The sequence below is a fragment of the Nilaparvata lugens genome, chromosome 5 (assembly GCF_014356525.2).
Source record: "Nilaparvata lugens isolate BPH chromosome 5, ASM1435652v1, whole genome shotgun sequence".
NCBI lineage: Eukaryota > Metazoa > Arthropoda > Insecta > Hemiptera > Delphacidae > Nilaparvata > Nilaparvata lugens.
This window is the reverse complement of record NC_052508.1, coordinates 61,303,578-61,409,070: the sequence shown is the minus strand read 5'-3', so window position 1 is coordinate 61,409,070 and position 105,493 is coordinate 61,303,578. Positions and strand designations below refer to the sequence as shown.

At 35.2% G+C, this 105,493-nt stretch overlaps 4 protein-coding genes across 7 annotated transcripts; 1 reads left to right on the top strand and 3 right to left on the bottom strand.

The window, feature by feature from the left end:
* Positions 1-21,996: 21,996 nt before the first annotated feature.
* On the bottom strand, positions 21,997-23,962 carry LOC120351467. The gene is made up of 2 exons (XM_039428987.1): positions 23,392-23,962; positions 21,997-22,899 (listed from the first exon to the last, which is right to left on the bottom strand). The coding sequence occupies exons 1-2, from the start codon at positions 23,468-23,470 to the stop codon at positions 22,610-22,612; spliced, it is 369 nt and encodes a 122-aa protein (XP_039284921.1). The 5' UTR covers positions 23,471-23,962; the 3' UTR covers positions 21,997-22,609.
* A 9,712-nt stretch (positions 23,963-33,674) lies between these two features.
* Positions 33,675-80,816, bottom strand: LOC111048725 (zinc finger protein 665-like). 3 transcript variants are annotated; one of them, XM_022334686.2, is made up of 13 exons: positions 80,433-80,816; positions 78,078-78,165; positions 77,078-77,321; positions 73,338-73,466; positions 72,280-72,429; positions 69,678-69,893; positions 65,545-65,652; positions 64,701-64,839; positions 59,939-60,324; positions 57,805-57,950; positions 48,762-48,950; positions 39,690-40,944; positions 36,148-36,283 (listed from the first exon to the last, which is right to left on the bottom strand). In XM_022334686.2, the coding sequence occupies exons 2-12, from the start codon at positions 78,146-78,148 to the stop codon at positions 39,705-39,707; spliced, it is 3,018 nt and encodes a 1,005-aa protein (XP_022190378.2). In that variant the 5' UTR covers positions 78,149-78,165; positions 80,433-80,816; the 3' UTR covers positions 36,148-36,283; positions 39,690-39,704. The 3 variants fall into 3 exon arrangements, with proteins under 3 accessions (XP_022190375.2, XP_022190378.2, XP_039284896.1); XM_022334683.2 differs by lacking the exon at positions 39,690-40,944 and having other exon boundaries at positions 33,675-36,283; positions 80,433-80,809; XM_039428962.1 differs by lacking the exon at positions 36,148-36,283 and having other exon boundaries at positions 38,773-40,944; positions 80,433-80,815.
* LOC111048724 lies at positions 78,931-94,101 on the top strand. The gene is made up of 4 exons (XM_039429574.1): positions 78,931-79,111; positions 82,248-82,405; positions 83,118-83,196; positions 93,974-94,101. Exons 1-4 carry the CDS (start codon positions 78,931-78,933, stop codon positions 93,979-93,981), a joined length of 426 nt encoding a protein of 141 aa, XP_039285508.1. The 3' UTR covers positions 93,982-94,101.
* On the bottom strand, positions 94,097-105,279 carry LOC111048735 (pancreatic lipase-related protein 2). 2 transcript variants are annotated; one of them, XM_022334682.2, is made up of 7 exons: positions 105,030-105,279; positions 104,092-104,218; positions 103,079-103,230; positions 101,637-101,906; positions 100,221-100,409; positions 97,312-97,477; positions 94,097-95,129 (listed from the first exon to the last, which is right to left on the bottom strand). In XM_022334682.2, the coding sequence occupies exons 1-7, from the start codon at positions 105,121-105,123 to the stop codon at positions 94,985-94,987; spliced, it is 1,143 nt and encodes a 380-aa protein (XP_022190374.2). In that variant the 5' UTR covers positions 105,124-105,279; the 3' UTR covers positions 94,097-94,984. The 2 variants fall into 2 exon arrangements, with proteins under 2 accessions (XP_022190374.2, XP_039284907.1); XM_039428973.1 differs by lacking the exon at positions 100,221-100,409 and having other exon boundaries at positions 94,949-95,129; positions 105,030-105,215.
* Between the last annotated feature and the right edge of the window lie 214 nt (positions 105,280-105,493).

Genomic DNA, 105,493 nt, shown 5'->3' with positions numbered 1-105,493 from the left:
CAAACCAGACAAGTTGACTTGTCTGTTTTTTCCCCGGATCGATATCACAGATTCTGAAACATCTGGTAATTCACATCAACATAACTTCGTTTCTACATCTGCCCTGCTAAGCACAGTTGTGGTAACTGACATCTAGGTTAAATCTCAGAAATCTCGAAATGATATTCAAAATGATGCCCTACAGCCAAAATTCAGCATGACAAGACCAATTTATCACATCTTATGTATTTTTTTGCACTAAATCTGTTTTTTAAACTATTTTTAACATCTAAACATTCTAAATAATCAAGGAATCAGATAATGCTTTCTTGCTTATCAGTAACACTTGAAATTACTTGGTGTTTTTGTGGCAACTATATTTTCCTAAGCCAATTTGTGGTATCTATGTAGATACCACAAATTGACTCAGCATATTCATAGTAATGTGTCAGATATAACAAATTGAAAGGTTTTTGAAAAACAAACAAGCTTGTCGTGGTTAGTTAATTTAATTGTTATCAATACTTATCAAAGTAATATTAACTATATTTAATGAATATTTTTGAATGTTTAATTTTCATGATAATAAAAAATGGTTTGTAAGTAGACCTCTGTTCATCTTGATTCGTTAATATTATTTAACTTGTCCAGTTTTGAAAGTCCATTAGTTTTTAAGTTCATTAGTTTTAACTTGTCCTTCGATAAAATTAAAAATATATAGATAGAAAGAAAGAAATTTATTTACAGGAATAAAAAATACAAAAGTCAAGCAAGCTTACAAGTTATTACATAATTCGATAGTTACATTATAAGCAATAAGTAATTTTCGACCGTAAGATAAGTTACAAGTTAAATTCAAAACTTAAAAATCCTTACTTTTTATATATAAACTAATTTTTAATACGCATCTTGAATTGTTTTATGAACGGTTTTCATCATCTGCAGTATCGCTGGAATCTTCATCTCTTCCATCATTTTGAGAAAGTGGTAGATTCTGCCAAAACTCAACCCGGTTTTCGGGAATGATGCTTGATTTACCTTTAATAAGATTGATAATGCTTCCTTTCCTCGTTGTAGAGATTCCTCTTGGCAATGAGCATTTTGGAGGATCTGGTAGTTTATTGGCCTTCGTAATTTTCATCAAAAGAAAATCCAATTCTTTCCATTCATTGTCATCCAGCTTGTTTTTATACACCAGCAGAAGACTACCACGTTTCACTTTTACCGAAACAATATCATACAAATATGGTCTGTCAGAAATATTTGCCAGTTTTTTAGCCGACTTGTAGCTTCGCCACTTAGCAAAGTCTTCAACAAGCATTTCTTGAATAAGAACTTTTCTTGAAGCTTGAGCTGTAGCCTCTTTAAAATCGTTAAAGTCATAAACTTTCGATTGCTTATTCACTTTCATTGACTTTTCTACAGAATGATGAAAACTGTCGGCAGACATGAAAGTATGGCCCGGTTCAAAATATTTGATAGTTATATCTCTTGCAGTAATCACATTTATGATGTAGACCAAAAAGGAAAGAATGCCCAGTTTTTATTCTGAGAAGAGCAATTATCAGCCCATAATGTTATTGATTTTGCATCTCGAGCTTCAGTGCTAACTAAAAACTTAGAAAGAGCACTTATAATATCTTCCTGCTTTCTTCCACTTATTGCTTCATGCCATAGCACTGGTACAATACATGATTTTTCTTTTGACCCAACAGGAGCAAAAGTAAGATTGTAAACAGACAGCCTCAGAGTAAAAATAGCATTTTTGAACATATCTAGCCTAGGAAGCATTATAACTTTTTGCATGTCCATACTATAAATTATTTCATCTGCATCCTAATATTTTTCTTTGTCAGATTTGTAAGCTTCTCTGGCAACATTTGCTTTTTCTTTATGAGCCTTATAAAATTGACAACTTTCACAATCAACATCCATGTTCTCTTCATTATGAGGATGTAACTCATGGCCTAGTTTCACAAATGATATATTCATTTTTACTAATTCTTCCCTGTAAAGCTCATAGGAGCAGGAAGACCCTCGGTGATTCTTTTTAAAATCTTCATACATTTTGGTGATAGACAAATCACTGGGAAGATACAGTCTATGAGGAGCATGTTCCCTACGGTAATGAGAAATTTTGGGCGCAAATGACCTAATATGCTTCACAATGGGAGTTCTATCAATTTTATTGGCTGGAGTTTTTCCTTTCCTACCATCCAACTTTGGCGAAATCCCATCCTCTCTAGACATATTTTGCAAAACTCTATCATTACTCTTGGCATAGCCAAGTGTAGTTAAGAAAAACACTTTGCACACCTTCTTACAAAATCCTTCATGATTATTGAAAAAATATTGTATAGTCTCATTTCTTGTGGAATCTCCAGCTACTGTAGTGCGCCTTTTTACAGATTGTTTTTTAATTGAGCCCAGAATGAAATATTTTTGAGCGAACTGAGTCATGCTCCAGTACTCCTCATTTATTTTAAATCTTTGCTATTGTGAAATAATTGTAGAACAGTTTAGTTTACAGTTGCATGTTTCTGTGATACAGTTAGCTTTTTTCAATTTCATTTTCTTTATTTGTGCTCTTTCTTTTGGAGAGTAAACATATTTTTTTCTTTTTCTTTTCTCTCCAGATTTTGTGAATTCTTAGCTTCTGCAATCTCTAGCTCTGAAGTTTCATTTCATTTTTTCATTTCATTTATTCAACTCAAAACAAAACAGATACAAAAATAATCATATACACTTTGTGATATATTATCCCTCTAGCTACAAGCTATTTGAGGGATTAAAAAAAATTAAATTTAATCAAAGTTAACTCCAAATTAGGTATTTCTACTTCCTCAGAGTGAACTTCTTCCATCAGTAAACTACCATCTTCCATAACAGCGAATTCTGTACTTACATCTTCTTGGATTGGTATATTTTTATGTGAATTTCACTAAATAAATTTTATTGATTCATTATACATTAGTAGCCCTAATAACATAGTCAACATTTATTATATAGTTATGTGAATGGAGTTGTGGTGGCTACAGCAGCGCAGCTAGAGCCGGGCTATTCCAGCAGTGCAGCTGCAAGCGGCTAGAGCTGCCACTTGGGAATCCTACCTTAAAATGAGTACGAAATTCTTGCATTCACTTACAGTAGTATACTTTATCTTGTTTTTCAACTGATTAAGCTTTAATCATAATCAGTATATTTATCATACACAGCTTTAATGCTCTTAATGGTATATCACTACTTGCCAACTACTTAACAATTCCATTTTCATGCATACTATAAAAATATTAAACAGTTCTAGTCTACAACATGAAATATAATTATGTTTTCTCACCTACAACTGTAGTTATGATCAGGTGATGGAGCAACTATATTTGGAAATTGACTTATCTGGTTATTTACAGATGTAGAGAATAGTATTTTCTACATGTTAATGCACTTATCTCATTTTGGGTAAAAATTGACTTGTCGGGTTTTTTACAGAAGGTAGTGATATAATGTAAAAATTAATTAATGTATAATAAATACTATTGTTACAAACTTACCGAATTACTAGTTGTTTCTTTTTCCTTAAGATTTGCTGTTTTCATGATATGGTCCATATCGGTAAACCACGCAATTGACGGCTTGTAAACAAAATCAGCCCCTCCACCACTTGCTTTGCTTTTCTCAACTTTTGCTAACTCCACATAGTACGTAGACCTCAACGATTTAATTTTTTTCGGCACATCCTTCGCAGTAAAGTTTAATATATTCATATCATCTACGATTGCTTGCATTGACGCACTTCTTGCTTCGCGATTGCGGTATTCTTTATTAAACATATTCCACAAGTTCTCATGATCATGGTACAACTGAACAAACTGCACAGTCGTTGTTCGTTCCAACGATTTGTCATTTTTAAACTTAATTTAAAGCAATACTAAACACGTGGTTAACGTTCCGGCCGGTGTGCGGTGACTGGCACTGGCGGGCGACTGTTGCCGTTTACACAGTGCCAGTCGGCTGGCGCCACTGAGGTTACGCGGTAGAGCGGGAAGCTGGCGCGCCAGTAAAACAAAAATGTTTGTTCTGCTGGAACGCCAGCTGCTGGCGCGTCCTTGGCTTGCTGGCTTCTCCAGTTACTGGCGTGAGCCGTTTACACAGTGCCAGTAGCTGGCATCCAGTGACTGGCAACCTCAACTGGCAAGAACCAGAAAATAATGTTGGAAATGGAAAATAAAATCTACATTATTTAGAAAAAGATTATTTTTAATTCAAACTCCAAAAAAAAAGAAAATTTACATGGTTACTTTGAAAAAAAAGAAAAAAATGTTAATTTCAATTTTTTGTCCCCTTTTAAAATTGTTAAATCTCAAGTAAGAATAATAGAATCATGAAAACCATTCGATCAATATGTATTAAAAAAAGAAAAAATTCTGCCCCAGTTGAAAGTTATGCATTTTTTACATTCACTATAGAGTCTTCAACAAACAATATTTCTAGAGTTTTCTTAGTTTTCCTCACAGTTAGAGCATAGACTTGCTCTGCAACCCAGACAATAACACTATTTAGTTGAACAGGGAATAATCATAAACATCGTTGTTCAGACATCTTGTTTATTTTCTCACCTTCAATGCCACCACTATCGCATCTCCATAACATCTCCCTTTTCATATTTAAAATAATAATAGCAAGTTACATAAGAAAAGAATACAATGCAATTAAAATTAATGCAAGAACAAATTTCAGAAACTTTATAGTAATGGAAAATTCAAAGAAATACAAAACAATATTACATAAAATTTCAATACAAAATTCAAAGCTTTGTATCATAATTGGATAGAATATTTCTATTACAAATCCAATATTTCGTTTCGTTTAATTACTCTCCCTGCTCTAGTTTTATAATAATTTCCATTATTATTATTATCATTTCCCTGCTCTACATTTTCCTGCTGTGCCATACATTCGGATTCCCTATTTTGATATCTATCCCAATATGATAATTTATTCTCAATTGTAGGTCCCTGTTGTCCATTAAATCCATCTTTATGAGTATTAGCAGAAAACCATTGCCTGTCCATATTTTTAGAGTTATTGTAATATTTGGAAAAATTTACATCCACAAAATTCCTTCTTACCATATTGCCAGAACTTAAATCTTTTAACACAAGGGATCTTGGAGTATCACATATTTCAATTACCTCAGCATTTTTTCAAATATTATCTCGATTCCTATACATTACAAAATCACAAATTTTCACACTGATATTTCGTTGTCTGGTAGTTCTTTCATGATAGAATTTGGTTTTTTGTTTCACATTGTGAAGAGTTTTGTCAAAATTGTATATAATCTTAAGTTTCAAGAGATTTTTAGATACTGGTAGAGGTGTCCTAACTACTCTACTGGAAATCAATTGTGATGGAGTGTAATTTGTACCCATTATAGGTGTATTACGATACTCCAACAAAATTAAAGACAATGCTACTCCCTCATCCTTGGACTTCCTCAAGATTTTTTTACAAATACCAACATCTTTCACTTAAGCCATTACTACGTGCATAATTAGGACTAGATGTAACAGATTTGAAATTCCATTCTTTGGTAAATTTATCAAATTCATAAGAGGTGAATGGAACATTATCACTAATTAACTTTGATGGAACACCATGAACAGCAAACACATCCTTCAATACAGTAATAACTGAATGAGCTGACTTATCTATCACTCAATCTTTTCAATTCAAACCAATGTGAAAAATAATCCACCACAATCAAGTAACTCTTTCCTGCAAATTCTAAAATATCACAATCAACAATTTCAAATAGCAAGGAAGGTATACCATGGAAAAGCATGGGTTCAAATGCATTTTGGGTCTAAATTTCTGACAAACTGAACACTTATACACTACTTCTTCAATCATCTGATCCATGCAAAGCCAGTAAAACAATGTTTTTGCCCTTTGCTTAGTCTTACCAATTCCCAAGTGCGATTGATGTACCTTGTTTACAAAATATTTCTGCAAAGATTTTGGGATCATTATCCTATCTTCTAGATACAAAATTCCATCATTTAAGAAAATATCACTTCTCATATTAAAATAAAATCTGACATTTTCATTTAATTTAGAACGACCATTTGGCCACCCATGCAAACAAAGCCTTTCAATTTCCTTTAGCACATTATCCTGTTGTAATTCAGTTTTAATTTTATCCATATTATCATCACTTACATTTACGGTATGTATAACAGCTTTCAAATTTGGATTAATTTCAATACTGTCTGCCTTTGAACATCAGCAACAAACATTTGAGTACCAGGTGTATACACCAATTTTATGTCATACATCCAAAGTTGTAACTTAATACATTGCAATATGTTTGAGGAAATTTTTTGTATTTCCTTGTCCATTATACCAATTAAAGATTTATGATCAGTTTGAATAATTACACTCTCACCATAAATATAGTAATGGAACCGTTTACATGCAAATAGAACAGCAAAAAATTCTTTTTCAATCTGAGAAAACTTCTATTCATTTTCAGAAAGATTTTTAGAAGCAAATGAAACAGGTTTGCCTTCTTGTAATAGAACACAGCCTATACCATTACAGCTACTGTCAGTCTGAATAGTAATTCTTTAGTACGATCAAAAGTATGTAATGAAGGAGCCTGACAAATTAGTGATTTAATTGAATTGAAGCAATTTGTATGTTCTGTTGTCCATTGAAAATCAATATTCTTCTTTAACAAATTACGCAATGGGCTTGACAATTCAGCCAAATTAGGAATAAAGTCTCTCAAATAGTTGACCAAACCCAACAATCTTTGTATATAATTTTTGTTACAAGGAAGATCATAATCTTCTATTGCCTGAATTTTTTTAGGGTCTATTTCTACTATTCCTTGCTTAAAAATATGCCCAAGATACCTAATTTCACTTTGCTTGAATTGAAACTTATTCATATTGAATTTCACATTCATCTCCTGAGCCCTCTTGAATACCTTAATAAGAGTTTTATCATGTTCTTCTTCAGTATCAGCATAGATTAATATGTCATCAATATAGATAAATACATTTTCTATATCACCAAAAATTTGAGAGTTGAGTTTTTGAAATGCCTGAGCTGAAATTTTTAATCCAAAAGATAGTCTTTTGAAAGCAAACATTCCAAACATAGTCGAGAAAACAGTGTATACTTGTAAGAAGCTGGTTGCTCTACATTCACGCTTCTTCTTTCTAATCATATGAACCATATGACTTGTTAATAATTTTACTAATGTTGTTTATCAAACTAACAGCAGAGCTGATGAGAGAATCATTGAATGTTCATATTTGTACAGTTAAGATTTATATTATAATTGACATTAAAATCGATTTTCTAAAGTAAATGAAAATCTTTCGTCAATTATTCATTTTAAGTAATATGTGCGAAGTAAGATCATTATAAATCGATTTTTTTGTTCAACATGCCGAAAAAAGGTAAGAGTGAATTTTCAATTGATATTGATAGGAAATTTGTTTTGGAAAAATTCTCGGGGAAAATTGGACAAAATGCAAAATTCTGGCTGGAAGATTTTGAGAAAGAATGTATCCGTTACAATATCCACAATGATGAAGAAAAATAACATGTTTAAGACTATTTTTAGAAGGGAGTTCTGAAGATTGGTATACTTCCAACAAATATAAATTAGGATTGAAAAATTGGAATTTGTGGTCAAAAACATTTCTCCAAACTTTTTCTAATAAAGGCTGGTCAAATGTGAGATATGCATATTCATTCAAATACATTGAAAATTTTGGATCTATGCTTGATTATGCTTTGAAGAAGGAACGATTATTGCTTGAATGTGAGAGAACTATGACAGATGAATCTAGAATCTCACATATTGTTGTGGGACTACCAGTTCATATTCAGAATAGATTAGATAAGGAAAATATCGAGACCACAGAAGATCTGATGAATGAGATTCAAAAATATGATTCATTCACAAACTCAAACGGACATAGTCATATAAATAGCCAGAAAAAAGACTCAACCAAGATGGAAGAGATAAGAAGAAAGAAGACTCCTTGTTCTGTATGTACAGCCTTGGGAAAACCAAATCGCTTTCATCCTGCAGAGATCTGTAGGAATAAAAATAAAACAGTGAATTTCACAACCTGTGAGGAAAATACACTCGATGTTGATAACTCAAAAAACTGAATAAGCCGGCGTGTAAGTTCATTCCATTGATTACAGTTAATGTACTAGTTGATAAAAAGAAGATTGTAAAAGGGGTTTATGACAGTGGCTCAAATATCACTCTAATAAATCAGAAAATTGTTGATGAGCTGAAGACAAAACTTATGAACGACCATAACCTTTTTGAACTATTAGTGGTGTGAATTTTACAAATCGCCGGGCCAAAATTCCAATGAAAATCAATAAAATCGAAGAAATATTAGATGTATATGTTGTGAAGAACAATAATTTCTCTTATGACTTACTTCTTGGATTGGATGCAATAAAAAAGTTCAAATTGATACAGAATGAAAATTTTACAGAAGGTTGATGACAAAACAGATGTTGAAAGATTGAATTATGAGTCATCTGTCTTCTCTGTAAATATGGAAAGCAATCTGAATTATCTTGATACTGAAAAGAGACAAACAATAACAAGGCTGATTGAAGGTTATGAATCACTATTTGCAAAACACAAATATGATGTAGGTGAGGTAAAACATGCAGAGGCAGAAATCAAACTTTCAGAAGATAGATATATTATTAAGAAGCCATACAGAACGTGTATCCCAGATAAAAAAGAAATAGAACAACAAATTTCAAAACTTTTAGAGGCAGGATTGATTGAATATTCAACTTCACCATTTGCATCTCCTGTTACACTTGCCTTCAAACGAGAAGAAAAAAAAATCACGGCTATGTATTGACTTCCGGGAACTGAACAAAATTGTAATACCAGAGCCACAACCATTCCCAAGAATAGAAGATATAACAGTGAAGGCTGGTAATTGTAAATGGTACACAGTACTTGATGTTAATTCAGCATTCTGGACAATACCAATAAAAAAAGAAGACAGAATGAAAACTGCATTTGTGACCACGAAGGCCATTATCAATGGTTACGGATACCATTTGGTTTGAAGACCGCGCCTGCAATTTTTCAAAGAATATTGGGTAACACTTTACAAAAAAATAAGTTGACTGATTTTTGTACTTGCTACATTGATGATATTTTAATATTTTCAAAGACATTTGAGGAACACTTGAAACATATAAACCTCGTACTTGATGCGGTTTATAAGAAGGGTTCAAGCTGAAATTGGAAAAATGTAACTTTGCAAGGAGTTCAATTAAATATTTGGGACACATAATTGAAAATAACTCAGTCCGTCCACTCACTGACAATCTCAAAGCAATTGAAAAGAGACAAACAACCGAAAACCAAGAAGAATGTACGCCAGTCTAAGGGCAAAATAAATTTCTATTATAAATACATAGAGAATGCAGTGAAAGTTATAGAACCTTTACACAATCTACTGAGGAAGGACATACCTGACATCTGGTCAGAGACATGTGATAAAGCTTTCCAAAACGTGAAGAAATACTTATGTTCTAGTCCCCTATTACAAATTTATGATTATGAAAAACCAGTATTCATTTTCACCGATGCCAGTGGAGAGGGATTTGGAGCTGTACTGAAACAACCAAAAGAAAATAATGAGCTTCATCCAGTAGCATATTTTTCAAAAAAACTGAGCCCTGCTCAAAAGAAGAAAAAAGCTATTTATCTGGAATGTATGGCTATAAAAGAGACAATTATGTATTGGCAATATTGGTTGATAGGACGGAAGTTTACAGTGATCACAGACCACAAACCATTGGAGAATCTCAGAGTGAAAGCACGAACCGATGAAGAATTGGGAGATCTTGTATACTACCTATCGCAATATGATTTCACATTGATATATAGCCCAGGAAAAGGAAATGTTGAAGCAGATACTTTATCAAGAAATCCAGTTTTAGAGCACTTTGAAGGAAATGAAGACATTTTAACAGTTGTGAATTTGATATCTATACAAGAAATAAAAGACGATCAAGAAAAAAACAAAGAAGCAATAATGAATAATAGGAATGTTGAATATAAAGAGGAAATATTCTACAAATGTATGAAAGGAAACAAAAGAATCTTCCTTTCTCAAGAAAAGGGTAAAGAATTGATTGAGAAAATTCATTTTCAACTAGGACATATCGGAACTCACCACACACTATTACACATACGTCCACATTACTACTTTTCCAACATGGATGAAATGGTCAAGCGCTATTGTGATTCGTGTCATATATGTAAGAAGAATAAAACAAGAAGAGGTCGCTCAATAGGATTACTTTCACAATTGGGTCCAGCTAGTGAACCGTATGAGATCATGTCGATAGATACTGTTGGAGGGTTTGGTGGAAACAACTCAACAAAACGATACCTACACATATTGGTCGATCACTTCTCTAGATATGCATTCACTTCAAGCTCTAGCGGTCAAACTACTAAAGAATACATTCGTTTGCTAGATCCTATCTTACAAAACCATTCTGTCAAGATCCTATTAGCTGATCAATATGCGTCTATCAAATCAAAAAAGTTTAGAGATTACCTACTCGAAAAAGGTGTTACAATGGTGTTCACATCGGTAGATTGCCCACAATCAAATGGTCTTAATGAGCGGCTAAACCAGACATTGGTGAATCGTATTAGATGCAAAGTGAATAGTCCAGAAGGAAGAACGCAGACGTGGTCGAAAATAGCGGAAAGTTGCACATCAGAATACAACAAGACAATCCATAGCACTACTATGAAACTTACTACTAGTACTTACACTACGAAACTTACTTTACTACTACTAGCACTACGAAACTTACAAATAGACAGAGAAGAAGCAATAAAAAATTCCAATTTAAACCACAAACGGAACAAACTGAGATGTGATAAGAACAGAAGAATATATGGTTTCAAGGAAAAAGAACTAGTGTATATAGAAAAAGGGAACAAGTTGAATAGAAATAAATTAGATGAAGTTAGAAGTGGACCGTTCCCCATTATAAGAAGAATATCAAACTCAATGTATGAAGTGGCCTGCGGAATCAATGGGAGTGAACCAATCATCTGTCACTCAAGCAAATTGACACCTTCGAGGAAGTTGGGGGGAGATGTAAGAAGCTGGTTGCTGTACATTCATGCTTCTTCTTTCTAATCATATGAACCATATGACTTGTTAATAATTTACTAATGTTGTTTATCAAACTAACAGCAGAGCTGATGAGAGAATCATTGAATGTTCATATTTGTACAGTTTAAGATTTATTGAGATTTATATTATAATTGACATTAAAATCGATTTTCTAAAGTAAATGAAAATCTTTCGTCAATTATTCATTTTAAGTAATATGTGCGAAGTAAGATCATTATATACTATTGTATACAGTGTGTACTATTTTTATCCAATTTTACCTGCCAAAATCCTTCTTTTAAATCTAAACAACTAAAATATTTAGCTCTTCCAATTTTAGCTTTAAGATCAGCCATTGTTGGAATCTGAAAATGTTCATCTTTGATATTTTCATTAATATATTTTGGATCTAAGCATAATCTCAATGAATGATCAGGTTTTTCAACAATAGCCAGCCTACTAGCCCAAGCTGTCGGTTCATTATACTTCATGATTATATCTAATTCAGTTAATCTATCCTGCAGCTTGATTGGAATTCGATACGGAGGAAGTGAAACAGGTTTTGCATTATCAATCAGTTCAAGTTTATAAGAGGTGGGAAAACATCCAACACCCTCAAATGTATCTTTAAAATTTTGACAAATGAGCTCTTTTGATAAATTTCTTTCAACCAAATCAACATTTTTTTTAATCAACTTCATTTTCAAACATGTATCTAATCCTAGAATACGGACTGCATCATGTTTGGTTATAATAAATTTTTCAACCGAAAAGCAACCTTGTGATTCAATTAATAAATCACAAACACTATAATTTGCAATAGCATTACCGCCATAACCCGTTAATTGTACTGAGCTTCTATTCAAAGTAATTTTTTTACACGATTTAGCCATTTTCTTAATGTTTTCAAATGCAGTTAGTGGTAATAGATTTACATCTGACCCTGAGTCAAGTTTGAAATTTACAAATGTGCCTTCAACCTTCAATTTTAAATGCCAAGAGTGAACAGAATTGATTGATTTTTTACTAACTGTATCACAAAAATATGAGCTATCATCACAGGTTATTGAATTATTGTTGGTCTTAGCTCTGTTGTTACATACCGTACCTTGGAAAAATGATTGAATCGATTACATTGCCTGCATTGTTTCCCAAATGCAGGACACCTGTTAGGAAGATGTTGATATCCACATTTCGAGCATTTGAAGACTTTCTGATTTTGTTGATCAGGAACTGATGAAGGAATTGATTCAGATGTCCATCCTTTATTTGGCGTGTGATTCTCAGGCTTATCTGTCTTTGAACGAAAGTTTTTAATAGCATCAACATTAGCACTGGTATTTATTTACTTTCTTTTTATTGTGTATATCACTGGTTTGTTTCCATAAAAGTTCAGCAATTCGGAATTTCTCACTTGCATCCTTCAAAGAAATATCACCCAATTCAATAATCCCGTCCATTGTGTCGGTGTCATTTGAGTCCAGAACAATTTTGTCTCTGAGAAGTTCATTGGGATCACTAAACTCACAATCGGTTATTAATGTCTTACATTCCATTAAAAAAGATTCAAAATCTTCACCCTCCTGCTGACGTCGTGAATAATACAAAATTCTGGAATGTAGAATGTTCTTTTTTGGATTACAATATTCTTCAAAGGCCGCTAGAACATCCTTTATTTTTTGTGTCATCTAATCCAAACGTGTCAAATAGCTCCACCGCCTCCGCACCAATTATGTTTAACAGGATTGCCACTTGTCGTTCATCCTTTTCTGTAGCAAAACCAGTCGCCGACATGTATATGTTGAAATTCTTCTTAAATTTTCTCCAATTTCCACTCAAATTCCCAGATAGAATGAGAGCACTGGGAACATTGAATTGCGCCATTTTCTTAAATTAGGTTAGACCACAGATAGTATACAGGAATTATATTGCACTATCAAATCCCGCTTGCATTATCATAATAGACTATATCTTACAATCACTATTCGAAATTAATAACACAATTAACATAATTAAAAGACTGCGCCATGTTTTATATTTTAATAACACTATTTAGTTGAACAGGAAATAATCATAAACATCGTTGTTCAGACATCTTGTTTATTTTCTCACCTTCAATGCCACCACTATCGCATCTCCATAACAATGTGGCATTTTTTGCATTCAAATTTGGTTTTCCTGTCGCGTTCTCTAGGACAAATCCCACATCTTCTCTTCCCTCCTGCCTGTACGCGCACAGTCGGTGTAGTCAAAGTATCTCCAAACAGTTCTGCTATCATTATGTGTAGCTGTCTCGGGAGAACTTCATTATTGCAACGTCTTCTACAATGAGGTTCTACAAAAGACATTGCAAGCTTTTTCAAAAAGTTGAATCTGTTAGGTTTTTTCATACCAGGCGCTGAGTAGTGGAGCACATATGCATTTACAGAAGCTATGTTCAATAGTGCGTAGAAAATCACAGTAGGCCATCTTTTAGTTCGCCTGCCAGTATTGTAAGTAGCACATTTTTGGTCCAAAGAATCCACTCCTCCCTTTGTGGAATTATAGAATGCAATTATTTCAGGTTTTCCTGTATCGCGATCTTGATGAATAGAGTGATGCATTGAAGACACAAGTATCACAGCTCTACTTTTTTTTGGGACATATGATAGGAGTGTAAGGTCACCAGTGAAACCGTATAATGAGCTTTGTTCTGCTCTTGACCGTTTAGGCAAAAATTCTGGCGGAATTTCACTCTTATTCTTTCTAAGAGTCCCTACATAGGCCAAGTTTCGGTTTTTCAACTCTCTAACCAACTCAATCGATGAAAACCAGTTGTCTGCCGTGATATTCCTATTACTATTTTGTAGAGGATTAGTTAAACGAAGGACACTTTGAGTCGGTTTTAGGAAACGTTTTTCTTCTTGACTAAGGCCTTCACCATCACAAGCCTCACCTGTATACACATAAGCATTGTATAAATAACTTGTCTTTGCATCAGTAAGTGAAAGAATTTTGATACCATATTTTGCGGGTTTTTTCGGCATATAGACTTTGAATCTACACCGACCACGAAAAGATACTAACATTTCATCAACACAAGCAAATTCACTGATTGAATAATTAGCTTGTGCATTAGCAACAAACTTGTTGAACACCCAAGAAATAGCAGCAAGCTTATCATCTCCAATCCTCTCTGGTCTGTTATTTTTGTCATCAAATCGTAGAAATGAAAACAGAACTAAAGCTCTTTTTAGTGACATACATGCTCTGAAAATATTCCTTCCTGTACCATCAGTAGCAAACATCGCATGCAAGTCTTCATGATTGGATTTGAAAATAGAAGTAAAGTAGATGATACCAATTAGTGCTCGGATTTCTATCAAATCAGTGTCTCTCAAATCATATCTTTGATCATAATTTGCATAAGTCGCCCTTGCTTCTTGTAATTTTTCATTTGTGTGTAACACAATTTCATTCAACATTTCATCGGTAAATAAGCATTCCCAAGCTTCAATCTCTGGAGATTTGTCCTGTAAATTTCTTGCTGGTCCAACATTCCCTGGTAAGTGTAACCTGGGAATGATATTAGCAGCTGCTACTCGAGTTCTTCTTTGCGGCTCCTCCTTTGCCCACTTGAACTTGTCTCTTCCTCTACCTCTGAAATACTTACTCCTTCCAGATTGGTTGTTGTTATTAGAACCAGATGGTAGCTCATTATTCACTTCATCGGATGAATCACTCACATTACCAGCAATTTTCAGAAGCCGATAAACACTATTTTTACTTGACACTAGATTAGAATATTACACTATTTAAATTCATTGAATATTTACACTATTTACATGGCCAATGTTAGTCTTTACTTCTTGCTTTTACTGCAGCCAGCTTGATCATCACTAGCTGGTTTATTTTTAAAATCATACATGTCCAATTTGAATTTCTTCAAATACTCGTTTTTTACAACAAAATCATAACAAGTATTGTCTTGTAATGCCCTTTTTGAATGAAGTATGCCCTCCAATGTTTCTGTTTTTAATTGGTTTCTTTCTTTCCTCTTTATCATATTCACTGCAGGAAAAAACTGTTCTACCATAGTACTAGAGTGAGGCAAGCATATCAACTTTTTTACAAATAAGGACAGTGTTGGAAACATTAAAGTATCATCACCCTTCCTCATAGATGACACTTCAGCCAAGAACGCGTTTACTTCTTCATTCACCGGCAAGTCACTTTTCAACCCATTCAAAATTCTCCATTCCCTATCTAGATTTGTGAGTTCATTATGGGTCACCATATTGGGGAACTTCGTAGCTATGTTCACAATTGAGTTTATGTCTCTATTAATTACTACCTTGGGGTCCATGAACTCCAACATTTTCAGTTCAGTCATTTTGTGGAATGGAAATCGTATGTACACTTGTTCAGCTGCCTTCACTAAAAAACTAAGACATTTCGTTCTTACAAATGTTTTGCCTTCATCAGGAATTGCAGGGTTCGAGTTCATGGTAGCTATAGCCCTACCTCCCTATACACATCCTCCAGCTTAAGAAAATTATTGGGGTTTTTGAATTCAATGTTGGTAATGTCTGTTTTTTTATGTAGTCACTTTTTAAGTAGCATCTCAATATTTCTAGAAAAAGTGTTCTGATGCTATGATACAATTTGTGGATTTTTGGTTTCTCAGACTGCATCTCTCTGTTTAGGTCTGTAAAAAGTGGCAGAATAAATTCCAAAAAATCATAATACACTATTGTTGTGGGATCATTTAAGGCTCTTAAATTTTCTCTGCTGAATGGATTTTGTCCTCAATTACTGCTGTGGTGAAAAAAGTTTGAGGGCTTCAAACTGCTCAAGAATCCGTTGAACAACTGGTAGAAGAGACAGCCATCTCGTCTGTGTTGGATGTAGCATTTTGTGATGTTTGATGTCGAGAAACGCCTGATATGTTTTGAACTCCCCAATCCTTTTAGGAATACAATTGAAATAATTATAGACATCCCTGGCCAAGTCTTCAATAAAGCGAGGTAGCTCCAAGCATGCATAAGAAGCACATAGGTGGAAAGAATGGCACACACACTTCATAATAAACAAATTCGGAATATCTTTACTCAATAGTGTTGATAATGAGTGGTTCGATCCCATCATATTATTTGTTCCTTCAGATGCAAAACCTATCATATTGTCGCGATAAGGAATACCGTTTGAATCAAAAAAGTGGAAATGTGAGCATGCAGCTCATTCGCTGTGGTGCCTTCAACAGGAATCAATTTTAAAAACTCATCTCTTGGTCAAAAGTTGGCATCCACTGTTCTGACCACTAAACAGAGATGTTTAGTGCAGCCAACATCAGTACTCTCGTCTACAATTAATGAAAAATTGGATGTTTTTAAACTCTCTATCAATTCTTCCTTCATTTGGTCCCCTAGAACATTTTTTACCAATGAATTTGATTTTGTATGTCCACACTTAAAATTTTTAGCTACCCCAGAATCAGGACATACTGAGGCAATCAGTTTGGGTAGATGCTCCATGATTGAAGACGGTAAATTATGTTCAACAATGAAGGAGCACATTTTCAACTCCTCCTGCTTTCACTAACTCACCCTTCTTTTGCCTTTGCGTTTCTGTTAAACCTTTCATTTGAAATAATGTCTGTTGCCTAATCGAAGATGTTGCCGACACATTATCCAGATGTTTTTTACTTTGTGAATGTTTTAAAATTTCTGAGTTACCTGAAGTGCCATGGGAGTTGCATGCTTTACAATAATAATAATGTACACCTTTTGAACTTTTAGTGAGCCATCCTTTGAACGAGGAGTCTGTTTCCCATTTGGGGTTGTACTCTTGTTTATAAGATGTCTTCTTAGCCTTCTTTGGTGAAAATGCACTTTCTTCTTCATCAGACGAAACCATCTTCTTCAATTAGGAGTGTTCACAGTTCACTGATGAAAAAGTTTATCAAAACAAACTTCGAAAACAAACATCTAATAACTTAATACCGTACTAGAAGATTTCAAAGCCGAGCCGCCGAGCGGTCAAAAACACGCGGTCGCGAACATGAAACGGAAATCGGGAATGCCGCCAATGCTGTTATGCTGAATCTGAACTGAAACTAACCAAAACTCTGTCAACGTGGTTACTCACATGGGCACCAGCGGTCGCGAACACGGAAACGGAAAGCGGAAACGAGACTGTAAACTAACAACTAACTTCAAAAACTCACAGGGCTACCATCTATCGTAGAAAAAGCAATGCCACCAACTCAAACAAGCCTAATATTGATAAAAAAAACTCTTACAGTAGGTATAAAATTTTTTTCAAATAATTGACTTTGGAATAGAGATTTTTGCTTTAAGATGAAAAAAAAATATTTCCCTAATTATATTATAAAACTCCCTAGGTCCCTAGGCCAGAGTAAAATTCCCTAGATCTAGGGAAAAATTCCCCAAGTTGGAGACACTGGTCTAGCTTGAAGGTACTGAATGACCCCAGGCTGCCTGATTACCACTGTTGCCAATATTTCAACATGAAATTTCCCTGGGGTTTGGCAGACCCCACCTCACCAAATAAGGGTTATCACATCAATTCTGAAAAATCTAGAAGGAAAATTGAAATTTTGGCTTCCAGGTGAACGAGATTGATATTTTTAGAATCTATGTGCAAAATTTGGAGATCTAAATCATTCCCGTTTTCTCCGGTATGCAATCCACAAGTTGACATGTTTTGATGCGAACAAACGAACACATGAACAAACACAACCCTACTCACTCTTATTATACAGAGTGGGTGAAAAGTCCATGAACGGCTCAATATCTCATACACAAAGGTTATTTGACGGTGGGTGTGATTGGGGATCCTACTCAAATTGAAAATACTACTTTACTATGACTTCAAAAATCTGGTCTGCCATATTGAATGCAACTTTGTTTTTTTTAAATAGGAAGGTGGTCATGCGATAGATGATTTCGATACGAAATTTCAAGAAAAAATGAATGGTGAAAACCGCACATTGATATCTTAACCAGTTCAGAAGATATTCACATTATTAATCAATACCACTCATGTATTTCATTTCTGATATGCATGATATTGATCAATGTGAATATATTCTGAACGGTTTGAGATATCGATATGCGGTTTTCGCCATTCATTTTTTCTTGAAATTTCGTATCGAAATCATGTATCGCATGACCACCTTCCTATTAAAAAAAAAACAAAGTTGCATTCAATATGGCAGACCAGATTTTTGAAGTCATAGTAAAGTAGTATTTTCAATTTGAGTAGGATCCCCAATCACACCCACCATCAAATTACCTTTGTGTATGAGATATTAAGCCGTTCTCGGACTTTTCACCCACTCTGTATAGATGACCAACTCACTAGATCATAACGATTAGGTATGTCAATCAGAATTCTTTTATTTTTATTGAAATATTGCACTGTATCCTTAATACCCATTATAGCTTTAGCTGCCTCATTTTTTGCGACATTGTTAGTGCCACAAAATATTACTAAAATATCATCATTTTCAATTTCTCTTACAATATTGGGCCATATGAATAAAGTTGAGCATTTGCTTATACTTCTAAAATATGGAGCAATTGCTTCATTTTCTATGAAAACCTTTTTGCCCTTGCTCATGCTCATCGAAAAAATAGTTTGAGCATTTGCTCAAAAGTAGAAGCTTATAATCAAAATTGTATGAATAAACTAGAGCATTAATTGCTCAACTTTTGAAGAAAATGCTTCAAAAAAGGTGAGTCTAGTCTAGAGCAGCTTTTCACCTTTTGCTCATAGTAAAATGGCTCAACTAATTCGTATGAGGAAGAGGAAACTATACCAGATACGATCACAACAAATAGTTGAAAACTATAAAACTTTTTAGATTCAACCATGATATATATCATTATTCCTATAAAAGAATAAATACAAAAGATAGCCATCACAAAATAGGAAATAGGCACTTAAGAAGATGAGAGTGTAGACGATTATAAGAAGGCTATTGATATTAAAAGATTATGCTGAAGATTATTATAGAGAAGACATTTTTTCACGCTATTATTCCAAAATTCTAAACTCAACTAACCTAAAACTCAATTCATAAATAGAAAACAGAGCAGACGACGCAAACTCAAGCGGTGTCTCCTACTTGCATATTTAACGCTTACGTGACCTATAAAAACAAAGTAAGGGCACAAAGGCCATTCAGCTGATGAAAAATCTGAAGTGCGTGAGCATTTGCTCTAGAGTTCAGGAGCATAAGGTAAGAGTTTAATAAAGCTTATTCATATAGAAATGAGCAAATGCTTATGCTTCTACCTAATTCTCATGAGCAAAACCTTATACACCATGCTCTTGCTTATGAGCATTTGCTCTGGTTTTATTCATATTGGCCATTATCTCTTTTCAGAACCAGTTTAGTACCAGTACCAGATTTAACAAAGCCCAAGCATTCAAATTGAGCTTTCAATTTATTATTTATATACCACAATAAGTTCCCTTCCATGGCTATCTGCACATAGTAGAATTTTCTTATTTTTAATTGGTCCGAGTCTTGGCTGAGGGCAGTTTTGTTTGGTAAGTGTCTGCTTCCTTTGTTTGCTGTTTGTCAGTGTAGTATTTACTGTATTCTGCTCATCAACCCTATTTGTCTTATCACTTTCCATCTCTTCTCCACCAGGTTGCAGTGGTTCATAATAGTTTTTCATGTAAAAATTCAGGCTACTAGGCAGACTTTTCCTATCTTTATTTCTTTTTTTAGTTGATACTAACTGAAAGTCTGATCCGTTTTGCTTCAGTTCAACTATTTCTTCTTCTTTCTCCAAAACCAAGTTTTCAAAGTTTTTGATCTCCTGCCTATCCTGTTCTAAATAACGAATCGATGTATACAAGAAGAACAGCATTTCAAGTTACTAAATAGAATATTATTAATCTACAAACTGATAAATTCACGATGAAATTGAATATAAAAGAGGTTGACATCTCATTATATAAAATATTAATCACAAATAGGCTACTTCACACATTATACAATGCTATAATTTTAGTTAGTTTTTGCCTCATTCCCAAGGTCTTCTGCTGGTTCATAGTTACTCTATTTCCATGTGAACTTGCCCTTAGATGTACGCAACAGCAATATTTCTTATTAGCTTTGATTAATGCAAATCTTCCAACTCTATTGAACTAGTTATAGAGTGTTCTCGTAATAAATTGAAATTTGAATTTACGTGATTCACAATACTGTTCATAAATGCCTTATTTATTGGAAGATCTGCCTCCACTGCCCTACAAAATGATTTCTCTCAAAACTGAATTATTTTGAAAGTTGATTTTGAGGCGAACAGCAAACCACCATTTGTAACTTTTTTTGTGAAGCTTGTGCAACCTGCCGCATTGATTTTGGAATAACTGTGGTCATTGTAGTGATTTTTTCTCTGGTTGTCCATTAATAAACCTGCACATTCGGTGCAGTTCAAAGTTTTTCTGACTTTCCTACAGTCAAACCCCGCAATGTAAAATAATATATTATTTGTATGGTCTGTCAATGAAATCGATTCCAGAGCTTCGAAATATTGATTACTTTAATCATCGAAATAATCAACATCCACGGTTGTCAAAGCTCTTTTTTGAGAACGAAACTCACTCACAGGTAAAAAGCTAGAGAATCCTACATCTATTACATCAGAGTTGCTACCAGGACTTACACTATTTTTCAGTAACAACGCCTTCATTGCTGATTTAAATTGCTGGCATATTGGGTTGTTGTTCCAGCCTCCTCTCGCTCTAATGCAGACGAATTTCTATATGATCCTGACTCAATTTGTAAGTCAGAAAATGAAAGGTTTTCTGCACTACACAGAAATTCTATTGCCAACTGAAAAACACTTCTCATGCATGTCAAGAATCCCAATACAAAAGTTCTCCTGTTGTGGTTCAAGACAGGGATACCATCACCTTCAAACTCGACAAGTATTTTTCCATATCTTCGAAAAAAGTCTACAATATGTTATATTAGACAATTCAATGATAGTTTGCATTCCTTGCCAAAAAAATCCTGGAATTTAGAATATGAAACATTTTATCAATTCTCCCCAAAAATAAAACTGTAGCTAGAGAGCCATTGAACTCAGGTGATTTGCAGTGTCCAAGAATTCAATGGCATTAGCAACACTAAAACCTAATGTTTGAGCCACCAAGGACACTTTCATCTTCTTATTTTTAAAATGAACATGTCCATTACTCAACTTATTAGCAAAATTGAGTTGCTCCTCATTTTGCAACTGTTGGAGTTTCACAACAAAACTCCATTTGATCTCTCCATCTGGTCCTTCAAAAAACTGTTTTTCATCTAAAGAATTTCTGGCTAGCTTTAGCATATGACAAGCATCCAAGATGGCATAAACAATTACATCTGCACAAAGATGCCTAAAAAATATTTCAATTCAATGGGGCTTATACAACAGCCTAGGCTGTTCAGTGCTTGTATATTTGCAGCTGTACCATCACAAGTAACGGATCTTACTGTCACACCCTCTTCATGCAACTTATGCCACAGGACATAATTTTTTCTTATAGCTAACTATTTGAAAAACAAGGGCCTCCTTAGCCAATATTTGCGAGTTAGGAGTGGCAATTCCTCCAAAATCAACATATCCAATGAAGACTTTATTGCTTTTGTCCCATATCAATTGTTTTCTTATCGACATTGAACCAAAACTAGAGAAAATTCTTTTAGATCTTCAAAAGAAGGATTATCGACATTGGCTTTTAGAAAGTTGAAAACTTCATCCAAGTACCCAGGTTGACATTGGACACGGGATATCCAGGATTTTAGAGATTTGGGTGAGGAAGAGGGAAATTTTTACAGAGAAATTGATAGGCTTTAGGGGAATAGAAATGTAGGGTGAGGGAAAACTGTTTCATCAAATCTGAGTACCTGGATGCATTTTTAGCATCAGTATTCGATTTGATGTTCATTATGAACTCCAGGGGAAATCCCCCACAATTGTTTCTTAGTACATTTTCTAAGTCATTACTTATCCTTAATTTTTCTTTGAGTTGTATCATCAACTGATATTTCAGTTGGTTTCAGTGTTGGTAGAGCACTGGATGGACCTGCGAGAGCTAGGTCTTCACTCTTCAGCAGATGGTTGAAATGACGAGGTGGATGTGCTGGGTTGTTGATGGATGATGGTTTGGGGTAGGTTGTTCTCATTCGGGCTTTGTATGATCTCTGGGTGATCGACGTCCTCCTCTGACTGTTGAAAGCTGTGTAGACCTACCATTTCTGACTGTGTTTACTTTCTCTTCCTCGCTTGTAGCAGAGTTTCCATATCTTCAGATGATGGTGCAAAGTCTGCATCAGAGAAAACATTTTTGTTGCATGGATACAGTCCGGTCGTTTTGAATCTATTCACAGCTATGGAACCTGACTGTCAAGCAAGGTATGCTTGTCCTAGAAGCTCTGCGATGTCACAAGGTCCCACTTGTTTCTCACTATGTCGAATAAAGTGCCATATTTGTTCACTGTAGTGGTGTTTCAGAGGCCCCATGAATGACTTGTCCAATGGTTGTAGTTTATGTGACGTGTGTGGAGGCAAACTCATAATTGGTATGAAGTTGTCCCAAGCAAGGTTCATAACATCTATGTTTTTTGTGTGAGTGTTGTGCCCATCTGGGATGAGAAGGACAGGATCGTCTTTTGTGGGCTTGGTCTTATCAATAAAATGACGTAGCCAGTCGGTAAATAAGTTTGATTGAATCCATACAGATGGATGGCATCCACCAATTGCTCCTGGTGGAGCACCTTTCATGAGAAGATCTGTCATATTCTTACGTGGAGAAATCAACAGAGTGGGATAAAAGTACCCCCTGCACTCATGCAACATAATTACAGTAACAAGAGATCCTCTCTCAACAGAGCTTAGAACCCCCACTTGCCTCTTTCCCCGTAAGCCAATCACTCTTGGAATTTTGCTCTGGACAACAGAAATCCCAGTTTCAACAACATTGAAGACTCTATCTGCTGGATATTTGTTTTTTTCTGTACTCAGCATCCAATATACAGAAAAATAGTCCACTGCCTCCTTATTAAAACCATTAACCCAAGAAAACGATGTTGCTGGTGGCTTTAAAATCGATAGAACATCCTTGTGTCGCCTCATGAAGTGATCAGACCATGCCCGTCCAGCTAATCCTTTGGAGGCGAATGGGGTTTTTATTCCATTCCTTTCGCAAAGTTGGAATGCTACTCGGCGAACATCTTGCCTGGTCAGGTCATAGAACTTGCTCTCCATTTGGAGCAGATATTCAACAAGTTATTTCTCCAGCTTATCTCCCAATATTGTTTTCCTCCCCAGACGAGTGGCTGCTGCCTCTTCAGGTGATTTTTTACTATGAGTAAGTCTTTGAAGAGTTTGTCTTGGAACTGAAAATGTCTTAGCAGCCTTTTTAAACCCATTTCTTTCTTCCTAATTGCCTTGATAGCCATGATCATATTATCTGTTCCATTTTTTTTCTTTTAGGTTCAGGTGTCTTGTTCAGATCTTCAGAACTTGTGGCATATGAAAAAATAAAATTAGGAACACAAGATGTAGTGTATGTAATATGAGCCCCTCAAAATTTGGGGCTCATATACCAGCCACATAAGGGGGCTCAAATTACAGTCATCGCCATTTTGGATTTCTGTCAATTATTACCTCTCTTCCTTACTGTCTACATCATTAATCACCTACTAGAACTTAGAATTGTAGTACTTGGAATTGAAGCACATTAAAGTGAAGCACATTATAGCACATTAAAGTGAATGCAGTTGAATAGTAATCATAATTAAGAACAAAAACATACCTCCCAAAGATTTCTAATTGGTAGAAATACATACAGCTTTCAAGTTCACAAGATATCACAATCAGCTGAACTAGAACTAGAGTAGTATGGCGGCCTATGGAAGAAATCAATAAAGTGTTTCCATAGATCCTCACTAGATTGCGTGCACTGTATGACCAAATATATAGGGAGCTCATAATATCTACAGGGCTCATATTACCACATTTACCTCTATTATTAGACATTGTAATTACGAATTTTGTAAAAATGTTCAAATGGATATGGTACGGTATGAAGTAGGTAGGTAACCTAATACAAGCATGCAGTTTTGGTCAATTTGTAAATAAATTACCACTTACCTATGAAAATTTCCTTTTTGATAGGATTCTTTGCATCCAAATGCCCCACTGTAACGAACCATTTGATTATGTTTTAATTCGGCTTAATTGTTGTACCTAATAAAACTTGTAAAACAACGCAACTATATGAGCTTCTTTCTTTACAAATAATGAGTATCTCCTCTCCTCATCATACTACCAACTGAACAAAATTAGACGGTACGAGGTAGTAGCATAGTCGCACTAGCCATTGTTACCTCCGGTGTAGTATTTAGCTCAGTGGGTGCCATTGATATAGAGAATAAGATTAAGAAGAGCGAAGTCCGCTATGATGCCACTGCGCTAGTGTAGCTACCAGAAATTTCGGGCAAGAAGTCGGGTATTTGTATTCGCTGTGTAGAAAGAGAGCCTTTTTCAAATGATAATATTTTTTTATTGAAGCAATAAAAAATATTCAAAGTAAGGTAGTTTCATGCAGTGCTTATGGATGTACGAATCTGCATGCGCCAGATAAAAATATTTCTTTTCATACATGAGTATTTTTATATTTTCATCGGTCATGTTTCATGCAGGCTAAGCCTAGTGCCAAATGATCGTTTCAAGGAATATTGTGCTTAGGTTGATTCATTATCATTATTTGCCAAGTAATAAAATATAAGTTTCTGTAATATTATAATAAATATTTTATTTCCATAGATCCAATATAGGTATCCATATTCCATTCCATTAATTTGTCTTACATTGTAATATTTTGTGAACTATGAAAATATTGTATGCTAAATTTGTATTATAAAAAATATTATTTGCTAAAATTGTCTATAAATTCTTCATCATTGCTATTGTTTTATTTTTCCCGTTCTTATAATATGTAGTTATTTATTATCTTATATTAAATATAGGAGTATAGAGTATAGTTAGGTACCTATACTTAAGTTGCAAAATGAATGAGAAACAGTTCCACGAAATATTGTGATAATGGTTAATTTATTATTATTTGCCATCTAATAAAATATACGGTAATATTAGCGATCTATAATAAATGTTTTATTTTCCATATCCTAAATACATGGTAATAGGAAAATATTGTAAAAATGAGATTCATTTGCTAATAGAATGGATCAAAATCTGTAGTGAGGTAGGTTCACTAAATTAGATGTTTGGTCGAGTTAAAAATAATGTTCAATGAACAAATCATTGTATCATATGGTAATGGAAATGACGAAAAGTTGAAAAAAAATTATATTGAAATCCATCAAGTATGTCGAAAGATATAACGCAATGAAAGTCGATGTTTTCCCATATAAGTCTGTCTGGGCGCCTGACTTCTTGCCCGATATTCAATGGCGACGAGAAATGAAGGAGGCATCATGCTTCCAAACGCTTGAAGGTATAGCTTAGTCATCTAACTATATATATCAATGGTGGGTGCTCAAACCAGTGGTACCACAATCGCAAGGAAAATAATCGCCAACACAGCCCGCAACGCCATGTGGAAGTATCAGTGCCACTGCCATGCCTGCCAATGCATTCCGTATGCGCTGCGTTTGTTTTACCACAGAATGAAAATAGTAGCTCTCACATCCCACATGCGATTGTGGTTCGTCTGCAACCGGCCTTAGTCATTATCAATATAACATCATATGATCCACCCCATATCACCAGCCCATACTGCAGAACTGACTAAACATATGAAAAATATAGAATCTTTAATTCATTAATATTCAGTATTTTAAGGGTTTCATAGAATGAAATTGATATAAACTTGAGCTTTCTACAAATTAATTCTGTATGATGCTCCCATCTAAGATTACAGTCGACCATGACCCCAAGAATTTGATGGAATTCTCTTTTTTTAGTTGGGGGCAAGTACAATCATTCTAATTGTCACAGTTAGTATGTATCCTCAATTGCATAGTATTTGGTGGTTGTTCAACTATATTGGGAGAAAAGGCTAAATATTCTGTTTTTGAAGTATAAATCCTCAATTTATCAAGGTCTAGCCATTTTTTAATTACTATTATAACTTTTTCTGTTTTAAAAAAGTCTCAATCCATGACCGATCTTCAACTATTAAGGCTGTGTAATCCCTAAAAGAAATTAATTTTGAGTCACTTATTTTCAATTTAAATTTATGTCATTTATGTAAAGTAAAAATAAAATAGGAGATAACACGGCGGTACCCTGTGGTAATCCAAAGGAGTTCAATTTTAAAATATTGGATTTATTGTTATTATATAACAATTGAGAGCGATCACTTGAATAATTTTTCAACAGGTAACAATCGGAAGATATAGTTGATCAAAACCTAAAATTCAAAGTTGATTTTTTTTTACTCATTTTTGAAAAATTATTACTCAATCGAGATAGACAGTTCCGAATGATCTCATTTCATTCAGAATTTTATAATCTAAAAAAAGACAAGAGCGAATTTTTCTGTCCGTTCACTGGATTTGGCAGAAATAGCTGAAAACTTGAGAATGAACCGGAAATACGAGGTTTTTGGGCCATCCTGTTTCTATCACAAGGAAATTTTGCACGGAGAAATTGGTTCTGAACATCTCTCATGTATCCAAAAAATATATTAAAAAATCAGAACTACAATATTAATGGCAAGCACCAATGTATAATTATAGTGACTGGACTATTTTCCATGATCTCTGTTTCTGTCATGAAAATAATTTTCCATACAGACATTAGTTATGTGATAGAAATTGTTTTTATGTATATTTTTCTCCTTTGTGTTTTAAAGTGTCATTTCTAAAATTATGACTCATTCTTCAAAAGATTGTATAAGTTCAAAGTTGTTTTTATATGTACATTTTTGCTCCTTTGTGTTTTATAAAATTTCATCTCTGAAATTATGGCTTCTTCATACAAAAGATTGCATGAGATTTGTATTACGTAATAATAGGTATGTATGTATATGTATTATTTATTATGTATTTTCTAAATGTGATAAAAAAGTTTACATTAAGATATAATTTTCAATTTTGTTATTGTTCATCCTTCTTTTCTCATAAAATAATAAGATTGTTCGGAATAAAAGTTCAAGTTAGGCTGAAGTTAGACCAAACGAGAATAGAGCTAGAGCACCAATTCTAGAGCATAAAACACATAGAGCTAACCCGTCCTATAAGGCTCACCTTACACTTACGTGACTCAGGTCGAGAAGAGACTCGACTCTAGTCGACAGCAAGTGTTTTCTAATGGTGAAATCGCGAAGACTAGAATCGACTGGTCTGAGTGTCACCATTTGGAATCACATGCTTTCGACTAGAGTCGAGTCTTTTCTCGACCTGAGTCGCATAAGGCTAGCTTCACACGCATTCGGTTCGTTACCGATAACGAATGAGGCTTTCAGACATGTCAGGTTTTAATTCGTACGGTTCTAATTAGGTATTTTCTTCTCAAACACAGCTGTGTTTAGATTTTCACAGTTCATGCTGGTATATTTAAATAACAGCTGGTGTTAAATTGTAATATGTTATTTCTTGAACAACAAAATTTTAAAGCTAATTTGAATAGTTTCTTTTTGATTATGTTAATTTTGGATGTTCAAAGATATTATTTTTCTAAATTGAAAATTTGTTCCTTGTTTTGACAAATGGTATATAAACTTCATCTCTTCTCTCCATTGCTGAAATCATGTAATTTTCGTGGGAAAATAAAAATTCTCCCCGAGTTTTAATTTATATATTATCTTTCATAGTTTTCTAGCAAACTATTCATTGAGAAAAAAATGTTCCTGTGAACTAACAGAAATGAATTGACCTTATGATTTATATTCTCTTATTCATTATTTTTTTAAATGTTTTAAAGTTTGAAATTTTTTGAATAGAAGGGTACTTGTTTTAATGTTTTTATATTGTTTTTAATAATTTTAATAAATCAGCCCAAACAAGTTAAGTGATTTCATCTTCAATTTATTTTAAGTTACTGCTCCAAGTTTTGTAGTTGCAATCTTCTGATAATTTATTAGAATTTCCACAAAAATAACTTTGTTTCTAAAATAAATCTTGCAAGCACGAAAACCAGTTTTGGGCATCAACTTAAGCATTAATGTTGGTGTGTTTTTGTGGAAATTATCTAATAGATTATTACCGATTGATGGTCAAAACTAGCTTAGTGTTTTGTGGAAACTCTAGGTTTAATTTATTATTATAAGGAAAATCAGAGAAATGAAACGCTTAGCTATAGAATTCTTCAGGCTGATATATAAAAAACAAATATTTACATAAATTTAATCTTCATTATCAGTACCAGATTCCAACATGTCTGACTCTGGCAAATTTTCTTTTTGTGAATTTGACGTATGTAAATTCATGTAAAAATCGTGGTACATGTTTGGGATGACTCCAGATGTGCACAATTGAATGAGATCATGTTTCTTGCCCTCTGTAACAGGAAGGATACTTTTGTATTTTCTTGGTATGGCAGTCACCTCAAGTGGAGCTTTTCTTCTTGTTTTTTTTTTACCCCATTCGTAGACATAAGTTGAAATTCTTCTTGACAGAAGCTGGTTTTAACTAGGATATAATTTGGAGTTGATTTTTGGAACCGTAAAACCTTCACAGTTATCCAATTTATCACCTCACCACACATCATGTGACAAATCGCTCTCAACCGTCATTGTTTTTCATTTTTCTAAGTCATATATATCTGAGTATGACAGGACTTGCACCTCATAGGGTATTTTTCGACGAGCTTCGCGTATGATGGTTGGCCATTCTATAGGCGAGTACACTGGACGATTCTTCTTAGCTGACTCTATGCTACTATGCATATGCTTCACATACAACGTTATGACAAAAACTAACTTTACTCAGATCACATAGGATATTATAAAGAAGAGATTTTTTATTAACTTCTACTTGTCAAAAACACTTAGGTCTCTATGCCAATACAATCTATAAGCATAAGCCTTGTACACACGTCCGTACAGATTCGCGCGAACAATCGTATGTACATATGCCTCAACATTCACTGTACGTCCTTGTGGACGCGATCCACGTATGCCTCAGCATTCAAAAAGCTATCTGATTTGCAGACGATACGAAGACATGGTAGATGTAGATTTTCCACAACATGACAACAATGTCGTCATTCCATCATTGAAGATAGTTATCACAAATTGCAGCAGTATCATTTTATTTCAATGACTTATATAATAAAATCAAAAATAAAACTTGACAAACAATGTTGGTGGGTTGAACGATTGTAGGTTGAAGTAAGGAAATAAATTGCTACATGACATAATATTGACAATTCAATCTTTCTTAGGTTGTCAAAACATTATGTTGTTAATATACTGAATCTAATTCAACTAGTTATCTAAACAAAAAATGATATCATCATGAGGGAAGCAATAACTCCACAAGAACGATTGGCTCTAACTTTGAGATTCTTGGCATTAGGCGATTCATTTGTTGGTTTCCAATATCTATTCAGAATCTCAAAAAAAGAAAAATTCTACAATAATTCCAAAAGTTTTGATGACCTAATCAAAGCACTTAACACTGTCTCACAAAATTGACAGTCTTCGTTAAAGAAATTAGCCATAAATTGAATCAAATACTAAATTGCTGCCCATTTTAAACTAACTATGCTCATACACATGATAAAACAAGATTCTCCAAAAGATTAGCTTCAAGATTTACCTTCAAGGGAATACTAGTTCAAAGTTTGAATAAATCTCTCTATAGATAGCCTAGCTATCTAAAATGTATAATATCATATTGAAGATTACAATTTTAATTAACAACTCTGATTGATAACATGAAACAAACACAAGATGATTTGATAGCCACAGTAAAATAATATTTGAGCTATACTTTCTTGTAGGAACCCTGTAGAGAAGCTTTTTTCACTGAAATTATGCAGTTCTAAATTTGTTAATCATGATACAAATTATATACTCCATGCATGTTTCTATTTAAATATTTGACAATCCACATATCCTACAAAATGACAGACATTGACAAATTTATTATTATTGTTATTATGAATTATGTGTCCAGTAGCATTTCAAATTCATTGTTTTATTATCTTTCACTTTTCATGTGTGTGTTCAAATATGTTGGATACCATTCTGTTCTGAGGTTTGCAAGATGTTATTAGGACGGTCTTTTCAATTCATGTAAATATGCGATTCTTTTAAGTTTACTACGAGACAACTTGCTTACTGGCCTACTGAAATGCAAAGAAAAAATACATCATACGTATAAGCAAACATACCTGGGCAATTATTTTCTATCCCTACTTCCTTCCATAGTTTGTCCAACGTAAACCGATTATGGTGGTCATTCATCTGTTGGTTCCATATCGGTTCACGGTTCCGTATTGACGAAATCAACAGTTCCAGGTTCATTTTGTGGTATAAATATGATGCACTGATTAAAATATTAATCAAACAGATGGAAATACTGTACAACAAACAACCAATTACACGTTCAAATTATATACACAACCGACTGCACGGGAAGACAGGAGTCGATCTACTGGAGCAGCGCTTCAAAGAAATCGGGGGTCATTTCACGAGCGGCGAGTCAAGATTCATGTCGATGCATGAAGCGCCGCTTGCCTCGTCACTATGTCCGTGCCTACTTGATTGTATGGAAGATTTAAAAACGCGCCGCTAGACTCGCCGCTTGACTCTTGACTCGCCGCTCCACTATGTTTTTACCCTTAGGCTTCATCATTATACACATAACTCAAAATGACAAAAAAATGTCACATAGAACCTTTTGCAAATAACACGACGAACAGTTGCCAACAGTTTGCAATTGAATAATCTTATTTTCTCGAATTTCGAGCTTATTTTCAATTTTAGGTGAAAATGTTACTGAACATTACTTGTAGAGATTTTTATGTTCAATCTTTTCCACTTGAAATTTTTTTGTTTAAATTGTATCTGAGCCTGATAATTGGGAATCTAAAATCAAACTTTGCATAGATGGGGCGGTGCTCCTGAAATTTTTACAGATATGGGACTTGTGGCAGTTGATAGAGCTTATCTACGACTATTTAAGGTATGAATTTGATCAAAATCGTTGAAGCCGTTTTCGAGAAAAACGCAAAAACCCTGTTTTTGACAACATTTTCGCGATTTTAGCCGCCATCTTGAACTGCATTTGATCGAAATGTCGGATCCTTTTAGGGAAAGGACCTTAAGTTCCAAATTTCAAGTCAATCCGTTAATTGGGAGATGAGATATCGTGTACACAGACGCACATACACACACACACATAGACATACAGACCAATACCCAAAAACCAATTTTTGGGACTCAGGGGACCTTGACCTTGAAACGTATAGAAATTGAGGTACCTTAATTTTTTCGGAAAGCAATACTTTCCTTACCTATGGTAATGAGGCAAAGAAAATAAAAAGGCAAGCGTGTGTAAAAGACTTTGTTTTTTCCTGTTTCCCTAGCAACGAATTCGAATATGATGAAACCCACGGTATATAAAAGAAGACGGTAGGTGTCACGCGCATATTTGTGCTAAATTCCCAGTGTAGCTGACGTAATTTTATATCCAATCATCTGTTTTTAACAAATACGTTTTATAAATTGCCAATAGGTGTTAAAAACCTCGGTTGGTGGCGATGACGCAATCTAGCTGGCTGGCCACTGCGCACACATTTCATGACCCCTAACGTTTTTATCTAAATACCGTGATGAAACCTATTCGTGTCGAGGGGGCGTTCGGTGCTATTCGGTACCGAATTCAAACCGAATCATCGTTTCACACTTATCGGGATTTGCCGAAAACGAAACGAGTATGTGAAAGTAGCCTCTCGCTAGCAACGAATTGAAACCTGATAGAATTTATTAGAGTCAAGTGGGGGGCGTTCGGTTCTATGCGGTTTCTATTCGATACCGAATTCAAACCGAATTACCATTTCACACTTATCGGAATTTGCCGAAAACGAACCGAATGAGTGTGAAACTAGCCTAAGTGGGAGGTGAGCCAAAGAATGATAAATTATATTGTCTCCAAAACTGCATGAAGCCACTGTTAGTTCTCATGGCTTGAGTGCTTTCAATCTGGCTTCATCCAGATTTCTATTGATCTTTGTTCAAATTTAGATTTGTCAGATTCAAACGAGTTATTTTTAATTTAAGAGTTTATGTGTTATTGGAATCTTATTACCGTATGTATTTCTTGCTTGTCTATTATTTTTATGATTCATGGTCTACATTGTATTGTTTTCAATTTGACGAAATAAATTTTATTTTTTGATTTTGAATAAATTTGATTTGTTTAGAACAAGCATTCGCTTGTTTGATCTAACGCCAGCTTTAGAAATAAAAAAAGGTTTGTTACTCACGAACCTTAGTGTATTATCATAGACGAATAATATTGGTATATAACTTTTCTCTATGGTATATGCGTATATTATTCAGTTAACAAGTTTATTTTAATCATTTCCATGAATGCTTATTTTGAAAATATACAGAGTGTTCTGAAAAAAGATGCCCATACGTCAGGGTGTGATTCCTCTCATCAAAAGAAGAAAAAAGTTCTAATTAACATAGGTCCGGAAATGCTTAGTTACCAAGTTATACAGAGTGGAAGATTTCAGTTCCCCTGCCGAAACTAAGCCCTACGGGTATTTGTTGGCTGTTAATTAAGATGTGCAATTTAGCTTAATTTTATATGTAAAATGAACTGAAAAATTAAATAAAACCGTATCCAGACCTGCAGCTAAAGTAATGTTTAAGATATGTGACGAAATACGCGAAACTTGATCCCGAAAAACAAGTTCCTTTAAGGTTTGAAGTAGATTTACTATGTTAAATATACAATAAACACAAAATATTTTTTTACAGAACTTTTAGAAAATTTAATTTTGAAGAGAAAGATATGTAGAATAAGTCTATAATAGACAAACGCAACCGTGCTAAAATAATCCTTAATTACACACAAAACACATGAGAAATAGACAAACAGATTTTGGTCTATTTTTCATGTGTTTTGTATGTAATTAAGGATTATTTATTCAAGGTTGCGTTTGTCTATTATAGACTTATTCTACATATCTTTCTCTTCAAAATGAAATTTTCGCAGCGCATGTGCAGGAGGCTACATTTTAGAAAAACGCAATTCCAATAAGTTCATGTCCCTACTTTTTCGCTCCATTTCCAACAGTCATGGTGGCAGTCTCGTAAAGCGTTGACTCTCACGCTGAAGGTCCCACGTTCAAATCAAAGTCCTACCGAATTTTTTTGCAGATGATACTAATTGTTTTATCTTAATCTAATAATAAATTATTATGATTAGGTAGAATAATTATTTTATTATTATTACATTGATTTATCAAAAAAATTGGATAAATTATTAAAAAAAACTGTTTATTGTATTGGAATCCAATACTGCAGTTGTAGAAAAATTTTTGTAAGTAATTCCAGCAGAAAGCTTCTTTGTCGATCACGTCAAAATTTCCACGCTCGCGACGCGTCACATGGTAACTGTTTTGACTCAAGCGATAAAGTCACGTTTTACGCACTTAATACATAAATAAGTATTCTATCATTATAATTCCAATTTTCCAGTCGTTTATTTAGTATCATTGGTTGTTTAATTCATGTTAGAGGCCTCTCGTTAATGATGAACATGTTTATGTGTATATTATTTAAACATGACATGCATGTTCTACCGTTGGTGACCAGCCTAAGACGGCTTTGAAAGAGGAACTAAATATGTAAAAACGACACGTTAAAATGGGAGAGTATTTGACAATTAAAAGCGAAACAAGTGAATTGTAGATTTTATAATAGAAACTACACTGATCGAATAACAAGAACGTGCTAAATTAAACGTATTCCTAAAAACTAGAGCTTATAAATACTGATCATTACAAAAATATTCACAAATATACAAAAATTAATATCGACTTGACCTATTACAGTGCGTAATACAATAATAACTAATACCTAATTCCGCGATTATTAAAGCAGGCAACTTATGGCATAAGGGTCTAGAGTAAAACTCTTTCCTAAAATTAACACCCTCGAGAGAGACTGTTTCCCTTCAGATGGTAAAATTCGAACTTTATTTCCTAGATGACTAAAAATCCTGCACGGATTTTTTTTATAAAACCTACATGTTCTTTCAACTACTTCATTAAAAATGGAAAAAACTTATCCAAGCAGTACTCCTCCAACTTCTTTTCTAGCATCCAATCATCTGGTGATTCCCCTTTTACATCACAATTTCTTCCCTAATAAAGTCTCAAACTCTACTCAATTCTTCAAAGTGTCAAACCCTTCAAACTATACAACATATCAACTTCTCCCCCCAAACCGTACTACTCCTCCAACAACTTCTTCTCCAAATTCACCCCCCCCCCAAAAAAAACTTCTTCCTCCAAATTCTACTACCCCACCAACAACTTCTTCTTCTCCTCCAAATTCTACTACCCTTCCAACAACTTCTCCCCTTCCAAACTCTACTACTCCTCCAACAGCTTCTCTTCCAAATTCCTCTACCCCTCCAACAACTTTTCCAAACACTACTATCCCTCCAACTTCTCCAAATTCTACTATCCCTCCAACAGCTTCTTCTCCTCCAAATTCTACTACCCCTCCAACAACTTCTCTCTTCCTCCAAATTCAACTAACCCTACAACTTATTTTATTCCTTCACTTTGATACCTCAATTTACCAACAACCAATTTTACAACACCTTTTTGTAGCACTGCTATTGCATTGAAGTTTGATGTCCAAGATCAACTACTCTAACAATTTGCACTCCTAGAAAATGTGATGCTTTTGTATCCTCTTCTTCTTCTTCTTCAGGTTGTTCTTGTACAGCCTCCAGTTGCTGGCTGTGTTGAGTGGCTATATGCTTCCTCAAGCCGCGCCTCTCGCTGTAGCGCGCTTCACAGTACTCACAGTGGAACGGCTTCTCGCCCGTGTGTGTGCGCATGTGCGTCTTCAGAGAGTTCTTCTGTGCGAACTCGCGTCCGCACACCTCGCACACGAACTGCTTTACACCTTGGTGCACGTCCGACACGTGTCTCTGCAGGTTGGCCTTGACCGCAAACAGAGCTCCGCACATGTCGCACTTGAAAGGCCGCCGTTTTGAGTGTACGGTCATCTCGTGAGACCGTTTGTAGCTGTGACGTTTGAACGTTTTGTCACAGTACATGCACTTGTATGGTCTCTTCTCCGAGTGATTCGCCATGTGTATCTTCAGATGTGCCGGACTTTGGAACAGTTTGGCACACACTTCACACTTGGTATTCTTCTCCTTTTTGGAATGAGTCTCCCTGTGGTTTTTGTACAGCTCCACATCGTCAAACCATTTCCCACACATATCACACTCAATCTTTTCAACGTTGGCATGCATCTCACCCATATGTTTGGTGAACTCGTCGACACTGTCAAACAACTTGTGACAAAACCCACAAAAACCTTCATGTTCACGGAGTAGGTGAATAGTTAGCAGATTTTTCTGCGAGTAACGTTTGCCGCAAACTTGACACCGGAATATAAAGTATTTTTCGGGGTTATGCCCGCGGGCGTGGTTAACGCATTGGCTGCGTGAAAAGAAGCGTTTGCCGCAAACTTCGCACTGGTAGGGTCGCTCGCCGGTATGTGTCCGTGTGTGATTCTGCAACGTGAGTTTGGTGGTGAATGCTTTGCTGCAGATGCCGCACTGGAAGCTACGTATACGTAGGTGGGCCACCTCGATGTGACGCAAAAGGTTGTTCTTGTACTTGAAGGACAGGTGGCACTTGTCGCACTTGTGGGTCGCCACAGGTGCGTGCGTCAATGCATGGTTGTACAAGTCGCGGGAGTAATAGAAGCGCTTGTCGCACAGCTTGCACTTGATTCTGCCCTCGCGGTGGGTGCGGTTCACGTGTACCGTCAGCGCCCACTCGCTTTTTGCGCCTTTTCCGCATTCCTCGCAAATGAACGGTTTCGAGTCGCTGTGTGATCTGCAAATCAACAGTGTCTTATTTCAACAAAATTGTCAATAATATGATAATAATAATTAATGAGAAGTAATCCTTGTCTGTAATTGAAAACGATTTGATATTGTGAAAACTACTTGAGTCTGAGAGATATTACTTTGATAGTCTGTTTAGAATAAGTTGAGACTTGGCTTTCCATTCGAAGGGGGTTATAGGGTTGCCAAAACGTGTAAAATTGCAACTTTCTCTAATTTTCAATTTAATGTTAAAATTTGGTGTAGAATATTATCCCTGATATCCCAGTAGTGCTGAAAATGTTTCAGGGTTGAAGGATTAAAAAGAAATCCAACTTTTTTATGAAATAGAAACATTGCGAAAATTTGTTTTTCTTTTGAAAACCACTCCCCCCAGAATCATGGGGCATCGTAAAGCGTGATAATTTTATATCAAAGTAACGGGGAGAATGTCTCCTTTCTATTGATGTCTAGATAATTTTTATCCGATCCATGGTTATATTTTAATTGATTGCCGGGCAGATAGCAAAGTTGACTAAGGCGTTGCACCCTTCAGTCTGCAAGTGCGACCTGGTCGTGGGTTCCAATCCCGCCGAATCCCATCGATTAGGCATGGACGTTTGGTCATCTCATAATTCACCCTCTCACACTTCCCATTACGCACACACAAGCGAAGAGCTCATGTGGGCATCATCCGCAACAAAAATTTAAAAAAATGATTAATTTTGTCAATGTCGAGACATTTCGAGCAGAAAACATGACATTTTCGACATGCTGCAAACTTTTTTGTTTCAGAAGATAAGTGGGTGGTGAAAGTGAGACAGTTTCTCATAAATAATTCAATATATTTTACCAACTGTCAGGAGTAGTCGGGAGATCGTATTTTAGTCTCCAAGGAATTTTAAAATTAGGAGAGACACTGCATGGTATGCATTGAGTACTAAATTGTATGCTAAAGGCAGGAATGTATAGGATATTTAACTACAAGCAGCTTATTGCCTTTAGAAGGCTGCAATGCAGCACTGCTTGAATTATTCGAGACAAGGTTGTCATTTTCACTATTTATAATCATGTGGCTTGCAGTCGCTGAATTATTCAAGCATTCTGTATTTTGTTTTGTTGGTCCCAGCTATTGATAGCATATGGTAGCACACCATTCAGCCGCTATCCTTGACTTTGAAACTCCTGAGAGACCAGAATAAGTTCTTATGACTACTTTAGACAGTTGGAAAAATAATTATAATTAATGCTGAGAAACTTTCTTGCTTTCACCACCCACTTATAGTCCAGTCACTATATGCATTGGTGCTTGCAATGTATATTTTATAGTTCTGATTTTTTAATAAATTATTTACATACAAGAGAGAAGTTTAGAACCAATTTTTTCTCCGCTATGCGTCGCTATGTGGTAACTGTTTTGACTCGAGCGACAAAGTCGCGTTTTACGCTCTTAATACATAAATAACTATTATATCATTATAATTTCAATTTTCCAGACGTTTATTTATTGTTATTGGTTGTTTAATTATTTATATTAGAGGCCTCTCGTTAATGATGAACATGTTTATGTGTATATTTAAACATGACATGCATGTTCTACCGGTGGCCAGCCTTAAGGTGCGTACAGACTTTCGCTCTGCTCCGCAACCGAACGTCACTCCAGCAGAGCGATTGATGATCGACCGGGGAGCAAGAGTGGTTCGACCGGGGAACGCGAAAAGAGCTAACATCTTCCGTAATGTTCATGATCGGTGCGACTGCCGCGCGGGGGTGGAGCGACTTCGGTGCGATGGAGGAACGAGGGCGGAGCGTGCTCGGTGCGGGTTGGAGGCGCGTATATGTGTACGCAGCTTAAGACGGCTATGTGTACGTTCTGTGTACAGTAAATTGTTCCAGTTCCAATCGTAAATTGTTCCATCACGTGACTAGTGCAGAATGTTCCCATGGAACGCCATTTCAAAATCGTTGGTTCAAGCTTTTGGCGCGCACATATAAAGTTGAATTACACTAAAATGTGTCGTTTACTAGCTGCGTGAATGAAGAAAGGCTGTTTTACAAACCTACCGTCTAGAAAAGTGTAAATTTCTTTTATTCCATTACTCTCAAATTTTCTATCGAGAAAAATTAATTTAAGGAATGGTTATCAAACATCATATTGTTGGTTATGTATTCTATGCTGTGGTAAACAAACTATCAGTGCATGCGCAGAGAAGCAAGCAGTCTACAATAATGATCGACCAATGAGAGCTCAGATAGTTGGAACCTGTTGGAACTGTACCAGGTCGGACAATTTACCACACTTCGACTGTGGGGCAGAAAGTTGGAGCTGGAACAGAATCTGTCAAAATTCCTCCCATGAAACGTGGAATTTTTTACTTGGTGAATCGGACAATTTACCACATTCCATGTACACAGAACGGGCCCTATGAAACAGGAACCAAATATGTAAAAACGACACGTTAAAAAGGGAAAGTATTTGACAGTTAAAAGCGAAACGAGTAAATTGTAGATTTTATAATAGAAACTACACTGATCGAATAACAAGAACGTGCTAAATTAAACGTATTCCTAAAAACTAGAGCTTATAAATACTGATCATTACAAAAATATTCACAAATATACAAAAATTAATATCGACTTGACCTATTACAGTGCGTAATACAATAATAACTAATACCTAATTCCGCGATTATTAAAGCAGGCAACTTATGGCATAAGGGTCTAGAGTAAAACTCTTTCCTAAAATTAACACCCTCGAGAGACTGTTTCCCTTCAGAGGGTAAAATTCGAACTTTATTTCCTAGATGGCTAAAAATCCTGCACGGATTTTTTTTATAAAACCTACATGTTCTTTCAACTACTTCATTAAAAATGGAAAAAACTTATCCAAGCAGTACTCCTCCAACTTCTTTTCTAGCATCTAATCATCTGGTGATTCCCGTTTACATCACAATTTCTTCCCTAATAAAGTCTCAAACTCTACTCAATTCTTCAAAGTCTCAACCCCTTCAAACTCTACTACATATCAATTTCTCCCCCAAACCGTACTACTCCTCCAACAACTTCTTCTCCAAATTCACCCCCCCCAAAAACTTCTTCCTCCAAATTCTACTACCCTTCCAACAACTTCTCCTCTTCCAAACTCTACTACTCCTCCAACAGCTTCTCTTCCAAATTCCTCTACCCCTCCAACAACTTTTCCAAACTCTACTACCCCTCCAACTTCTCCAAATTCTACTATCCCTCCAACAACTTCTTCTCCTCCAAATTCTACTACCCCTCCAACAACTTCTTCTCCTCCAAATTCTACTACCCCTCCAACAACTTCTCTCTTCCTCCAAATTCAACTAACCCTACAACTTATTTTATTCCTTCACTTTGATACCTCAATTTACCAACAACCAATTTTACAACACCTTTTTGTCGCACTGCTATTGCATTGAAGTTTCATGTCCAAGATCAACTACTCCAACAATTTCCACTCCTAGAAACTGTGATGCTTTTGTATCCTCTTCTTCACCTTCAGGTTGTTCTTGTACAGCCTCCAGTTGCCGGCTGTGTTGAGCGGCTATATGTCTCCTCAAGCCGCGCCGCTCGCTGTAGCGCGCCTCACAGTAATCACAGTGGAACGGCTTCTCGCCCGTGTGTGTGCGCATGTGCGTTTGCAGAGTGTTCTTCTGTGCGAACTCGCGTCCGCACAACTCGCACACGAACCGCTTTACACCTTGGTGCACGTCCGACACGTGTCTCTGCAGGTTGGTTTTGACCGCAAATAGAGCTCCGCACATGTCGCACTTGAAAGGCCGCAGTTTTGCGTGAATGGTCATCTCGTGAGACCGTTTGTAGCAGTGATATTTGAACGTTTTGTCACAGAACTTGCACTTGTGTTGTCTCTTCTCCGAGTGAGTCACCATGTGTATCTTCAGATGTGCCGGACTTTGGAACAGTTTGGCACACACTTCACACTTGGTATTCTTCTCCTTTATGGAATGAGTCTCCCTGTGGTTTTTGTACAGCTCCACATCGTCAAACCATTTCCCACACATATCACACTCAATCTTTTCAACGTTGGCATGCATCTCACCCATATGTTTGGTGAACTCGTCGACACTGTCAAACAACTCGTGACAAAACCCGCAAAAACCTTCATGTTCACGGAGTAGGTGAATAGTTAGCAGGTTTTTCTGCGAGTAACGTTTGCCGCAAACTTGACACCGGAATATAAAGTATTTTTCGGGGTTATGTCTGCGGGCGTGGCTAACGCATTGGCTGCGTGAAAAGAAGCTTTTGCCACAAACTTCGCACTGGTAGGGTCGCTCGCCGGTATGCGTCCGTGTGTGATCCTGCAACGTGAGTTTGGTGGTGAATGCTTTGCTGCATATGCCACACTGGAACCGAAGTATGCGCAGGTGGGCCACCTGGTTGTGGCGCCACAAGCTGTTCTTGTACTTGAAGGACAGGTGGCACTTGTCGCACTTGTGTGTCGCCACAGGTGCGTGCGTCAATGCATGCCTTTGCAAGTCGCGGTCGTAATAGAAGCGCATGTCGCACTGCTTGCAGTTGATTCTGCCCTCGCGGTGTGTGCGGTTCACGTGTACCGTCAGCCGCCACTCGCTTTTGGCGCCGTGTCCGCATTCCTCGCAAATGAATGGTTTCGAGTCGCTGTGTGATCTGCAAATCAATAGTGTCTTATTTCAACAAAATTGTCAATAAAACGATAATAATTAATGAGAACTAATCCTTGTCTGTAATTGAAAACGATTTGATATTGTGAAAACTACTTGAGTCTGAGAGATATTACTTTGATAGTCTGTTTAGAATAAGTTGAGACTTGGCTTTCCATTCGAAGAAATAATAATAGGGTTGCCAAAACGTGGAGGGCAGGGTCTTCACTATCTACACTGATCAAAAGCCATTGACCTTTGCCTACCAACAGAAACCAGAAAAGTGTTCACCTCGCCAGTTCCGCCCCTTGGAGTACATAGGTCAGTACACTACTGACATCCGTCATATCTCTGTTTGTGACAATGTAGTAGGTGACTCTCTCTTTCTCTCTCTCCAGGATCAATGCACTCTCCACATCTTTGGATTATGAAGCTCTGGCCAAGGCACAAACCCATGATGAAGAGGTTCAGCAGTTTTTGAAGCCTGACTCTGGAATCAAGGTGGAAAGGGTCCCCATACCTGGTCTGAAAACCTCATTGCTATGTGACTGCTCAACATCCACGCCTCGCCCTTTTGTCACCAAGGACTTCAGATGGGCTGCATTCAATGCAGTGCATGGACTTTCACATCCAGGAAGGAATGCTACAGTCCAACTAGCCACACAACGTTTGCTTCCATCTATGAAAGCAGACTGCCGAAATTGAGCAAGAGCCTGTCTATCTTGTCAGAAATCAAAAGTGACAAGACATAATTGGCCACCAGTGGGTACATTCACTACTCCATCTACAAGATTTGAACATGTTCACATCGATTTGATAGGACCATTGCCTATTTCAGAAGGATATAGATATCATGACAGATTCTCCCGCTGGCCAGAGGTTGTCCCTTTGGAGAATATTGAGGCTGAAACTGTAGCTAGAGCCCTGTTCACCACTTGGATCTCTCGCTTTGGGGGGGGGGGTGTGCCTTCCACATCACAATTGATTAAGGCCGACAATTTGAGTCCAAGTTATTCCTGCACCTTGGAAACATTCTTGGAACCACCCGCTTCAGGACCACTGCATATCATCCATCAGCAAATGGCTTGGTTGAAAGGCTCCACTGTCAGCTCAAGGCAGCAATCAGATGTCATGCAAATGAACGTTGGACTGAAATCCTGCCAGCTATTCTCCTTCGCATACGAGCAGCATGGCGTGAAGATTTCAAGGCATCTACTGCAGAAATGGTGTATGGCCAGGTTCTTCGCTTCCTGGAGAGTTTCTAACACCAAACCTCCCAACTGGTCATACACATCCATCAACATTTGTAACCAACCTTCGAAGCTCTTAGACCAGTGAAGGGTACATGCCATGGGGAGCGAATGCCATTTGTCTTCAAGGACCTTACCACATGTCAGCACGTCTTAGTTCGGACTGACACTTCAAAAGGTGCACTGGAACCACCATACTCTGGCCACACTTGGTCATCAGCCGAACTGACAAAACTGCAGTAGTGCAAATCCAGGGTTCTGAGATTACCATCTCAATGGACCGCCTCAAGCCAACCTTCATGATCATGGAAGATGATGATCAGCCAATCAGCATCAGCCAAACGATTCCCCCTGCAACAGCCAGCCCTCTTCCTGATGCCATCCAGGATCCACTGCCAGATTCTGCCACTCCAGCAGTAACTACCAGAAGTGGTCATCGGGTGCACTTCCCAGATCGATTGCAAGCTGGTGTTTCGTGATTTGTGTTGTGAAATTGTGAAGTATATCTAGCCAAATCACTGGCAGGGGGGGTACTGTGGTGTTGCTGAGCCTACAATCAAAGAATGTATATATTTGTATTCCATCTGTGTATTTGTATTGTTTATTGTTTCCTTGCACTCCCCTATTCAAATTCATTTTGTTACCATTGTCCAAGCTCCTTTCTTTCAAGTCCAGCACACTATCACATACCTGCATAGTGTTTCCACCCCTGACAACTCACATCCATTCCTTCTTTGTCTCACTCTTGACACTCCCACTCTCTTTCCTATTTTGGTAACTTTCACCTCCCTTACCCTCGAATAGCTTCAAGCCTTCCTCGAGACAGTCTAGTTTCAACATTCCTATCAAGAACATTTGCTTACCGAAAGTTTCCTGTAGCTGGCCTGCCAAATGTGATTGTACGGTATTATGTGTAGTTTAATTTATTGGATTCAGATTATTAAATTTTCATTCAAATATAAACGTTGTAATTCAATAGTATACACACATACATCTACATTGACAATAGTGGTAATTGAGTGGAATATTTTAAATAAATTTATTAATTCAAGCCATCTAAATTCAAAATGTATAGTAATCATGTTTATTTTGGACTAAAATTTTATAAAAATTGTACACGTGAAATTCTAACCTTATCTTGGACTTTGTCACCTATAAAATTGGAAGAAAAATAGCACAAGGATTATCTAATTATTTTATCCACCAATCTTACTACATTAGTGGCATTGTAAATAAATAAATAAAATAATAAGAATTAGATAAGACAATATATTCATAATAGCCCAGTCAATGAACGTCCAAAAAAGCAATATCGATTCGAAAATTAAATAAAAGCTGTCACCATCGATAGAACCCTCCCAGAGGGTCATTCTCCCTAAAGTCCCAAGAAATCCCCCCCAGCTCCCTAAAACAAGAAAAATTAAGATAATCACGGAAAACCAATTATCTCTGTAACCATTGATCGGAAAGTGTTCTATTATATTAATGGTTACAGAGATAATTGATTTCCGGTTTACTGTTTACTATGGGCCTTACCGCGTCGGCTGTTTCCCCTTCCACGGCGTCAAATCGGATCGCAAATACATGACGATATACATCAATGGATTTGCAATGAAATCGGCTACATTAATTGTTTAGCTAATTTTTCTTTAAAATTACTTGCTCCGCAGTTAATCGGAGGAAACGAAAAAAATCAAATCGAAAATCCCCTAAATTTTTACATAATATATATTATTTTATCAAGTAATCTGTCAGTTTTATTTAAAAAATGAATAGAACTAATGTTGTAGTCCATAATGTAACGAATCGCATTACATATACAACTCTTTCCGATCAATGGTTATAGATATAATTAATTTTCCGTGATTACCTGCATTTTTCTACTTTGAGAGGGGCTAGGGGGGGAAAGCTCCAAGGGGATTTCTTGGGACTTTTGAGAGAATGACCCTCTGGGAGGGTTCTATCGATGGTGAGATATTCAGCTTTTATTTAATTTTCGGACCGAAAAAACCTTTATTGACTGGGCTATATTATTACAAAATTTGTTACAAGCGCAGAAGTGACGAATTGGATCTCATATTTTCAATAATGTGATGTTAGAAATGGAGTAGCCTGGAGCTGAAGTAGTGACAATGAGCAAGAAATTCGTAAGGTCGAGAGACTGAAGTATCATCGACTGGAGTCGTACGATTTGAGTCGAGGTAGTGTGAGTTGAGCCTTAGATTCACTTCATTTCAGTATTTCCTAGTGAAGAGGCACACATAAGGAAATATCAAGGATCAAATTTTCAAACACTTATAACATTTGACACAATACTCGGATCTCATTGTACTACACTTCAATCTTCTCGGCTCGTGAAGGCGATTCAAAACCATGCATCATAAGTCAAATTCGGCCAAATAATGGAAAATTTATTGTTGAGTACCCAGGAATTATGAAAATTTATTATTAAATCATGAAACGATGTATATTTTCTTAGTGAATATAGTATACAAGTTGTCTCACGAAAGGTGTAACAGCCGAAGACCATAGATTCTGCATGAAATTTGCAACTAAAAATGTCTAGTGCAATTTTCTTATATCGACCTTAGTTCTGTAACTTTTTTGAGCGTTCAGATTGTTTGAAATTTGGCTGTGAACTCAATCAATGTACTTTTTTCAACTTTGAACGCTCTCTATAAAGTTTAAAAACGTCAAACAACGGAACAAAATATATCAACCTTATTGGAAATTTCTTCCTTTTTCCAACATATCCTTAGAATTAGATTTTGACTGATAGTTTTCTAGTTATTGACGTTTTTAAAAAATATCGAGAAATCTGTATTTCTTTAAGAGTAAGGTCGATATAAGTTGATTTTACAGGAAATTTGTTGTTGCAAATTTAATGTAGAATCTATTTTTTTCGACTGTTACACCTTTCGTGGGACATCCTGTATATTTAAGATATAATAATTGATTATTATTGATAGGAATCAACAGTTAATATGTTATCAACTATACCGGGATGACTTAAATCAACTAAATAAGACAATAGACACGGAAAAACGGCAACAATGCGTTCCTATCAATTCCACTTACTTTATAAAATGAATGTTACTATAGATTGATTGAAGAAAGTTCATTACAAATAGAATCACAATATCCAATATGATTCTTATACTGGATTAAGAAAAATGTTTACTGTAAATTATCTATCTCCATTATGTAGTGTTTTAGTTGATGAGTATTTTGTTATAGATCTTCAAAATTATTTGACCTAGCTAGCTATTGTTTTGACTTTATTTACTTACAGTTTGTGCTGATTGGGATGTGACCTAGGTTTCCGTAGTTTTATCCAGTTCAGATGTTTATAATAAGCTCTATTTTCTTCTCCTTTGGATATGTTTATCATAATAGCCAGTGAAACGGGAAGATCTAAATAAGTTATTAATTCTGTAAGAAGAGTAATTTCATTATATAATAGTTATAAATGTAAAGAAAAAATGTAGCCATTTACTGTAAAATAACAGAAAAAAATAATTTTTGAATATAACATTTACCAAATGTCTTCCATTTGAATCTATGTACTGCTGCGGCCGCGCTTGGAAGTTTTTCATGACATTTTGCAGCATATTGACAGCAGATTGAGGCGCATTTCTAACTCTCTGGCTTTGTAAATAAACAAAGCTGAAGAAGATACTGGTCAGGGGAAACCCCTGGCGCACTTCATGAAACGCCTCTTCATGTTGAAAAAGTAATGGTTTGGTGCGCAATGTCGGCAAGAGGAATCATAGGCCCTTTTTTCTTTGAGGATAAGAATAGAAGTGCTTTACGTTACACTGATCCAGAACTTTCTTACGCCACAACTCAGCCGTTTTCCAGTGAAAGATCACACAATTTTACAACAAGATGGGGCAACAAGCCACACTACAAGAGTTGACATGTATGCTGCGAATGCTTTGTTCCCAGCCGGTGTCATTTCCCAAAACGGGTATATCCCTTGGCCCCCTCGCTCACCACACTTCACAGCCTGGGGCCTTTTAGTATGGGTTCAGTTTACTTTAGTTTTATACTAAGTCATTGACCAGCGCTGCTGGATAGACTGTGACAAGGGTTTAAAAAACACGTCACAAGAAAGTTACAAAATGTCATCTCACTATCAAGAAATTTACCCAGGCTATAAAATGGATGCTCCACCAAGAAAGATTTCAAAACTTCTCGGAATTGTGTATCACTTCCACTATCCTTGACCCACTCTGGCAGCTTGTTGAACATTTTAAAAGCAATGAAAGGGTAACTCCTCTGAGTCCTTGATAAGTGTATCTTGGCATGTTGATAAGGTGAGTCCGACGGGTTCCATAGCCATGTATCTCAACACGAGTATCAGCACTCCCAGCTCTGTCTCCGATGCGAACCAGACATTCAAGAATGTACTGATTTACAACAGTAAACATTTTTAGCTTCTTGAAGAGTAATCTGCAATGAGCCATGTAGTCACTGCCCGTCAGCTTTTTTCTGCAGAAGCAGCACATCACCAAGTCGTCCAGAGTGTCCCCACAGGTGCAGTCCATAACAGACATGACTGTGAAACATGGCATAGTAGACAGTAAGAAGGTATCCAGCACCAATTTCAGATTTTAACTTTAGCAGAAGATTGAGCGCACTGGACAGCTTGGAAAGATTGACAATATGACTAGTCCAGCTTATTCTGGTATTCAAGGAGAATCCCAGCAACTTAACATTAGTTTCCACCCGACCTGCCTGTCCCAAGGAGCAGAGAAGCTTCTGTGTCTTGCCCTTGTTCAGCAGCAACTTGATTTTGTTGAACCAGCTCTCAGCAGACCTCAAAGAATCATGAGCACCAAGCTCCATCAACTGCACATCACGTCCTCTGTTGATCAGAGTAGTGTTGTCAGCATATACCAAAGCATTCATTTTCAGATCAATGTCATTAATTGCAATGAAAAAGAGGAGAGGGCCCAGAACCGATCCCTGAGGTACACCATACTCTACCAAATACCGCTTGAGGTGGCTCCATCAATACTCACCACCTGATGTATGTTGTCAAGGTAAGAGAACAGAGTGCTGAAAACCACCAAAACCCCACCAATTCCATAGGACCAGCTTATTCAGCAGGACACAATGAGAAATGCAATCGAAAGCCTTATTGAGGTCACACATTGCAATGCACACTGATTATCCTTCCTCAAAAGCATTGGTGATTTACTCTATCAACTTTTCAACAGCAGTGATGGTTGATCTACCCCCTAGAAAGCCATGCTATCAAGATAAAAATAGATCTTTACTTGAAAAATAGACCATCAACTGCTCCCTCATATCAACCGCCATGATTTTGGCAAGCACAGTCTCAATAGAGATTGGTCGAAAACTACCCATCATACTAGTTCTAGGGCCCTTCTTGTACACTGGAAGAGTCCTTGAAATCTTCAGCTCGTCTGGGAAAACTCCCACATTAAAACTTTGATTTATACACTTTGTGAGTGGAGCAGCAATCAGATGAACGATTCGTTTCAGTAGAGAAATAGAGAGGCCATATACATCCTAACTATGAGAGTTTTTGAAACCAGAAACTATTCGTAAACCTCTTCAATTGGCATCCAATTTGTAAAGGCTGCACCAGTGAGCATAACATCCTCCCCCTGATCCACCGGAGTCAATACAGGTATGTCTGCAACAAGATCTCGCACAACTGAAAAAAAGTAAGAGTTGGATTCATCAGGACTGGCCAAACAATTAATTGGGGAGTGTTTCCTTTGACTGTTTTTAACAATACTCCATACTGCCTTTGCCTGATTACAAGCCGAAGGTGAATAATTACAAGCCGGGGTTACTTAAAAACAAGAGTTGTTCAGAACGATCTACCTAGTACTGTTTTAGCCCTAAAACAACGAATACAGGACGAAATCGAACGAGTACCAGTCAATATGCTGCAAAATGTCATCAACTCAATGTCATGCCCAGTGCCAAGCTGCAGCAATGCATACATTTCAATGGAGACATTTCGTAAATGTTTTATCCACTAATTATTTTTTTTCACTTATTGTTAAGTAAATAGATACATTTTCTCTTTATATTTATATCCATTACATAATAAAATTACTTTTCTCGAAGAATTAGTTACTTATTCGAACTCACTGCCGGTGCACAAGTTGTTCTTTGCCGGTAACACCATATTGTAATTGATACTTACAATATCATAATAACATTCATCTACGATCATGTTATAATGTGAACATTACAGCATTACAATCAATCCCATAACAGGGGTCTTTTCGCAATGTAGTTGCAACGTAGATGAAATAGTTTATACAACAGTTTTACATGGTCTTTAAAGCACTGGTAAAATGTTCAAGAGACGCGTTCGCTCGCTACGCTCACTCACTTGTGTCTTAACTCTACATCTAACTCGTGCTTTAAATACCTTATAAAATTGTTGTATAAACTCTCTTGCTTTAAAGACCCCTATTATAAAACTGTTGTATAAACTACTATTATAGATACCATCATAACTTATTTTATTGATTTGTATGTAATTACTTTTATGACAAACAAATGAAAGTAAGTGAGAACTGACAACTTATGCTGTTCGAGGTCCCTGGCCCGGCCGAATCTGCGATTGCAGACGTCACAGTAGACGGCGCGGTCGTCTGCTGGGTGCATGCGCTGTCGGTGGCCGGTCAGTCTCGCTTTGGTGCTGAAACTCTTGCCGCACTTGTCACACTCCAAACTCGAACTCTCTATTTCGTTCTCCTTTTCGTGAGTCCTGAACAACAAATAAACATGATTTACTCAAGTACACATCGGTAGACCAAATCTATATAAAAGAGAGAGTAGGGTTGTGTTTGTTCGTGTGTTCGTTTGTTCGCATCAAAACATGTCAACTTGTGGATTGCATACCGGAAAAACGGGAATGATTTGGATCTCCAAATTTTGAACATAGATTCTAAAAATATCAATCTCGTGCACCTGTAAGCCCAAATTTCAATTTTCCTTCTAGATTTTTCAGAATCAATGTTCAAACTTCATTAATGGTACATACGATTTCATAAAAAAATCACCAAATCATATGGTCGAAATTAAAAAAGGAACATCTGTTTCTATTATTGCTTTCTACCTGATACCACTTAACCTCAATAATATTATTGTTTTGATAATTGATAAATATTTTTAATAATAATGATAATATTTTTATTTTAAATATAATAATAATAGTATTGTTTTGATAATTAATAAATATTTTCATTTTCACAAACTGTATATTAATATGGTGGATGTGAAACAGCTGCATCAAATTTATCTCAAAAACATCTGTTTAGAAAAAACTTTCCCTCAGTTGCACGTACGTCGGTTAACGTTTAATCGCGATAAAATGCTATACTTTAATTGAAATTAACGCTAACTGATGCATTTTGGTTGCACAAAAAAAATTCAAGTGATGACGCCGAATCGACGTAAAAAATTCTAACAGGCCATTCACGGGGAATTAAATCCAACTAACGCCGATTAGGTACCTACTGATAGCTGTCTTCCAAAATTAGTTTTTGGTCAAAAAATACAGAATTCAAAGTATGAGCTAAATATTTGAATGAATTTCATCCGTTAATAAAATAGAAAAGAGTATTTAGCTGATATTAGCATTCAAAATTAGATTCTAATTTTTGAGGTTAGTTTTCGATCTTCTTCGTTTGCAGATAGCACGACACTGGCGACAGACAGAACATTTTTATGGCGCATGCGTAATGAATAGTCACCGCTTTAATCACATAACCTCACTCTTTTGCCATTTGTTTAGAATAATAATTTTAATAAGATCACTGTCGGATAAATTACGGTGTTGCCGGATTGTGAAACCGTTAAAATCTTGGTTAGTTAACCAGAAAACTTAATCGGAATTAAAAACTAACCGATCTTTGTGGAATAGAAATGAATCCGTAAAACTAACGCTGATTAGTTAATCGGCGTTAATATCTATATTTAACAGACGAACGTGCAACTGGCCCATAGTTTTGAAACTTCGTTTTCCTGATGCAATGTTTAGGCCTACACGTGGCATGCATTATTAATTTTTGAGCTAGAACAGTTTTTTGAGACAAAGTTCTAAATTAACGTCTATAGTTTCATCAATGCTGTATCGACAATATGAAAACGCATGCAGTTAATATGTCTTTGAATAAAGGTGTTGATATTTACATGAAATTATTCTCTTCCATTTTTTTGAAACTATTCAACTTATTCTATCTTTTAGTAAAATAACAATGATCATTCATCCTTCTATTATCTTCTATACTATAATAAAGGAAAGAACTGGATTATACAGGTGTAAAGTATAGGAAAATTATGTTTGACGCATCATCACGTCTGAACTACTGGACTGATTAACTTGAAATTCTGCATATAGTTATATACCTATTTCAAATTCTTCAATGTTTGATTACATCAAGTTTTTAGTTTGTCCAGTTTTCAATTATTTGTCATGCTTTCAGTTGTTGTAAGGAAGCAGCAGAACATTTCTCTTATAAAAGGGAAATTAGAAGATAGGTATGATTGGGGATCCTTTTCGAATGATAAAAACAGGTTTTCCGTCGCACCAAAAATTTTTTCCGCCATTTTGAATCCAACTTCTTTTTTTAATTGAAAGGTGGTCATATGATACATGATTCCGATACAGGATTTCCAGAGAAAAGATATGGTGAAAACCGCACATTGATATCTCAAACCTTTCAAAATGTGTTCTCATTCATTTCCATTATTATAGAAGATGATAGATAGATGGATATATCATGATATATCCATCTATCTATCATCTTCTATACTATAATAGAGGAAAGAACTGGCTTGAACACGTTTACACGTGTAGATGATAGGAAAATTATGTTTGACGCATCATCACGTCTGAACTACTGGACTGATTTACTTGAAATGCTGCTTATAAATTCTTAATCAACCGAGGATTCTTATAGGTCTATTTTCAATTCTTATGGATTTCATTACGTCAACTTTTAAAATAAACCCTTACGAAGCACGGGTTACCTGCTAGTTATTTATAAAATCACTTCGCTTATATGGGCTAGTTGATTCAAATAAAAACAATATAAAAACCTTTAGTACCCTTTTTTTAAAAACTTAAAAATATGTTAACGACTAGTTTCGACCATAGGTAATTTTCAAGATCAAAGTTTTTATATTGTTTTTATCCAAATTATTTATTAATAATCATTACATCAAACTCAATTCTCCTTTTCGTGACTCATGTACAACTAATAAACATGATTTTCTCAAGTGTACACTGGTAGACCAAATTATTATTTATTAATAATCATTACATAACATCAATGTTTTGGAAATAATCCCATTTGATGGGTAATTTGTCAGTACTAATACTAATACTATAATACTAATATTATACAATCAAAAAATAAAATATTTGGTCAGGTATAGTGTCAAGTATCATCATTGTAGTCTACTCTGACACTGAGTACACATTTGAAGGAATATATTTTATTCATTGATTGAAAGGATAGTAAGGATAGTAATGATATAATATATAAAAAACAATTTTCTTGTTAATAGAATGCTGTGATTGTATATAGGCTTTTCTCTATCAACCTTTTTTTTGACTGCCAGTTTGAAAAAATGACTGATTCAATATTTCGAAAGGTTGTTGGCAACCTATTATAAAGTCACATTCTAGAATAAAATTGATTTTTTTTCAAATGGTACATTTCTATGAATTGGAAATGCAATGATGTTTCTATTACCTGCCTATTACGTGGGAAACCATAGTTGGCAAGGTATACAGGAATTTAGTAATTTAATTAAGAAATTTAAATACAAAATAAAATATTTGAAATAGTTAAGGCGCTACGTTAATTATTCGATCAATCAATCTCTTTATTCAAGACATACAATGTACACAAAAAATTTTCTGTGGATACTACAAATTATATAAATATGATCGGGAAAGAACAACAGGCATGGCCCAAAACTTTTCTATTTCCAAATTTTGATAATGAATAACATGTCCGAAAAAATAGGTTATGTTTTTACTGTTAAAAGTTCAAATTTGTCCATAAATAAATTATATGAGCTGGAAATTTTAAATTTAGAAGGAATAAAATAATGTATTGTACATAAATGCGTGATCTACATTGAACAATACTTATAATTCTAAACCATAAAAACAAGAAAGATAGAAAAAACGCAACAAAAGCAATCAAGATAGGTACCGTATCCCTAATTCTCCCGATAATAATTCTTTTAAACTATAAGTTTCTAACTTTATTAGGCACTTTTCTTCTATAGGTACAACTCGATTTTGAAATTTGCCCTATCCGTCTCGCTTGTGATGCTACTAGAGAGGTACCTCCTGAATGTTAGGGGACGACCTTCAAACTTTAGATGAACAAATACCACAGCATAAGTCTCTTAGTTCACTTTTTGCTATTGAAAAGAAGTCAGAATTCTGACTGGTAGTCGTTCTTTTTAATAGCAAAATTTTTAGTAGCAGAATGTTACTGAACATTAATTGTAGAGATTTTCACGAACAATTTCGATCAAATGCAATTCAAGATGGCGGCTAAAATGGCGAAAATGTTGTCAAAAACAGGGTTTTTCGTGATTTTCTCGGAAACGGCTCCAACGATTTTGATCAAATTCATTCTTAAAATAGCCACCGCTTTAAGCACATAACCTCACTCTTTTGCCATTTGTTTAGAATAATAATTTTAATAAGATCACTGTCGGATAAATTACGGTGTTGCCGGATTGTGAAACCGTTAAAATCTTGGTTAGTTAACCAGAAAACTTAATCGGAATTAAAAACTAACCGATCTTTGTGGAATAGAAATGAATCCGTAAAACTAACGCTGATTAGTTAATCGGCGTTAATATCTATATTTAACAGACGAACGTGCAACTGGCCCATAGTTTTGAAACTTCGTTTTCCTGATGCAATGTTTAGGCCTACACGTGGCATGCATTATTAATTTTTGAGCTAGAACAGTTTTTTGAGACAAAGTTCTAAATTAACGTCTATAGTTTCATCAATGCTGTATCGACAATATGAAAACGCATGCAGTTAATATGTCTTTGAATAAAGGTGTTGATATTTACATGAAATTATTCTCTTCCATTTTTTTGAAACTATTCAACTTATTCTATCTTTTAGTAAAATAACAATGATCATTCATCCTTCTATTATCTTCTATACTATAATAAAGGAAAGAACTGGATTATACAGGTGTAAAGTATAGGAAAATTATGTTTGACGCATCATCACGTCTGAACTACTGGACTGATTAACTTGAAATTCTGCATATAGTTATATACCTATTTCAAATTCTTCAATGTTTGATTACATCAAGTTTTTAGTTTGTCCAGTTTTCAATTATTTGTCATGCTTTCAGTTGTTGTAAGGAAGCAGCAGAACATTTCTCTTATAAAAGGGAAATTAGAAGATAGGTATGATTGGGGATCCTTTTCGAATGATAAAAACAGGTTTTCCGTCGCACCAAAAATTTTTTCCGCCATTTTGAATCCAACTTCTTTTTATAATTGAAAGGTGGTCATATGATACATGATTCCGATACAGGATTTCCAGAGAAAAGATATGGTGAAAACCGCACATTGATATCTCAAACCTTTCAAAATGTGTTCTCATTCATTTCCATTATTATAGAAGATGATAGATAGATGGATATATCATGATATATCCATCTATCTATCATCTTCTATACTATAATAGAGGAAAGAACTGGCTTGAACACGTTTACACGTGTAGATGATAGGAAAATTATGTTTGACGCATCATCACGTCTGAACTACTGGACTGATTTACTTGAAATGCTGCTTATAAATTCTTAATCAACCGAGGATTCTTATAGGCCTATTTTCAATTCTTATGGATTTCATTACGTCAACTTTTAAAATAAACCCTTACGAAGCACGGGTTACCTGCTAGTTATTTATAAAATCACTTCGCTTATATGGGCTAGTTGATTCAAATAAAAACAATATAAAAACCTTTAGTACCCTTTTTTTAAAAACTTAAAAATATGTTAACGACTAGTTTCGACCATAGGTAATTTTCAAGATCAAAGTTTTTATATTGTTTTTATCCAAATTATTTATTAATAATCATTACATCAAACTCAAATTCTCCTTTTCGTGACTCATGTACAACTAATAAACATGATTTTCTCAAGTGTACACTGGTAGACCAAATTATTTATTTATTAATAATCATTACATAACATCAATGTTTTGGAAATAATCCCATTTGATGGGTAATTTGTCAGTACTAATACTAATACTATAATACTAATATTATACAATCAAAAAATAAAATATTTGGTCAGGTATAGTGTCAAGTATCATCATTGTAGTCTACTCTGACACTGAGTACACATTTGAAGGAATATATTTTATTCATTGATTGAAAGGATAGTAAGGATAGTAATGATATAATATATAAAAAACAATTTTCTTGTTAATAGAATGCTGTGATTGTATATAGGCTTTTCTCTATCAACCTTTTTTTTGACTGCCAGTTTGAAAAAATGACTGATTCAATATTTCGAAAGGTTGTTGGCAACCTATTATAAAGTCACATTCTAGAATAAAATTGATTTTTTTTCAAATGGTACATTTCTATGAATTGGAAATGCAATGATGTTTCTATTACCTGCCTATTACGTGGGAAACCATAGTTGGCAAGGTATACAGGAATTTAGTAATTTAATTAAGAAATTTAAATACAAAATAAAATATTTGAAATAGTTAAGGCGCTACGTTAATTATTCGATCAATCAATCTCTTTATTCAAGACATACAATGTACACAAAAAATCTTCTGTGGACACTACAAATTATATAAATATGATCGGGAAAGAACAACAGGCATGGCCCAAAACTTTTCTTTTTCCAAATTTTGATAATGAATAACATGTCCGAAAAAATAGGTTATGTTTTTACTGTTAAAAGTTCAAATTTGTCCATAAATAAATTATATGAGCTGGAAATTTTAAATTTAGAAGGAATAAAATAATGTATTGTACATAAATGCGTGATCTACATTAAACAATACTTATAATTCTAAACCATAAAAACAAGAAAGATAGAAAAAACGCAACAAAAGCAATCAAGATAGGTACCGTATCCCTAATTCTCCCGATAATAATTCTTTTAAACAATAAGTTTCTAACTTTATTAGGCACTTTTCTTCTATAGGTACAACTCGATTTTGAAATTTGCCCTATCCGTCTCGCTTGTGATGCTACTAGAGAGGTACCTCCTGAATGTTAGGGGACGACCTTCAAACTTTAGATGAACAAATACCACAGCATAAGTCTCTTAGTTCACTTTTTGCTATTGAAAAGAAGTCAGAATTCTGACTGGTAGTCGTTCTTTTTAATAGCAAAATTTTTAGTAGCAGAATGTTACTGAACATTAATTGTAGAGATTTTCACGAACAATTTCGATCAAATGCAATTCAAGATGGCGGCTAAAATGGCGAAAATGTTGTCAAAAACAGGGTTTTTCGTGATTTTCTCGGAAACGGCTCCAACGATTTTGATCAAATTCATTCTTAAAATAGTCATCGATAAGCTCTATCAACTGCCACAAGTCCCATATCTGTAAAAATTTCAGGAGCTCCGCCCCATCAATGCAGATAGATTCCCAATTATCAGGCTTCAGATACAATTGAAACAAAAAAAATCAAGTGGAGTAGATTGAGCATGAAAATCTCTACAATTAATGTTCAGTAACATTTTCACCTAAATTTGAAAATAAGCTTTAAATTCGAGAAAATGTAATTATTCAATTGCAAATTATTGTTGATTCTATTAAATCATTCACTATGAAGAGATAGCAGACCTCATGTGTGTCTCTAGCGTTATTGCCCTGTTACCAGCTGGCTCAAATCTTTGAATAGTAGACTTGAGATGCGCGGGTACACTAGCGTCAGGTGATCAATTTTCATAACGGCAAGGAAAGTTGTGTGAGTGCGCCACACCAGATTTTTTTATTTAAATTAGAGTACCTATATCAAAATGTTCAAAGCTAATCATTATTTTACAGTTTGAAGTGATTAGTGAGTGTTATTTTGTTATTAAATTTGGTTTGTGAATAATCTAAGTTACAACTTTTCTGTTTTCAAATGTTTGGACTGAAAATTGGAATTCAAAAGTGTATGGAACATGATCTACTTTTTGGACTACCGCATTTTTAGTGTATACAACAAAATTCGGGGAAGAAACAGTTTTGGGCTGTGTCTTTTGGTCCTTTCCCAATCAATTGAAAGAATATTGTGTTCTGTGTACCAATAAATAAATAAATATTATAAACTATGTTTTTATGCTTTTATGCTTTTGTACTCCGGAGCGAAGCTCGGTGCCCCGATATCTATATATTAAGGAGTGAGTCAATTTTGTTGGTAACAAACTAGTAGTTCTGTGAACAGTAGACCTCACGTAGTATTCTCATCCACTAGTACTTAATTAAAACTATAGACCTTATGGAAATACATCAATAGACTGGCTTCTCCACACATCTGTGTAATCACTTGTCAGCTGATTTATGATGAATAATAATTCTATAGTCTGATTTTTACTCTAATATTGGCGTATGAAGGAGGCTCCTTTTTCCTTTTATATTATCCTTGAAATGCAAAATTTCCAAAAACCTTGTATATACGTCGACGCGCAATTAAAAAAGGAACATACCTGTCAAATTTCATGAAAATCTATTTCCGCGTTTCGCCGTAAATGCGCAACATATAAACATTTAAACATTCAAACATTTAGGGCCGGTTTCCGAGCTCGGGATTCAGCTAAGTCCTAGACTTTAAACAGCTGGAATCAGAAAATTGGCTTTCCAAAACGGGGCGTAGTCGCAGCTTTTATAACAGTAGTCGTAGTTTTTATTTTCTCATTTCTATGATTGGAAACGTTTTTCCTTGACGAAATTAGACATTCCTAAATAATTCAAAATAGCTGAAACTTTACACTATTTTCTCTTTATTTTATTTTGTGTTCAATTCTCTAGTTTTTCGAAATTTAATTCAAACGTGACTATGACAATCACTGCGACTACGCCCCGTTTTGGAAAACCAATTTTCTGACTCTAGCTGATTAAAGTCTAGGACTTAGCTAAATCCCGAGCTCGGAAACCGGCCCTTAAACATTAAGAGAAATGCCAAACCGTCGACTTGAATCTCAGACCTCACTTCGCTCGGTCAATTAACATCATAGATACAAAACAGTACTGCCAACATTCATATAAATATTTCAGATTATAAATGACTTACACTAGTCATCAAATATCAAACTATTAGCTATTTTAGTTGCTGTAACTCATACAAGTAGCTTCAGTAAGTAGTTACTCAAGTAAATAAAAGTATAGAAATATTACAAATAATAATTGTGACGTGACTTAAGTTTGAAGATCTCATCAAAGATCAGACTATTAGATATTGATTATTTACTTGAAGTAAGTTACGATAACTTACTTCAAGTAAGTAAAAATATGAAAATATTGCAGATAATAATCGACTACGTTTGCAGTTGTTATCAAACATAATATGATTAGTTATTAGTTATTTTAGTTGGAGTAAGTTACCTGGAATGGGCCATCAGAGCCTGCCTACTTGAGAAGAGGCGATCGCAAGGCTCACAACGAAACATCTCCCCCTCCTTCTTGTCTCTAGTATGCGCCCACTTGTGGACTAGCAGTTCAGGCTCCACTAGGAACCGTTTGTTACACTCCTGTAATCAATCAATATTATTAAATGAAAACAAGAAGCAATCAATGAATAGATATCAAATAATCGTTTATTGCTATAAAACATACAATATGTTGAGACAATCGTCATTATTAATTAAAAAATGAAAATAAGAGTTGAAGAACTCAACTATCACAGATAAAACTTATACTACACACTACAATCCACACATATCTAAAGCAACAATGGATCCATGAGCATTCACTACAACACAGCTGCACCACAACACTATAATAATAACAATGGTATTACACAATAATAATAATAATAATAAAAATGGTATTACACAACAAATATTATAAAACAGGTGATACCTAAATGTATGTGAGTTTTTCTGTGGTCAAACAAGGAGAACATTCACACTCATGAAGTCTATACTAAAAATTCATTAACCGAATATAGGCATTTTTCCACAAGAGCTTCTTTTATGTAAGATTTGAAACGTTTGATGTCCATGAGTCTCACCTCTAGAGAAAGTTCATTAAACAATTTTATAGACATACAATGCCAATTTCTCTGACTAGTTGCATGTTGGTGAAAATCAAGTCTTACTCTATGCCTACTTCTTGTGGAATAATTATGTACATCAGCATTTACATTATATTTACTAGAGTTTTTCTTCATGTACATTAAACAAATATATACATATAGAGATGGGAGAGTCAGAACACCTAATTTTCGGATAAATGGTTTGCATGTGGCAAGTGGTGGTGCATGACAAATAATTCTTATAGCTTTTTTGTAGTCTGAAAGGTGTGATGGCCATTGAGCAATTTCCCCACAGCTGAATACCATAGGCTAAGTGACTATAAACATGAGCGTAGTAGACACTCATTAGAACCTTTTGACTCACAATATGACTCAGCCTGCGCAAAACAAAAATCCCGTTACTTAGCTTTGCAGATAAGTATGCTATGTGGCTTTTCCAATTCAAGTTCATGTCCAGCATAATACCCAGGAATTTCAAAGTGCCGATGTCAGTGAACCTAGAGTTGAAAGTGGACTATAGATCATTAGTTTTTGATAAGTTGAGACTCTAATTATTTGCTGTACACCAGTTATTTATAGTAGATGTGCTCCTTCCAACAGCTATGTCTACACTTTGTTTGTCATTGCCACTGACTAGTAAGCCTAGGTCATCAGCAAAGAGGTAGGGACGGCTTTCATTTAACAAGCCGATAACAAGAATAGTTCTTTGATATATGAGTGAATGAATAAGTGAATAAATAAATGATACATGAATTGATAGATCAGTGAACACATAAATTTTATAGCCATATAGTGAGGCTTCCCCAACAGATAATTGTCAAATATAGTAAAGTAGGTATTTAGGTACTTGCTAAGGATGGGGCGGCCAAGGGCTTCACAATTGAGAGTTGCAATTAATCAGGACCTTCTACCTTCAATATTGCTTGTTCGCCTATACCCTAGCTTCAAGATAGAGTGTTAAATGAAATGCATACATTTAAATGAAAGCGCACATAGTGTTACACTATTCGTCACTAGAGTCTGCCCCCATACAATTATTGTTAATATAATTATTTTACTATTATTAGTAATAGTAATATTTATATTATTAGTAATAATTTTACTATTATTATTTACCAACCATACGATATTGTTAATTCGCCTATACCCTAGCTTCAAGATAGAGTATTGAATGAAATGAAAGCGCACATAGTGTTACACTATTCACCACTAGAGTCTGCCACAATACAATTACATACATCAAGGATACAGGTCATGACAATGTTAATTTTGGAGCGAGACTCAATTCAATTTTTAATAACATTCAATTTATTTGTACTTCAGAAACTTCATTTACATACTTTACTGAACAAAAGCTGCTCATATTTGAGGTACAGTAACTTATACAAGACGAGAAACTAGTAGCGTCTGAAATAAAATCGAAAAAGGATACAAACGGTTACTTTTTAAAATATTAATTCGAAAAATAAATGTTTGGCTCACCTCACACTGGAACGGCCTTTCCTCGTCGTGCGATAGTACATGCTGGACAAAATCTTTCAAGCGATAGAACTTCAACTCGCAATATTTACATTTATGCGACATTTTACTCTTATTCTTCAAATTCTTCTTGATCGCAGCTGCTATACCATTAGCAGCCGCACTTGAAGTCAAATCATCATCATTCTTCGTCTTGGTTGTTTGTTTCTTTTTCCTCTCCGTACCATCCTCACAATCAGAGAGGGAGGAAGAAGAGGACAAGGAGGCGTCACTATCATCATCATCGTCGTCATCCTCATCATTATCATCGTCATCATTATCATCATCCTCGAAAGGATCGTCGGTCGCACTAGGTTCGTGGTAATCAGAGTCCTCTTCGTTTTCAAGGCCTGTTTTGTTCATTGTGCAAAGTAACAGAACAAAACAAATCGATTACAAAACAATTTGAAATATACTTATATTACGAGTGAAATTCTATTCAAATTAAATTAGGATTACCAAGCAAAAGCATAGGTCTATTGAATTGAGCTGCGATCTAATCAATTTCAGAACCTCGATGGTTCTATGTGATCTGTTTCTATTAAAATAATACAGGGTTGGGCAGGGAGGTATGGATGATTTGAAATAACAGTTACACACTCACTTTTAAACGAAACTCAAAATTTATTTTTTTAGTATGTACATTAGATGTATTATAAAAACTGAAACATTGATTATGCACGAAAATAACATGTGTTAAATGCTGTCCGTTTTTGTCCATACACTCCTGTACACGTTATGAGAAGTTGTCCGTACTCCTCTGAAGCATAGCACGTGGTACCGCTAGAATTTATTGTGTTATTGTTTCACTCAGCGCTTCAAGGGTTCGTGGTTTGTTCATGATTGTATACACGAGCTTTTAGGTAGCCTCATATAAAATAGTCACAAGGTGACAGGTCCGGAGACCGAGGAGGCCACTCCACATCTCCACGCAACCAAATGAGGCGTCCAGGGAAGGTCTTAGTAATTCTAGAAATTAGTAGCTTGCCTTAGAAATTCCATAGCTGCTCTTGAAGCATGGCATGTCGCCCCACTTGTTGAAACCATACAGTATTGATTGACGTTGATACGTCGTCTTCTCAAATATTGTGGCAGAAAAAAATCAAGCAGCATCGTTATGTAACGATCCGTATTGTCAGTGATGGTTCGATCTTTTTCTCGAAAAAAGTAATGGTCAATAATTAGTTTTATGGGGCTACCTTAAAGCACGTGTATAAATAAGCAAACCACGAACCCTCGAAGCCCTGAAGAAATTCAAGCGGTATGCTTCACAGAAGTATGGACAACTTCTCACAACGTCTACAAGAGTGTATGGACAAAAACGGATAGCATTTAACAGATGTCATTTTTTGGTACATAATAATTGTTTCAATTTTTATAATAGCAACATCCTAGGTACAAACTAAAAAAATAAATTTCGACTTTTATTTAAAAATGAGTGTGTAACTGTTATTTCAAATCATCCATACCTCCCTGCCCAACCCCGTACGAAAAAGATCAGAATAGAGTGACTATCTTGTTTTTTCTATATTGAGTCATTTTTTAAAGTCAGCACCAGATTAACATTGATTTGCTATCCTTGTCTGTCATCAGATAAAGCAGGTAGCTTTATACTTTTCTAGCTCCGCACCTTTGCCAAATGATGTTATGTTATGTCTGGAAACTGTGGTCATGCGTTGTTCAGGGATGTTCCTAGTTATCAAACTAGGAGAGTGACATCTGATCTACTAAGACTTCCTAAATCGTATACCACTTGTTTCCAGAAATCGTTTGTATTTCTTGGCCCTAAGTTTTTCAACAATATTCCTCTTGAAATTAAGAGAACACAAAATCGACTTGTTTTTAAAACAAAAGTTCTTGGATGGCTCAGAGGTATTATGCCTGACTATCTAAAGACCTTATTGAATGTGGTTTCATAGTTAAAATACTCTGATAATGGTGGTTATGGATTGGGAAAATGAGCTGGAATTGGAAAGTGAGCATGGTTAGTGTGAATGTGTGAGTGATTGGTTGCTAGTTTTTATTTCTTTCTTCTTTTTCTACTTCTCTATAAATTCATAAATTATCAGATATTCATTCCTGCTCGCAGACGTAGAGTTTTGTACTCTCAGCAAACAGTATTTTTCTATCCAAATTCACAAATTAGTCCTGGTTTAGCATGTTCGAATTCTTGTCTGAAGTTATTGTTTTATAATTAGACTTTGATGTACTTTATAATTATTAACTTATTACTTTTTCCCATAATTTGTAAATATTGTGAATTTTATTGAATAAAATTTGAATTTGAATTTGATCTGTAAATTCATTTACATCAAATTTCATTAAATTCATTACATTAAATGATCAGTGAATTCCCATTTACTGCTTCCCCCCACTCTATCTAATCTTCTATATATAAATTTAAGAATTACTTTAGTTGTGGTTTAAACATCACAAGGAACGTTCAACCTGTAGAAACTGTTATTCTGACCCTAGGCGAGGGCGAGTGGATGTGTGAAGTTGCAGTTTTTGCTTTGACCCGAGGATAGTACTAATATCATGCTTATCGGCAATCATAAACTGAGTTAATGCGAGTGATTAATTGTGTTTTCGCCCCACTTGGATGTAATGAGCTGGTTTACGTGCGTCATATGGAGGCCGAAAGTGATTGTTTTCTGACCAGGCCGGTAAAATTTTTACGGCCCTAGGGCTGTAAAATAACCTTGAAGTCAGCTGATTCTGATTTGATGTGAACATGTTTACAAAATAGTTTATGAAACGGAATCAGTTTATGCTTCTAGAATTGAATAAAGTTTTTGCAATAAGATACTATCATTTTATTTGGATGAATGAAATACAAATGAGATATTATAAACTATTCAAATTCAATTTTCAGAGTATAATAGAATCTAACCTCAAACCTCCTAGTAAAGCGTTTATCACGGAACATGGTGGATAAACGGAATCATTTTATGCTTCTAGAATTCAATAAAGTATTCTGTAATAATATACTATCATTTTATTTAAATGAATAAAATACAGATAAGATTATAAACTATTCAAATAATTCGATTTTCATAGAAGGATAGAACTTCTAACCTAAACTTCCATTGACATTCAGATCACATCGGATTGGCCGAATTTCAAGTGTGCCAAAACAGCTGATCAAAAACTTTTTCAAGTGTGATAAACCAGCTGATCAAAAACTTTTTCAAGTGTGATAAACCAGCTGATCAAAAACTTTTCATTATTTGTGTTTATCATTCAATAATTAAAACATTTATAATAATATCATCTTATTGTCATTTGAAGAATAAAAAGTATAAACTCAACCTCTTACATAATTGAACATAATATTTTAGGTTATTTAGACAAATCAGAATAAAAAATAAAAATACTTGGACAATTTCTTGATATTCAGATTTGCTAGAGCTATGACCTTCCACTTTTGCTTTCGGAAGTGCTTATAATAGACAATGAGAATAATATTATTATTATTCTCATATATATATATATATATTGTTTATTTTTCTGTGTGGCGAAAAATTACGTTCTCACCATGGGCAAAAATGTTTTTCCGGCTCTCAATCTTTTCTAGTCCTCGGCCTACGGCCTCGGACTTGAAAACCGATTTCGAGCCAGAAAAGTCTCATTTTCGGCCCTAGGTGCGAAATATACTATTATGATCCTTTCCATGATCATTTCACCCATTCACAATATGGAAACTTCATATTTTTATCAGATGAATTGGACAATTTGGGAGAGTATGCAAGAATTCAGAGTTCCTTCTGATAGCATTTTAAAATACAATTATTCAACTTTTAATGTATTTTTATGGACATATAACATTTTCATTCGTGAAAGCAGTGTCCTCTATTCATCTTCTTATAGATTTTTCAATCTGAAAACACCTTTTTGATATTGGGTCTCCAATGTGTGGTCTCAACATTCACGCGGGTACTCGAGGGTTACCCTTGAGTAAATAAATGTAAATTCACCATCATAGAGAATGTAAATAACACTCAAATCTCTGTTGCAAATATTACAACTCAAATGACGTCACCAATGACACGAACAATCAATCGGACGACAATGCGATGACAGCGTTTATCCGCCGTTAAATTTGATAGACGTATGTGCAACCATGTTTGGATCGTTTTCAACTTACGAGAAAAACTTCAATACGGGTGCTAGTGACGAGAAAAAATACAATTATCACTATAGTGAGATTCATAATGATAAACAATGATAACAACAAAGCTTAATATGCTGATAGTTTGAAGATGATTTTTGAAGTGAGTATATTTTATCTATGAGTAGGAAGAGAAAGGATGTGAAAATAGCTATTTTGTGTATAAATTAGTATGGGGACTGCCTAATTGAGCGCCAACACTTGACTTTTTGACAAAATTTGTTGGACTAAAGCACTCTATTATATACCTATAATTTATAACTTTAGTACTGAATAATGTAACTGAAAATTAGGAAAGTGCAAACTGCGATTTGCGCTGTTAAATTTAAGATTCAGGAATGTTATTCATAACATGGTTCAGTTTCATGCATCTTTAAATTATTCAATTGTTTTCTTATTTTTTTACAGTTTTTCCAACATCTTTTTCATAGTTAAGGCACACCTTTAGACATTCGTTATAGAACCTTTGATGACATTAACCAATTTGGCCTAGAAAAGTTCGAAATAATAATTATACAATCATTTTGGATCTCCTTTGAATAACTTTAAACTGACCTTCATCAACGAGAATCACCATTCCTTCCTTCAGCCATTCGCTGCGAATCCCCTCATCTGGTTCATCTACTTCCTCCTCCTCCTCCACCTCATCGTCCTGTCCTTGTTGACCTTGATCTTCAACGAGTTGACTATTGGTCTATAAGTAAAGATTGATTCATTTTAATATTGACTATTTACAAGACACTGTTCGTAATGTGATACAGTAACAGTAACTGGCGCTTTCACACGTGAAATGAACCAATATCAGGGCTTTAGTAGCTGTCTTTATGCTCAAAACATAGTGGAGCGTCAAAGCATAGAATAAAACAATCTCATACTTGTATAAGTTTTCTCTAGTCGAAGGTAGAGTGTAGCGGGTAAGGTAGCTGAGAGTACCAAAAAGTAATGCAGGTATTTTTATGAACTGGGGCTCTAGAACAAATAAAATTATTATTCAATGCATACATTTATTCAAATGTGTCAGAAAATAGTGAAGTGGCGAAGGTAAGAGAAAGTTGAGACATTTAGATACATGCATTACTTTTCAACACTCTCAGTCAGTCACCTTTTCAGCTTTTCACCCTTAGTTTCATTTATTTATTCAAACAAGTTATAAATAATATAAGAATTATTATCCGGAGTAAATAATAGGCTTACCCCAAAACTATTATTCTTAATTTTCATATTATGAAATGTGGACTAACAAGTTGTGAAGTATTAGTTTTGCAAAATTATTTTTATGGAATATGAAGTTTGCTGAATATAATATAGTAACAACATTCAAGACGTATTGGGATGTTTGTTTAGTTTTATTTATACTGAAGAGTATTTTAAAACTGAAATCTTATTTATAATTACGCACCACATCCTCTTCTTCGCTCATCCTTTCATCCTTTTTCTTCTCCATTTCCTCTTCGTCTTTTACTGGAGAGACTTCAGCAATTTTTGTTTCATTTCCACTCTCCGCCGGCTGTAAAGTACAGTAAAATCAAAAACGTTTATCTTTATTTGTTTCAATTCAAAGCAATTCAATTTCATTGAGTTAAAACTTAACACTTACAAAATACTGTGGTTTTACAGTTCAATAAATTATAATGCTTCATCATTTAATTGTATTGTATATGTTCAGCTGTGAATAACAAATAGTGAGTAGGTTTTTGATTTTGTATTCAAATTTTTTAAATAAGTGCAATATTTCTAAAGTTTTTAATTAATTGTGATACATTCTGTAATTTATTTAGAGTATAAAACCAACCTTCAAAATTCAAAATTTTAAATCATCATTCTTGGACCGAAAATCAAGTGACGAAGCAGTGTGTGATTACATAACCTTATCTTTTGGACAACATTAACATTTTATCAAAATTTTTGGAGAGAAATAGTACAGGCTCAGCCTAGTTTTTCCTCCAATGTCATAATTGTATTATGATTATAGTATTTTATACAATAAATGAATAAATAAATGAAATGAAATGATTTAAAAACTCTTCAACACTATAATAAGCCTTGTTAACTGGGAATACGTACAAATCTCTCTTAAAATTACTTGAGGTTGGTGAATTAATTACTTTTTTGGCAGCTTGTTGAAAAGTTGCAAACCATAATCACTCCGACTCTTATCGGAAAATTTCAACCACGTGTAAAATAGTTTAATATGTACATCCGAATTCTTCTTTGAAGTGTCAATTCTATCCGCAGTGAAAGTAGGACGAGATAGATATAGATAATGGTTAAGTGAGCAGCCTAAGATAATCCACTTCTGAACGGATGATTAATTTCTAAATTTGCTAAAAATCTTACTGCACGCTTTTGCAGAACAATAATAATCTGTGAATGTTTTTTTATGATCAACACCTTCAATCCCTGAATGCACCCAAAGCTCAACACAATACACCAGATGAGTATTAGTAAGCGACAAGTGAGACACTTCTAGGTTCTAGCTATATTACTATGTACAAGTCTTGAAATGTATCTTAATACAAAAATAACTTTGCTCATTCTATTGGCTACCTTATCAACACGCTCGTTCCAAGATAATTTGTCATCCACTGTCAAACCAAGTACATTGACTACACTTGCACTTTCAATCATGCTATCGCTAACATTTATTGTGATTACTGGTTCAAAAGGATATTTATTTTCCAAGTTGAAAGAGAAGAGGACCCAGAATTGAACCCTGAGGTACACCCCTAGTCACGTTTAATCTCAATGAATTTCCAAGTCGATCATCAGTGCAAACACTCACATACTGCAACCTTTTTGTCATTCAAGACTCAATTTCTCTGATTCCAAGCAAATGCAGTTATTCTAAAAAATACATTTTTTCATCTACACTATCATAAGCATTGAATAGATCTAACAGCACTTCCATAGTAGAATTGCCTTTGTTAACCTTCTCAACAACTCTTTCAATGAATGTGATTGCTGACTTATTTTTAATTAGCAGGTAACCCGTGTTCTGCAAGGGTCTAATTTAAAACTTGACAAACTGAAAACTTAACCGAGTGGAATCTTGAAGAGTTTCAGATAGTCCTAGAACCATCCTCGGTAAATAAAGAATTTATATTCAAAATTTCAAGTTAATCAGTTCAGTAGTTCAGACGTGATGATGCGTTATTCGTGAATTTCCTATCCCGCACGTGTATAAGCCAGTTATTTCCTTTATTATAATATAGATAAACCCATTTTGACATTCATCCAACAACTTGAATTTCTGCAGGTAGTTTATGATCCTCTTAGGCCGGCGAGCTTTTCAGGAGGGGAAATATTTTCACCTTGACCTCTCTAAACATACTTGAGATATGTGCATATACTAAGAAGAACATGAACACCTTCAGCCGGTATGGAGTCTCTCATAATTATTACACTCGCAACTCTAATATGTCATCGACTGAATTACACAGAACCACTCGTTTAGCAGGCAAAAATATACAATTCTCTGCCAAATAATCTGAAATATATAGAATACATGAAAAAATTCAAAATTAATCTTAGAGATTGGCTGGTAATTAGACAGTTTCATTTATACTTTGGATGAGTTTTATAATAGAGCTGCTCAACTATATGTGATTAAGTACGTTTCTGTTTAATGGTGAAGAGACAGTAGATCTACTCAACTCGAGTTGTGTAATTGTTCATTTTATTATGTTTTTTACCTATAAAAACCCATCCTCTGTTTTTTTTTATGTTTCAAGATTTTTGATTAAAACTAACTAATTAGCCACTAACGGTAGCAGATACATGATACACAAGACGTCATACATTTTTGCATCATCTCAGCGAAAGGCTTCGAGCAAAATTTTTGGAGGTTAACAAACCATGCATGATGAACATTATGTGTGTGCATGATAAAAATGCAGGTGCATGCATGTTCTACCGTTGGTGGCCAGCCTTATTATAATCCTATCAAAAATCTTGTAATAAGTAGGATGGCATTCATTTTACAAAGTTGGGACATTCAGTACCTACAGTTGGCAACATTGGTAATACAATCCACATGCTAGATGTTGTTTACATTGATTGTTCCAGTCGTGAGTTGAAAACAAACACATATAAACGTCCTATAGGCAGCACTCTTTGTTCCTAATTTTCAAATATTCATATATGTTATTTTCTAAGAGACTATCCCATTTCTTTCAAGTTTCATTATCAATTATTATATGTGCCTTGTATGATGTTTTTTTTTTATATTTTGACAATAGCTGAAATAAAATTATTCTTTTAATGTGATCAGTATTTGTATTCAATTCAGTGAGTAACAATTTCCAGTATATCATTATTAAAAAATAGTATAACATGTTCAAGATATGACTACCATTATCCAAATTGATTATAAAATTACTTTTTATTATATAAACATCCTTTTTCTTCTAGCCTGAGCTGTATGAGGCTTGGAAACTAGGATATTTCAGAGGCAGCATTCAGTGCTGCTACACGCCCACTCATGTAAGTTTCAAGGGCACGCCCACCGGAAGGTGTTTATAAAACAAATATTTTTGCTTGATTGCCTTTCTTAAATGCAGGTATAACCTTGGCGATGTTCAATGAATGAGGGAAGACTCCCGCCTGAAAAGCGCTATCCACAATGAAAACGAGAGACTCAGCTATTTAATCACAGCATTTTTCAAAACTTTTATCAAAACACTGTCATATAACCAATTACTGTCATCACACTATTTCTCTGTTTCAAGCCTTTTATTACTTCAAGCGATCAGGAATTCAATGAAAACCGAGCCCTAATAAAAGCGTCAATTACCATGTCGATGTCGATAGAAAAGAGCCAGTTTGCTCCATCACATTTCGTGTAACACATATTGGAGGCAACCATATCTTCATGTAAACCTAGTCAAGCGAAAGGCTATGCATAGACGGTACATCACGGTCCTTGAATCAGGATTGAATTAAATTTGATTTAAACTGCTATGGATCATACAGGTCTAGAGGTTACAATGCGAATTTGATTAGCTGGTTTAAATGATTCATTCATATGATAGTTTTAATTTGTTTCTGTTTGAAGTACATGTTAAAATGTCTGTATTGTGCAACGTTCATTTCAATTTTTTTCTTGCTGAAGGTGATTCCTACATGATTTCTAGGCTTGACCGTGGGTAATGACTAATGAGACGGGAGATGATGAGATTAGGTGGGATCCGAACCACCGGAAAACAATTTATAGTCACAGAAAATGTAAATTATATTTAGATAAGTCGGCTTTTCAAGTGTCTAACCTTCCAGTGACATTAGCAGGCAAATAAATTTTAACTTATCTAAGCAATAGCTCATATCATCAGCGCGGACCACAGAGCCAAACCGCTTCCCTTGAATTGAATTGGAGAAAATAGTAGTATATGTAGTAAATATTCAACATTAATATTAGGAAAGTCTTGTAAGAATCAGAAATAGCTAAACCTATGTGTCTCACAGAAAAACAAGCTACTGAAACCCTCAAGTCATAAAGTAATCAAGTTTTAGGTGAGTTCCGAACTAACGGTTTACCTGCACAGGTTCATCAATCTCCATCAACTGCTGGTCAAGTTCATTGGAGTGTTTCAGGGCATCGGCCATCATTTTCTGTAAAATTGCCATTTTCTCCTTCAGTTCATTTTTCTTCTGCTTGATTCGATTCACGTCTAGCTCACGATTCATGCTCGTATTTTTTGATTTCGTCTTGCCAGACAAAACTGTCTCCTTTGGGCCGCTACTCTTAACTTTCTGCAAAATTATGACAACAAATAGGCTAGTCAGGTATATAATACTGTACTAGAATAAACAATAATATAAATATAAATAATACTAAAATGAGGTTCACTTGAAACTGCCAGCATTCAAACTCAAGATTCAAAAACAAATACATATTATTGGCTAGGTCAGTTGAACAGTTTACATACTCAAAAACATAAAAATATTATTATACACTATGATCAGCATCAATACTTGTAATTGAACTGATGCTAAAAGTTTGAAGTGACACTCACTATATAGTTTTCCATCATTCATCAACAATAATACTTTATTGATTTGATTAAGTATCAAATGTTATAAAACTCATTCTATATAATGTAGTGATTAAACAGTAATAATACGACGAGGCTTGGTATCCTTTATAGAGATTCACTTGAAACTTTCAGCATTCCCCGTGAATGACATTATAGCTTCCCATTCAATCAAGATTTCATTCAGTCTAGAGTGAATCTCACTAGTAACTACAACAATAATAATGTTATAAGTATAATTGTTATTGTTATAGACTATAACTGTTCCAAGAAAGTATTGATTAACTCATCTTAGAGAATGTACTAGAAAACGCAGTTACGCAACACCAGTAATTGACTTCATTTCTCGCTTTTGACCCAATTAAAATATGTTTAGTATTTTAAACAAATGAAACCAGTATTATAAGCTTTTAGCCTAGTCAATAAAGACATTGATGCGCTACAAATTACGAGAAAGCTGGATTTTTGCAGGATGTTGGTATACATAGTACATAGCCTGGAACCGCAGTAGAACCGTCGTTCTAAAGGGTGAGTCATATTGAACTTTCCGATTTCAATAAGGTGTGTATTAAAAACAAAGCGACATGCAGTAAAAATTATGTTATTGTTTGAAAGTACATAACATACAGTTTTAATTTAGTTGATTTTAAAGTTTCAAACATGTCGCAATACCGAGCAGAGGTGACTGTGACGACTTGACCGTCTCCTTAAAAAAAGGGACACCTGACAACAAACTCGGCAATAGCGCACCACATTGTCACTCGAGGGCTGTGGAGTGGTCGTTCGTGTGGGTTTCGTGGGTTATTCCCAGCCCAGTATCGAAAATTATGTTTGTGAACAGTTCCGGCGAGGCGAAAATGTGCCTCATCACTGAAGATCAAAACAGCAGTGTGGGGGATCCGCTGAATGTCGCGGCATAAATTTGTTCGTGTGTCTAAGTCTCTAACTGTTAATTCTTGCATTACCTGAATCTTGTATGGGTGAAATTTAAGGTCTCTATGCAGTATTCTGCGGAAACTACTGAGAGATAATCCTAGTGAAGCGGCATGTTTCTGAACAGAACGCCGAGGGGATTGTTGAATTGAAGCACGCACTCCATCCACGTTTTCCGCTGACGTTGACGTCCTAATTCGGCCTTGTAGTCTTGTTTTTAATGCTGATGATATTGCTCTAAAATTTGATACCGAATTTTTTAATGTTGGTCCAGTAGGAATAGGATAGATAGATAGATATTACGTATGTTTGGCCTCAACGGCGTCAGACAAGTCATAGTGCAAGCAAAAAACGAGACACCATTAATTTTTCATGAAATTCATAGCTAGTATATAATTACTATTTGTCTTTGACTCTATTACAGTAGTCAAAATAGTCCTTCAGTCTATAAAAGCACTCCTCCTTTAGAAATAATTTCAAACTTCGTTTAAACTCCTTTATCGTTAATTTTTCCCGCAACCGAATTGGTAGTACTTGGTAAATCTTTCTACCAATATAACTGGGTTTTTCTTCATACAAAGTCAATCTATGATATTCCAAGAAGGTACTCTTATGCCGTGTATTATATTAATGCGTTTTGTTGATGGTCTGTAGTGAACACCTTTCTAATATACACACATTTCCAAAATATAGAGACAAGGAACACTGAGAATCTCCATTTCAATAAAATAGACCCTACAATGTGTTTGTGGATGCAACCTCAACATAGTGCGCAATGCTTTCTTTTGACAAATGAAAATTTGCTGAATGTTACTCTCTCTAGCTCCCTATAGGGCCACATAGGATCACGTCGACCAATAGCAAAATATAAACGGAACGCACGCTGTGTTGTGATCACGGAGCCGCCATTTTTAATAAACTCTTCAACTACGAACGCACGATGATTTCCCGACCAAGCCATTGCTTACACTAAAACTGCATGTCATGGCACGTCTAATGACACAATCCCCACCCTTCTGCTCCTTCCCTTCTTCGTGCAACGCCCTTCCAGAACCGGAAAGTTCAATATGACTCACCCATGTGAACATGTGATAAATTTTACATAGTACATAGAATGCTCAATAATTATTATAATAATTTATTATCGATCACTTGCATGATTAATCACTCACTGGTTTCTGCGAATTTGATGATTTAGTAGTAGACTGGCTTGTATTTTGTGATGAGTGGTCAATGACCTCAATCACCTCAACATCTCTAGAACGATCGATGGTACCAATTACTTCAACATCTGAATCATTATTGTCTTCTTTAATGGAAGCCTGAAAATCAACAAAATTGGAATATCTTGATTAAATATGTTGAAATAAGATAGAATTAAAATAATAATTTGGTATATTATTTCAAAAATAAATATCGGGGCACCGAGCTTCGCTCGTTATTTTTATTTATTGATAAACAGAACACAATCTGTTCACACTAAAATGATCGTGTTTATATTTCACAGCTGGCTATACGTTATCTTATGAATTTCGGGGATGCGATATTTTGATTTTTCACATACTCACTTTTTAATTATCCACAGCTGTTTCAGCCAAGGATGAGTTATCCTTTTAATGTCGTTCAGCCAGTTTTCTCAAGGATGAGACCTAGTGCAATCGAATCTTTATATCATAAACCTACTATTGTTTAAAATTTCGTGAAAATCGTTAGAGCCGTTTTCGAGATCCGTTTAACATAAATAACCAGATATATAAATACAGAAATTGCTCGCTTAATATAATAGGATTTATTATTGCATGATTTTTCATTTCGGTTGGACAAAATTGAGAAACAAATGTACCCATTACCATGAAACAACTATTTACACTTGATTTCATCAAGTTTCCAAATTATAGCTTTGAGAAAACATTTGTAGTTTCATCCAATAAAACAAGGAATATGTGCATGCTGATCCCCAAAGGATATAAAACTTCAAGTGCTAATATTACAGTTGTGTTGTGTGTGATGTTGTGGTACTTTTTCATAATGAAAAACACAAAATTATTAATGATAATGATACTACTACACACCTACGTCGGAAGTGTTTGACACTAACGTTTAGGTTTACGACTGCACAGTTATATCTTACATGTCAAACGTTATGTTTAGTGGCTAGCCTAAGCAATAAGCAAAAAAAAACCCTAAATCTCAAAAGATGAGTCACAGATAATTTTGAATAATTACTCACAGGATCCTGCGTTTTTGATGCTGTTGTATCTTTTATAAGTTCCTGCCGTAGTATTTTTGAGCTTGAATTTGGACTAGAATGATCAATCACTTTATGATCTGCTAGTTTATCGTCTTGTTTAATAGAAGCCTGAAAATCAACAAGAATACTCATATCAAATATTTAGGCCTACTAAAAGTATGTATTATTTATAATATTTATTGTATAATTTATAGAAGTACTGATTGTAAATTGGTATGGCAAATAAAATCTTATCTTATCTATTTAAAAGTTGATTTTGGAAAAATTCCACTTTCCCCCATGAAGAGCGTGAATAATGGGACAACTTCATAACATTACATAATAGGCCATTCATTCACGTCACGGTGAACCGAAGATGTTCGACTGTACAGGTGTTCCTCCAATGGCAAGAGCAGACAAGAGCTACTGTCAACCGGATAAATCTTGAGAATATAGGGAGCACTGACGTTAATTCAATTCTCTATCAATCCATTACCAGTCTACTGGATTTTTTCATGCAAAAATTAAAAAAATAAGTTCTTAATATAACTATCGAGATGTCATGTCATTTTTATCTAATAAAATCAATTTTATTTCCCAACAGAAAAATTAAATACAGGTTACTCATCATGCAATATACTTGTATAAAATCGTTCGACAAAAATTTAATCGTTTATACAGGATTGGGCAATGAAGTATGGAAAACTTGGAATACGTTTTTGAACGAAATTTGAAATATTTATAACTAGTTTGTACCTTTAAGGTTACCATTTCAATAATTCAGAGAGCAGGGGTGCCCACAGGGGGAGGTGTTTGGACGCAGGTTGCGTCCTTGAAATTGTCGGGGGGCTTCAAATCTTGGGGGGGGGGTTTAAATAGTTACTGTCGGATTTTTTTCTTAAAGGGGGTAGAAGCCGAATTTCTAGGGGGAGGGGGAGTTGCGGCCTGGAAAGAAAAAAAATGTGATTGCATTGATTGCATACGAAAAAAAGAATCTGTAAAATGGCGCCGAACACTCCTTGAGCCGTTGTGAGAAGTTGATGTTAGATTGCTTTGATTTAAAGGTCGTGGATGAAATGTTGTTGGATGAAGATTGGGAGTGTCTGTAATTGTAACAATGGCGAATGATTGACTGTTCGGTGAGGCATTACTTGAGACTTTATCATTGTACCTCAATGTCCAATGTTACAAGAAAACGTCACTGTCAATTCAGATATTTATCAAGCAATGTTGTGTGATATTTCTGCCAGAATTGCGAAGATGATAATATATACAACCTTACTGCTGTTTGGTTCCAACATGCCATAAATCAAGAAAAGCTTTGGCTTTTCCAGGGCATACCTTCCCTGGATGCCTCATTTCTTTGTGTGAAAATGTGAGGGCTTCTTCGGTTACTGTATTTTATTTCCCCTTGATTATTTTTATGGGCTACCAAAAAGCACGTTTAAACATCAACAAACATGTACACTTGAAGTCATGAGTGATATAAAGAAATTTGAAAGGCCTACCAAGTTCAATGCTTCAGAGCAGTATGGACAACTTCTCAAGTCTTTGGGTGTGTATAGACAAAAACGAACGCCATGTTATTTTTCGTAGGTAATCGATACAATTTTGCAAATTTTTCACCTCCAATTATTAAAATGACAACATTAAAAGTACACACTAGTAAAAATGTGTTTTAGTTTAGTTCAAAAATGAGTGCGTAACTGCTACTGCAAATTCTCCATACTTGATTGGCCAACCCTGCACTTACTTGGTGACACCAGCAAAGCCTCAGAGTACTGGTGACGAGAAACGCCGAATTGACATTAATAACAGACGTTAACATACAGTCTTATACAGTACTATACTGAGATTCAATTTGAAATGTTAGTATTTCCAGCATTGGTGCTATATAATAATTGCAAGACAGCTTTACTCCAAGGAGATACTATGCAGATTACACAAGAGCCCAACAACATTTCAAACTAGAAACCACAACCACAACACCAGCTATAGGAATCTTCTCATCACCAGTGTTGCAAGGAAGGCACTATACCAGAGACATTTCAATCATTTAGCACCAAAATTATATAATCTACTTCCTGCAAACTTTAAACAGATTAATCTTCCTAGAAAGTTCAAAGCAATAGTACACAATTGGTTGATGAGCAAAGGAAGACAGAACGTAGAAAACATTATTTCAAATAACAACTAACCACCTAATGACTTACTAAACACTAACTAATTGATAATAAACACAAAAAACTAACAAAACCTACTCTAGAACATGGTACGCCATAGTGGAGTAGGTCAATTTCCACACAGAAAAACTAAACAAGTAGAGAACACATTATAAGAATCTTTTGTAACTAACTATCGTATGTAATATTGTAATTTATCTAATATTTTTGTAATTGATGTTGTAGTTTTAGTTTTTTGGGAAATAGACATTTATTTATTTATTTATAATTCCCAGCATTTATAAGGAATGGTGACAGCTTTAATTTAATATATAAACCATCACATTCGCTATATAATGAATTCTGAATGTTGCTCAGTGTCAGAAATATTGGCCCATACGAATAAAACCAGAGCAAATGCTCATGAGCAAAAGCATTGAGCATAAAGTTTTGCTCATGAGCAAAAGGTAGAAGCAAAAGCATTTGCTCATTTTTATATGAATAAGCTTTACCTTATACTCTTATCTTATGCTCCTGAACTCTGGAGAAAATGCTCACGTATTTTAAAGATTTTTCATCAGCTGATTCGCTTTTGTAGCCTTAATTTGTATTTATAGCTCACGGAAGCGCTAAATATGCAAACAGGGGGCACCGCTTGTGTTTGCTCTGTTTTCTATATTTATTAATACAGTTTTAGGTTAGTTGAGTTTAGAATTTTGAAATAATAGCGTGAAAAAATGTCATCTCTATAATAATCTTCAGCATATTCTTATAATATCAATAGCCTTCTTATAATCGTCTACACTCTCATATTCTTAAATGCCTATTTCCTATTTTGTGATTGCTATCTTTATAACAGGTAGCTTTTGTATTTATTCTTTTGTAGGAATAATGGTGATATATATCATGGTTGAATCTAAAAAGAGTTTTATAGTTCTACACTATTGGTTGTGATAGTATCTGGTATAGTTTCCTCTTCCTCATACGAATTAGTTGAGCCTTTCTACTATGAGCAAAAGGTGATAAGCTGCTCTAGACTAGACTCACCTTTTTTGAAGCATTTGCTTCAAAAGTTGAGCAAATGCTCTAGTTTATTCATTCAATTTTGAGCAAAAGCTTTTACTTTTGAGCAAATGCTCAAACTATTTTTTTGATGAGCATGAGCAAAAGGTTTTGCTCACGTTTATTCATAGAAAATGAAGCAAATGCTCCATATTTTAGAAGTATGAGCAAATGCTCAACTTTATTCATATGGCCCACTGAATATTGTATAAGGAATGCTGAGATAGGGATCTCCCCGTGAAGGACTCCACACCTACAAAAGCCACATGATTTGGCTCCAGCAATGCACACAGTTCAAATTGAATCTCACCAAAGGTGATTTTAAGGGTTATTTCATTTCAATAAGGCTGGGTTTCTAGGACACTTTATTTGATCTAATGGACAATTAAACCAGTAGATTTGAAATAGATTTCATGATTCGTTAGATTTAATAACTGGCTAGAAACCGAGCCTTTAGTGGTAGCCTTATAAAACAAATTGAATGCTCACCAAAGGTGATTTAAAACGTATAATTACCACGATTTTAATAGTAGGAGTTTTATTTCCACATGGATTCTTCAATGTTTTGTCGATGCCCGTATTGGGATCGAACAAAGTGGGAACTGCGCCCAATTTCAGCTTTCGCATTAGTCCGCCCTCTTCAAATGCATCTTTAGTGAAATGTGCACTGCAGAGGATCGATGCATCACCAATGTCAGATTCCTGCCTTCTAGCTGCCGCTAGCCAACGTTCTCTTAGTACAGGATCCTTCTTGGGATATCTGCAACAATATTTTTGGGTCAAGAATTTTTAGCTTTAGACATAACTCGAATCGCAAAGCACCTTGATACTAGGCGACGCAGCATGCGTTTGCAAATGGTGACCGCTCAGTATAGACTACTTCAAACTGCTCGATTACGTTGCTTGGCGACTTGACAGCCGGTTTCCAAGTGACTAAGTATTTTCAATTACGTGTGGTTTGGAGTTAAAGCGGAATAGCGTGAACATTAGCGACCACACGTTAAATTATTTATTTAATTGCAAAAGTAGTAAAATTACCTATATTATACAATTATTAACTTTCAAATCACCAAAAAAACTTTCAAATTGATAGAAATAAGCAGATAATTTCAAATAAGTCACTACTGCTAAAGTAGTGACAATGAGTAGGACAATCTACTCAAGTACTGATTTATTACATTTATTAATTCAATGATGCACAATATCATTATAATAAAGTCGTAAGGTTTGAAAGACTGGAGTGTCAACGACTGAAGTCGTACGATTTGAGTCGCGTTAGAGTGACTATAGCCTGCTTGGCGACTCAACAACTGATCGCCAAGCATAAAGGACCACACATTGAATTATCAAGTTTCTTGAGAATGTAGTAACATTTCCCATAATATACAATAATTAAACACTTGAATAGTGGGAATGAGCATGACAAGCGAGAAGCGATTCAAGTTGCTATAGCCAATATTTGTACTGACAGTGTGCGCGGCTCTGAATAAATTATTATTGTGAACGGTATATTTACCTATGACCGGAAAATCCAGATCCTCTCTTGACCATGTTTTTGCAGTTCCATGCAGAGCAAGTGTAAACCATTTTTTTTTTTTAGGAACCTAGAACAAAAACCAACATTATTTTATAGAAACAGTAACTTATGATTGATTACTTACATAATAGACAGTTTATTGCACATGTAGGATTGCTAACGTTTGTTTCTGTACAAACCGTATGTAATTTGCTCTAGTATAACGTGTGCAGTGAGCCGTTATTCTGTTATTTCTCAATTCCTCCTATATCTTGGAAAGTAAATTACTTGGGAAGTAATGAAAAATGTGCATTTATATTCTTGGATTTGGCAAAGGCATTCGATTCTGTGGATAGGGGAAAGTTGCTCAAAAAAATGGAACTGATTGGGATAGAGAGAGGCTCATTAAATTGGTTTAAATCTTATTTCAGTAACCGTAAATAGTTTACGGTTATAAATGTAGGAAATAGCCGTGCTGAATAATCCGTACTGAATAGGGCAAAGAGAGACTTGGCGTCATTAAAAACATGGTTTGACCATTATTTATTGATGCTCAATGTCAGTAAGACAAAGTTAACAGGCTGTTCTCCAATCTGCAGCATGGTTTTTTATTTAGAAGGAACAAGTCTACATTGACTGATGTGACCGAATTAGTTGAGCAGGTTCAGAGGGGCTTTGAGGAAAGAAATGCTGTGTCTCTGATCATATGTGACCTGAGTAAGGCCTTTGACTGTGTGTCGCATGAGATTGTTGTTGGTAAGATAGAGCACTATGGTGTTAGAGGTGCTATGTGCAATATGGCGCAAGGCCTACTCATTGTAGCGTGTGCATAAAGATCAGCCCTCAGCCGCGTATGACTGTCCTCGGTGGCCTTAACATGCAGCACAATGGACATCATATTCTAGTTGAAGACCGAACGGATGCCCTGCTCAACAAACATTTGCCTACGATGCGACGCCGCTTCACATTACTCATTGCTTTCTTCTCAAGCATCAGCATACTCACGCAACTCGCCGTATGCCCCCACAGCACAAGTCCATACAAAAGATAAGAATAGAACAATTCAAAGTATACCATCACCAAATCTCTTCTGCTTAAGAGAGCTCTGGATCTACGCAGCCGGTAGACTACCCAAGTCAGCCTGGGGCTAACTCCATTGATTGGCCTGCCAATGTTAACATGCAGTTAATCTCTTTAGTTAACACATCCAAAGAGATTTGCTGCTGATTTATGAACTGAGTCAGTAATAAGGCTCCACAGACTAGATGCTGAGTCTTCCCCTCAAGCAGTCTATTTCTTTCAAAGCAATGGTACAAAAAATGTACCTCAGTAATTGCCTGAATTTTGTATATTTCTCCGTTTTTTCAAAAATGTAGATTTGGTAATTATCCAATCTCAATTATGAGAATTTATCATTCAATGATTGAGGAATATATTATCTTGACGAATAAAATATAGGCCTAACTGATAATTTTAGGCTAAATCCCAAATAGTATACTTCTAACTAATTTCTACAGTCTACAAAAGCAATCAAAGTTTATTTATTTTGACTAAGCACAATAAACACATAAAAGTTCTTCTCCACCTCCAGCTAGCTGAAACCCGATAATAAATACCACTTGAAACAATAATAGGCCTAGGTGTAATTTTACGTCCAGTGCCATAATACCTGTCATCATGTTGAGATCGAATTAGTATGTTATATTGAGCACAAAATCACAAAAATTAAACAGCGGTCACTATTGATTTTAAAATAAACCAAGTTCAAAGTAGCATAATTTTACATACATTTAGCCCATAAGTGGCAGCCAATTTGATTATCGAAATCATCAAATTATAATTTTACTTATCTAAGTTTTTCTTAACCTAAAGCTTTTCCTAACCTAATCATTTCCTAACCTAAGCTTTTCCTAACTAAAACCTTTCTAACCTAAAGCTTTTCCTAAACCTTAGCTTTCCTAACCTAACATATTAGAGGTTTTTAAAATTTCGTGAACAAAGTGCGGTTAGTAAATCTAAATTATTTTTTTTTAATTTATGATGAGTAGGCCTAACAACCGTTTATTTTTTTGTGATTTTGTGTTCAAAATGACATATATAAATCGATCCCAACCATAAAATTAACGACTGGTATTTCGGCACTATAGTAAGGTCAACGTTATAATGTCAGTATTTGATCAACTTTGGTTTTGCTATCCTTGTCTATCATTCGAAAAAAACCGGTGGTACTATCCTTTTCTAGGTCCACAACGATGCCAATTATGTTTTTTACAGTGTAGAAATATAATTAATTAATGCAGAGAATCGGCATCACTATGGCTAATTTCTTATTTTGAAGTGGAAAAATTTACTCACCAAGTTGAATAATCAAGATTATTGTTGCAAATCCATTTCTAGGTTAGCACGAGCTGTTACGAAGAATTCCTAAACAGATAAAGCACTCCAGAATACAGTAACAAAAATGTCATTATTGATTTGGGGACAATACTAACTTTAACCGTCAGGATTAAACAAATTATTATTCAAGGTAATATAACAATTGAATTAAGATTAGGTTAAAATTGTCAATTCTATTTTTCAGTCATCAATAACCCGCCAAGCGCCAACACACAGTTATTGTCACAGAATGGAGATGGAGACTCGGCTAGTTCACAGAGAAGAATTCCTTCTATTTTGTGGCTTGTAGTTTCATGGCACAAAAATCCGCCATCTTGTTAGAAATTTCAGCATTGTGATATTATATATTAAGTTCCACGTTATAATGGCAGTAAGAGAATATAGGAGAAAACGTTGCCAAATCACTCCATTTTGCCAAGGAGCGTACACAGATGTTACTCAATTCATCCCATTAAATTTGATCTAATTATAATTATCATTTCCTTGATGAAATAATCAATTTAATGTCAAATAGATCAAGAAAATATTATTTTTTCATAATTTGATTCGAAAATTTGCTTTCATAACTGAGATCAGATTTTTATTTTTATACAAACCTGAAATGGCGGCTAATTTAAAAAGCTGTAATACAACAAACGGAATTTCAAAACAACAGAAATTGAGTTATTTGGTAGGTATTCTACTCCTATTTCTTTTTAAAATTATGGAAAAATAGGAATCCTATTTAAAATAAGAAATTCCAATGGAAATGATTCTGAAATAACCTTTCAATATTATTTATACCTGTACGAGTAGGTCTAACCTATACCGTACGTAGGCTAACTGAAGAATAGATGAAGTCTAGGATGGTTAGTTATCAACTTTTAAAATGTCATTTCAGGTATTTTAAATTGTGTTTCTCATACGGTAATGTCTAAAATTATTTTATTGTTTATAAAATACATTTCAAATCAATTATAAGACTCGTGTACTCAAATATTTTGATAGAATGAAGAAAAAAAATGGCGGCTGAGAATTATTTGTCTACTTTTGTACAGTGACTGTCAAAAGTAAAAAAATATTCTGGCAAACAGGCAGCATTGCAAAGCGAGAAAGAGATAGCGCTATCTGTTTTGTTGTATGATAGAAAAGGACAGGAGAAGGTATGATACGGAAACGGATCACGGTATTTAGATGAAATAGTTATTTGTGCAACTAGTGCGCAAAGTGACAGTTTGCTGCACCGAAAGAAACGTTTACGCCCGAGCCGTAGGCGAGGGCGGAATGGTTTCTTGAGTGCAGCAGAAGAACTTTGCGCACGTATTTCACATTAAGTTTTTCCTACAGTTACCATTGAATATGAAAAGTGGGTAATTATGGGTAAAATTGCCTGAAATGCATCAAATCGTCGGCTCAGTTCCATAAGGTTCTATGTGACAATTTTGAGCTTATTGAGTTATGTACACAGATCGATCCCCAAAAACAAAGAGAATGCACCAGTAAAAGGTTCTATGTGTTAAACTGTATTTTAGTTATAAAAATTGATATTTTCATTATGTCCTATGTGCATTATCCCTCCACTGATTTTAGCCATAAAGTTCTATGTGGTCATACTAAAACATAGAGCATAATAGGTCTGAACAGCTGCACTTCCTCTAAGTGGCTAGTGGTTCTATGTTAATAGATTGACACATAGCTCTCTATGGCAACCAACAGTCGATGCCAACTAGTCCCATGTGCGTGCATTCCACTTCACTTTGAGGTTATTGGTAACTCACGTGTTTCAAGAGTAAGATCAGAATCCGTGTAATAGAGGCGAAAAAATAATAAGGCTTGTCACTCAGCCAATAGTGGAAAATGAAACAACTGCTGATTTTTCTCATTTTGAAGTAGATGAAGAAAATATAACTTCAAACTGCAGTAGTCCAGCTCCATCATTAACCGAGTTGCAGGTATGTAAGGCAACTACATTCATTATTATGAAAATTACTATTATCATTATAAATTACTGACATTATTACATATAGAACCTATTAATTTTAAAACCACAAAATTTATTGTTATTTTGGCTAATTATTACCTTGGTAATAGTTGTTTTAAATTTCACTGTAATAGCTACAGCTTGTAAAAAGATTAATTTCAGTTTTGGTATGACATCTTTAATGTTTCAATATTATTATGATTATTCACATATTTGTTTCTATTTTGATGTTCAGATTTCATTCCTATATGTATTGCAATTTAACTGAATAGAAGTCTGAGTAACAATGAAACTAGCTGGAGCTGAAGTAAATACAATGTAACCTGAATGGATGAATTCAAATATGGGCTAATTAATCTTGAACTAGAAAGACAAATATGATTTTTTTGCTTCATAATTCACCAGATGAAAATAAGAAGCTTATTAAAAATGATCTAACTTAGTTTTTTTTAGATGGATAGATTTGATCTGGGGTGAGGGAGTGCGACTTTGGAAGGGGGGCCAGGAACTGGGGTTTGAAGTTTGTAGCCTTCTTGAATATTAATTTTGACCTCCCTACAACTTTTGAGGGGTGGGGATATCTGACCCCGTGATTCAGTCGCCAATTGATTCTAAAAAAAAGAATTTTTATCCCAATATCTAATAAAGATAAAATTTAACTATGTCTGTTTCATCCTTTTCAGGTTGTAAATCCTTGGATTATCGAACTCATTGATGATGACAATCCAGAGATGCCGACCAAATACAACAACGATGATACAGGTAACTCTCTTTTAATCTAAGTTTTATTTAAATACTCTTACGGTATAGGTATGTGAAGTTGATGCCTACTGCTATGGGCTTGTGCGTGGGTAATGAGCTATGAGGATGATTATGAACCGTTATAAGGTTTTGTATTTTTATGAACAGTATTAATTTCTCTAGCAATATAAATGTTTCCAATAGAGTTGGAAGGAAAACTGCTTTTCTCAGTTAGCTGAAATAGTTATAGATATTTTAATTCTGATTTGAGTTCATACAATAGGCTACTTTGCAGTAAGATGTTATTGATCATGAATGAGGGACAGGTGTTCTATTCAATAAAGTAACTTTATAAAGTTTCAATTGGTAACTATAATAAAACTTCAAAGAACTTGATAACTTTGGCTAGTATTTATTACTCCAAATACTTATAATTTTTGTTGCAGACCAAGAAGCCATTCTCACTTCCAATGCTTCCTACATGGACCTTGATTATGGAGACCCTGATGACAATTCAGAAATGCTGAACAAATGCTACAACATTGATGAAGGTAGGTTTCTTATATTCATGAACAATATTAGTTTCTCTAGCAATGACTATGTCTTCAACATAATTGAAGGAAAATTGTTATTTTAAAATTGCTCGAATCGTTGTGGAGATAATTGAGTTATTCTGATTTGAATTTGGATGAATAGTCAGCTTGCATTTGTGGATTGATTGTTATATCAAATTAAGTTCCGCTTGCATTATTTTGTGGGTTGGGTGTTCAAATTGAGTTCCATGATATTATAATAGAACTTCATGAAGCCCAATTAAAAAAAATGTCCTATTATACTTGATCATTTTAATTATAGCCTACTAATCACTTACTACATCATTTATGTTGCAGACCGAGAAGCCATTCTTACTTCCAATGCTTTCTGCGAGTACATTGATGATGGGGACGTTGGAGACCTCGATGTTGAAGATTCTAATCTCGATGACCACACTAAAGATCCCAATTACTCACCACAGTCCTCAGAAATGTCTGATGGAGAATCTACATTGGAAGACAGTTTCATCTACACCAAAGAAAATGAGGAAGATATTCCAGTCACCAATGAAGGTATTGAGTTACAAGAGGGAGATGGGAGAAGAAATATTTTAGTGCCATATAGTGACACAGAGTCTGAACAAGAATTAGAAATCCATGAAAATATCAATGAGAGTGTGGTTGATGATGACAAACAGAATAGAGGGCAAAGAAAACGACAGAGGAATAAAATAAATTGGACACGAAGTAAGGCGAAATATTCCAGGAATACTGGCCAACAATATGTCAACAGAACAGGTAAATGTTTTGCAGCTCGAGAAGTGAAAAATGTAGACTGCTCGAAGTGTAAATTTAAATGCCACGAATATTATCCTGAACTTGAAAGACAAAAAATTAATAATACATTTTGGTCTTCTGGCTCTTATGAAAGAAGAGGGGATTTCATATGCAAATTTGTGAAAACAGATGTTATAGCTAGACGACGACCACAAACTGATATCTCAAAAAAATTGAAGAAAATGAACTCATTCAAATATTTTTTACCAGGTGAAAAAAGAGTTTGTAAAAATTTCTTTTTGAAAACTTTGGATATTAGTCAAAAGACAGTTCAAGTGGCTAAAAAGAAGGAGATTAATCTCAACTCCTCATTAGTGGATGGAGATATGAGAGGACGACATGTACCTCACAATAAAACAGAGGATAAGTCAATACAGTATATCAAAAAACATATCGAATCTTTCCCCAAGATGGAGAGCCATTATTGTCGTGCTTGTACTAAAAGGCAATACCTCGCACCAGATTTAAACTTGTCTAAAATGTATGAGCTATACATTGAGAAATGTAATATTGAAAATATCATTCCCACTAAAATTCATGTGTACAGAAAAATATTCAACACTCACTATAACCTTTCATTCCATAAACCAAAAAAAGACACATGCATCATTTGCGAAAAAATGAAAAACATGTCAGATGGACTTTTGATAATCATATTATGAAGAATAAGAGTTTAGCGAGGTTGGACAAGGATAATGACAAACTTAAAGCTAAAGAATGCCACACTTTCAAATCATTCACGTTTGATCTACAATCTGTCTTGTACACACCATGTTCACAAGTGTCAAGCTTCTATTATGCTAGGAAATTCTGTTCGTATAATTGCACATTCTATGATCAAGGAAATGGAAATGGTCAATGTTTTTTTTGGACTGAAACAAATGGAAAGAGAGGATCCGATGAAATTGGGACATCGATTTATAGTGTGTTGGAGAATCTGCCGGAATCTGTGAAACATGTATCATTTTTCTCTGACTCATGTGGAGGGCAGAATAGGAATAGATACATAGCAACTATTTTGCACTATGCTGTTCAAAAATTATCAGTGGATATCATTGACCTCAAATTCTTAGAGACTGGTCACACGCAAATGGAAGTGGACAGTATGCATAGTACAATCGAGGCAGCAAAGAAAAATCGACCAATCTATTCCCCCACTGAATGGCCATCAATCATTCAGGATGCTAGACGAAGAAAGCCATACAATGTGAACATCCTACAATATTCAGATATTTATGACCTGAAAGAGTTGAAAAGGAGAACTATTAAGAATGATCTATCTCATGATGTTCATGGAGACATTGTTAACTGGATGAAAATTAAGTTTCTACGTTTTGAAAAGTCATCACCTCATCACATTTTGTTCAAATCCAGTTTTGATGAGGAAAACTTCAAATTGATTCCTTTATGTGGAAGAAAGAAAACCAGGAAACAAACTTCAATGGAAACTATCATTCCCAAGAAATATAACAGTTTTCTAAAAGTGTCAGAAAGTAAGAAGAAGGATTTAGTAAAACTTTGTAGAACAGGAGTAATTCCAAATATTTATCATGATTTCTACTTATCGCTGCCAACTTCCAACTCAGTGGATGAAGAGAATCTACCGGAACCGGACATCAATGAGTCTGATAATGAAGAGTACATAGAGATTGAAGCTCCGTAGCTTTTAATTTGTTTTTCAATTATTGTATAATTATGCTGATATAAAAATGTTTAACTCATACACAATTATCTGTTTTCTTAGTTAGTTCCCTGCATAATAATTATTATCTCAGGTAATAATAGTTTGAATAAGCTCTAAATTTTTAATCAGTGACCAATAATGTTTGATCAATGAAGCCTGCTTGCACTGATAATAAAATGCTGGTATAATAGTTAATAGAGTTGGCTATCCAAATCCATGGATCATCCTTTACTGTAAACTAGAATAGGTATTTTAGAATACTGCATTCTATGGTGCTCCTTCTAGAACATTAAATTCTATTCTCAGTGTGTGCGGACTAGCCTATTAAAAGTATGCCTGCTATCATGAGATAATGACCTTGTAAGTAGTCAATTTTTCTTAGCTGTTCCATACTTGTGATTCCCAAATCCATGTTTGCTCTGATCAGTTCTTGGCATAATTATTACAGTAGACCCTACAGGATTTTAAAATGAACAATATCGGGAAATAAAAATTAATGACTTTGAAGACTGTTTTCCTTCACAAACATTAATTTATTTTATGATGGTGTTGAAGTGATTAATAGATGAATAGAATTGCATTCATGAAAAATCGATTGCTTGCCTTACTGCAGTCATGATTGTATAGATGCAATCAAGGTTTAACACAGTATTGTAAAATTCTAAATTCTTAGATTACTGAAATTCTCAAATTCTTATTGGTCATTAAATATTTATAATAGTTTCTTTAACAGAGAAATTGTCATGGAGTGGAGATGTTCCAGTGATATAAAAATATCAACAGTAGAAAAAATGGCGAGATAAAAGGTTCTATGTTACATAGTGGTTTCAAATGTGTGTTGTAAATGAATAGCCAGAAGGTTCTATGTGGACAGTCTTCTATATTTTCTCAATTTGCAAAAATATTCCTCAAATTACAACATTGTTTTGATTCCTATGATGATTGAAAAGGTATCTGTTCCATAAAACATTGAAAAAAAATTGAGAAAAGATGGTAAGTTTTGGTGTGATTGTATTTCGAGCCTGCATGAAAACTTTGAACGCTGATATCTCCAAAGTAGCAAAAATACACATAGAACCTTATGGAACTGAGCCGACGAAATGTTTTTCTGTGTAATTTTATTATTGATAAAAACCTCAATCCTAAATCCTAAAGTCCTCGTTGTCCTTGGTTATAATAAATAATGAATAATAATTAGCGCGTTGTGCTTTGTTGCACCTCTGCTCACTATAGCAGCCCAGTCACTGTTACCAACTTCATTTTGATTTTGCTGCACTGTTGCTCCATATAACCTACTAAGTATTTTGCGTTGCCATGTTGCAAATCTGGAGTGCAGAAAAATTTTTCCCGCACTAGAGCGGAAAAGTGATTCTTTGCGTTCTGTAATCAGTGCAGCAATGGCCACTTTTCAACGTAACTGTAGGAAAAATATATTTCTTGTTCTATATACCGTGATCCGTTCAATCGGTCCCTGTCGCGAGCCAATCAAACAGTATTTGTAAAAGCATCGGTTGAATAGGCGTTTGATTGATAGTTTTCATTCTGTATCTATTCTGTGGTATTGTATTTACAAAATTATTATTGAAAACTGAATTGGCTACACGAGACGTGTATTGATGGGCGCATAAATTTTCTGTATACGCACACCTCGGCGAGGCAGTGTGGTACGTCAGTACGCGTTCCGGTCATGCCTCGGTATTAAAAAAAAATCAAAAAAACTATTAGTCCAACAAATGGTCGTTTTTTCGGAAACAACCCCGAAAGAATTTTTCTCGACAGTTCTATATGTATTTTGGGGCACTGAATTCGAATCTAGATTTGCTGACAAGCCAGAGGGCGGCTTCACCCCCAAAACCCCTTAAATTGCGAACTTTTTTCAAGTTTTCCAATTAATCTCAAAAGTTTTTGGAGAAAAATCATTCTCTACAAAATTGAAGATAATAAAATTTCCAAAAATTAAGTGGTCGCGCAGGATTCTACCGTTTTTGGTTCCAGAGCTACGAGTTTTCAAAAAAGTGGTATTTTTTAAGGGGTTTTCAAAATTATGCAAACCTACCACTTCTACCTTATACAACTTGGATATTTTTCTAGTATAGATAGAAAACCACACATCACTTGGAAGAACAATTAATTCTGAACAGGATTCCTTAGGAATTTTCGTATTTAGTAGTGGTGGGAGGGGGAATACACCCAAAAATAGAAAATCATGTCCTACAGCCAAAATACAAATTTTTCATTATAATACCTTTTCAAGGCCTTCCTAACAAAAAAAAAAATACATATTTTGGCTGAAATCATCTCACGAGGGTTATTTTCTGTGATAATCACTCTTTAGAAACATATAATTTCAGTATTTCCTGGAGGCAGAGGGGTACATCATAAGGATACGTCAAGGATCAAAACTTTAAACACCTATAACTTTTGACAGAATGAACAGATCTCCTCGTACTACAGCTCATAATTCCTCTCAGCTCATCAAGGCGGTTCAAAATCATGTATCATAACTGAAATTTTATGAAAAAATAGAAAAATCCTCCTTTAGTGTATTTCAGCCCATATTTAAATGCACAGAAAAATGGCCAATTTCTATATTCAAAACTGTGTATCTCGGTAACCCGAAATGATAAAAAATGGTACTTGGTTTCAATTTGAAAAACAGAATCCTCTTCAATGTGAAGTAAATGAATTTTTTAAAATTTAATCGTGAAGTAAGATACGTTTGTTTAAAAAATTCAAGAAATTTGCGATATTTTCCTCATTTTCAGTCTTGACAGTTTTTCGATAATAAACAGTCATGCAAGATGGATTTAAGGCAACATAGCTTATAGAGCATGTAATTATCTTTCATTTAAGACCAATTGCAAGTTTCTATGATGTATCTTACTCGTTTTAGAGACTCTTGAATAACAGTAAAATCGCAAATGAAAATAATCATTTTTTCAATTGGCTGTAACTTTTGAACTGTATTAAAATAAGAAAAACGACTTATGGGAGCGAAAAAAACAGAAAATTCTCTACAACCGTTTGACTACTTTTTGGATTTTTTTATCTATAGTGTTCCACAAGATACGCAACTTTGAATATGCGAGAAATTTGTGATATGTTAATAATTTTCATAGTCTCGCATATTCAAAGTTTACACACACACACACACATAGAGAACGCAGCTTGACATTAACCTGTTGGCATCACTATGGAAGAAAGAAGTCTATTATCTTCTATTAGAACTTCTTTATTTCTTTTGCACAATTATGGCTCTCCACTTTGTGTCGCATCATAACTATTTCGCTCAATCAATAAGATTTACGGGTATAATACGCTCTTGATACATAAATAGCTATGATAGAGAGAGGAATAAGATGACCAGAGTGAGAAAATTGATAATATCAATAAAGTGAGACAATTATAATAATATTGTGGAAAGAGACTAGTAAGCCCTTGACTGGAGGGCCAAAAATGCCAGAAATCACAGATCTACCAATTTACTGCAGCCAAGGTCAACAGAAAATATAAAATGGTCTGATGTTAAGCGTGACCCCTGTTGTCGTTCTAGTTTCTAGGGTTAATTTTGATGGAATTTTATTCAGGCCCGAATTACATAAGGACACAAGGCTGGGTAGCCAGTAGGACACAAGTGCCCCAGCGAGTCATGGAGCTTTAGTTCTTATTGCATTATTTAAACTATAGTGAGGTCCACGTTATAATCGCAGTTTTTTATTAGCAATTGTATTTGCTATCTTTGTCTATCATTCAAAAAAGCAGATAGCGCTATCTCTTTCTTGCTTTGCTCTGTTGCCAGATCGTTTTTTAAAAATGTAGAATTATAATTAATTAACAAGATATTTAATCTTGATTATGAAAATTCATTATGGAATCATCGAAAATTATAATTTCTTGCTTGAAAAAATAGAATTGATTATTTTAAAGAAGAACAGTTAATATTACATTAATAAACCGGTATCAATTACCCTCCATCTAAGGCATTGACAAGACAGAGGATCGGCAACGTTGTTCTCCTATCTTTCTCCACTGACATTTTAACGTGGACCTCTCTATAGGCTGGGAGCTAGGACTCTAGATTTTGTTGGCCGGCTAATGTTTCAGATGTTGCAAACAGACATTAGGCCTACTGTCCACTTAGTCTCACTTGTGTTCTAATGTTTAATGGCCTTGAGGCGCTGGTGTCCTGTAGTCTAATAAGCAACATAAGAACTAATGGCCCGAGACTCGCTTAGAGCTCAGACACCAAGGTTCGGGGAATGAGGCAACGTTCACCTTATTTCTGTTGTCCTAATGTGATACAAGCCTAAGTATATTCATATTTAAATTAATTTATTATTAGAAATTTCAAGTTTCTAGGCTTAAAGATTCACCATAAAGTGAACAGTGCATAGGTGGAGATTGCATAAATTTTCCAATAACAAAAAAAATCAAATTTATTGTTATCAAATTGAAAATGAAACAATTTACAAATGAATAATATAATACATTTATGAATAATTATATATCTTTTTACTTTCCTTGCCCTATTACCATAGGTAAGGAAAGTATTGCTTTCCGAAAAAAATTAAGGTACCCCAATTTGTAAATTTCTATACGTTTCGAGGTCCCCTGAGTTCAAAAAAGTGGGTTTTGGGTATTGGTCTGTATGTGTGTGTGTGTGTGTGTGTGTGTATATGAGTGTATGTGCGTCTGTGTACACGATATCTCATCTCCCAATTAACGGAATGACTTGAAATTTGGAACTTGAGGTCCTTCCCCTATAAGGATCCGACACGAACAATTTCGACCAAATACAATACAAGATGGCGGCTAAAATGGCGAAAATGTTGTCAAAAACAGGGTTTTTTGCGATTTTCTCAAAAATGGCTCCAACGATTTCGATCAAATTCATACCTAAAATAGTCATTGTTAAGCTCTATCAACTGCCACAAGTCCCATATCTGTGAAAATTTCAGGAGCTCCGCCCCATCTAGGTAAAGTTTGATTTTAGATTCCCAATTATCAGGCTTCAGATACAATTTGAACAAAAAATTCCAAATGGAAAAGATTGAGCATGAAAATCTCTACAATTAATGTTCAGTAACATTTTCACCTAAAATTTAAAATAAGCTCGAAATTCGAGAAAATGTTATTAATTCAATTGCAAACTGTTGGCGACTGTTGATTCTATTAAATCATTCACTATGAAGAGATAGCAGACCTCGTGTGTCTCCTGTCACCAGCTGGCTTAGATCTTTGAATAGTAGACTTGAATTACGCGGGAACACTAGCGTCAGGTGATAAATTTTCATAACGGCAAGGAAAGTTGTGTGAGTGCGCTACACCAGATTTTTTTGTCTTCATCCTACTTCAACTGTTAACATTTTTATAATAAATTGTGTTATCTTACACTTTAACAACAGTATTCACGATTAGGAGTACCTATCTAGCCATTCCTTGTACGCTGACGATGTGGCTCAGAAACGCGTCCGATAAGCAACAAAATCGTGAGTAATGTTGTAAAAATTCAGGATAATAACACAATTTATAGTAAATAATATAATAGATGAATACAATGTATGATTTATAGATAATATATAAGTAATCAAATAAACACAAAAATTCCACGACACATAAAAACACGAGCAAACTCCGAGACACCCGAGTAGGCGGTTCTCGTCAAGTGAATGGCACGTCCATCATTTCAACTGATGAGAACAAAGTAATTGATGCCCAAAACGGACGAGTTGGCCTCCTAACTATAAGGACTTGCTGATTTTTTTCGTTCGTTAGCCGGATGCATTGTCTCTTAAGCAGGGAACCCACTATGCCGTCACCGACAGGCGCCGTCCGGCACCGAGCGTCACCGTTGCGTACCGGCAACATTGCTTTGCATCATTTTAAACGAACGGCAACCCACTATACCCGTCCGTCACCGGCCACGACCGTGTCCGTCAGTCACCGTCGGCCACCATTGCTGTTTGGGGCAATCTTGCCGGATAGCCGGTCCGTTTTTTTATCATTTTTCCAGTCGACATTCAACTACAGTGCGGTCCACGTTATAATGTCAGTATTTGATCAACATTGGACTTGCTATCCTTGTCTATCATTTGACAAAGCAGATAGCGCTATACTTTTCTAGCTCCGCAAAGCTACCAGATCGTTATTTAACAATGTAGAAATATAATCTGGCAAGGCAGAGAATCAGCAACGCTGTTCTCCTATCCTTTTCCAATGCCATTGTAACGTGGACTTCACTATATCAGTGAAGTCACATCGCCAGTGTTTTGTTGTAGTGCGCCTTTGTTCTGTGAGCGATGAGTACGGACGAAATGTTGATAGAGGCTATTAGGGAGTATCCCTTCCTGTATAATACTAGTGATAATAGTTATCACGACAACAGGAAGAAAGATAATGCTTGGCAGGAAATCTCAGAAAAGTTTGATACCATGTCAGGTAAGTTATTTACAAATACAGTATTATTCTGTAAGCGAAATTATGAAATCAAAGTTTTGGCCGTTTGACAAATCACACGATGATGGGAAAGGGCTCAAATTAAAGGTCTTGATCCCAGGGACTCGGGAAAAGTTAGCAATTGTCTTAAAAGTCAGCACATGCTGCGGCTATTACTAGCAATTCCTCGTCTGATGAACTCTCCATCGCAACTGATGCATTTCTTCTGGTTAGCTCCGGTTTCTGACGGAGCTAACCAGACGTGCAAGTGGGTTATCACCGGAAAAATGACGGTGAAGACGGCGACTGACGGTGACGGTCGGTGCCGGACGGCGCCTGACGGTGACGGCATAGTGGGTTCCCTGCTTTATGGGGTAAACTATACTAACTAGTAAAAGTAAATTCGTATGGCTTTTGTTGGTGGGGAGTCCCTTGCGGGAAGGTCCCACCGCCTGAATATATAATTTAAGCCGTCAATGGGCCTTACGACTGTCATACTTCAGCCGGGACCGACAGTTTAACGTGCCCATCCGATAACACAGGATAGATCTGGTTAAAAAACTTTTGGTATTGAGAGGGTTTGAACCCGGGATCTCTATGCTGCTACGCAAGCTCTCTATCAACTAGACTACGGATCACTATACTAACTCAGCGATATAGACGCTCCCATAAGAAGCCATCCATTCTGAAATCACGCGAAATGAATTCAGCGCGTCTTAGGTGGCACACTATAGGTGGCACCTAAAGTACCGGTAGGTAACATCTTCTATGATGTATTCAGTTTTTTAATTGTTCAAGTTAGAAATCATATTGCATATAATGTAGCCTAATTTAAAGTGTGATTCGATAAACTGTAAAGTGATTATTGTTATTTTCTTGATTGGGAAGCAATTTTTTGTATTATCCCGAGTGCTTCCGTATTGTAGTAAATAAATAAATAAACAATGTCTTCAACTAAGCTTAATGTTTTTTATGTTTATCCATGTTCTCACTAATTATTTAAATTGAATAAATTATTATCTGCATTTGAAGAATCAAGTTACAGTCAAAACTCTAAATTAATAACTAATTTTTTTCAGATTTTGGTACTGTTTTTTACCACTATTTAAGTGGTAATACTTCGAAATTATATTCGCCCACAATCGTTTATGTTACTTATGCATTTTATCAAGCTCATTACATTCTCTGTTTCACTATACAAATTTATAAATATACAAATTGTTTAGAAACATTTTTTATATAAGTTAAATAGGTTGTTATGTCAAAGCTTCAAAACATTGATTTTTTGATTTCATTCTCATTTTTTCAGGAAGCTGATTCTGAGATCCAGATGAAAAAATTGAGGACTTGTTGGATGCGCCGTTTTATATTGATAACAGTCAATATGAAATGGCCATCAATGCTGAATATTATGTAGATTACTCAGATAAGCTCAAAGAAATAAATATTATTTAATCAACTTGATCGACCAAAATACATTAATGCTGCTTTATAGGTACTGACTGAAATCAATTCTAAATGACACTTTTCATGCAACTTTTCAACCGAGTCATGTCAGAGTTTTCTATAGTGTGGAGTTGTGGTACCGTAGAACAACAGATCGAGATCGGAGTGGGATCGGAAGACTGCATGAAGCCATTGCTACACCTATCAGCATTCCAATCAGCTCAAAGATGACAACTGCCTAGAATGTTTTATGCTATACATGTCCGACATGTGATCTTTCTCATCACCACCTCAGGGTGCCACGGGGGCGGGAAAACTTGGAAACCGGAAATTATACACGAATTTCATTCGTAAGGGAATTATAAGAGAATTTTGTAGAGATGCGGAAATTTCTTTACACTTCCATCAACTACTGTAGCTATATAATTATTTTCAATGACAGAATTGAAATCTAGCCGTTGGAGTAGTGATTGGCGATACAGGTAAAAATACAAGTAAAAAATTGAAAAAGTATCCTGTAGAATCCTGCGCGACCACTCAATCTATCAGAAATTTTATTTTCTTCAATTTTTTAGAGAATGTTTTTTCTCAAAAAACCCGAGGTTTTTGAAATAAAAACTCATGGATTTGTGTGCCTTCTTATGTAAATCCAACAGAAATTTTATTCTCTTCAATTTTGTAGAGAATGATTTTTCTCGAAAAACCCGAGGTTTTTGAAAAAAACTCATTGAGTTGTGTGCCTTCTTATGCAAATAAAATTAATAAATGAACATTTACGATTTAAATTTTTTTGTGTTTTTACCATGAACGTTATCTCAACAAATTTCAAACGACGTTATAATTTTGCCGAAAATTTGTATATATTTTTTTTGTTTCAAACAATCAGATTAGTGCCAATATGTTTCCGATTCCATGTCTCAGGCAGGGTCCGGTTCTTCCATCTAGTATTATTGGTGTTCCACCTTCCCAAGGCGTAAGGAGATGACTCAGCCGTGTACACCAAGCAGAATCCTCTCGAACTGAAACCAAATATTCTAATTTGATTTAAATGTATTTGGCAATAAATTCAATTATAGAAAAAATTGTACAAAAACCCTGATTCCTAACGGATATTCCACTTCCTGGTGATTTGGAGCCCATCTAAATCTTAAGGCATTGCCTGTTACCTGCTCACAAGTTTATCGTTCATATAGAAATGACTAAGCAAACTGAGAACGAATATCACGAATCTGATTACAAACTCAAATTTGACTCATCAAATATCTGACATCAATTTCTAACATTAAATAGCTGATAAATGCCAAATTTCAGCTATTTTCAAACCGTTGATATTATTTTCAATCGACCATATAAATTTTATTAAAAATTTAAAGATTTCAAATTTGATTGAAACTTGAAGAGAAGTGTGAAGACCACTTCAGATAGCTAGGCGCCGCTAGTTACTACCATAAAGAGTGAGTTATGATTATGGAGCTGCAAAGTAAAATTTTTCAAATGTACATATCTAATAAACGAGAGCTGCAAGATGGAATTTTCAAATGCCCATAACTCCATGTAAGAAATTGCCAACTTCGCTCTCTTAGCGAAAATGATGGCAGTCATTTTACTTTCCTTGCCCTATTACCATAGGTAAGGAAAGTATTACGTCTGTGTACACGATATCTCGTCTCCCAATCAACGGAATGACTTGGAATTTGGAATTTAAGGTCATTACACTATAAGTATCCGACACGAACAATTCGATCAAATGCAATTCAAGATGGCAGCTAAAATGGCGAAAATGTTGTCAAAAACAGGGTTTTTTGCGATTTTCTCGAAAACGGTTCCAATTTTTTTGATCAAATCCATATCTAGAATAGTCATTGATAAGCTCTATCAACTGCCACAAGTCCCATATCTGTAAAAATTTCAGGAGCTCCGTCCCATCTATGCAAATTTTGATTCTAGATTCCCAATTATCAGCCTTCAGATACAATTTAAACAAAAAATTCCAAATGGAAAAGATTGAACATGAAAATATCTACAATTAAGGTTCAGTAACATTTTCACCTAAAAGTGAAAATAAGCTCGAAATTTTAGAAAATGTGATTATTCAATTGCAAACTGTTGTTTCTATTAAATCATTCACTATGAATAACTAGCAGACCTCGTATGTCTCCAGCGTTATTGTCCTGTCACCAGCTGGCACAGATCTTTGAATGACTTGAGATGCGCGTGAACACTAGCGTCAGATGATAAATTTTCATAACGGCAAGGAAAGTTGTGTGAGTACGCCCCACCAGATTTTTTATTTTTCTAACTCCTGAACAAAAGCGAATTTTAAATCTGATTGCCGAGTCGTATTCCTCGAATCAAAAAGCATAGCTATGTAAAATTTCAGCTATTTCTAGATCATCAATATCCTTTCTACATACCTTATCTCAATTGAATTGTTCAACCATCCAATTTAGTGAGTTAATTGGTGGGAATAACCTTGTGTGCATTATTGAAAGCTATCGGAATCCAAATGCCTGTCTGGCCGCTTCCAATAGTGTATACTACAAATTTATCAGGCCAACATAAAACTAGCCCACAATCAACTGTTGATTATTCAAACTTCTATTCTAATATTTTAAACTGGTTGAATGGGAAGCATTGGTGTTATTTATGTTTAAAGCTATGTTAATAAATAATGTTAATGCCGACAGTTTAAAGCGAATAACTCTGTATTTAAGCCGGAAAGAAACACTTGTTATGCATCGTACAGATCCTATTCTTCTGTGTGTTGGTAGAACAGGTTATGTGATGGACAGTTGTCTATTTCGCTTTAAAGTCGAACGCCTGTATAATTGGAGTGGAATCAGAATTCTGCATGACAGGTGTGTGTGTCCGGCTTAGCCTTGGGTATGAAAATCAAATATCTATAGTGAGGTTCACTTTATAATGGCAGTGGAGAAAAATAGTAGAACAGAGTTGCTGATTCTGTGCCTTGCCACTGCCTTCTCTAGAGGACAGCTGATACCGGTAAACCGGTATAATAATATACAAAGAAGATATTACATTAGATATTATCTTATGAAATATCTTCTTTGTCGAATAATAGACAAGGATAGCAGCAATATTGTTAATCGGATACTGCCATTATAACGAGGCAGTATAAAGAAATAAGTATATAAGTCTTAAGTAGTCTTATGTACTTAATAAGTCTTAAGTTATCCATACGTGGTTGGTGTGTTAGCACCCATGAGACAGGGCGCCCCTCGCGGTGGACATTGGAACTGCAGGAAGGAGGCCATATTGGAACAGGGCCAGCCCCAGAAGCCAAAGCTGGAGCGGATCGACTCTGCGAAGTACATGAGCGATCTATGGTGGTCGCAGCTCATCGGATCTACGAAATTCACTTCAATTAATCAATAATCAATTATGAATATATTATGAATAACAGGTACATTTTCGAATAAGTTACTTAAACTGACCAATTCAAGTTCTACACTGAACAAGTTGAGTAAACTTCGGTATTGTATACACACTTAGTGCCTTTTGCACAGTGCCAGTTTAAACTAAATTTCATCTTAACCTTCCGGTAGTCGCGCCCTACTCAATCATACGAGCAGTCGCGTGTTGTATTTTGTACAACATCCAATTATCCAAGTGCTATGTACTCTGTTTACTGTCAAAACATATTAATCAATTGTATAATTACTTTTCCATCTTCTTGGATTATTTTACGCCTATGAACATTTGGATGATTACCATTTCATAGCCCAATAAGGTACATCAAGCAAAGCCATCAATTCTGTGTTATTGGTTCGTTTACAGTTCCTGTTTTGTCTTTCCCTATCTTATGCACTGTCGCGACTAAATGGCACCTAAAGACTGAACCATTGCTCGGTTGATACTGCAACTCAGTGAGTGATGGGGGAAAAGTTTTGGAATGCATAGGTGACTCATTCACTGACACCACCCCATTCAATAGTTTTGTGCAGCAAAATAAACTGACACTGTTTTACTTTTTACAACAGCGCGACTACCGGAAGGTTAAACTGGATTAAATCTATATCAAGTACCATTTGTCATAATGTGATTCATTTTGAGTTTAAGCCAACAGCTGATTGAATTCAGTTTGAGCTTTCATTGTGCAAACGGCCCTTAGACAATCCTACACAATAAATACAGGGCTACTATAAAAGATTCATAGGATTTTAAAAACTCATTACCAAAGTACCCATTCGAAATTAATAATTTTCATATCAAGAGAATGAGAAAGGGGAAGAAAAAATTCAAAAGTTTTTAACAATGAATAGCTTGGGCCACTATTAGACTGGGCAGTCAGGACGCGCAACCAGGTCACCAGGTCGCTCACTCCATCCACTACCTCCGTAAACAAACCCATAGGGTATTCTGGTGACATCAGCACAGGTAGGGCTCCTACACCAATAAAAATTAGTTTGATTTCAGCTTAGTATATATAGTATATATATATTATATCAGCTAGTGTTTTATTGGTGTAGGAGCCCTACCTGTGCTGACGTTACCATATCAACCACCTGTCATGCACTATGGCTTTGCTTACGGAGGTAGTGCTCCATCACCAGGCACTGTTTTCAGGTTAGGGCAGCCATCCTGGCAGCCACATTTTGGTTGCTGGTTGGATTCCGCGCCCGTCATCCACACTGATAGTCAAAATGTAGATTTGCAAGTCTTGAAACAATGCCCGGTAATGAAGTGAGCAATTGCCTGCCCAGCTGATTGTACCCGGTTGCCTGGCTGGCTGGATGCTAATGACAACCATAAGGATTGTTATGTCCTGTGTTACTTCCTGTCAATGTTCAAATTCAAATTCATTTAAATTTACCATAAAAATTATAAAATAAATATTGTAAATTACATTATGGCACTACCGGCAAATAACTGTACCACCAACATTCGCCCAGAAATCGAAAATATAGTCAGATTGGAACGCTGCATGACAAGTGTGTCCCCGACTTTACAGGTTCAGACTTGTTTACTTGATACCTCCCTCGCGTTCGCTACCTTTCAGCCTGCCGCTCTGCTCTGCTCCCCACGCCACGCATCAACCAAATGAGTGGTTGACCCACCCGCCACCAGGGTGCGCCTCAGTCGCCGCCACCCGTACCTGCGTTTCTATTGGCCGAGCACCGCCGGCCAATAGCAGCGCAGGTGAACTCGGGGACTGTGAATAAAAGGGGGCTACTCAGCTACCCTCGATAGCACTTGCTCACTAGCAGCCTTCCACTGAAGAGCCAGAAGAGACCACCAGCCGAGACCACTACCAGAGACCACTACCAGCCGAGACCACTACCGAGACCAGGAGCAGAGCAGCGAGCAGGCCAATGAGGGAACCACGGCGAGACTAACCGCAACCTGAGGTGTCTTCCTTGTCTACTACCAAGCCGATGCCTAGGAGGAACCGTGCCGGCCGCCGAATCCAGAAGAGGAGGGCCCTACGTCGGCTTCGCCAGGTGGAGGAGAGGCTGAGGCTGTACACCGCCGCGCCAGCTGCGCCCCAAGACTTAGCGCCCCAGCCTAACAACTGGCGCGCGGTTCTGGATGCGCGGGTTGGGTGCCGAACCGACATCGGAGTGTGTGCAGCGGAAGCCTACGACCCTGCCTGCCCGGGGTTTGACCGAAGGCCCCTTCTAAACGAGGAAGTGGTCGAGGAGGTCCTCCCGGCGGAGATTCGGCACGACCTCTGGCTAGTAGATCACCCGGTCAGCCCTCTCCGTAGCCCGGGTAAACCAGAGTGGAGACTGCGAACCATTGACTTGAGCCCCTGCCGGCCTGCTCTCGCACCAGACGGACCTGCCCGGGACCCTCGCGCGGCGTGGTATCGCGCCAGTCGACGACTACTAAACATCTAGCCTGCCTTGGTCCCTTTTAGGGCCACCAGCAACAATCTTGGTCCCTTTTCAGGGCCACCAAAAGCCATTTTTTTTAGACAGTGGTAACAAACCCCTCGCTCGACCCGACTGACTAGCCCAATTGATGAACGAGCCACACCTTCCGCCATATCATACTCTGTATAAGAGTATTTTTGACTATTGTATATTGTTTCCTCTATCCAATAAGTAAATAAGATAGGTAGTTTATTTATAGAAATGATTACTGACTGTGAGTGTTGTGCTGGCAGCCTGGCTGGTTGATGCCACCATTGAGGTAGAAATCGATATGGCCACACCGAGCCGCCTTGCCCTGGACAAAGGCGTTCGTGTGGATGACATCTACAAATGTGGCATCACTGGCATCCAATCGCAGCTCCCTGTTGTCCGTCACAAACAGAGGCATCGCTGGATCAAGGCCTCAACACCGAAAGGTTAGGTTAGGCAAGCTCATGTTGGGTTAGTTATTGAGGTCAGAGTCACATCAGTAATAAATTTTCTAATATTGATAGAAGGTCTACATTTATTAAAACAATATTTCGTCACAAATGAGAAGAATATTATTGCAAAATTTATATATATATACCGTATATATTGGTACCTAGTATATTAGATTTTATAGTAGGCCTACAGTACCTATATTTGATAGATTTGTATATTTGACTGGATTCATGCATCTACGGACTAAAAAGTACAAGTTTTTCTGTTTGAGAGATTCACTTTTTGTTTAATCAGGAGTACAGGAGATGTTTCACATAAGAAAGAAAAATAACATGATGCACACAGATTATATTCCTCCACCTTCATTTATAACAATAATTTATTGTATTACATTTTATTACCTTATCATGAGCCTCTTTCGTCACAAAGCTTTCTAAAACATAACCTGTAACCAGTCTTTCCAATCTACAATGGTAGACTACTCTTAGAATAGGGTATGATCATACAGGTCAGAAAAAGTTCATATAGGTTCCCTATTTTGTTATCTAAATTCTGAATAGAATCCCTAATCGGAATAAAATTTATAAATTGTACAGTACTGCAGTTTTTATATGTAGAGGGACCATAACATTATGGAAAACTATTATATTATGAAGGAGCAATTACAGAATCATATATTGTGGTAAAATGTGGAGGAACAATCCTATGGAGGGATCATCTATTTCTAGGGTTCAATGAATCTTCAACTTGAATTTTAAGTCTATTCCAATTCCAGTGCCCACATTGTTGTTAAGTATGAATGAAAGACTGACTGGTGAATCTATTGAATTTGAATTTCCTGCGTGTTAAATATTCTACCATTTTTTTAATTGTATTTTATATTCTAGCAATAAATTTAATTTGAAAGTCTCCTCAATTAATTTAATGATTATCAAGGTCTCTTCAATCAATAATATAGTCTAACATTTATCGAGGTTTCCTCAATATAGTAATTTTTGCAATATTCAGCCACAGAACAGGTTAAAGAGTAGGCCTACGGTTCGGTAATGGTAGCAATAATGTTGTGACATCTAGCTTTCCTTTGAATAAGGTAACAATGAGTACTTATAAAAGAGCTTTACAATTCCTATATTTTCAACATATGGCATAATAGTTGTTATTCTATTAAGAAAAAGACAAGAAAATATATATTTTTAGCAAACATACCAGTAATTCTGGCCACTTTCATTGGTCGTAGGTGATTGGCCGTATAGGCGGCCACATGAGCGCCCAAACTAAAGCCAATCAAATGAATTTGGTCAGCTGATGAAGAAGCAGAAGAGGAGGAATCTTGTTGTGTCAGCAGATGGCGAATGAAGTTAGCCAGGCACTTGCCGGCGTGTTGTGTGTTTAGGGCCGCCAGAGGGTAGCACGGTCGCCTAGATAGGCTTTGCCAGTCCACAGTCCATATGTTGTAGTCGCCTTCTAGGAGGTATTCTGCAAAAAAATATTGATTCACAAGCACAGATAATTAGATTGTTATATGATTTCAAGTAAAAATCAAAGAGTTCTTACAGAACCTTCTAAACCGTATACTAGGTACTGTATATAGGAAGTCCTGGTTCTTAAGGCTGTGCGAGCGGCAAAAAAAAAAAAATTCACTAATAATATTTCTCGAAGTTTTGCGATTTCTATGCTATTAAGTTATCCTAATGAAAGGTTTTCTTATGATTTTTTCCTATTATTACTTTTATTATTATTATTATTTTTGATATATGAGCGCTTCAAGTTTAAATCTTCGGGAAAAAATCAAACTTGGTAAGAAATAAATTCATACAATTTTTAAGACAAATTCTTTATAATATTGTTGATTGGATAAAAATTTAATTTCCTGAAAATACCAATTTTTGAGAAGTTATTCCATTTACAAAAAAGTATCAACAATAACTCAATTCAAGTTATATTCAGTAATTTTTCGCGATCTGACAACAGATTGAATGGAAAAACGGATACAGTGGTGTTTGCGTTAACATTAGATAAGAGTTCCAGATGTAACTATAAATTAGAATAGAAAACATGCTTTCTTGGCCATGAAGTAAATGAATCTAGAGAATTTGTAACAAAATATAATATCAATAATATTACACTCCTTAACAATTGAGTTGATGAGATCTGTGTATTGAGACAGCTAAAGAAGACGTATTTTCCAATAATTACACAAGTCACAATAATTCGAGTTTACTTGGAATTGAGTTGATGAGATCTGTGTATTGAGACAGCTAAAGAAGACGAATTTCCAATAATTATACAAGTCACATTAATTCGAGTTTACTTGGAATTGAGTTGATGAGATCTGTGTGTTGAGACAGCTAAAGAAGACTTATTTTTCAATTACACAAGCCACATTAATTCGAATTTACTTGGAGCTTGGAAAAAATTGTATTAGGATTAAAATTCCAGATCTAAACATTCTACCATTAATCTTCAAGCTGATGATTTTGTCAATCTGATTAAGGATAAAAGCAAGAAATTGAGGATAAGAAGAATGTATTTGACGGAAAGAAACACAAACGAATAATAAATAATAATAATAATTCTGGAGTCCAGTGTGTTCATTTGACAACAGTAAATTTATTTGATTAATGAACAAACAATCGTAACTTAGGTACCTGTTTTAATGTTCATTAGTAGGTCGAGATACTTGTGTCCATTGTAGCCATGTATAAGTATTTTGCTCGGCCTTGAAGAGTTATAATGCGACTGTGATATGTTCTCACCCTGCGAATCCAACACCACTGGTTGTCCTTCATTCGAATTGGCTCTGACAGCAAAAATGAAGCCAGAAAATTAATCCTAATCGAAACATTTTATAAAACTAACATACTGTACAGTAGGCTATATAAAAGTATTAAAAAACTTTACTTCTAAAAATTTGTTTAAAAAATTAAAAATAGTATATGGATAATACTGTATAAATAATACTTTAAATATATTATATTAAAAAATACACTCGTAGATTTAAACTCTAAATCTATAAAAACTCACAATTTGCAGTTTATGAGTAATTGAATAAATTGATGTTCGCTGTCTTGCGAGTTCATGGAACAGGGACAAAAAAATTCAACATCTTTCATATAATTAATAATGTACGGTATCTGTAGGAATTGAAAAAAATTGAAGCTTCCAATTCAGCAAAGTGATCTTGATCATTATTATTTGATATTCCTCTATTGAATCCTTTTGGCCCAGGGAGTGATGAGAATTCTGATATTTTCAATGATTAAGAATAAAATATTATTATTAAATAATGGGAATAGTCTTAATAAACAAGTCTGAACCTGCGCAGTCGTTTCATCTATATAAAACTCGTAATATAACTTAATTCAAACTACTACACCGGTAATTGTTGAATATGCTTGAAAAACTTGTTACATTAAAAACTGGAATGCATTACCTTTATTTATGTTAAAATATAATCTATTATTTCTTTCTTATTGTTTTTGAATGCTTGTGTCGGTAGACCTAACAAGTTTGTAAATATTGATTAGAGTTGTTTTCATCAAATTTGAATCTTGGAAAATTATCAATAAAATATTGTTGAATAGTCAGTATTCTGTGTTTGGATTAATTTCGAACGGAAATAATCTAGGAAATTGAGGGAATTGAGAAGGAATTTTCTTACCTGGTGAAAAGAAAGAACGAAATGCGAGAGTCCGGACAGGGGGTATCGTTGAATACAAGTCGACAAGCGCCTAACGTCAGTTCTCTGCCAAATACCACATTGCAAGTAAAAATTACTACAATTGTGGCTGAAAAAAATTCAAATTAATTCAAGAAAACCTATTATAATCCACAAAATATACCACATTGCAAGTAAAATTAAGAGTGATTATAGCTTTAAAGATCAAACACATAGCATTCTATTGACCCAAAAATTGATATAGACCTATTCTAAAAGACTTGATACGGTATCCTTCTATTAAAACTGAAAATGACGTTAAATTCTATCAAGTTATGAAGAAAATCGGAGTCCACAAAATTTGTGAGTAAAACAATATGGATAGAAAAAATTTAAATGTTGTCTAAAAATTGAAAGTTCGTATTTATTTAAGTATCGACAGCGTTGGTTGTTCATCATTATTATATCATCATTTAGTATAATTTCTCTACTATAATATACTTATGATTCCTGCCTTATAACTACTTTGGGAAATCGTTAACAATCGTTTTTATTTCAAAAATTAAGTTGTGACAAATTCAAGTATTTCCATTAATTGATACCATATTATCATATTATGACACCATATTATCACCTAAACTATACTGCACAGAAAAAAGTATATATATCATATTAAGTACAATCTATTTATTGATAAATTACAAAAACACCAAATACCGACTTTTAAATATCAAATATTGATAACTCCTTTCCTATTTATTGTAAACAACTGAATAAATATGAATAGTTAGGCCAACCAATAACAATTTTAATACTTACAAAAGTCAAAACTTTTCGAATAATCTATAATTCCAGTACTTCTTATAATTTAAATTTTCAGACCATCAACTAATTGATCGATGATAAAAGTTACAAATCAGAAACTAATTTTAAATACTTACGATAAAGACCAAAACTGTTGAAATAATTATTGTCAACACCTCCTGTCATTGTGAACAAATGAATTGATAATATACCAATACCGGTCACACACATTTAACACACTCAATTGCTTCTTCAATGGTAATGACACTGCCTACAGGCATGAGGTAGGTACTGATCCTCTTCTTCTTCTTCTCCTTCTACAAATAGAATGTTTCTTATTTTGTCCATGATAGGAAGAATACCGTACAAGCAATCATTCCAAACACGTCAAATGAATCGAACTAGGAAATAATTATCATTTTATTGAATGAAGACAAGTGAATAGTGATATTCACTTTTAACTGCTAGCATTCCTTGTCAATAACACCAATGCTTTTCATTCAACTAATGCTGTCAGTTTCAAGTGAATCCCACTGTAGCCTGTTGTCACATCAGTATGTAAAGGAGTAAGCAGGCTACTATTTATGTACAAACAATAAAT

Coding starts and splice junctions, on each gene's coding strand:
- LOC111048735 (XM_022334682.2), bottom strand. CDS start 105,123: ATGTGTGTGACCGGTATTGGTATATTATCAATTCATTTGTTCACAATG. Junction 101,907..103,078: donor ACTAATGAACATTAAAACAG/GTACCTAAGTTA, acceptor ATTTTTTTGCAG/AATACCTCCTAGAAGGCGAC. Junction 97,478..100,220: donor CTGCCAGCACAACACTCACA/GTCAGTAATCAT, acceptor TGAATTTCGTAG/ATCCGATGAGCTGCGACCAC.
- LOC111048724 (XM_039429574.1), top strand. CDS start 78,931: ATGACTGTCCTCGGTGGCCTTAACATGCAGCACAATGGACATCATATT. Junction 79,112..82,247: donor CGTATGCCCCCACAGCACAA/GTCCATACAAAA, acceptor TTCAAGAGTAAG/ATCAGAATCCGTGTAATAGA. Junction 82,406..83,117: donor CATCATTAACCGAGTTGCAG/GTATGTAAGGCA, acceptor CATCCTTTTCAG/GTTGTAAATCCTTGGATTAT.
- LOC120351467 (XM_039428987.1), bottom strand. CDS start 23,470: ATGGAGAGCAAGTTCTATGACCTGACCAGGCAAGATGTTCGCCGAGTA. Junction 22,900..23,391: donor TTGCGAAAGGAATGGAATAA/AAACCCCATTCG, acceptor GGCTACGTCATT/TTATTGATAAGACCAAGCCC.
- LOC111048725 (XM_022334683.2), bottom strand. CDS start 78,148: ATGGTTTACACTTGCTCTGCATGGAACTGCAAAAACATGGTCAAGAGA. Junction 65,653..69,677: donor AGATTGATGAACCTGTGCAG/GTAAACCGTTAG, acceptor TGTACTTTACAG/CCGGCGGAGAGTGGAAATGA. Junction 60,325..64,700: donor GGTGATTCTCGTTGATGAAG/GTCAGTTTAAAG, acceptor TGAACAAAACAG/GCCTTGAAAACGAAGAGGAC.